At 36.5% G+C, this 133,813-nt stretch overlaps 1 protein-coding gene across 2 annotated transcripts; it reads left to right on the forward strand.

Annotated features, from left to right (window-relative positions):
- The first annotated feature begins 24,357 nt into the window (after positions 1-24,357).
- Triqk (triple QxxK/R motif containing) lies at positions 24,358-86,923 on the forward strand. 2 transcript variants are annotated; one of them, XM_028781136.1, is made up of 5 exons: positions 24,358-24,474; positions 34,995-35,145; positions 66,560-66,641; positions 80,248-80,333; positions 85,840-86,923. In XM_028781136.1, the coding sequence occupies exons 3-5, from the start codon at positions 66,581-66,583 to the stop codon at positions 85,951-85,953; spliced, it is 261 nt and encodes an 86-aa protein (XP_028636969.1). In that variant the 5' UTR covers positions 24,358-24,474; positions 34,995-35,145; positions 66,560-66,580; the 3' UTR covers positions 85,954-86,923. The 2 variants fall into 2 exon arrangements, with proteins under 2 accessions (XP_028636969.1, XP_028636978.1); XM_028781145.1 differs by having other exon boundaries at positions 24,364-24,474; positions 66,563-66,641.
- Positions 86,924-133,813: the final 46,890 nt, after the last annotated feature.

Here is a 133,813-nt window from a genome sequence, read left to right on the forward strand (position 1 = left end):
TGTGTTTGTCTGTGTGTGTATGTATGTGTGTGTGTTTTGTAAAAGGAAGCACATCCTAATAAGTCACTCTTTCAACAAGGCCACTGCTAATGAAGTCAGAAATCTTGGCTTTTCTATTTCTCCATAGCTTATAATAGACTCAAAGTGGGTGGATAACCAACGAGAACTGTACACCTTACCATGTGTCATTGATTACTTTAGGCACCTTTCATAGCTACTCACAGGACTTGGAACAGTGCTTTGAATTTCAAATGTCTTCTTCTGTGCTTGATGCGCCTAATTATGTCAGCACCAGCTGGAAGGAGATATTGACAAGACAGTTCAACACTGCTATGTTTCCTACATAATTCAAATTCAGTGGCAGGCTTCCACCTCCATCTCCCCCTTCCACCTTCATCAGCATGAAGTCGAACAAACATAGTTCTCCATATTAAATGCATACAAAAAAGAAAGAGCACACAGGCAAGCTCTGCTATGTTTTCCATTCCTCAGTATCAAAGGTCATTAGTATCAAAGATATCATCAAAATTAAAGTCTGTAATAGCCACAGGAAGTGTATGTTATGGTAGGTTTCAGATAATGCTTTGATACCTTATTAATTTGGCCCTCTGATAGCAAATTTTGATTGCTGTTTTTTCTCCTTCCTGGAATGAGACAGTGAATCATTCTATCTGTCGTCATCTTTGGAGGATAATGGCCTCCTAAGTCGAACAGTGGCTTTAAAAGTTGTATTTCCTGGAAGCAGTTAGTTGCTATCTTAGAATAGCAATTTTAGACCTTTAAACAATGGTTATATATGTTTTACTATTTTCCATGTGTGACTCAACACGAATTTATAGGATATCCACTAGGCTCCTAATATTGGGGATACAAGACACAGGGGACACAGATTTATTCCTCTAGAATGCCCTGGCTACTGAAGGACACTGACAAGCACATAAACAGGCTGAGAGGTACACTATGACAACAAAAAGAGACAGGAATTTCTATGATACAGTGCAATCAGCTGGGAGAGCAACCTATTCCTACATTGGACATTCAGTTTTTTCTTTTCTTTTTTTTAATTTGAAAATAAAATTTGCCCACAGACACACACAAACACACACACACATAGACAGACACACACAAACATACACACACAGGTGCACATACATAGTCACACATGTCAAACAAAAGCATAGCTCTGTAGTCTCTCTATTGTATAGATACATCGTTATCTAGAGGATATATCATCCTATTATACAGCTATAATATATCATTTGAGTAGCTAATAAAAGATTTAAAGGAAATGAGCAAATTCTACATATGAAACTGCTTTATATAACTTGTCAGTAATCTATATATTTAAGAGCTGAGGAGCTATATCTCTTTTCTTATCTATAAATCTATAAATCTAAGCACATTGTTTTGCTTGCTTGTGTGTTTAGAAATTCTATAGCCTTCAATTTCTGTAATGTAAATACATGAAACAATGAGTTTGCTTTTCAAAACAATATGAAATAAATATAAGGTGACCAATGGTCTTCATCTCCACACAGGTCCTTAAAATGTGGACTGCTTCTGAAAATATACTCAGATATGTTCAAAGATTGGGCACAGGTGACAGGTAAAAAAGAGGTCTCGTACAAAGTATGAAGGATTTCCCAGTACTAAAGCACTATTATTGTGATTTTTCTCATCCCTGAACATAGGTAAAGCAATACAGTACTTACATGTGGCACTCAGTTTAAGTTCCACATTAAACAATTTTGTGTTATTTTTAGTTAACAATTCATCTGAGTCACCAGGGAAATGAAATAATTTTCAGCAATATTAGGGGTGAATACAAGTGCTGTGGTTGGTAGAATGCAGCCTTTGCTTCTGTTTGCACCCAGGGGGTGCTTTGATTAGTTCAAGATGTCACTGTTACTAGAGGCAGGGATTTCTTATTGTGCTACCTAAGAAGTCTTCTGTTAACCTGAGGTGAAGCGCCCACCCAATTAAATGCCAGAGATAAAGCTAGTGGCTCATGTATTGGCTACTATTTTCCATGGCTGAAATGCAGCTGTTTGGTGCCCTTTTGCATGAGACTTAATGAATTACTAATATGTGTTTCTAATCCTTGCCAAGAGTTCGACAAGGAACTTCTGTCATTGTCTGAGTTAGTACTCTTTGTGCAAGAAAAAGGTAGATTGTTCTCAAAATGCTTCTCTTTTTCTAAGTAGCAGGTATAAAAAATGAATTTAATAGAAAATACATTATGTTCTGAACCAACTCAAGTAAAAATATTAAATACTAGGCAATGAATCATATTGTTAATGAAATAAAAAGCAAAGCTCGAGTCTCTAGGAAAATCCACTGTGAGGCTTTATTAATATGGAATGAAACAATAATCATTTGCTTCTCTGACTTGATTAAACAAAGTTAAAATCTATGCACACAAATCAGTTGGTTAGTTTTCCATTTGTTAGTGGTTACCAGTGTGTTTTGCATTAACATACTCACCATTTTGACTGGACATGACATAAATATGCAAAGTTATGGATAATTATTAATAATGTAAAATAAAATAACCCATTTGCTAACACTTGTCTACTTACCATGTGCAAAAATTTCTCCTAAGTTAACTAATGTATGCACTTGGTGAGGCTGTGATGCTGGACTGCAAATGTAGGGCCTTTAGCATGCTAGAAAAATTTTCTACCAGTGAGCTATACTACCAACACACATTTACTTACCCAGTGTACTAAACCAATAACTAGCTGGTATTAATTAGATTCATTTATAAATGAGGAAACTGCTGTAGAAAGGTTAAAATACTTAGATCAATATCTTCTTTATCAAGTGTTGAGGCCAGGATTTTGTTACAACTTGACTGAATTCAGAGCCTCTGCATCCCATGGTCACGTTGTATTGGAGAAAGCAGTGCTTAAAGGGACAGGTCACTTTGACTTTGAGGGATGTTTTGCTCATCTGTGTGATCTTACTGAGGGATAAATTTTTCTTTTTGGCGCTTCAGTATCTCAGTGATCAGAAGTTCTGCAAGTAGAAAAGAAGCTAATTAAAAGCAGAAAAACACTTAGGGACATTAATCCTGAAGACTGATTTAGAAGAAGATTGGGTTGCTCTGCCAATGTGCTTCCTACCTTTGTTATTGCCTGGCTATTCACTGTCTTTGTTTTCAGAAATGTCATCTCTTATGCGCATCAACACATCTGTTCCATCTGGTCTTAGTACTGTTTAACTCTATATTGTACAAATTACTATAAGGGAGTTGATTTTTACACTTATTAGTAAATGTGGAATAATTAACTGAATTAACATATCTATGCTCATAACTTCACAAATTTACATTTTGTGGTGAGAATCTTAAAAATATACTTTCTAAGCAATTTTAAACATATAATAATAATGATTATCGTTGTTTTGCATAAGTATGCCTGTATGGTGTATATGCATGTTTACAAATGTGTGTTGACACATGTACACATTCATGCCTATTCTCACAGAAGCCCCAGGGTGTCATCAGAAGGCTTACTTTATTTTACCTTATCTTACTTATTTTGAGGCTAGATATCTAAACTCCAACCCATGTTTGCTAACATGGCCAGACAAGCTAGCCAGCTACCTCAGAGGATCCCTGTCTCTGTCTTCTGAGCACTGGAAGTACTGCTCAACTATAATGAATGCCAGGCATTTACATGGGTGCTGAAAGTTCTAAGTTCCGATTTTATGCTTGTTTGGCAATTGCTTTCTCCAGTGAGTTATCTCTATAGCTCTGAGATAGAAACTACTGACTATAGCTCTTACATTCTGCAGCATATCTCAAAAACTTAGTCCTACCAAGATGAAAGATTGTGCTTTCTGGCCAACGTCTCATTGCTTTTTTCCCCTCCATCCCACTGTCCATATCCTGGTAATCACCATTCTACTATACATGAATTTGGCTTTGTAAGATTAAATAAATAAATAAATAGATAAATAAATTTTTATTATATATTATATATAAATAAGTATATTAATAGATGATAAATAACAGGTCTAAAATGGATGGTAGATAGATGATAGATAGATAGATAGATAGATAGATAGATAGATAGATAGATAGATAGATAGTCAGTAGTGTTGTTTATTGTTTTGTTTCTGTCCTATCTCATTTAGCAAAAAGTCCTTCAGAGTCATCTGTGTTGTTAGAAATAATAGTTGCTTTTTAGAATGCTGAATAGTATTCTAGTATATATGTAAACCACACTTGCTTTACTCATAATAAGATCTTAGTGTAATAAATATGTTTGAGTACCTACTGTGTGCCAGCTCCTCTTGGAACTTGAGAAATCTTGTCAACCTTTTAGAGGAGAAATAATGACTTACCACTCCTGCTGTTTCCTCCCAACGGAAGTGGGAAGTGAATTCCATTAACAGAGCAAGGCAGTGCCTCCAGCACCTTGCCTCTTTTTTGAGAGGAAGTAATTTTTGTTGGGGAGAAGCATCTGAATATTCAGTTCTTGTGTTTCTCCTAGTCTTCAGAAATCTATTCCCTGGAAATGCAGGCATTGCTCCCCAAAAACACAATATTGAGAGGACAGGAAGCATCCTTGCCCCTGCACAGTTGGCCTGGGTGAACCCAGAGCTGTGGGGACCAGTGTCCTTTCAGTAGACAGAAACCTGTTTTGCCATACTCCTGCCATACAGCTCAACTTAAATCTGATCAGAGTCGTGGCCGGACTGTGATATCTTGCCCTATATTTTTAATGATTTTGCTTGTTACACTGAAGTCTGGAGTCTCTGTGTGCTCTTGCCATGCACCTGAAATCCTGTTTCTGTACCATTCTTTCAAAAGAAAGGGTTCCTGGCCTGTGTATTTTTGTCACATTTATGATTGACCATAAAAGAGCATTGTTTAATGTGTTATTTCAAGTTTATATAAATGTGTCACATATTTATTATTCTGTAGCCAATTTTCACCAAAGTTTTTATTAAATTGTGTTCAAACTATTTTGTAAATAGCAAGTTTATTCTTAAATACTGTGTGATATTAATAGGAATATGTGTTAAAGGCTTTATCATTCTTCTTGTGGTGGAATCTTTGCCTGTCTTAGTCTTTCTTTGCTTAGGCCACTTAATCTCCTGGCAAAACCCTGCCCAGTTCTGGGTTTTGCATGTGTTACTTCTGTAAAGCATACTCCCTTCTGCCAACCTACACACATTCCCACTGTCTAAGGCCAGCCTAGTTCCAGTATTTAGGTTTCAGCTTAGTCATTCTCCCTTTGTACCTCCTTCTTTGACCACCATTGTAGATACCCTTACCACATGGCTGAGAAGATCGAAAGCCCAAAAAGAGGACCAAAATTTGAAAACACTTGACTGAGTTCTATACAGATGTAATATTTGAGACATCCAACTGGTAAAGCCTTTGCACTGGATTTCAACACAATTAAAATTCAAAGTAGATGCATAGTTGGTAGATCAGTTTGTGCATCAAATCTTCCCCTTTATACATGTTACAGTGAATAATTTCTGATTAGAATAGTAACTGGCTACGGACTTAAGACTCCTTATGGAATGAATACTGGGTGACATATATATCTTTTTTTTTGAATTAGCATGTCAGCATTCTTTTCAAAATTCAGGGGCATTGTTACTTTGTTTATTGCAATAACTATTCTAGCTTAAATTATTTTTGAAGAGCTCTTAACACTATATTTCATAATTATACAAGTTGAGCCTGTACTGAGATTCTTGTGTAATAAATCTTTGCTCACAAGTAGTCAGGATCATCAGTTTTGTGTGAGGGCTTTCAAAATTAGCTGAAGAATTAACAGACAAAAGCACACGTCACAGTGCTAAGTTCAATCTTGAAAAAATATATATCATACCACAAATTTTTGCTTTAGTTCATTATTTTACATTGAGAAAAATATGAGGAAATTGTATTTTTAATACACAAGGTGTTTTGTAGGTAACAGTCACAGGACTACTGAGACTAAGATGTGAAAATGTCTCCTGCTTTGTGAAATGTACAGGCCACATAATGTTTCCAGTAGGGATACTCTGAAACCTTCATAAAACATTCATACCACTTGGAGAAGGAAAAAAAGGCAAAGAAAAACCTCCTTTAATAAAACATTTGCCCCTATTACATTATAATGCTTTAGAATTTATTTATTCAACATCACATGCAATATACTTGAATGATATGTGCATTCAGAATGAGAGCATGCCAGGATTATTATTTTGTAAAGAAAACTTTCCCACACAACAATGGTGAGCACTTTGGTAGAAACTTGTCTGGCTCTCTTCTTTTCAGAATGTATTCATATGCTTTTAGTAGTGTGGACTTAGGCATTTTTTGTTTTTGTTTTTTTAAATCAGTATGTTCAAGAAGCAGAAGAAGTTTATATTTATATAATGTTTTGACTAAGGGGTATTATGATTAAAAAATGAAATACAGGAAATGACTTTTAAAAAACATTCTTGCTGCATAGCCACAAATAAAATTTACTTGATATTATTTACTTTGATTATATTAACATAGAACTTGATTGGAATTATAAAGGGATTTTAATACATTAAGAAGTTCTCTTGCAAGTCTCTAAGTAAAATATAATGTTTTAAGTCGCCAAAGGATAAAAATATGCATTCACAAATGAGTGTGTAATTTCACAAATTCTAAAAATATATTATTTCTAACTTGCTTTTCCAAAAGATGGTTGACATTCTGATAGTCTTAAAAAGTGCAGCAGTACGCAATCAATGTTTACATATCTTTAGTAAAATATGCCACCCTTCTAAAGGAAATGTTAAAATGTTGAACATCTATGTTCTCTACAAGTAAATAACACATTATATGGCTACATTATGACCAGATTATATCTATTAGTTACTGCTGTGCACCATGTAAATCTCTAGATTCCCCTGGGAAATGAGAAAATCATTTCAGACTTCAATAACTAACAATCAGTTATTGCTCTGGGCAATAATAAAGCTGAATGCAATTACCTAAAGTGAAGTTAGCAGTGTAACAAATGAAATACAGAGGGTTTTTTTTTCTCTCTCTCTTAAAATAAATGTAGCATCTCCTCACCCCATGTTACTGTGTATTGTAATAGGGTCTCTCAAACAGCTCATTGTTAGAATAGCCTATTTGGGGTTTGAAATATATGTGATTACACTTTCTAAAGTTACTTTCTATAGTATCATTGACTTGGTTGGTATTCAGAAACATCAGCAATAACAAATAGTAACAACAGTAAATAAAAATATCATACTAGTAAGACCCACAAGCTGGGAAATATAAAACATTTGCTTGAAAGATTTACATAATAGGGTTATGTTTAAAAAAAATTATTCTTCTTACTGGACATGGTAGGTTTTTGCTAGTGTTTATTCATATAGCAAAAAGACCAGCACAGAAACAATGATAAAATTACTATTCTGAGTTAGTTAAGATAGGCTTATGTGTCTCCATTCCTTTTTGTTGTTAAAGTATTTGCTGGAATGAATAGTGAAGAGGAGTTAGTAAACAAGAAATGTTAATTCACAAGCTTTGCTCTTGGAATTCCTTTTCTGTGACATTATTTGCTTACCTAAAACTGATTTCCAATTCATTATTTACATATATTTCTTATTTGTTACAACAGAATGCAATTTCCCTGCAGTAAATTTCCCAGTAGAAAGTTAATCCTGCTGTTTCTCAGTTTGTTTAACCATTTCTTATAAATGCAATCTTATTTTAGTATTACTGCTCCTAAAAAAGGTGGCTTTTCTGGCAATTAGAATGTTAGCATCTCTTTGATGGTGAAAATGGCCTTTCTTTAGCTCTGTATTCAAATCGCTCTGTCAAATAATTTTTCATGCTCTTTACTCTTTTCTGTTTATGATAAATTCTTGGAAGTTGGATGCTAACATCTGCTTTCTGAAGCCATCCTCTCTCCCTCTGCAGAGGCACATCCTGATTTATTACTGTCCAGTTGTTTATTAAAGTGAGGCTGCTAGCAATTATTACTGTTTAAGAAAATGGATTGTTTCATAGAAAAAAGCATGCAGGAAAACTGCATGAATAATATTCCTAAGGTTGTGTAAGATTGTCACCTACAAACACCGAGAGCATCTGCTTCCCTACAGATTTTTATTCTGTAGTGTTATTATATGTTGAGTGATTGGAGGGATCTCCTTTTCACAGACCACACTGTTGGGAAATAAAATTCACGTGCCAGTGTAAAATCATTATTGGGCTTTCTTACTTGTTTAATTTTTTGTTTGTTTTATTTATTTCATTCTAATTGGGCTTTCTCTCTTTCTCACCTTCCTTTCTGTGCTTCCCTCAGTTGATGATTATTGACAACACACTATGTCATAATTATTATATTGTGTCATAATTCCTACTTTCCAGGATAAGAAAAGAGACACAAACACTAATCATGTTTATGTTTATTTATTGTAGTTTTGTTTGTAATGCCGGCATTAAACTCGAGCCTTATGCATACTGGACAATTATTCTATCACTGAATTATATTCCCAGACCAGACAATTATTTTTTACATTGAGTGAGGGGGTCAAACTAAATGTTTAAAGCATTCTTTATTAAAGTCTTATTCAATGTTTTTCTATTTATTGGCAATTTTTGAGGATGGACTACTATGAATATTGTATATTATTCTTCCCTCTGACCTCCACAGACAGCTCAGACTCACTAATTAAGTCTGAGAACTCTATGCCAGAGAACACTGTGAAGATTTATTTAGCAAAGCCACTTCGGTTGCTGACTCTTGTGTAAAATGTAATATTTCTTATATTGTCCTTCACACAACACATACACACACACACACACACACACACACACACACACACTAACCAGGACACTGGTGGCTTTCAGATTTCATATGCATCTGAATTGTTCAGAATGTCTAGGAAAGCACAGAATCCTGAGTTCACATGTTGATATTTCTCTAATTCAATAGATTCACGGAAAAGTAAAGCAATTGCATTTTTAACATCTTCTCAGATGCCATCATCTCTGGATTAAAGACCTGTGCAGTAAGAACTGCAGCATTCAATATCATATTGTATCCTTTGCTTTGAGGGGTGGGATTGGTAAATAATATCTACTGGCACATGCTATTAATATTAAGCTCAACCTGGAGCTAGTTCATCTGTGTCAAGTGGTGATCTGTCACGGCTGTTCTGCTCCTACATTTGTATCAGTCTCCAAGTATTTGAAAAGACTGGAATATATCTGAATTTTGGATTAAAATTGAAGATTATAATGAGAAAAGAGAGTGAAAACCCAGCCCCCTCCCCCTTTTTTTGATAGTTGAATTTTTCTTAGGCATCAGAGTGTGACTTGCTATGTATGACACTAGGTATTCATAAATACATTATAGGACTCACCATATTAAAACCACTATATCTTTTGGTGATGGCACCTATCTTTGCCCTCTCCAGTTGATATACTGATGAGACCAGCACACATACAAAATATTGGACACCCGATCCTTAGCACAGAGAATTCCTACCCATTTTTCTTGGTTAATGATATTATCTAGTACAAGGAAAAGAATGAAATATAATTATGTTTAATATGAAAAGCAAAACTGGAGAGGAAAAACTTTGCCCGTTAAATAAGGTCTTTGATTCAAGACTTACAAAATGATAATTGATCCATTCTATTTTGAGGCCTGTATTCCTCCATATTGCCATCCTACTTCTAATTTTTCTCCCGTTGGCTTTTGCTGTTCCCCCATTTCCATTCTTGCCTTCATTATCCAGTACTAGATATTCTTCATGATCTCTCTATATTCTCTGTCCAGTTTATGAAAACATGCCCCCTCCTTCCCACTCTTGACCATCTGCTTCTGTCATTACACTTCAGCCCATGAATTAACCTTTGACAGAAGAAGGCAAGTGAATTAGGACAGGAGTTCAGATTTTGGCATGGTTTGTATAACACCCCTGCTCACTAGCTGCATTGCTAGAATCACATTTTTCAGCTTGGTTATTCCTCAGTTCCTTTATTTATAAAGCAAGGGCCATTCTCACTTTACAGTTATGTGCTGAAAGTTGTGTTGAAAAACAACCATGAACCAAAACACAGTGTTTTTGAACACAGGAAATGCTTGACCAATTATGTAACTTTTATTTTTCCCAACAAATTTAATTTTTAAACATTTTGTGTGTGTATGTATGTATGTATGTATGTATGTATGTATGTGGGTTCCTTCTGAGATGGACCCAAAAATGATGTTGAGAAATTTACAAAATATTTTACAGAAATATGACCTGTAAAACCAGGGAGATTTCCTAATCTATGTTAAATCCTTGGGCTGATTTTTAGTATGGGAATGTGAAGTCCTATGTTTCAGAGTGTGCTTGTGTTGAGTACATCACTGTCGTAGTACAGACCAATAGAAAACAGACTCCTTGGAATGATTCTCATTCTGAGATCTTAAGACTGAGAAAATTTCATGCCAGGAGCTGAATGAGACAATCTTCATCTTAGACAACAAGCAAGCTCAGCATTTCCTGGACATGAGGAGGAACAAAAGAAAAGCGAGTGGCCCTGGACGAGACCAGGATGTGCTACTAACGTCCAACAGTGTTTGCTCTATTGCATTTAATACTGAATATATTGCATCACAGCCAACAGAAGCTGGTACTAAAGAGCTTAAGAGCTTCAAGAGGATTTCACAGCTCCAAACAAAGGCAAAACTATGATAGGCCTGCAGTGCACCTCTGTGAGGTGATGCTGTTTTGCCCCACTACTTCCTGTGAGTCTCATAGCACACACAGGTTTGATTACACAGGACCTCAACATTAGTGATGATGATGGAAATAAAATCTATTGTTCCTGATACAGCACACTCTCAAGAAGAATCCTGGCATCCAGCATTCTTTAATAGGCGTGCTCCTACCTTCTTCTTTTTGTTGATGCCTTTTGAATTCTTTCATGTCTTTTCTCCTAGATTCAAGATTTTTTTTTAAAATTGGATATTTTATTTATTTACATTTCAGATGCAATCACCTTTCCCCATTTCTCCTCCCTAGAACCCCTCCCCATCCAATCTACCTTCCTCCTTTTTTCTTTTATACTATTTTAATTACATGCAAGTATTAAGGTCAGTTCTAGGTTGAGGATCTAGCAATACAATGGATGCAAATAGTCAAGGAACAAGCAAGACAATAAACACAAACAGTCAAAGAAAAAGCAAGGCATTAAACCCAATTACATGAACACTCCTGTGATCACTGTTTCTAAGGGCTTATCAGGATGACCAAAATATCTGAGCCAAACTCCCTGTCCTAGCCCAAAGTCATTTTCATGTCTGAAGCCTACTACCTTGTTTGAGCCTAAAATTTAGATTCCTGTCGAAATTACTTCTTTGTTTTAGCCTAATATTTAGATTCCTGCCTGAAGCCTACTTCCTTGTCCTTGGACAATGTCATATTCCTGCCAAGCAGCCCATTTCCTTGTTCTTGGCTCATGTCAGATTCTTACCAAGCAGTCCTCAAAGGTCTCCACCTCTCCCCCTTTTTTATTTCATAAACAAGAATGAGCCTGTCTTAGGTCATTCTGCCAAGAATGCCTTCCTTACCTGTCATGGAATATATATGCATTATCAAAAGCAATGCACTTATGTCTCAGGTTGGTAAGGCTCTGGGCAGAATCTTATCCATCCTTGGCTTGCCAGGCTGTTAATTTAATAACTCTGTCTGCGGGTCCATTTTCAGGTTCAAGCCATATATTTTGGCTGCCAACATATTGATGTTGTTAAAGACAAGCTTTAACACAATGGGCAGAAATAAAAGTATTTCCAGGAAAAAAAAGGGCTAACATGATCGAGCTATATATGGCATTCTTGAAGATTAACTAAAACAGAAATACTGACCTCAGGACATGGGTAATTTTACCAGTAGTATCTGCAGCATCAATGCTCAGCAGAACAGCATTCTTTAAATTCATTAGTTCACTATGCAAAGTTAAAACATCCAGAGAGGTGTTAGAATTATGCTAAATACACTGCAAGTATCTTTAAACTTTTTCCTAATTATAATGACTACCACTGTAAGTTTTAGAACTAACATGAATCCAATGGTATTTGGCATGACACTAGTGATGTCTCCTTGCTCTTAAACTCTGAACCTCCTTCCAATAATTTGAATAGGCTAAAGAGCATCTTCCAACAAACTCAAAAGAAGATAGCCACACAAACATAACTTTATTTTTTAGAATGAAAAAAAATAACAGGAAGCAACAATCTTCTTTCCTTAACATCTATTAACATCTATGTACATAATTACCCAATAAAAAGACATAGACTAACAGACTGGATATATAAATAGGACCCAACATTTTGCTGCATACAGGAAATGCACCTCAATGACAAAGACAGACACTACCTTAGAATAAAAGGCTGGAAAACAATTCTCCAAGAAAATGGTCCCAAGAAACAAGTTGCAGTAGCCATTCTAATATCAAATAAAATTAACTTTAAAAAAAAAGTTATCAAGAAAGATAAGGATGGACATTTCATACTAGTCAAAGGAAAAATAAACCAAGATGAAATCTCAATTCTGAACATCTATGCTCCAAATGCAAGGGCACCCACATTCATAAAAGAAACTTTACTAAAGCTCAAAGCACACATTGCACCTCACACAATAATAGTGGGAGTCTTCAACACCCCACTCTCAGCAATGGACAGATTATGGAAACAGAAACTAAACAAAGACACATTGAAGCTAAGAGAAGTTATAAAACAAATGAATTTAGCAGATATTTCTACAACATCCAAAAATAAAAGAATATACTTTCTTCCCAGCACCTCATGGTATCTTCTCCAAAACTGACCATATAATTGGTCACAAAACAGACCTCAACAGATACAAGAAAATTGAAATAATCCCATGCATCCTAAAAGATCACCACAGATTAATACTGGTCTTCAATAATGATAAAATCAATGGAAAACCCACATACATGTGGAAACTGAACAATGCTCTTCTCAATGATAACTTGGTCAGGGAAGAAATGAAGAAAGAAATTAAAGACTTTTTAGAATTTAATGAAAATGAGAACAAATCATACCAAAACTCGTGGGACACAATAAAAGCAGTGCTAAGAGGAAAACTCATAGCTTCTAAATGCCTACAAAAAGAAACTGGAGAAAGCACACACTCACAGCTTGATAGCACACCTGAAAGCTCTAGAACAAAAAGAAGCAAATGTACCCAAGAGACAGGAAATAATAAAACTCAGGGCTGGAATCAACCAAGTAGAAACAAAAAGAACTCTATATAAATTCAGTTTTAAGGAGCTTGAAGACTGACATCCTTAAACTGTCATGGTTGCAGATATTAAACTGTGAAATTTCTTTATTTTATTTAAAATCAATATATGTTTAGGAGGAGTGAGTCAGTATGTTCTGACTAGCTGCCCATAATGGTCCACACATGCATGCCAAGCCAGTGTTTCTGCATTTTCTAACCCCACAACCTGCCTGACACTCAGAGACAAACAAAGATGGAGAGGTTGTGACTGGGGATGCAATCTGCTGGTGCCAGCTGTGAGTGTTGACATGGGTGGAGGGTATAAAGACATTATAACAACAAATGAGTCTGCTTCTGCTTCAGAATCTGTGTCATCGATTCTGTGCCTACTTATCATCTACCCCTATGGACCATCTCGGTGGCAGAAGGCTAGGGCAACATATATGAATAATAAAGAGAATGCAGTTCTATGAAAAATGGTGAGTCCCTGCATGTGTAAATACATGAAGAACTTTGTGAAATATGTGTAACATGTTCTATTTACTCTTTACACTTGGTAAATATAGATTTATTAATTGTCATTAAATTCAAGGAGAACATGAACAAATTTAAAGATGAAATAAGCTATAGAATATACACTATAATGTCAGAATAATATAAAATTGCAAAATATTTCTGTACTAACTATAATCCCTTATTTATTTTAATTAGCGATTCTAAGGTATTTATGAAAATAAAACTATAATTACAATCTAATAGGCAAAGTGCCACATTGAACATGATGTCCTAAAACAAAACTGAAAGTTCTACTAGGAGGAAATATTATAGACTTAAACTGTTTTTTAAAATATTAATAACATAATATAAAAATAAGTACCATTTATCTGAATTTAATAAAGCAGTAGGACCTTAAATAATACAGAATGTAATAATAAATTCTAAATTGAACATATAGTCTTTGGAGAGAAAAATTAGCTACATACCCTCATGAAAGTAAAAAATACTTGTTATTTGAATATGAGCATGAAAATAATCAAAAACTTAAAACAATGAAAATTATAATTAAAATGTTACAACTCTTGGTATGAAACAGAAAGTTAGCAGAATTAGGTGTCTTTCTAAGAAAATATGCTATTAGTGTCAGTCCAAGAAGTAACATATATGAGTAGATCATAAGAGAAATTTGAAATCATAATATCAAATAGCTCTCCTCAGAGCTGACTGTTGCTCCCTAGTACAGCAGCTTTTCACCCAGGAGTGAGCCACTCACAACTCTGAGGGTTAAGGAGGTATGGTGTGTGATTTCTCTGATTCCAATAAAATGCAGGTGCTGTTGTTAATCTGAGCTACTTCTATGACTGCCCATTTCTATAGAGAAAATCATAGAACTCTGTACAATGTTAAACTTTATATACATGCTAGCTACTATTGCTATTGAAAAGGATCTAATCCTAATCCTTTCTAAAGAACTGGCAAGGAAAGAGTTAAAACATTATTAATAAAATAGTGCTAAATTTTGATTATGTTAAGACAGATGTAAAATTGGATAATTTGCACTGACTTTACTTATAAAATGAAAACAATAAAATATATGTTAGATTGATTTCATAGAAACATCAGTTATTCTAAAGGGTGAGACTAAAATATTTGGAATTAGGAACAAAACAAGTAATCGTCCCATGACTTTTACAATCAACTCACTTGCAATCGTGGCCATGACTTTCCATATTTTTCTTTATTATTCACACTTAAAATACAAAACATTGTATTTAATTAATTAATTAATTAATTAGTTAGTTAGTTAATTTAGTTTCTTGTTGGCATCACAGCCTCCAGATTTGAATTTCATGAGGACAGAGAGTCTTCTATGATCTGTTCTTTGGTACATCTTGTAGGCTCTGACTAGCTCCTGGAGAAAGAATTATCTAGTCCAAATACTTAAATTAGTAAACAATTCATTCTAAGTTACTTTTGAAGTAATAATCAATGTAACATGATTAGGGTTGGAAGAGACAAAGTTACTTGATGATTATTACATATATCAAGGGAACCTAAGACTGAAAAGACACAAACTACTCAAATTAATTAGTATTTGGTAAAGAGTTGAAATCTTTTTCCTAGGACTTTGAGACCAAACGGATACAGTATCTCCATAGTGCTAGCTGCATTTGTTCATGAGTCCTTGTTCCCAAGATCCTCAGAGTTCTGTCCTATTTTGATTTCTGTTGCTGTGTGTAGGGGTGAATTTTAGAAAACGGCTCCACCATGTTCCACTGATCCTCGGCTCTGGCTTGGGCTCCAGCTAGATAGATGTCCAGGCCCTGGCACCCACAAGATGCCAGCATGGGAGATGGCTCTGCCAACCCCCCACACTATATCCACAAAGCTCTTCTGAACCCCAGACAGTATCTGCCATCCTCACAGTACCCAGTAGAAATGAGACTCTTAATGCTAAATGATTATCTAAAGGATTTATATATTTAGAAATGCTCAGTTAACAAGATGCCCTTACAATTAGAGTTGTTACCCAATATCTAACCTTTTGATAGAAGTTGCTACCCAGGACAGCTTTCGACCCATCCGTGGTTCTCTATGGCTGATAGCCTCCTTTTCCTCCCCTTCCTCTATGTCTTCCCTCTTCCTCTCTTTCTCTTCTAGCTCCACTTCTTCTTCTACTGCCTAATCACGGAGCTCCACTGTGAATACAATGTAGCAGAGTAAGTATCCTGCTACAGTTGTGATAAAAGACTGACCAAAAGCAACTTGCGAGGAAGAATTTATTTGGCTTATAGCTTACAGACCATCACGGAGGGCAGCCAACTCACTAACTCAGGTCAATATTCTGAAAGAAGGGACTAAAGCGGACATATCCATGGAGTAATGTTTACTGGCTTGTTCTTGGCTCACTCACATTTGTTTCCCGTATGATCCAGCACCATCTACCCAGGATAGGCATCACCCAAAGGAGTCTAGGTCCTCCAACATCAATCATTTATCAAGAAAATGCTCTAAAACCTACTACTCATAGGCAAATATGATGGAGGCAGTTCTTCAACTAAAGTTCCCTCTTCCTAGGTGTTTATAGTTTGTGTCCAGTTTATAAAAACTAGCTAGCAAAACCTCCTTCGTGTTTTTTAATTCAGTGAATTCCCCAGTGGATAAAGACACATACACACACACACACACACACACACACACGCACACGCACACACATACACATACACACATATTTACATATATATGTATGTACACATACATTTTATTTTGAATCAAAATAATTTTTGTCACTTGTTATCAACAGACCCTATTTGGTACAAGAAATAAAAAATGTTTTTTTTTGTTTTTTTTTGTTTTTTTATATTTTAACTTAAACAGCAATGGAATAAATTTATCTTGGCAAGTCTTATAATACAAAACATTGTGCAGACACAAACATAAAACACAGTGAGTGAAAAAAAGAGCATCAATATAAAAATAGCATCCATATTAGTACATAATTGACTGAATACTTAAAGCAACAGATGTTCTGGTTAATTTAATTTTTTAATAAATTGCCAAACAAGACAAGAAGCTCTCAACATTTGAGAAAAATCTTTATGAGCTGTGTCGGTTCACTTCCTTGTATCAAATAACAATGGGAATACTACACTGGTTTATTGGTAATTCCAGTTTTCTGTCTCTTTCTAATCCAATTCTGACCAGTTCCGAACGAACACTGTGATAACACTTTTCTATTTTAAATGACCTCTTATAATCTCAGGTATTGAATTGCTGATGGTTCCTAAAAATCACTAATATGATGATTAGTTTTGATTATCAGCTTGTTTGGAATTCTCTAGGAGACATATTCTGGGTTCTGAGCCTATTCCTGGAGAGGATTAAGTGACAAAGGATGTCCTACCTTGAATGAGAGTGCGGTGGTCTCCTAGAGGGCTCTCCTGGAATGAATGAAAATGAGATGTGCACTCACTTCTCTTTCCTTCCTGACTGTAGATGCAACACAACCTGACACCTCAGTTAGAAACATTCTTGTTAGTATGCTTTCCCTGCTGTGATAGAGCATATCCTTTTGAAATAGTTAGCTCAGTCACACCCTTCATTAATAAGCATTCATGGGTATTTTATTTCAGTAGCAAGAAAAAAAAATAGGTGATTAATACAGAAAATTGGTACTAGGAATGGGGCTGTGGCTTTAATAATTGTTAACAAATATAGTCTATAGGCCTTTGAGATTGGTTGCAACGATGGGCTAGAGACATTCTAGAATCCATAAACAAGTCTAGTCTGATCTAGTCTGATGGGAGTTTGGGGGCTGGTTGGGGGATAGGGTGTTAGAACTTAACATGATGTGTTTTGTTGGGCATATGATGTTTAATCTTGATTGTCCATTTAATGGGATTCAGAATCAACTGAGAGAGACACCTCTGGGCACATCTCTGACAGTATTTCCAAAGCAGATTAACAGAGGAAGGAATGCTTACCTTGAATGTGGGTAGCACCATCCTGCGTGCTTCAGGCCCAAACTGAACAGAAGGAGAAAGCTAGTGGAGCACCAGCATGTGTCCCTCTCTCTTCTCCAACTGCAGATGAAATGTAGCTAGCTGTGCAACGCTCCTACCTCTACATCCCCTCCTGATGTCTGACTTCCCCTGCCTCTAAATCCCCTCATGATTCATGACTCTCTTTTAGTTACCGTTCAATTGCTGTGAAGAGGCACCAGGGCCAAGGGAATTTATAAAAGAAAGCAATTGATTTAAGGTTTTGCTTACAGTTTCAGAGGATTAGTCCATGACGCTTATGGCAATAAGCATGGCTGCAGGCAGACAGCCATAGTGCTGGAGCAGAAGCTGAAAGGTTACTCTGATTCACAAGCATGAGACAGAGAGAGTGGCTGGAGATGGTATGGCTTTTAAAACCTCAAAGCTCTTTACCAGGGACACACCTTCTCCAACAATTAACTCCTAATCCCTTCCAATCCTATTACCATGGAACCAAGCATTCAAGTACATGAGCCTATGGGAACGATGCTCATTTAAACCACCACAATATCCCTTCAAACAGCAAACTGAAACAAACTTTCACAAATTAACTTCATCTGCAGCAAGAAAAGTAGCCAATACAACTTAATACAAAGTTTGTTTAAGTCATTAATTTTTTGGCAATCTTCTGCTATTTATTCTTGCCTATTTTAAAAATATGTTTTGAATTGAAATCGAATTATATCATTCTCCTTTCTCTCTTCTCTCCCTCCAACATCCCCCCAGCCACCATCCCTCAAATCCCTCTCACACATCCCAACTTTCAAGTTTGATAGTATCTTTCTTTCAGAATTATTTTTTCATATATATGTATATATCCACAAATATATAAAAATATAATTTACTGTCTGTTTTGTGGTTTGTGTGTATATGGCAACAGGACTGAGCATTGGACAAATAATAAGGGGACTCATTCAGGAGTGAAGCGTCTTCCCCAGTAGTCATACGTTCTTGTGTTTCTTTGTCTTTGGTGAGACCCAGAAAATCTCTCCCTTTTCCACACTAATATGTCCTTTGGTATTGTCATTTTTCCAGTCTTATTTATGCAGTCATTTCTAGAGGCAGTTTCGCAGAAGACTTTCCCAATATTCTGGCTCTTACAATCTTTCCATCCTTTCTTCTGCCATATTCTCAGTGTCATAGATGCAGGAGCTGTGATGTAGATGTGTCCATTAGGGCTTGGCTCCCCTGATATGGAAGAAATGTTTCAATTATTAACTTATTAAATTCATAGATTATTCTATAACTGTAACTTCTCTGATTTCTGTGCTTGTTACAGCTATGGTACTTATTTACAGTTTTAAAATAGAATCTAAATATTTTTTCAGCAAATATATTTTTGAGTTGCCAATGCCATTTTAGTTTGTTTTTTAACCCTTAAGTAAAGAAAGGGATTGGTATTACAAGTGAAGGCTCCTCCCTAAGACGATTCCCATGAAAACTGGAAGAGTGACCAGCTGCGGCAATTTTAAGGTACAAACAGGATTATGAAAATCAAGAGAATATGAGTCATGCAAAACCTCATAGTTTATCAGTTATTGAATCTGAACATACTGAGGCAGTTGAAATGTTAAGCAAAGGATATGTATGTCATTTAAACAGTACTACTTCAAACTTATGAATGCAAGAATGAACAATATATAGCATAAAAATATTCATTGGATGAGATAGAGCAATGAGCTTGAATATAAAACAATAAAAACTATTAAAAGTTATGGATATATATATATATATATATATATATATATATATATATATATTTCAAAGTTCCTGATTGTAAATAGTACTCAGAATATAACATTTTTGTCCCTGAAAGTAAATAGTACTGAGAATCAAACTATTTAAAATCATGACTAGAATATTTTTAATTTTGAAAAAATTATAAATCTTTGTAAGAAATGAAACAGATCAGAAACATAAAGGTAAAGAAAAAAAATTAGCACTGTTCCATGGTGTGCTGGGGAAAAATCAGAGCAGGCAGGGAAAAAAGGTTCAGTAGTTACAAAGGAACAGATATATTTTGTCGGAAATGTACAAGGCAGAAGGAATTTGGACATAATCTTGAATGTACTAATACAAACCAGCACCTGGATTTTATGATCAACCACAATAACCTGGAAAAAAATAAAAAGGTAAAATGAAAACTAATTACAACACACAAAATGGTTTAAAAAAACATAGCTGTAGGCAAATGCAATATTAAATGTTCAAGGAAGCCCATGAAGCAGAAGACAAGTAATATAGCATGTTATAATATGTATCTACAGAAAGTAATGAAAAGAACTGTAAGTGATTAATATCTGGGTGAATATTCAAGTTCAATTTTAAGGTTTTAAAAATCTCTTTAAGGTAGCAGCAGTCAATCTGTAGGTTCGAACCCCTGGGGGGCATCAAACAACCTCTTCACAGGGATCAGCTTAGACCATTGAAAAAACACAGATACTTATATTATGATTCATAACAGCAGAAAATTACAATTATAAGGTAGCAATGAAAATTATTCTATGTCTGGGGCTCACCACATCATGAGGAACTTTTTTAAAGGGCATAAGGAAGGTTGAGAAGTACTGCTTTAAGGGAAGACAACACAGTAAATAAACACATGCATTATTTGATTTATGGCACATCTACAAGTAAAATGCATGAAATATCACAGGCTAAAGATATGTCGTGAACTGTGTGAAGTTTGTTTCATTATGTATGAGATTATATATATTACTCGGATGTAAAGACTATAACCATGTGTCAACCATTAATTTTATTCATGCTAGACCAGGAAAAGAAAAAGATTTGAGTTATAAGAATATTCCCCAATACAACAAAAAGGGAAACGAAAATATGAGGATCTGAGAGGAAAAAGAAATATAGCAAGAAAGCACTCAGAAAACCCAACCTTATAAGGAAGTGCATTGACTGAAACTACTTACAGCCCAGTCACGTAGCAAGTGATGTCAAACTAGATCGAAAGCAAAAACTATGTTATCTATGAACACTTTTAGATATGTAGACACAGGTTGGTTAAAGTAAAATTTGGAAATTTAAATAGTTCAACAGTCTGCAAAAGAAGGCAGAGCTTGGTATGATGGTTCACGCCTGTAATCTTTGTACTTGTTGAGGCTGAGGTAGGAAGATCTTCATGAGTTCCAAGCCAACTTAGGCTACATGATGAGTTCCAGGTCAAAGTGGACTGTAGTATGGGAACCTGTCTCAATAATAATAATAATAATAATAATAATAATAATAATAATAATAAATAATAACAAAAGAATAATAAAAGACACTAGGCATAATTATACAAACAACAGAAAATTTTGCTTCAGCACAGATAATATCAGAAATAAAGAACACTTCATAATGGATGTTCTAAGGTTTGGGTTTCTGAAACCCAGTCTTGTTACTTATTCTCTGCTATTCTAGTACTATCTAGCCCATGCTGACTGTAGTGTTTTGGATGAGATTGGCCTTTATATGTTCATGTATTATTTACATGCTTAGTCCCCAGCTGAGAACTCAGAGAAGGATTTGGAGATGTTGGAGGAGGTATGTCACTGAGGGTGGGCTTTAACATTTCAAAAGCCCATGCCATGGCCAGAGAAAGACCAAGGCTTCGAGTCTTACTCTCTGTTTCTCTCTGTCTGTGTCCATGTGTCTGTCTCTCTGTCCCTATCTCTCTATTTCTCTGTGTCTGTCTCTCTTGTCTCTCTGTCTCTCTGTCTCCACCTCCCCCCCCCACGTGTGTGTGTGTGTCTGTGTGTCTGTGTGCTGCTGCCTGAGAATCAGAATGCACAGCTCTCAGTTCCTTCTCCAGCATCGTGCCTTCCTGCATTTCCTGCATGCCGCCATCTTCCCAGCCATGATAATTATGGGCTGAACCTCTGATATGTAGGCCAGTCCCAATTTAATATCTTCTTTTATACTAAGAGTTGTCTTGGTCATGGTGTCTCTTTAGAGCAATAGAACATTAACCTAAGACACTGACCTAGAAACTGCAAGAATTCTTCTGCCTTGGCCTCCTACACACTGAGAACATGAGTATGTACCACCAGAGTGCCTTTTAATGTATAGATTGCATGTCACTAAAATGCTATTCATTTTGCAGTTTGTCAGTTTTATACATACACACACACACGTCTCTCTCTGTGTATGTATATATATATATGTATATGTATATGTATATGTATATGTATATGTATATGTATATGTATATGTGTATGTATGTATGTATGTATGTATGTATCTATCTATCTATCTATCTATCTATCTACATATGTGTGTGTGTGTGTGGTTTTCCAATATATCTTGTATATATGCAGGATTTACAAGGGTTGAGCAGAAATATCATATGCAAAATAAGCAACTGAGGTCTAGATAGACAACAAACTATTCTACTCAAAATATAGGAAGTGTTAAGTTAGTTGAAAACAACATTATTAGCATAGCTATTTTAAAAGCCTCTTTGTAAGGCTACTTTGTAGTAGTTATTATATATTCTAAAGTGTCCAATGCTACTTCATATAGCAGCACATGCTTATGCAGTAAGTAACTTAGCCAAGCTCATCTTGATGTTCACAGTAAGAAATTCAGTGGCAGCGACTCATTATTTGCTGTTCTTTGCTTATGGAGCCCAGTGTTTTCTACTGGATGTGTGACTAAATAGAAAGGTGCAGAGTTCCAGCAATCAGAATAAATGCCTCAAACATCTGCAGCTATACATATGTGGGGCATACAGCTGTGTTTATTTCAAAGATAACACATTTACATGCCTACAATACATTTACTTAAATGTATATTTTATGCGTGTGAGAAATTCAAACAAGGGCATTTTCTCTATGTGAATATGCATTTGAAAAACGGCTCACATCCATTCTCCACATTTATTTAAAGCTAACAGTATTTATTTATACAATATACTTATTACTACACAATCATAACTCTTTCAGAATAAAACATTTTTAAAAGATTAAAGAATCTTAAATGGGAGCATAGGTCATACACAATCAAGAAAGTTTTGGGTTAAGTTATTCATGCATAGTTCAAGATCTAAGAAGAGTTTGTAATTTCAGCAAGATTATAAATAAAATCATTTGCCACGAAATATATTCCTTTTATTTCAGTGATTTTGTCACTACATGGTGGCCATTTTATTTGAACAAGGAAGTGTATATGCTGGGTCTTCACTATTTTCCACTCTCCCCCAAGCAACTCACACATACAAGCCTCCTTAAGAACATTAATTTAATGTCATTGAATTCTATCTTTGTTTAGGTTTAAAGATCCTGAATATTAGAAAATGATTTAGAAGTACAGAAAATAAAATCATATTTTGGGTTTCATTTCTCAGTATAATATCATGGGAGACTTCAGAGAAATTGATTTATATGTGCCCACATTCTTTTTATATGATATTTTGCCTTTTACAAACTTTTGTAATAATTGAAGGGATATTATTATTTTTTTTTTTTTACTTTTTTTTCTGAAAATAGATTTCTTCTGTCATGCAGTACATCTCAACCACAGGTTCCCCTCCATCTCTTAGATCTACTCCTCCATTTCCTCTTCAGAAAAGAGCAGGCCTCCAAGGGACAACAACCAAACTGGGCAAAACATGATACAGTGACACAAGGTGAAATTCCTCCTATTGAGGTTGAACAAAGAAACCCAATAGGAGGAAAACAGTTTCAAAAACAGGTAAAAGAGTGAAAGACATGCTGGCTCCCTCTGTAAGGAGTCTCAGGAGAACAAAGTAGCAGTCATACCATATGCAGAGGACCTCGCACAGATCCATGCAGCAGGCCCTGTGCTAGCCACACAGACTAACTCTGTAAGCCTCTGTGAGACCTACTTAATTGATCTGGGGTGGGGGGGCATGTTCTCCTGATGCCCTCCATCCCGTCTAACTCCTACTGTCTGGGTTTTAAACTTAGTTTACATCAGTATAAAGACAATCACGGTTGACTCTTTGTTCAGTGGTTTGTTCATTTATTAAATAAACTCAACTGCTTCTAGTCTGTGCTTCATACACTATGGATAATAATATTTCCCAGGAGATTTTTGTCAGGACTGTAAAAGCATAATTTAAAAAGCAGCCGATTATCAAAAACATTCCAAAATGTTAAATACCTCAATATTATTTGTTCCTGAAACGGACCCGCAATCACAGTAGTTTGTCACGTTTCAGCAATTACTTTCTGCAAATTGACTCTCTTGTTAAAAGTTAAAAATTAAAATAAGAGTATCCCATTCATTTTCTTTTTTTATCCTACCTCAACCCCTGCCCCTTGAATCTCTTAACATGTTTTCAGTGTTGGAATACGTTTTCCTAAGGACATGGGTGTGTTTGCATGTAAAAGGTAGAAGCTGGTCACTTATTAAAATAACTTTTGGGTTTCGTTTCGTGTTTGTGAAAAAAGGCCAGGCTCCTCTCTGTTAATGTCTGCAACCTCAGAAGTACTGAAGCTCTAAGGTGTAGAAATGATGGACCTAAGGGCGCGCGCAGTCCTGAAGGCTGGCAGGGAAGCCCTAGCCAATCGGAGTGCAGGTTGAGGGCTGGCCCCGCCCTTCCTCGGCTAGCCCTCCTGGAGTAGGGGTGTGCGGCTCCTCGTCCCGCCCCTGCCTCTGAGTGACAGCAGCGTGGACAGCTGCCCACCCGGCCAGACCCGCAGTTGGGCCGCCCTCGCTGGGCAATGCTGAGGTGTGTTTCCGGCGAGGGCTTGGGGGTTTGGGGTCACAGTTCTCTGGATGCGGGCCCAGGGCTTGGAACCGCGCTTTCCCAGCATCTCCCAGCCCCGTAGAGACTAGATCTGGCCTGGGGAACAGCCCCAGGCGCTGGGCCTGAGCATCCAGAGGCTCCTCCAGGGGACTCGAGCAAAGAGCCCAGCAGGGCGACCTCCTTTTCGACCGTTCTGGCTTCTCCGGCCCAGAGAGAAAGGCCAGATTGGGGTGGGCGTGGCCGCCTGGGTTGCCGAGCAACGTGGGGTGCGCCCTGCCAGTGTGTCCTACTGCTCCAGGTCCTGAAACTCTCAGTCCCACCCACTTCCCCGGGTTTACCCTGGCCTGGGGATTAGCTTCCTGTGCTGTCCACTAACTTGAGGGGCCTCCTTGTATTTACAGGTGACTCTAGTTTCTACTAATCCTGCTCAGGCCGCCTCCTCCTCCTGTGTTTTAACTCCGATTTACTCTTTCCTGTTTCCCTTTTATAGGAACAGCCTTTGTAAGCCAAAATATTTGTAGAGAAGAGTTGCTTTATTGGTTAGTGGTAGTAGTGAAGTGGGGTTACTTTTTCTGATGTTTAATGAATCCCTGAACCCAAACGATGTTGTTGTGTTTGTAAATGGCTAGGAAAGAGGCTTTGTGGTATATTGTCTTCACTTGATCTGATGAACTTCCTCTGGAAGTTGCAACTTATGACAGGAAGAACTTTCATATATGATCTTCCTTGCAGTCTACTGTGAAGCATGTTAAACCTCTAAGCATCTGTTATTGAGTCCGTATTTAATGATCAACTACAGGATAACACAGATAGCAACTGCAAATATCTTCTTTTGTCGTATCTTTTGGCCCCGCATGATTCAGAAGAACAAACATTCTAAATGAAAGCTCAAAGGAGAAGGGAGTTGACTTTTCTTTTTCCGTGCCCGGTTTCCAGTGTAAAGCCTCATGAAGGGAACGTCTCTTGTTCTTCTGTTAACATTGGCCCTCAGTAAGGAAGGCCCTTAGTTTTTCTTAGGTGAGAACCCTCAAACATCTCATCTGTAAAGTTATCAATCTAGTACCTATCCTAGCAGGATTGATTTAAAAGTATAAATAAAATAGTGATCTGTAGTAATTCAAAATGATATTGATTATAATGTCCATTTGTTTATCTTAGAGTATTTTTTTTAAATATTCTTGGTTTTTGTCTTATTTCTTTGGTTTGCTGAGAGGTGAGGATTAAGCCCATCCATCTCTTCTCTATTGACTCAGCGTTGTTGCTGTGTAGGTAGCCCATGAAGGGGCTTGCACAGTTTATCTGCCCTTAGCAGTTATACTTCCCCACCACCTGAGAATACATAGAGAATGGGAGTGGGGTTTTGTAGGGGCTCTTGGAGAGATTAGGAAATGTTCGTGTTAAATCTAATAATTTCCAGAGTTTTCGATATCACCATTTTGAGATGCCAAGGAAGGCTTTGACTAATCCTGTAGAATGGGCAGCCTTTGAATAGTAAGTGAAAAACTCTTTCGAGACCACAACTTTCCTTTAATTTAGGACACAATAATTACTTTCTGCCATGTCTCACTAAGGAAAACTTGGAGCAGAGTTTTTGTTTTTATTTTTATTTTTTTATTTTTGTTTGTTTTATAACTCCTTTACCCCAATTTAACTATCCAAATAAGGTCATTACAATCCATCTCATTTTTATTAGTAATCAACAGAAACATCTAATGCTGAATAACTTGGTACTTTGCTTCAATGAAAGCTATTGATCATGTCTATGAAAGCATATTCAGGTTAAAAAAATATAATGTTATAGGACAATGTTAACTTGAATTTTGAGGTAAATGTTAAATGTGTAAAATTTCTTCTACATCAGTCTTCATTTTGGAAAATTAACAAAAAGAGGCTGATTATGCTAAGTTAGTGCAACTGTAAAACCATTACCTGATTCTTACAGAAAGATCTTTTATGTTTTAATGTACATAGGCTAAAAAATATCCTGGTTGCTTTCAGTTTCTGGTAGCTGTAACCATTTGACTTTTCCACCTATGCCCCAGTTCCAGAATAATGACTCAGAGGCTTATTATTTAATAATAAATGCCTAGGCCTTAAGCTTTTAAGAGTTGTTTTCAAAGTAGCATTTAACTCAGTTACCCTGTTGATACTATTCTATGCCACATGGCTGACTACCTCTCCTCAGTTTTATCTGACTTTCTCAGAGATGGTCAGGTGGCAAATCCCCTGCCTCATTCCCTCTCAGTGGAAGTCCCATCTGGAAGTCCCACCTTCTAATCCTCCCTCACCTTATTGGCCATTAGATTTTTATTGACAGGCAATTCTTCCACACACTACACAAGAGATTCTCTCTACAGGTAGCTCTTTTCCCAATTTCATTTTTAAATAGAGGATTTTAAATAGAATTTGGTATTTATTTTGCTCAAATAACCCACAGAAGTTGGCACCAGTTGTAGACATGCCACCACTGGATAGACAATGCATTAGACTAGGAAGTATCTATTTCTTTTGTTGTAAGCATTGAGTGTACAAAAGGGACTGGTATTAGAACTACTTTGCCCTTCTTTACTGGCCTCTCCATTTCTATTAGAGAAATTGGGGAAAGATGGACTTGACTTAGCATCTCAAGGACATTAACTTTTGTTTCTTGTCTTGAGTTTGAAAACAGTGTCCAAACAACAATTTTTCTATTAACAAGCTGACTAGGGGTTAGTGCTTTTGATCAGATACCAAAATGACTGTTGGTTCCTCCTATCCTTTCTAATTGTTTATTCCCTTTCCCAGAAACTAGACCTTAATCACCTTGAGGAAAAATACTCTGATTTCAGAATAGATACACTCACTCAGACTTACCATTTTGCGTCATCCATGTTAGCTTCATCACTGGAGTGATGTAGACTGGTGGATTCCAGTCACTGATTAGGTACACGTCCATATTAGTTAATTTCCTTGTTGCTGACAAAATACCTGATGACAGCAACTTAAGGATGGAAGAGTTTATTCTGGATTAGTGTACTAGAACTAGTCCAAGATGGTGGGGAAGGGATGGAGACAGGAGCATCCGTCTGCAGGGAATATTGCATCAACAATCAGGAAGAAGTAAACAATAAATGCTTGGACTCGGCTGAGTTTCTCCTTTTTATGCAACCCAAGAGCCAGCACAAGGAATAGCATTGCCTACTTTTAGACTGGGGTTTTTCACTTCAACATAGTGATGATAATCTCTCACAGTTATGCAGAAAGGATTGTCTCTTAGATGATTATAGGTCCAATCAAGTTGATAATTGATGTAACTATCATATTCTCTTATTTAGAAGCAGAGAGTGAATGGGATTGTCGGCTAAGACTCTTAACCTAGCACTCTGGCTTCTTACAATGAGTGACATTTCTTGGCATTTTGAAGTATGCAATAGCATTTTTGCATCATTGCAATGACTTTAAAACAGCTACTTTTGACTTTTGAGACTGTGGATTTAGGAAAGAGGGATATCTGTCAGCTGGAGGAAGAATAGTCTATTCTTACTGAAATGCTAAGTGCTCCCATTGGAAAGCATACCCCTGTGAGTGTTCATGTCAGAGCACAAAGTGAGGCCATATTTTCCCCAGACTTTGTACATATATTCATGTTTTCATATCAATAGTTTGTAGCTCTATGAAGGTCTTAAACATACTTTTTAGAATATAGTATGTATGTATTCTCTCAGCTTAACCGAAATGATGCTAATAGAAAATAGTGATCAATATTTATTCATATTTGATTTCCTCAAGAAATTTGTTAAATAAATAAGAACCATTTAGTCCTAGAACTAATTCTTTTACAAACCTCTTAAATATACTTAATCTCTTTTAGATGGTAGAAATGCTATGTGTTTTTGAAACAGTAATTTGTGTATATGTTTTTGTGAAAAAGACATTTTTACCTCATAAATTTGAATAATAATAAAGAGGTAAACGTTCTTGATGCAGTGATATAACAAACCAATGTGTTGAGTCACAGGTAAGAGAAATCATAAAATGAAGGTTGGAAACAGCAATAAGAATACAGAAACCTGCTTCTTTTATAATTTCTACAGTTACATAGTTGTAAAAATAGCAGTCCAGTTAGAATGTGAAACCTAAAATTTTAACCATGACAAAAGATAGATGACTGAATCCAGAGAACACTTAATTTTACAGAAAACTGCCTTTGTTGGATTTTGAATAATAATTTATATGGTTACACATGACAAGATGCTAATTAGAGGTTATAGGTTATATCCTGATTTAAGTGGGGCGTACACTAGATGGGAAGCTTTAGATTTGACTCTAGTAGCAGACGTATCATTTATTGGGTTTTAAAACATTGCTAGTCTTCAAGTTTGTTGTGTAGGAAGGACTGGAGATTTGTGACTTTCTGTTATATTTTTCAACACAATACTTGAACATTGTAATTCATTCTTTACAGGGACAGCTTTCAGTCTCTGAGCAGGGTCAGAACAGATTCTGAATCTGTCTTTTCTCTGCTTCTAAGTTTACCATTCTTCAGTTTCATTCTACTCCTCAAATCTGTTTCCCTCAAACATGGGAAACGCTGGATTATGCAGAAATGTCCTATACAGCTTTTTATGTACTAAAATATTCTGGACGATATGGAGTTTGACAGTGAATCCAAGTGGAAGAAAATACCCCATCAAATCAAGGAAATTAGCAAAGAAGCCAGAGGCATGCCTTAAGTCAAAGAAAACCAATTCAGGGAAACTTTTGAAGCTAATGCATTCACAGTGCCTCTGTGTTTAGAACTCCATCCAAAAAGAACAGACAATAATAAAGTGATAGTAGAGAGATAGTATCAAAGATAAAAGATACCATGAAAATTAAACAATATATAAAAAACATTAAGCATTTTTATAAACTGCAGTTTTAACATCTCGTACTCCTGTTTGAAGTTTGACATGTACCACACTGGAAATGACATTACTATCAAGGCTGTATTCTTTGTGTACCCTCCAGTAGACAATCTTGGTTTCTATTCCTTTCCCTGGTCTTACGATTACCTACATTCCTACGTTTATGGCTCTCTTCTTTCATCTACTAGGTCAGCAACATTGCATGTGTGTGACTGCTCTTTTGTAGTGCATGCCTTAATGACAGCAAGGATCCTTCAGTAACTTATCCTGGCCTTCGAGGATCGGAATTTGTATATCTTTGGGCCAGGCAGTATAATATCATCTCTGATATCAATAAGCCAGAAGTTCACAATGTTTTATTATTGTTTAAATATTTATTACACTATTGAATTAATTTGTTCTTTTTACATGTGCTGTCAATTTTAGATTAGATTTAATCAAAGTATTTGGAGACACTGTTTCATCATTTTAAGTAGCATACAGAGACACTTTTATGTTCATGGCTCAGTTCTTATAATTAATACCTTACCAGGTTGATTATTTCCTCCCCCCCCAAAAAAAAACCCAAAACCAAAAAAGCAAAAGAGGAGCTGGACTCTTCTATACATATAGTAGCAGATTTCTGTTACTCAAACTCTAGAAATACAAAACACAAGGAAATATACTTGAAGTTCCCAAATGATTGCTTTGCTGGTTTTGTGGAATTAGACAATTCAGAAAACAGATGAGAAAACATGAACTTTTCCTTCCTGGAGATACCTTCTTTATTTTCATTTTTTGAGTGGTCATATCTTACATAAAAAGATGTCTTTTCCGTTTCTGGGCCTTTTTTAAGCTTGTAAAATGTTGTCCTCTCTTGGCCTGAATGATAAATGTATAGGACTGCTTTTCCATCCAGGGCAACCAGATGTGCTCCAAATGTCTACCAGTGTATTACTTGCCTTGGTATCTTCTTGATCTTCAAAGAGCTGTGCTGCCAACACCAGAAAAGTCTACTTTTCTTTACATTTCATAATTGTGATTTTATTTTTATCACCTATAGGAATGGGTCAACATTTCCGTAAAGATCGTAGACTTTGTTTTTGAAAGGCAAAAATAAGTTCCGATCAAGATATAAGTATTTGACTATTGTATATTAAAACCAAGTGACTCTAAAAGTAAGCATGCAATATTTAATTAATGAAAAGCATATTATCAAAGGTTTATCTGGATGGATCAGGTAAATTATACAGACTAAGTGTAAAATTAAATGAAGTCTTTAAAATTCCCATGAAGACAAAGTTGGTAAGTCTAGGAAGAAGCTTGCATTTCATTAAATGGAATAGAGCTATGAAGTGGCTGAGGTTTGTAACAGGGGTAACTCTTGCTTAGAAAATAGGAAGGAGTCAGCAGTCAGGACAGACTACTCAGAATATGGCTGAAACTGGGACCGTAGAGTCCTCGTGGCCTAGTGAAGAAGGCTGGTATATGCTATGCAGAAACAAGTCTGCATCATATAGCTGAGTACATTACTGCAGGTTTTAAAATAGTACAATACATGATCAGATTAGCCCTTTAAAATATTAGTACTCAAACCTTTCACTGCATTCCTCCCAATTTTTTAAATTCTGTTATCACATAAATGAAGGTGACCATGAGAAATTCTGACTTCTAGATGTTTTTAATACTCTCCTTATAGTATTGTATATAAACAGTTTCTTAGCCACTCCAGGAACACACGGGGTATATAAGATTATGTCACATGTAAGTGTATGTGCTAAATAAGCCAAAATCACTCAAAATTTTGAAGATTAAGTTACTTATATGCTACAAAACATAATATTTTTTGGTATTCACATGATCTATAATTATATATGTTTGCCTTCTGTGATACCTTTATACATGTCCTACAGGAAATTCATGAAAGCTTAAGATGGTGATTTAGTTAGGGGCTACTTAGATCTATTTATATTTTATAGTTTAGATGTAGATAATGCAATCTCTAAATTAAAGTTTATCATTTTGATAAAGTTAACATTTCAGTGCCCACAGAGAAGTTGACTATCTGTGCTTCCATTTTAATATTGGTTCAGTTGCTAATGAAATCATTTTCTGGATAATAATATATTATTTATATATACTTGAGTATTCATATCTCACCTTATAAAGAGTCATTTCCTCCTTTTCACAGATAAAATGTCAGTCCACAGCTCAGAACATGTAGTTCCCTGTAAAGAGTGAACACTGCAGATAGATTTTAATGCAGATTTCTGTCCTTTTCCCTCTCAAGGTAGCATGCTCAAGTGGGTCACTTATCCGATCCCAAGGGAAGCATTTCTTCAGTTACAGCTAATTGTATTTATTCCAGAGGGATGTGGAGACATGTTCCGACCATACAGCTGGTTACGTAATCACAGTTTTTGCCATGCTAACTGCCATTTAACAAATGCCAACTGCTTGATATTATCACTAATTTCATCATCATTTATAAGGGGCCAGGACCCATTATTTACATTTTGAAAACTCAGTAGTTCTATTAAATGACTGTTACTCAAGCTTTGTGTAAGCTGTGATTGAGGTGTCAGCCAGGGCTGACCCTGTTAGAGGAGTGCTTGTGCCTTCTCAGGGGTGACCTTTCTTCACTGTGCATCTTCCACTTACTTCAGGAATCTCAAATACACAACAACGAGGGATGGACATGTTATCTTTATATAATCTAAATCCTCCCAAGGAACACATGACCCTGAGGTTATAGTTAAGGACCACAGAGTGGATTATTATGATACTTTTATTTTAAACTCCATATTGAGATACATAGTTCACAAGCATAAGATTTGATGTGTTAAAAATGGTATGATTGAATAGGTTTAGAATGTCTACAGACTTGTATAACCATGAACACTATTTAACTTTGAAATATTTTTGTATTTAAGCAAGAACTCTTCTCTCCATTAAAAATCACAATTTTTCTCTTAGATCTCCACAGCATAATAATTTTACATTCAGTATTGAATTTTCCCCATTCTGAGTTCTTCCTGTAAAAAGAACAGTAGCTCTGATACATTCAGTGAGAGATTCCACCTGCTCTTTTTCACTTCGCTCTGTCTCTAGGACCATCCATGTAGTAATGTGCATCAGCATTTGATTAGTTTTTCTGTTCATTGTGGGTTGGTCCCTCTTTGAGGCTGTTAGAATAATTCTGTTGTGAAGACACACATGCACACATTCATGTTTTGTATGGAAAGCCTTTCACTGCTCATGAGCATACACTTAAGGGCAGAAGTGTTGGTCATATATAGTTCGATGTGTAGGTTTTGAGGAGCAGTTGCTGACTCTCTAAAGTGAGTTCACTCACTTTGTTAACCAATGTGTGAGGGTTCGAATTTCTCCACTGGCATCTTTCTCCACTGTCAAGTGTTTTCCTTTTGTTTAGTCAACCATGCAGAGGTAAAAGTGCTGTGTTATTATACTGGATTTCCACAAGAATGTATGTTCTTGTTGGAAATTTGAAAATCCTTTGGAAAGATGTCAAATTTTTTAATCATTGGAAAATTGAATTAGTGATTTTTTAAAGTTGTTGAATAGTAAGTCTTTCATATGATTTCAATACAAATCTTTTATCCATTAATTGATTTGTAAATGTTTTCTCCCATTGTGTGGATCATATTTGTATTGTTTTTATTCTTTGGAGCATATAACACCCTGGCTTCAGACTCTAAGAAACCGTTATGCAACTCAAAGTCATGACATTAAGTCACACATAGGACTAGGGTTATTGGCTGTTTTATCTTTAGGCAGTGGTATGAGATAAGCATTAAGTTTTATTCTCTAATAGCATTATTTATTTAACAGGTAGGTTTTCATATTATAACTCTTGATTTTAATTTTTATCTGTACTTACAAATGGCCTAGAGGCTGGATAGATGGTTCAACAGTTAGAATGCTTGCTGCTTTTGCAGAGTATTGAAGATGAGTTCTCAGCAGCCACATGGTTGCTTACTGATTCACCAGTTCCAGGGGATCTGCAGCCCCGTTTGGGCTTCCACAGACACACATGTGCATGAGGATGCAAGCGTGTGTGTGCCATCCCCTATGCCTTCCCCACCCCCATGTTAACACACACACACACACACACACACACACACACACACACACACTTTTTAAAAAGTGTTTCCTAAAATTGTAAGATATTTATCTTTATCGTATTTGAATGAAAAATATTCTCAAATATGTGGATTTTAATTTTCAGTTAATATTATTAGGAAGCAGTTTCGAGTCATATAAATTTGATTCTTATCTATACGAGGGTAATTTCAGTATAAATGAGAATAAAGTTCATAATTTGGTATATAATATGCATGTAATATATCTTACTCTTATGTTCAGTGAATACATGTGTATAAATTACACGTACATTGCTATTTTCCTTTATTACTGTTAATAACTGTTAAGGAAATAATATGTACTTTAAAGTTTATTATTAGTTACTATTGTATATTAATGAGATACAAATTGAAATTGCTAATAGTAATTTGAAATTTGTCTTTTATATTCATGCATGACTCTACAACAGTGGTTCTCAACGTGTGGGTCATGCTCCCTTTTGGTACTTATGTATCAGATATTTTGCATATCAGATATTTATATTTCAATATTAGCAAAATTATACTTATGAAATAACAGCAAAATGTTTTATGGTGAGGGAGTCACCACAACATGAGGGACTATATTAAAGGGTTATTTAAAGAAGATTGGGGACCATTGCTCTAGAATAAAGTAGAACATCTTCCTCTACTTTTCAGATGACCTTTGCACGTATATTAAGTCAAGAAAATGTTTGTACCTTCTCGCAGCCGTTATTATGGATCGGTACCTTAAAAAATATATTATCTTCCAAATATACTTTGGCAGTTAAATCTATTTTGGGTTGAATATTTTTTTGTTAAATAAATAAACAAATAAATATTAAATTATTTGTTAAATAATATTGTACTATGGTGTACTGACTTGTTACCACATTTATCATGTAGTCTATGGATACTTAGTATATTATTATAGTTTAATTATAATATTTGATAATTACTTATTGCTTTTAGTCAGTGTTGAAATATGCTAATGAATGGTTAGAAAACCAAGAATCATAGAATGAAGCAAAAAGAAACCATATAAAGCTTAAAATGCTCTTGTCTTTTCATTTTAAATTTTAAATTAATTTTGATTGTGTGTGTGCTTGAGTGTGTGTGTTCACATTTGTGGTTGTGTATAAAGTATGGTGGGTATATCAGGAGACCTAGGGCTGACAGCAGGAGTCTTCCTCAGTTATATTCACATTATATATTGAGATAAGTTCAGGTAATAGAGCCCAGAGTTTACAGATTTGGATAGTTCAGCTAGCCAGCTTGCTTCAGACATATCCCATCTCTGCTTCCTAAGCACTGAGATTTTTGATGGTCCTCTGCTCCTTTCCTGACTTTTCATGCATTCTGGAAGCCTGGACTCTGGTCCTTACATTTGCACAAACAAACTCCTTACCAACTGATCTGTCTCTAGCCCCTTCCATGTGTCTTGTTCTTCTCAATTGGATAACTGAAAATCATCCATTTTAATTTGTCCATATATTCTCATTTTAAATTACAGTAAGAAAAATCAACCAAGAGTAATTTTTGGCAACTGAAGTTGAACTTGCCAGGAATGCTGCAGAGCTTCTGAGAGTTTGCTTCGGGAAACATCTCCTTTTTTGGACGCTTTCCAGAGTTTCGACTTGGCAGCCTCAAGGACACAGCGTAAGGTGTGTTTTCTTGATTGAATGCTTGGAAAAAGATGTTTTGATTTATGGTTTGTTTCCTTTTACTTTGTTTTTCTTGGTTTGAATTGTTTGCTTCTGGCAATGATCTTGGGCTCTGAATACGGCTTTTTGTTACAGAGGGCACTATTATAACGAGAAAATGTTTTACATGTTTTTATTTTGTGTGATTTAGACATATCAAAGTAAATCAGGCAAGATTCATAAGCTGTGGATTTTATCTGGCTTATTTGTTTAATAACAGTGTACTATTGTGTACTGACTTGTTACCACATTTAACATGTAATCTCTTGATACTCAGTACATTATTATGGTTTAGTACATTATAATATTTGGTAATTACTTATTGGTTGTAGTCAATGTTGCAATATGTTAATTAGTGAACATAAGCATAGCCATTCAATGCTACATTTACTGTTTTTTTAATTTACTGACACATGGCTCCAGAAGAGTACTAGGAAGGATATAAAGCATAAAGTCTCTTACTTGGTTGATGACATCTTTCATTTCTCAGTCCCGATTCACAGTCCCCCAAAGGCTCTATAGCCCTTCAAGATGAAAGCCGAGGTACTGAAATCAGCCAGCATTTCTCTACAAACCTGTGTCCTTGTTTTCTTTCTAAATTTATCTCTGCTCTTGTACCCATTTGTTTATTTCCGGCTTAGAACACACTTCTTTGAGGCTTTCCCTGTATCAGCAAGTTTGTGCTTGCTGGTCTATTCTGTCTTATTCCTTTTGCATTGTATTAAAATGTCACCATCTGTACTGTAAGGCCACTTTTCAGTTAGAAACCTGCCATGAACATGAAGTATTGCTCTTTATCCTGTAGTATACATCCATAATTAATAAGTCATATATTTTTTATTTATCTTGCTTATTTTGGTCATTACTAGTGAGGTTACAATATATATTAGTGCTTTTATTCTGAAATGTGTCACACAGGCACATGTGTTTGAACACTTGGTACTTTGTAGGGAGGCTGGAGAACCTCTGGTAGTTGAGGTTTAGTGGAAGAAGTAACTCAGTGGGCCATAGGATATATAGGTCAGCCTTGCTTCCTGTCCGGTCCTTTGTTCCTGATCCATGGAGGTTTAAGTAGCTCCATGCTCCTGCCGTCAGACTGTGATATGCATCTCCCACCATACCTAAGGGCTGCAATGGACTGGATCTTTAATAGTGAACCAAGATAAATTCTTCTACCTTGAGTTGTTTCTTTTGCAGTTATTTGGTCAGTGCAAGAAGAGTTAATGATGAAACATGATGGCTCTGTTTTTGCTTAGTCTCCACTAGCTAGTGTAGCTAGAAAACCCATATCTCAATGTCTTGAAACCACAAAGGTTTATTTCTTATATAGGCGCAATACCCAAAATTCATTAATAGAAAAGCTTAGGAGTCTCTTACACCAAAGCCTTCACCTGAACCCACTTGCACAGTCACTGCAGCAGTGAGGCAGAAGAGCAGCTTCTCGGGCTCCTGTTTAGAGTTTCAATAGACAAAGCACATTGCCTACTTTCAAATGAGGGAGTGATGATTACAACATTACCCCCTACCAGAACAAAGGACGGAGAAGAGTTGAGTCATGTTCATAGCTGCCAAAGCTGTTTACCAGTGTGTGTGTGTGTGTGTGTGTGGCACATGTGCCAGAATGTACATAGAAGACAGAGAACAAACCACAGAAGTTAGATCTCATTTACTATGTGTGTCCTGGGGGTGGGGGTGGGGTGGAAGCCAGGTTATCAGGCATGACAGCCATGTCTATTTCCATTAAGCCATCTCAACAGATCCCCCTTTCTCTTGCTTTGTAGTAAGAACATTAGATTAGTAGGTGAAGAAATCTTTAAAGACTTATTCTAGGAAAGAGAGGACATGAGCACAATCAGTAAACTTTTCTGTGATTTGATAAATTCAGGATTGTATGCAACTCAGAATGGTTGGAGCATAGTGTGTGTGTTAGGAAAGTCAAGTAGGATATGACTTTAGTGAGTGGATAAGGTCTTAGGTTGGGGCATCAGCAGTGAAGATAGAAAGAAGGACAGCAGGTGGAAAGGCTGAGACTGTGGGGAACATCTGAGCACAGAAGAGGCCTTGGTAGAGGCAGGATGGTCTTTGCTTTGACATCAAGACAGGGACACCGTTGCAGACAAACTGCTTCTGAGGATGCGTGTGTAAATTGGGCTGTTGGTGTCTGTTGGTGGGAATGGATTATGGTAAGCTCGCAAAGTGAGTGATTATTACTTGGTGATGTGTGTGTGTGTGTGTGTGTGTGTGTGTGTGTGTGTGTATGTGTGTGTGTGTGTGTGTGTGTGTGTGTGTATGTTTGACCTGGGAAACAAAGCCATATGTTCAAACTAGAATGAAGGTAGGTGGAAATTTTGAGAGGTGTGACTATGGAGTGAAATGGGAGACAGCAGATTAGAGGGACAGAATTGCAGTGCAGCATTAGGAATTTAGCAAACTCAGTTACATAGTTTACTGCAAAAACTGTCAAGAAGCTCATTGTCTTCACATTGTTACCAATTTAGAACTATTTGAAAATATATTCCTTAAAATGATTCCCTGTGTCTCCTTGAACATGACTCACTTATAGACAAAAATATTGGATAGCATGATAACAAAATTTCTTAATGGAAGAAAACTTTCTGAAACTTAAGTTATTATCTAATACTTTCTAGAAGCATTTTTATGAGAGTCTTTTATTATAGAACTTTCTGATGTTTTAGGATCACAGCAACATAACGAAAAAGATGTAGAGTTTTCCCATGTATCTCTGGTCCCAACACACTTGTAGCCTTACCTGTGATCCACATGCCCTCATCGTGGTGCATGTGCTAATCTAAGGAGGGCCCAGTAGTGCATCATCTGTCTGAGCTCATAGCTCTCTGGGCTTCACTGCTGACTTCATAAATTCTAGAGGTTTGAATCTATGCATTCAGACTTGTGTCCACCAGAATATATTCACCACTCTAGGAGTCTCCTACATCTTCATTTCTCCTGAGGCCTACAACTCCCAGACATAACATTGCTTTTTATTGTGTCCATAATTTTCCCTTTCCCCCTGAATACCATATAGTTGGAGTGATGGAATGTGAGGAACACTTTGAAAAAATGTGCACTGTCTGTTTGTGTTTCTACTTTTGAGTACTTTCCTTTCTCTACAGTAGCTCAATTATTGCCAGGCAGATTTCTTTTTAGTTTTTGCAGTTCCTTATATGTTATATATTTAGCCCCTCTCTGAAGTATAGCTGGTAGAGATTTTCATTCCTTCTTTTTTGCCTATTTAAAAATTATTATTAATCATTCCATTCATTTGCATCTCAAATGATATTCCACTTCCCGGTTACCCCTCCACCAACCCCTCAGCTCATGGTATTCCACTTCCCAATTACTCCTCTGCCATCCCCCCCATCCCACATGTGCTCTCCTTCCTCCCTTTTGCCTGTATGAGAGTGCTCCTCCACCCATACACACTCTCCCTACTTGGGGCATCAAACCTTCCCAGGACCAAGGGCCTCCCCTCCTATTGCTGCCAGGTAAGACCATCCTCTGCTACAGATGAATCTGGGGTCATGGATCCCTCTAGGTACGTTTCTGGGTTTCTTTCATTCTTTAGGCAGTCTGTTCACTCTGCTGATAGTTTCTTTCCTGTACAGCTTTTACATTTCATGTATGCCTAAGGGTTATTTTCTATGTAATTGAAGTCCTTTTAAAGAAAGTTTGTCCTACCTTTATATCTTGCAGTTTTTTCCTCCAGCAATTTTAGGGCTTAAAGTCCTATACTGAGGTCTTTAATCCACTGGGAGTTGATTTTCGTGCAGGATTAAAGACAAGAATCTAATATCTTCTGCATTTGGGTATGTCCAGTTTCTTATCTTTATTTATAGAAAAAGCTTTTTGTCTTCATGTATATTTTTTTTACATATTTGACAAGAATTAGATGCTTAGCTATCAGGAAAGTGTAAAGTAAGATTGCCTTGAGAATCCATTTAAAGCCTTTTACAATGACTACATCAGCAAAACCCCACCACCTGCTAGTGAGAATGTTGTATCAGAGGAGCCCTTCTACACTGTTGGTGTGATTATAAATTGATGTAGATACTATGCCAGTCAATATGGAGCTTTCTCAAAATGCTAAATGTAGAAATATCATCTTACCCAGTTGTACCCCTCCTGTGTACATCCTCAGTGGACACATTCCTACCCTAGAGATCCTCGTACATTCGTGCTCACTACCCGTGTTTAAATATTAGCTAATAGAGCCAATACAGATGTCTATAGGTGGATAAGGAATGGAGGTTAGATCTACAAAATGTAATATTATTTACTTCTAAAGAAAAAATTAGTTGTGACATTTGGAGAAAACTGTTTAGAACTGGCAGTTATCTTGTTAAATAAAACTAGTGATACCAAGAGAAACAAACACAACCTGTTTTCTCTCATTTGTGGGAGGAACAGAGTAAGGGGAGAGGGGTGGTAGAGGAAGGGCAATAAGAACACAGTGTGCATGAAACGGCTGTGTTGAAACCCATTACTTGGTGTGCTAATTAAAAAGAATAAAAAGAATAATAGCTTTTTCACTAATTTAATTCACCAAGTAGTTAAAGTTTCAGTTCAGTTGGTTTGGGTTTGGCTGTGGATTTCTTTTTTCATATTATACTCCTTTGTGTGGAAGTATCATAGTTTTAAAACTCACATATTAATGGATATATCGGTTCTTTCTAAGTGTTAGCAATTTTTGCAGCTTTTTATGTGAACGAAGATCTTTAGCTCCTTTTGATAAACACCACATTGCTGGTTCAATGGTAAACACATAATTAATTTTGTAAAAAAAAAAAATGCCCAACAGTCTTCCAGAGTGACTCAGTTCTGCCCTCATAACACAGATGAAGGTTCCTGTTAAATGACCAGAAATGTGGCTCATCCCTGGGAAAAGCTGCTCTCCCTCTTACCAGTCATCAGTTTCCCAGAGTTCCTTGTCCAGGAATGCGACTCCATGAGATTTTCCCTCTGCCATATTATCGTGTCTACTGATATTACCATTGTTCAGATCTTGTTTACATAGCCATTTCTATGACAGACTGTTTTGCAGCAGACTTCCTGGTGTTCTGGCTCTTTCAATCTTTAAGCCACCCCTGCTGCAATGTTCCCTGAGCCATAGATCCAAAAGTTGTGATATAGATGTGTCTATTGGTCTGGGATTCCCCATGATCTATAGTTCTCTGCATGGTTTCTACTTGGAGTTGTCTGTATTAATCTCGACTTGTTGTGAAAAGAAGTTTCTTTAGTGAGGGATGATAAACTTATCTGTGGGTACAAGGATAAGACTTAAAATGTAGTTAGGAGTTATATTGGCTAACCAAGTGGCAGTAATATATTACTGTGTACAGTTAATGACCTCACTTGTCCTGGAAAATTTGCTATGTCTCTAATGCCAGCCATGATTTCCTCCCCTTCTTGAGTCGGCCTTCAATCCGACTAGACTGTGGTTGATTTTTACCAACATGTGAGTGCCACTTACCACATCTTTGTGGACATCTTCTCATGCTGGTCATTGTTGTGGTTCATAATGTGACAGCTGATTGGGACTATTAACTGCTTCCTTTCCTTGGCAGATTGCATGGTATTTTCTGATACATGGAAAAGTAGACCACAAGAAGGAGGAGATTTTAAGATTAAATTCAACTCGAATCGTCAGAGTTCTATTTCCTAAGTGTATGGTTTCTTCAGAAATAGAAGCTTCCCTTCAGCCTCTGAGAGGCAACCTGGGGCAACAGCCATAGTCTAAATAGGTTTGGGAGGCACTTGAACTATTCTGATCAACCATTTGATAGGAGAATTCTCTTGCCTGGTACTGAAGTTCTTTTTAAAATCACTTTTTCTTGTAGGAAGTATTATTGGCATTAGCAGCATACTTTCCTTATAAATGTGTGCAAACATATGTATATGTGTATATGTATAAAATTGTGTGTATTGTATAAGAGTTTAACTAAATTCAAAATAATAAGATCCCTTAAGATTTTATCAAACAGCCTTTTTGTTATTTGTTGCTTATTCACTCTCCTTACTTAATGACTTCTTTCTATCTCCGTTTGAATCCCCATTCCCTGTTTTTCTCTTTCCTCCTTCATATCATCAGCATCCTGCTATTTCCTCCTCAAGCCACCCTCCATTGCCCCTTTATATTTTCCTGTGAGTCTCCCTTGCAAATTTTTTATCTGTAAGTGGTTATCAATTGTAAATAACTTCTGGTTTAAAGAAGGCTTCGCCTTTCTTGAGGCCCCCTTCTGGGTACAGACCTGTGCATATCCTGCACACGTTAGCTCAGTTTCTGTGAACACTATGTGCATCATACTTTCTGCTGTGTTTAGAGCCCTCCTCAGCGGCCTCTATGACTCTCTTCTACATGGCTTCCTGAGCCTTGAGATGGGGGATTTGATGGAGACTTCCCTTTTAGGATTCAGGGCTGAGTCTTCCAAGGTCTTTCATTCTTTACATATTGTCTGGCTGTGGGTCTCTGTATTTGTTCCCATCTGCTGCAGGAGGAAGCTTCTCTGATGATAGCTGAGCAAGGCACAGACCTCTGAGAATAGCAGAATGTCATTAGGAGTCATTTCTTACTGTGTTTCTTTAGTAGAACAGTAATATTTGGTTTTATCCAGGTCCCTATCCTATCTAGTTCTATTCTTAAGAATAGACCACATGCCCAGCACAAGATGGGCCACAGAAAATGAACTCAACAGCATCCTTGAAGAATTCTTGTCTTATAATGACATATAAAGGATTTTTCTTTTAAACTTCATAATTATTTGTTTGTTTGTAAGCTTATTTGCTCTTTTACCCTCCAGGTCCTTTTTGTATATATTATAGCTTCTGGTTTTGTGTTTCTTTGCTATTCTTGAGGTAAATGAGTCTCTGCTTCTATGTGCTTCCTGTGCTTTTCCCTGGGGCTCATTTCCTTCTGTTTGTTTGTTTTATCCTATTTTGATGTGTTTGTTTTTGCTTTCTCTGATTATATTTTATTATTATCTCTTAGAAAACTGTTTTCTGATGAGAAACAGAGAGAGGGTGGATTCAGATGGGATGAGGCATGAGAGGAACTGGGAGACGTAGAGGGAGGGAAAACAATAATCAGGTTATATGATATAAAAAAAAGTCTATCTTTAATAAAAAAAGAAAAATAAGGAGAAAAAAGTACTACTGTGCTAAGAGAAGTAAAGGCAGGTTTTCTGCCTAGGACAGAGTCTGTGTTAAAGTCCCAGTCTGCTACAGACTTTATTTTTGTTCTATGCTAGATAATATGTAATAATAGTTTTGAGGTAAACTCTGATAACTTTGAGAAAAGTAGCAGTAACAAAAGTAAAGCAAAATAGAAATAACCTGAGATTATAATAGTGATCAGTACATGAAAAACTTGGAAGGTAACGTTTCCCTTGGTTGATTGATGTAATTTTTTTTTTTTTTTGGTTTTTCGAGACAGGGTTTTCTCTGTGTAGTTCTGGCTGTCCAGGAACTCACTCTGTAGACCAGGCTGGCCTCGAACTCAGAAATCTGCCTGTCTCTAATATTTTCATGGAATAAGAATTATTTATTTTCATGAAATCTTCTTTGTTTGTTTGTTTGGTTTTGTGATGTGAGCTACGAAAGGCTGTGTAAAGACTGTGGTTGGGAGTAATCCACAGGCTTTTTACTACATTCATTTTTATATGCTTTATTTGAAAGGAATGTCCTGGTCTATGATTTTCATGGTTTTTCGTGTTTAGAAAGAGGCAGATGGTATGAAAACTGGACTCTCTTATTTAAAGAGAATGTTGATATTTATAACCAAGCTTATCTCCAGAAAGATTTGGCTTTTATTTTTTTTGCAGCTGTTCCAGGTTGGAAAAAATATTATATTAAAGTCCTGGCTTGCTGTTCTTTCCACATTTAGGGGGGAAATTTTCAGAATGTGAAAAAGTGCTGTTTAATTTTAAACATGAATGCGATGTAAACTGTGAGATTTCTGTATAAATGTGAATTCTCTGTTTGTGTACTGTGATATTACTCTTTTTGTTTCTCTGGTCTACTTCCTCGATACATCACACTTGAGAAATAATTTCCTCATCATTATATATATATGTATATGTATATGTTTATGTATATGTATATGTATATGTATATGTATATGTATATGTATATGTATATGTATATGTATATATGTATATATACATATATATATCAAAGCATTCTTGGAAATGCTGTAGACATTTTCAAAATTAGATTATATCATTAACAAACCATCTTTTTCACTGGGAAATTAGCTTTGCTTCTCTTTATAGTTACCTAAGATAAATATATTCTCTTTATCTTTGCTGCTTTCTACTCTGTTTAAAATATAAATGCTACTATTTAACTTTGAAGGAACCTTAGATATCATTGCTTATAGTTTGGTTGAGAATTAACTGCATTTTATACTCTAAACAATACAGGGAACTGTCTCAATGGGCGCATGTCATTAAAGACTGAATTTCCATGCCTACATATGCATATTATCTGTGAACATGGATATGTCTCTGTATATACCAGTACATACATACTATTACATGAAGAATGGCTTTGTAATTAATATGATGTGAATGCAATCATTGATTACTGATAAATGTAGCAACATGCTTCTCAATTGCAAGTACACTCCACTATTTATATGAGCATTTTTTCAGGATATGAAAGATATACAAATTGTGATAATGACTAAAATTCATTTTTATTTTTTAAATTTTGAAACATGAGATTTTACTAAAAATTTTTCATCCCTTCTCTGTCTCCAGTCAGTTTCATTGTTCGTTTGGAAATCATGCAAGTCAGGATATTACTTTAATCTACAAAACTGACAATATCTAGGAGCCATGGTTTCATTATCTCCAGAGACATTTCCTACTATTTGATGGATAAACCCTGCAAACATCAGTCCTCAGCTCAGGAAGTAAGGGTCACTCCTTATCTCTGTAGTCAGAACCTTGAGTATCTTAGTTTATCACTTCAGGCAGTTCTATATCTTAGATTGTGCTCTCATTACTCTACATAAGGTTCATGGTTTCAAGTAGAAAAGAGGACGACAAGTCCCAGTAAGTGTGTTGTTTGTCTGCTGTGTGCTGCTCTTGCTTTCCTGTGATTCTGTATTGAATAAATATTATTCTTTACCTGTATAAGTATTTATTTTGTGAGATTAGAAAAAGTTAAATGGAAGTTTCAAAATTGCAAAAGCAAATAATACCTATTTAAAGCATCTAATACTCCATTATTGTTTACTGATCATATAGTGAAACTCATAATTCTGTAAAAGGTATGTGTTTTTGTAAATACAATGTTCCGAATCTTTGATTTCTGGTTTTGCTATTGTTGCTGAATGTGTTTGACTAATATTTGTATGAACAAGTTTACAAGGATCATGTGGCATGCAGTTGTTTTTATTTATTATATAATTGTTTATATCCTGATTATAATTTCCTTTCTTTCTACTCTTCCCAGTTCTTCTTTACTTCCACTCCCTCCAGATCCACTCCCTTTATGTCTCTGGTTAGAAATCAAAAGACTTGCAAGAGATGACCAAATATAACAAAATAAAATATAATAAGATGAAGCAAAAACTACCATTGTAAAGTTGCACATGACAACCTAACAGGAGAAACAGAGTCCCAAGAGCAGGCTCAAGAGTCAGAGATCCACTTGTCCTCATAGCCCCGTAAAAATACTAACCTAGTACTATAATGTATCTCCAGAGACCTGATGTAGACCCATGTAGGCTCTGTGCTTGCTGGTTTAGTCTCTGAGTTCGTATGAGCCTTGATTAGTTGATTTAGTGGGCCTTGTTCTCTAGTTCACTCTTTCCTCTCTAGGTCTTACAGTCTTTCCCTTCTTCTGTGGGATTTCCTGAGCTCCGAGGGGAAGGATTTGTTGGAGAACTTCAATATAAACTGTCTAGAAATGTCTGGCTGTGGAGTTTCTGTGTCTGTTTCCATTTGATGCCAAAAGCAACCTTTCTGATGATGACTGGATAAGGGACTAATTTAAGAATATAACAGAAATCATTAGGAATCATTTTACTGACATTTTTAAAACTCTTAAAACAGTCATGTTTGACTTTAACTTAGGTCCCTGGTTCTTGGTTTCCCAAGAAGTGTCAGGTTTAGACTTCTTCTTGTGGAGTGGGTCTTAAATCAAATCTGACATTGATTGGTTACTCCCATAAATTCTGTGACACCATTGCCCTCATATATTTTGGAGGCAGGACAGATTTTAGGTCAAAGGCTTTGCGGCTGGCTTGTTGTCCATGTTTCTTTTTTGGTATCCTGCAGAGTCCTTCCCATAGCAAAGACACTAGAATGTAGGGGTAAGGGATCCATGTAGGCACCAGCTCAACTTCTTCCTGTTCAATGCGCTATGTGGGTGTTGTCTTTGGGAATGGAGTCACTGCTGTTAGTTTTTGGAGAGAAACCATTTATCTTAGTTCTTTGGGGATTTAAATGGGACCTTCTTGGCCAACAATTCAATTGAATGAAACCCAGTTCCATCACTGGAATCCTCAGCAGGCCACAAGAGATAGCCTGTTGAAACTCCATATCCTCAATTATCAGGAATCCTTATTAAAATCACCTTCATATGTTCCATAAAGTTTCCACTGTAGTAAGTTTCCATACCATCCCCAAAATATGCCCCTGTTCCAGCCATCTTTCTCCACACTCTACCCCACAACCTGACCTCCCTGCCTCTTCCAGTCCTTACTCACCTCAATCCACCTGTAAAATCTACTCTATTTCCTCTTCAAAGGGAGATCTGTATCTCCCCTATACCCTCCTCTTTACCTAAATTCTCCGGGTCTATGGATTATAGGTTACTTATCACTTACTTAGTGACTAATGTCCACTTATAAGTGAATATATTCCATATTTGTCTTTTGGGTATCCCACTCAGGATGAATTTTTCCAGTTCCATCCATTTGCCTAAGGATTTCAGGATGACATTTTTTTTTTAATCAGCTAAGTAATACTGCATTGTAGAAAGCACATTCTTTTATTAAACAACAAGGCTAGGCAGACACTGTGTCTCATGATATCACTATAGAAGTAAAAGCATATAAAAGATTGAAATAAAAATACTTATGAGCTATATTAATAGAATTTGCTTCATGGGAAGGGAGCCTTTATTCCATGAGACCAGTTAGTTTGTATTTCCTGATGACTAATATTATAATGTAATTTTGTCTTTATTATTAAATTTATCTTATAAGAATCACTTGTTTTCAAATATGTAAATTTTCTTTATAATTATTGAATTCAGAAAACATTTTAAATTTCTGTGCTGGCAGCCTCTCATTTTTGAATATTAGTTATTGTTATTCTGATAGTTTACTGAGGCAAATAGCAAACTATTGATAATCTCTTTTGCAAATATCCCATAGAGCCCAGCACAGATGTCAGATATTTGCCTTTTTGGTCGATTGGATCATCACTGGTCAGGCTAGCAATGGAGAATTTCTCATATTTACTTGGAATTTTAAATTTCTGTAACTGATTCTTAGACCAAGATTTACTATGTTGATGGGACTTAATCAGTCTCACTAGGATAAAATCCTCTGATGTGGGAACTTTATTGTAGCTTGATATCCGTTGTGCTATTTACACATAGCATAACCACAGCATCTCCTCATAGCTACAGGATTTGCCCATGGACAAAGTGAGGATGAGGAGCAATTAAGCTACACATAATGCAGACAACTCATAACAATGAAGTTTTAAGAAAAGAACTGTTTAATTTAAATTTTTAATTTTTAAAAATTTTCCACATGCATATTGTATTTACATTACTTTCATTCCTCTCCCCATCACCTCACTTCTCTCCTGTACCCCAACTCCCACCGAAATCGATGATTTAATTATTATTGTTATATGTTCTATATTATAATCTATGTATATTATGTAACATTCTGTACTGCATATATAACATATATTATATATTATATGTGACAATGTTAAATTATATATATAATATAAGTATATATTATATATATATATATATATATATATATATATACATACATATATGGCATTAATCAAGTCTATTTAGTGTTGTCCATATGTATATGTGTTTAGGGTTAACCATTTGTGATTGCATAATCTATCAGGGGACTCATCCCTGTATTCTCAGTGGCCATTCATTGCATATAGCTATTTATTCACCTATGGGTGGAACTGTATAAGATTTTCCCAGTCTGTGTTGGCATGTCAACTGGTGTCATTGTACTGGTCTTGTTTAAACAGCCTTTTGTTGACATTTCAAGGGTATAACTTTCTATAACTTTCTTGTCATATCTAAATGATACAATCTTACGTCTGGCTTTTACAATCTTTCTGCCCCTATTGTGTGATGATATTCTCTGAGCTTTAGAGGTAGGGGTGGGGTTGCAGATGTATCAGTTGGAGTTGGGCATCTTATTGTCAGTCGTTCTCTGCACTTTGACCAGTTATAGATTTCTTTAATAGTTTCTATTTGCTGCCAAAAACAAACAACAAAAAAACAAAAACAGAAAACCTTTTCTGATGAGATGTGACAGCTATACTTGTGTGTGGATATAAGGATACACATTTAGAATGCAGTTAGAAATCATGCTGTTTAGGAAAGTGGCAGTAGTATGTTTATCTCTAGAATCCAAGATGTAATTGTAAATGTGGCTTTTATTTCCTCAAGCGAAGGGATGAGATGAGAGCCTTACCCAAACTTACAATAAACAGCTTGGGCTAAGCCCAGAACATTTCTTTTTCATTTCTTACTATCAGAAGCCTAGGCCTGGAAGACCTCCACACAATCTTATCTTCAAGGATGACTAATTCAATCTGGCTTCTCTCAGCTGCTGACTGAATTGCTCTGTTGGTTTCATACTAACTTTGGCAGTATGGCCTAATCTTCTAGCTTCTTCTCATTCTCTGGCTCATTCTGTTTTTACCTGTGTCTCGCTTGTTCTCTCTAAAACCTGTATCTGTAAAACTGTCCCAAAAATTGCTATACGTACACCACATACCATTTTTCTCTCTCTAGCTTCTCTTAAATAGCCTCTCTTTTCTGTACTGTTCTCCTGTGAGTTTGGCATATCTGTTCTCTAACTCATTCTGTCAGATCTTTCTTGGGTTCATCACTTTGTCTGCCCCCACCCCAACTAATCACTTTAAAACATGTCTGCTTCCTTCTATATATTCTAACCTTACCTTCAATGCTAGGGATTAAAGGTGTATCCAGTCAGATTATGCTGTAATCCAGGGTGTGTCTGCATTCTGGCTAGATTTTATAGACTTTTTAGACTTTGGATGTGATTGTTTGCCAGAACAGCCATGTTGCTGGATTAAAATTCCTCTACACCAGGACCTTTCAGCCATGGATAGTTGGCTGAGTCTACAGTAGCAGACATGAACTTCCTCCTATTGAAATATCATTAAATTCAGGTATATGACTATTGTTTACCCTTAAGATAAACAAGGCACTATTGCACAAATAGGAATGTCTTGCTGGGCTGGTCATTGCTGTGGTCCATAGACTTTATAGCTAGGTGAGTCTATTGATTATTTTCTTCCCTTGGTATCTTGCATAGTATTTTTGGGTATTGTTAGACATAGTTCCCAGGAATGAGGCTTCCAGGTAAGTTCCAGTACTATTCTTCCAAGTTCTGTGTCTAAAGTGTAGAATCTTTAGCACTACTTTAAATCTGGTGGATAACCAAGAACAACAATTGTCTACATTGTTTTAAGAGTCTCTCTATGACAACCCTGACCATACCAAGAACTTTTAATTCAACAAGTATTCCATTCATTTTGAAGTTTATGTCAGCATCACTCACAGTATTTTGTGTTCTGCTTTGTTTGTCTTTGTTTTAGAATGCTAGGGACAGAACCCAGACCCTAGTACTAAGCCTAAGCCTTTATAGCATTTTATATGTACACATAGAAAACAAAATAGGCAAGACTGACTGGTTTTACAGGTAGGGTCTACTGTGTATTCAAGTGAAGATAGTTACTATAAAATCCATTAGATATGAAATAATTGGTTTTGAAGCACACAGACAGAAACAACACTTCCAAACTCATTTCTTGGGGCTAACACAGTTTTGAAATAAAGTCAAGATTAGTACAATATAAAAATAAATACAATCTATTTTCCAATATTTACAAAGAATTCTCTTTTTGTCTGTTTTAATCATCTCTTTGAAATAAATCTTGTTTCCTAACATTTTTTACTGTTTTTTAGCTTAGTGTTTTATTACCTGTAACTTGAGAGATCATACTTTTGGCATTTTTTTTTTATAGTTTATTGTTTAACTCTTTGGTTCGCCTAAATTTTTTTCTTAAAAATTTAGCCTCATTGCTTTTAAAATGACTAGCCCCTAACTAGTGTGTGTAGTGTGTGTATGTGTTTGTGTGTGTGTGTGTGTGTGTGTGTTGTATTATAGTATATAAGGCATACTTTCACAAAATGAGCGGTCATATAAAATCTTGGTTGCTTTAGCCATAATTTTGTAGACATTTTGCAGGCTAGCATCTATTGCTCTCAAAATGGCTAAAATTTGAAGTCATTTTCATTGGGATAATTTATTTAAAATATATTTACCATATTTTCTTTTCTGAGAACTGTCTTATTTCTCTTTTTAAAACTGAATACTTCAAAAATGGCCAATGTCACTATGAATCAGCTCTTTGACATCTCCTTAAGTGAAAGGGTGCCATACCTTTGATGAAATAGAATGACTAGTATAAGAGATAGATGCTAGAATCTGATGACAGTGCAGACTTTCCAATGTTCTTCCACATATGTTTTATATTGATCAGCCCTTTTTTTCTATGATATATTTCCACAATAATTTAATTATGAGTTTTAGTATTCTTTTCCTTATTTTCAAGTATAGTTATATCATTGATATCACAGTGCTTCTCCTTGTTAATTTTTTCCATATTATTTTCCCAGTTTTATGAACTCAGTATTCATTATTGCATTTTCTATTATAATTTGGTAGCTTTTAAGTGTAATTTGCCTCATGGTTTGTAAATATAAAATTTAATATTGCAATCTGTTTGAAAACTACCACTTTGAGAAATTCTTACATTAGTGAATTGGTAATGACGATGTCACATGGGACATTCATATAATGAATACTTTTAATGTAACTTCTGTTCAATTGAATGCATACTATTTATTTTATACTTTTGACATCTACTTACTAATAAAGCTATTCTTAAATAAGTAATGTAGAATTACAAAGTTATGAGAAACTAAGTAACCACAAAGGACATTCTGTGGTTCACTGGAGCTATTTGATTCCCCCTCAACACTTAGATTATGCTTACTTCATATCTTTCATTTGTTTTAGAAAATGTATATTACAATATTATGTTTTAGCATTATTAAACATTTCATAATATGGAAAATATGTTTTTAGGCATTATAATAATCATTCTCAACCTAGTCATGGGTTTATGCATGCTATGTTTAAAAATTATACAAAATGAGTTAAAATATTTTATGAAGAAAATTTGTCAGGCCATATATTATTTTATTGAATGGAAAAGACTAATCTAGGGCCTTCTACCTGCTTGTCTGGATGTTCGCACATTTTATATTCAGTGTGACCCTTGCTGTCTTCTTCTAGAATAATTTTCTGACATTTGGAGGCCTGATAATTTGAAGTAGATGATGCACATTGAAATGACTAGCAATGAATACAGTTACTCCTCTCATTAAAAATAAATCTGAGAAGCTCAGTGTATAATGCAACATCTATAGACTTTTTTCCAGTCAAAAGTATAAAAATCATGTTTTAAAGATCTTAAATTATGATAGATTATTCATAATTCACAATAAATATTTTTAATTTTAGCAATTTGATATATGTAGTTACTTTCTAATTTACACTTATATATACATACTATATAATTATTAAAGTCATGGTTTTTATTGAAAATGGATTTTTTGATATAATATAATCTGATTGTAGTTACTCCACATCCTCTAAAATCCTTATCATCAAACCAAATCCACCTCCCTCCTGGTCTTTGTCATTCTAAAACAAATAGGCATACTTTTTAAAAAGTAAAACAATAAGATAAAATAAAATAAAAAGAAAAACAAACCTGAATAGGAAAGAACCAATAAACATAAAAACAAAGAGCTAAGGAAAAATACAAGAAGCACCTCTAGATGTAGAGACAAACACCTTGGCAGCCATTGACGTCCCTAAAGACACAAAATTGGAAACCATAATACATAAGCAGAAGACCCATAGGATAAGAAAAAGAAAAAGCAACAAGAATGGACAAAGCAAGATGTTATGTGACAAAACACGATGTTGCTGCTGCTGCTGCTGCTGCTGCTGCTGCTGCTGCTCATCCTCCTCCTCCTCCTCCTCCTCCTCTTCCTCCTCCTTCTCTTCCTCCTCCTCCTCCTCGTCATCACAGCAGCACAATCCTTCCATTATTACCTTTAAGGTTGTTTTCCGTTGACCATCTACTGCTTGGCATGACGCCTGACCTTAAGGGTTGTTTATAGACCAAGTGAGACACTGTTTGAGAAAACTAAAACTAGATTTCATTTGCCAGTGGTAATCACTTGGAAATAGTTTCTGGGGCTAGGGCTTGGGGTTTGTGTCCACTTATCTTTGCACTGAAAGCCCATCAGGCTCAGACCTGTGCAAGCCCATAGACTCTGTGTTTATATGTACATTGGGCCTTCTGTGTTTAGAAGGCCCTATTTCCTTGGCATCTTCCATCCCTTCTGGCTCTTAAAATCTGTCTACATCCTTTTCTACAGGATTCCCTGAGCCTTGAGGGGAGGGATTTAATGGAGACATCCCGTTTAGGACTGATTATCCCAATCTTTCTCACATTGTCCAATATGAGTGTCCGTATTTATTCCCATCTGTTGTAAGAGGAAGCTTTTCTGATGACAGCTGAGCATCTCACTGATCTATGAGTATAGCAGAATGCCATTGCCACCTGAGTAATGTTGGGAATTAGTTTAATCCCGAGGTGATGGATCTCTAATTATATAAGATATGGGTAGGTGACTCCTCAAGCTTTGTGCCACTGTTGCTCTCACACATCATGTAGACAGTTGTTAGTTGTAGATAAAGGGGTTGTAACTAGGCTGGTGTTTATCTTTCTTCTTTGGTAGCATGCAGAGTACCTTGCAGTACCATGGCCTCCTTTACAATGGCACAGCTAGAACACTTAAAAAGGGAACTAGTTATATTAAGTGGGTTTCTGAGGATGGGCCTCATGGATTATAGCCTTCCAGTTCTAGTCAAATGTTTTTCCTGATTATGCCATGTGAACCTGGCTCCTCTTGTTCCAATTCTAAAGCTTTAGCCATGGTACACCCATGAGTCAAACTAAACCCTTTATTTCTTCAGTGTCTGTTTTTGAAGCACTTTATCCAATGAGCAAGGTAGCTACCATCTGAACTGTCTATTTAAGCCTGGAACCTGATGTCTCCACTGAACATAAACATGCATCTTATGTCAACTTAACTAAAAATCTTGATACAAAGGAGCTAGAGCCCTTAGAATGTAGCAGCTTCTAGGACAGCAAATAAGGAAGTGCTTTAAAAAGGATAATTTGTCTGTTGGACACAAACTACCCTGAAGGAAGAATCTGACACTGGGCAATAGGATCATGAGATATTAAAAATGAATTCTTACTGGGCAAATAAAACAGTCTTCCTTGACTGTATACTGATAAACCTGCAAGTGAAAAGAGAACATTATGTTTTCATTTCTAACTAATAAATGTAGTTGGAGGAAATTAAAATAGCATCATTTAGCAGCTGACAAATTTTAATTCAGGACAATTAGATTCTGGATGAGTAGCTTCAAATTTCATGAGAAGCAAGATGAAATTAATACAGTTTCAAAGCTTATTGTAAATTATTATGAATTAAAAAGATAAAAATTCTTAGTTCATGGTGATGATGCAAGGATATCCCTAGATGTCATGGCATGGTCGTGTTTTTGCTTATCTTGAAGTAATAGAGCTCCCTTTCAATCTTGAGCGTGGATTGCTTAGAAGGTAAATTGTGTGGTTGATCTGTCTATATGTTTCTATTAACAGGATTATTTTTATGGAATGAATAGAGAAGCATATACTTATAACAGTCTTTATATTTTTAATAGTAATAAAGTGCTCATTTTTTCCTGTCTTTCTAAATCAGACCCTTAATAACTGAGCCTTTTACTGTTTAAACTTTGCATAGAGAAGAATTTGCAAGATAAAATTATAGATAACTTTAAAAGTTAGACACGAACCAGATAGGAAATGTGCCAAATCCGAGCTCTTCTAGAGACTGTTCAGATACATGTTAAGACTGAGAACGACTTCAAGTGGAGTTTCAAACTCTGCCAGTACTCAAAAACTGGAATTTGTTCATGTTTGCTTGAATGTACAATGTACCTAGTTTTGATAGGCTGTTGTGAGCTGCCTGGCATGGGTACTGGAAACAGAACTCCAGTTCTAAGCAAGAACGGTAGATGCTCTAAAGTGCTGAGCCATCGTTCCCTCATCCATTGACGATCATCATGAGTCTCTAATATTATGTTAGACCTAAAATGTAGAGTTCACATAGAATTGTGACAAATGGCTATGTCTGCTCTTTTGGGCTATAGTTTTTTTCTATTGATATGTAGCACCCAGAGAAAAGCAACTCAAGTGAGCCAGCCCATTTTGGCTATTAGTTATAGATTGGTTCATCACAGTGAGCAAGTAAAGGAACAGGTGCCTCCAACAACGGCCACATCATTCCCACAATCAGGAGTGAACACTGACTTACCTGTACTCTGCTCACTCTGTCTGCACAATTCCATCAATCTCTCTGCAGAAAATCATCTTACCCACAGAAGGTAGGTTCTCTGTATCAACTGTTATAATCAAGACAAACTCCCATAAGCACGCCCAGAGATCATCTCTCAGATGACTTTAGCCTTTGTTAAATTACACCTACCACTTACCATCACCTCTTCTTACTCAGGGATTATGGAAAAAGAGAAAATATCATCTTAGATGGCCAAGTCTATGGCTTATTGCATTTTGTACCAGCTAGATAAAACGAGGACATCATTATCTACACAATCATCATGTATATGTTTTCAAAAGACATAAAAGGATGATGCATCTGGGAAACTCAAGGTGTGGAGTTGCTAATGTAGCTCTTGTTTCAATTACCTTTATCTTCTTAGAGAAAACAATTTGGACTATGTTATGTAGTGGTCAAAGTGAATATTACCCTGCCTTGCTTAACACTAGTATCTACTTCAGGTACTTTTCTATTGATGTGAATAGACATTATGACCAAGGGAACTTAAAGAAGAAAGCATTTAATTTGGAGGCCCACAGTTCTAAAGGATTAGAGTCAGTAACCATTAGGGAGGGTAGTATGCCAACAAGCAGGCAGACATCACTCTGTATGAATAATTGAGAGCATGCTTCCTGATCCACAAGCTTGAGGCAGATAGCTAAGTGGGGATGGAGTGGCCTTTTGAAACCCCAAAGCCTATTCCCAGTAACACACCTCCCCAACAAGGCCACACTTTCTAATCCTTCCCAAACAGTTCCACTAACAGGAAACTAAGTATTCAAATAAATGGACTTATGGAGGCCCCAGTCGAGCCACAGCAGTATCTTTGACTGTTGTAATATACAGTCTTGTTCTGATTCCATTTGACTCACTAAGCATTTATAGATAGTGGTCCAAATTATTTACCTCATTGATTTTTATAAGATAATTGTGGAAGTTTGCTTATTTTGCTTTTAAACTGTGTGTCTATTTCCTTTAGCACTACAGTAAAACCAAGATATGCATTTTTATCTTTGATTTTATATTATTGGAAACTTCAGCACTATAACATACATTTGAATTATTTTATTCAAATGTGTGTTTTGACTGCATGCATGCCTGTGGATACTTAACGCTGAGCCTGGAGAAGGCCAGGAAAGGGTTTGAGACCCAGGAACTAGAGTTACAGGTGACTGTGAGCTTCTGTGTGTTTGCTAGGACTTTAATCCTAGTCATTGGAAGAGCACTGCTCCTAGGCACTGGGCCATTTCTCTAACTCCTCTTTAGAAATTTGTTTAAAAGAGCAACATGAAATGTAACTTTGTTTAAAAGAGAGGGTAATTTCTTAGATTATTTTTTTTCACTTTTTAATTGCCAGAATTCTTTTTATTAGGTATATATAAACCTTTCAAAGCATGTTGTATGTATGTTTGAGGAGGGTGTATGAGCACAGGTGTCCCCACACACGTCCTGTTCCAGCAGCACGTCTAATGACGAGAGGAGACCATCAGGTGTCTTTTTCTATCATTCTTCACATTATTTTTGAGGCAGGTTTTTTTTTTTTCTGAATCTTGCAGTTTCAGTTAGGATGGCCGGCTGGCAATCTCCTGGGATCTGACTGTTTTTACCTCCCATGCTTTGAGTTACAGGCTTGTGTGGCCATGTCTGGCTTCTAAGGATGTGTTAGAAATTAGAATTTAGGACTGTCTGCTTTACAAGCATTATTGCTTACTGAATACTTTCCCCAGCCCAATTAAAGACTTTCATTTAGTGACCACGTAGATGATTTGTATTTAAATAATGTATCTCCTTTGGAAATATAGCATAAGAAGTTAATTGGATCTCAGGTTTTGCTTTCTCTGGTAAAACTTTACTAAATTATAATGGTTACTTTCATGTTTTGGAAAATGGTCACTCATTAGAGATCATCTCTCTTAGATAGCACTTCAGATTTCAGCACCTACTCCTAGTATGTTTGGGCAAAGTTTAAAATTATAAAAATTATTCCGTGGGTCCCAGCTAATGTCACATCAACCTCCCTGAATGGAGAATGGTATTAACGACACACATACAGCAGCTTTCTGTCTATTCTGGGCAGTATAAATTTAATGTGTTGTTTTCAAGTATGTCATGTGTCCAGATGCCACAACATTCTGTGCGTTAAAAGGTACCAAGAGAAAAGTAAGCAAAATATTTGTGGCTATCTTTTGGTGGGTGCTGAAGGATTTCTGATACAAGTATGTCTGAAACAACAAATTCTGTTAGGTTTGAGGAAAACCAAGTCTGTTGCTTTCTCACAACAGTTATACACATTTTATCAGATGTCTTTGTCACAAACCCCACTGTGACCACCTATCCCTGAGTCCACCTGTGTCACTTATTTCTGTTAGTGGTGTTGCCATCTGTCGAGCACCATATTTTGCAAAGTATGCCCCACGACCACTTAAGTTTCAAAACTTTGTCAAGGCGTAGGAGTTTGTTGAGTATACTTAGCCTTCTCACAGCCTTACTGAGTGTTCTTTATGGAGTGGATGAAGCCTTGGAATCTGTATTTTGATGAACCATGCTTGAAGTTGAGAATCCTTGTTAATATCAGGTTTTCTGCCTCATAGAACCATCTAGGCTGATTCTCAGTTTTATACAGCCAGCTCACAAGCATCATTTTATGTGTATGTGTGTATGTCCTGTTTGCTTGGTGGACTGCCTTTGAAATTTCTTAATTGTGCATTATCTCTGAAATTTATTGTTTTTGAACTTCCCATACTATGGAATGGTAGTAAAAAAAATATATCAAATTTGGTTTCTTTACTGCACGTAACCCTTTGATGAGTTCCTGTTGCATTCCGAAAGCCTATCAAAATTAAAAGCCTCAACAATCTAGTCATGCTGCTCAAGCAGGCTGTCATCCACCAAAAAGGCTGAAGGATGTTACAGTCTGCTATCAAACATCATACTTTCATGCAACAGCTTTGCACATGATCACATGTAGGAGTATTTCTGTGAGCTTGCTAAAGAAGAAGCAGTGGTTAATAGGTTTGATGCAGACAACCAATTTGGGAAGTCTAAAAGCAAAACAGCACTGACTCTCAGTGAGTCTTAATTGCTGGGGTTCTGATCTAGCAGGTCTGGAGAAGGGCCTGGTAACTTGCTTCTCCATGGATAGTATGCAACTGGTGAACCAATATTTTGGCAATGGCTGACCTAGACAGAGCCTCTATTTCTGTTTGGTGAACAGTGTCCCTGACCCTTGAGATTGGAGACTTTTGTCTGTGGAGCTGACTTTAATCTATCTAAACTTTCCCAGAAAAATTAGATTTCCCCATTCCACGTAGACCCTAGATAATTCATCTAAGGTACTAGGATTCTGTGTAGTCTTGAGATAAAGCTAGTTCAGGATGAGACACATTCCTTTTTTTCTTATTCCCTTTCTGCTAAGACCCATTCAACCCTATGTCCTCCTGTGAAAACTCATGTCTCATATGCATCTCTGATATTTCATTGGCTCCCAGTGTATTTTTATATTCTTGAAATCCTTCGATCCTTAAGCAAGTCATTTTTTTTCATTTAACCAGATTCTCAGAAGAGACATCATTTTCAGTTTTTTTGCTCACTTGTTTGTTTAGTATTTTTTTTGACATTTCTTTAGTAACCTAGGTGAACTTCAAGGCTGACTTTGGATTCCTGATACTCCTGCCTCTCCCTCTGAAGTTCTAGAATTAAGGGCCATTGTGCCACCAAGCTTACCCACAAATTAATACATGGATAATCATCTTATTTCCATATTTCTACTACTCTGTCACTTAGTTTTAAATAATGAGTAAAACAAGCAAGAAAAGTCAACCAAAGTCCCCATCTCATATGTTTATCACACGGGACTGCAATGCCTTCTAACATTCTTTTTATTATCTGTGCACATTTCCATCCTGCCTTAGTTTCACTTCTGAGTCTCCGTGTCCAAGCTTGCATGTGGCTCTCCATGTCCAAGCTTGCATATGGCTCTTTGTGTCCAAGCTTGCATATGGCTCTCTGTGACCAAGCTTGCATGTGGCTCTCTGTGTCCAAGCTTGCCTATGGCTCTCTGTGTCCAAGCTTGCATGTGGCTCTCTGTGTCCAAGCTTGCATATGTCTCCTGTGTCCAAGCTTGCATATGGCTCTCTGTGTCCAAGCTTGCATATGGCTCTCTGTGTCCAAGCTTGTATGTGGCTCTCTGTGTCCAAGCTTGTATGTGGCTCTCTGTGTCCAAGCTTGTATGTGGCTCTCTGTGTCCAAGCTTGCATGTGGCTCTCTGTGTCCAAGCTTGCATATGGCTCTCTGTGTCCAAGCTTGTATGTGGCTCTCTGTGTCCAAGCTTGCATATGGCTCTCTGTGTCCAAGCTTGTATGTGGCTCTCTGTGTCCAAGCTTGTATGTGGCTCTCTGTGTCCAAGCTTGTATGTGGCTCTCTGTGTCCAAGCTTGTATGTGGCTATATTCAGGTCCCCTCACTATCTACATTTACAATGAAAACTTTATCTTTTCTCTTATTTACTTTATTTATTTGCCACATTGTGGTCTTCCACTTTGGCAACCTTTGACCAAATTAGTAGGCTCCATCTCAGTAATCATTCACTCCACAGTTTTCATTATGATTCTCAGTTCTACCTTAATAAGAAGGATATTTAATTCAAATATTTGATTACTTGTAACTCCAGCGTCTGGGTGTTTCTTCTCACCAGAGCTTTAGAGTCTAAAGACTGGTCTATTAATAATTCTGATTAACTCTGTGCTTTGGCATCTATCTGTACTTCCTCTGTAGCTTTAGGCCCCAGAGTGGGATACTCATCCTTTTGCTACCCTTAGAACTTTGCTTTCCTTGCTCTTTCTGTTGTGCACATCCTGAAAAAATATGCATTGTACTCTATCATACATTCTTTTTCCCTGTCAACACTAAACCATTGAGAAAGCCAAAAGTAATGTACTGTGTGTCATAATGTACCAAATGCAATTCATGCTTACCAAATCCATGTTTTTATATGTATGTACCCACGAGTCTGTCTTCTCAAAACTCTACAGTTCATCAAAGCCTCAATCTCAGTCTCTGACCCGCCAGTCTTCTGACTTTGCACCTTCTTCTGCACAGGCCTCATATTTCACAGTGGAAAATGTGCTACCAAACCCTCCGGATTATTTCCTACCAAAGCTCCCTTCTTGCATGTTCTTGTCATTTCTCTAAGTGTGGAGAATTGTCTCTAGAAACCTGGATTATAGATGGTACCATTTATAAAAGATATGCCTTTTTTCAGTGGAGATGACACTAGTATGTATTATTTAAACACAGGTCATATAGCTGAGGACATACTGAAAATTAATTAATTAATTAATTAATTAATTTATTTTTGTTTTTTTTCAAGACAGGGTTTCTCTGTATAGTCCCAGCTGCCCTGGAACTCTCACTCTGTAGACCAGGCTGGCCTCGAACTCAGAAATCTGCCTGCCTCTGACTTCCAAGTACTGGAATTAAAGGCATTCGCCACCATTGCCCAGCAAGAGAATATATTTAAAAAAAATTATAGAGCTTGAGTAAACTCATGGAGCTGTGAATAACCTTGTTACCATGATGGAACTCAAAGCTAATGTGAACCAGACTTGGTCTTGCATTTCTGTGGTTTTAGCATGTATAGGTAGAAATAGAAGGATCAAAATTTCACAGACAGCTTTGGCTATGTGAATCACTATTTTTCAGTTGTTTTGTTTGTTTAAACAAAATCAGGTTTGATAGCACAGTGGAACCTAAATAAAAAAACAAATAACCTAAAAAGTCTTGTCATCACTCAAAAGACTCAGTTATATCAACTGCATGGGTAATTTTTGAATATTCTGGAAACAGTGAATATTTCATATGATCAGGATGAAATGTCAGCCATGACCATTATTGTACCCTGCATGATGCTCTATTTTGTGGTTTTTTTACTTTCATTATTATTATTATTATCATTATTATTATTAAATCTATTTTTACAACCAAATTCTCACCCCCCTCCTTGTCCACCCTGCAATAGTTCCTCATCCCATCCCACTTTCCCCATCCTCAAGAGGATGTCCCTACCCCACCCCACCTCACCAGACTTCCTCTCTCCTAGGAGCCTCAAGTCTTTCGAGGGTTAGATGCTTGTTCTTTCACAGAGGCGACCAGGCAGTCCTCTGCTGTGTATGTGTCAGGGGCCTCATATCAGCTACTGTATGTTCTCTGGTTGGTGGCTCAGTGTCTGAGAAATCTTGAGGGTCCAGATTAGTTGAGACATCTGGTCTTCCTATGGGGCTACCCTTTTCCTAAGCTTCTTCCAGCCTTTCCCTAATTCAACCATAGGGGTATCCAGCTTCTGCTGATTGGTTGGGTGTAAGTATCTGTGTCAGATCCTTGCTGGCAGGTCCAGGCAAGAGGAGAGCAGTCCTTGTCCTTCTGGATCTCTCCGGGACTGAGTATCAACGACCCAAAAGAAACACACCAGGCTGGGAGTCTTGTCGAAGCAGGAACTCAACTTTATTGCATCAGCCTCTCGCTTATATAAACTCAGAGCATAGGGAGGGAGATTTTTGGTGGGGTAAAATGATGTAGGAAGTGGGGAAGGGTGATGGAGGGTATGGGGTGACTGACAGGGCCAATGGCAAAGCTCTATATTAGCAATGGCAGGGGCAGAGGCAGGACCAAACAGGTCACCCCTGATATGGAAGTGACTGAAACAGATCTCAAAACTTGAGCCAGGCTTAGGCTCTCCCACAAGGCTGCAGAAACCCGAGCCAGGCTCAAGTTTGTCTACAAGGCCAAAACCAGGGCCGTAATGGGGTCCAACATACCTACATTTGGCTGTGTCAGCTGCTTGTTGAGCCTCTTGGAGGACCATTTCCTGTTTGTAAGCACACTATAGCTTAATAATAGTGTCAGGCCTTGGAGCCTCCCCTTGAGCTGGATCTCAATTTGGGCCAGTCACTGGATCTCTTTTCCTTCAGTCTCTTCTCCTTTTTTTGTCCCTGCAGTTCTTTTAGACAGAGATGATTCTCGGTCAGAGTTTTTGACTTTGGGAGGGCAACCCCATCCCTCCACTTGATGCCCTGTCTTTCTACTGGAAGTGAGTTCTACAAGTTTCCTTTCCTCACTGTTGGGTATTTTATCTAAGGTCCCTCCCTCTGAGTCCTGAGAGTTTCTCACCTCCCAGGGAAATGGTTCATTCTAGTGGGTCCCCTCACCTCCTACCTCTTGAGGGTGCCTGTTTCCATTCTTTTTGGTGGCCCTCAGGGCTTCACTCCTGTTCTCTTCACCAACACCTGATCATGTGCCCATTTTCCCTTCCCTGTGCCCTCTCCCACCCCACCCAGGTTCCTCCCTCCCTCTGTCTCTTGTGATTACTTTCTACTCCCTCTTAAGTGGGACTGATGCATACTTACTTGGGCCACTTAAATATAAATTGATATCTAATGAAGAATTTTCATAGGTTAGTGTCTTTCTATTATAAATAATGCGAAGATATTAATTTTTCTGTGGTCAAGAGTTAAATCTTTTAATAACCTATGTTTTGATATGGATTTGAATGTCACAATCTGGATTTAATTCTTTTCGTGGAAGTAGAGACATATACAACAGCTTTGGTTTTCCTACGTTTACACTTTTAGGGATGGCTTTATAAAACGTTTTGAACACTATGAACATGACTAAATTTTTTCAGACCTTCCCTAAATGGTATTATTAATGATCCAGACTTCTAGAGAAAAAAATTTATATCTATATATTTATATATTCTTAGTTAGGGTTTCATTGCTGTTAAGAGACAACATGATCAAGGTTAACTCTTAAAGGGAAACATTTAATTGGCTTGCAGTTTCAGAGGTTCAGTCCATTATCATCATGGTGGGAATTATGGCAGCATGTAAGCAGACATGGTTCTGGAGGAGCCAAGATTTCTACATCTAGATTCAAAGGCAGCCAGAAAAAGACTCTTCTGCAGGCAGCCAGGAGTAGGGTCTCATTCTACACTGGGTGGGTTTGAGAATAGGAGCTCTAAAAGCCTGCCTTCACTGAGACATAATTCCTTTAAGAAGGCCACACCTCCTCCAATAAGGCCATACCTCCTAATAATGCCACTTCTGGGCCAAGCATGTTCAAACACACACACACACACACACACACACACACACACGCACGCACGCACATATACGTGTGTGTATGTGTGTATGTATATGTGTATGTACATGATGAAAAACCAATGTGGTTTCAATGTGATTTAGCTTTTAAAAATTTCTTTTGTGTGAATGGAGGTGAAACCAGATATGTGCATGTGAATGCATGTGCCCATGGAGGTCAGAGGCATCATGTGTCCCTGTAGTTGGAGGTACAGACAGCTGTGAACTGTACAACATGGATGCTGGAAAGAAACTGAGGTCCTCTGCCACAGAGTATGATCAGTTAATCACTGAGCCTTATCTCCAGCCCAACTAAATGACCCAAAATATGTTTAAACCTACATATGAAACAAATTACTGTTTAGTTCAAATTAAGAAACCATATATATATATACAGTAATGACATCTTCAGTCTTAAAACTTCCAGAGTGTAAAGTTTTAATTAACTAACAAATTTAATTAAGAATCATTTTAATATGTGGTCTATGTTTAGAATAACATTGGTATTCATTCTTCCTTAAATATGTTATCAAGTTTCAAGAAGGATAAAAAGTTCTCTGATGATTTAATCTGAAATCATTCCTACAGCAAAATTCATAAATAATAAATAGCAGCTTATTGATCCATATTTTAGTTGAGCTGGGTCTCAGAGCAAGTTGCCTCCTCAGGGAATGCAGTGTTCTTTATAAGAGAAGGTGACGGGACACAGTCTCTAAGGAATTAAATTGTGAATATTATCTTGGTATTGTACACGCTAATATAAATCTGTTATTCTCTTTCTGCATCTATCACAACATGTTATAAATCATTGCTGATCTCATATGCAAATAACTGCCTTCTTAGAAATCATGGCAGTATGTGCCAATGTCTCCCTGGATTTCTTGGGAGTTTGTTATCATGCTATCAAAGCAATAGAAATGAATGTTGATTACTGAAAGGCTTTGAAGAGCAGAACAGAGTCAGAACATTTTATAAGTTCTATATGTCTGAAACACAGATGAACAGGCATGTCTTTAGGTCATTTTAAATAGAATCAATGCATTTATGAGTAAAGCAAAATCTACTTTATGCTTATTTTGCCTAACAAAATTTAGTCATGTTCATGGTTGTTTTTAGGCTATTAACTTTATTTTTACTCATCATTTGGCTAAATGTTGTGGTTTGGCTTTAAAGAATAGAATATAACTATTTCAAATAAAGTAAGAAAGTTGAATTTTTATAATTCTGATCAAGTATTATCAATCACTAAAATAATTAGAAACAATAATTATAAGCTAGTTTTTGTCTTTTGTATAGTCCTTTAAAATTCCTAAGATATTTATAATTTAATGTATGATAATTATATATACATAATATATTATTTATAGTATGTTTATATTTATAATATCTTTTCTGTTTACAGCTTACTGACATAACAATTTAGATTGGTTAACCCTTTTGTCATAATATTATGAAAAGCACATTTGGAAATTAATAAAGTTCAGTTTAAATACTGTTTTTTCTTGCTATAAGTGATTAATCAATATAGTACTGACCTCTTAAGTGTTCCTATTATTAAATGACTAGAATACAAGGGTCATATAAGGACCAGGATAAAGGGTTATTATGAACAGCCATTTGTTGCATAGACTTAGCAAATTCTTGTGCTTTGTGTGTTTATCTTAAGCATATTCCACGAAGGAACAAAACTATATTGAAGATATAATATTATCTTGTGTTTTATTCACACAAACTAACTTCTCTCTTGAAATTGATCTGTCTTCAATCTCCACACAATTAAGATTAAAATAATGATTCCACTTTACTATTAATATATGCAAACACTATGCAAAATAGAACTGCTATATGAATAATTATATCTATTGACATTATTTATGGCTTGTGTTGACAGAACTATTTTTAATGTTTTGATTTATAACAAGTAAGACTATATAGGCTCTGATGATGTCTTAGTTTCATAGAAAACTTAAAGTATGTATCATCTTAGATGTAACAACTGTGGTTTATTAGAGATAAATAATTTATTTGACTTTCTGTTATCAGTAGATATTTTATATTCCTAGGTATTGTTATACAATCAATCTGAAGATTATTATTATTATAAGAAAAACAAGCATTTAGATGAGCTAATTTTCTTATACATGGGTGGAAGTGGCTTTGCTGTGATGAATGAAGTGTTATTGGCTGTTTCTGTGAGGATGTATAAAGAATGTAGTTTAACTTAAACAGACTTCTAATGTACCTGGTATCTGAGAACTCTGATAAAACCCATTAGGAAAATTCTGTTTATTTGGAACCTGAAAGAGCTCCCCTTTTATTAATCCAGTACAAACCTGAGAGACTAGAACAGATTGTCCTGTCTCGAATTCTGTCCTGAGTTCTTTGAGGTTTCCAGACGACAAAAGCTACAGCCTGCCCTGCCTTTCCTAGTATCACCCATGGGAGATTTTGTTTCGAACTAAATCATGATCATTTAGAGAAACTCCTGTGTGTGTTCCTGTGTGTGACTGTCTCCTCTGGCTGTCTCCTCCTTCAGTGTGAAGGTGACATCACACTGTACAGTTGCCTTCCATGGCACTTGATCAGCTCCTTAAGAGAACAAGGACCATGGTCTGTTTTCATTCACCCAATCTTGTGCTTTAAGTTGTGTCTGTCTTACAAAATAGTTTTCTCAATTTTTGCTAATCTCCATAACCACTTACAGGGAGTGCCATGTGCCTCTAATTTTATCACATTTTCTTTCCTAAATATAATTCCATCAGCTTTTTGGCTATTCTTTGAAACTTCTGGGTAGTTGCTTTTATCCTCTATTTTCTACTCAGAGATAATCTGAAGTAATAGATACAGGGCAACAGTAGTTCCTATCTTTTCCCTCTCCCTCTCTCCCTCTCTCTCTGTCTTTCTCCTGTTTTTCTTTTCTCTCTCTTTCTCTCACATTCTCCTCTACTGTCTCTCTATCCATCTCTTTTCTCTTCCCCATTTCTCTCTCTTTGCCCTCTCAGATGAGAAATAGTAACTGACTTTCAAACTGATCTTCAAAGATTTTTCAGGTTTTTCTTTCAGTCTGCTTTTTAGAAGTTAGCTTTTCCAGCCTCTTAAGCTCCAAGTTCTTAGAATTTCTGTGCCTTTTTGTAATTCTACTTATTAATTTTTAATTAAAATATAATTATATTACTTCTCTACTTCCTTTCCTTTCTAACCTAGACAAAGGGAGCTAATGACTGCTCAGGGAGGGAGAGTTAGCCTCTCCCAGGAATGAAGCCCCTAATTGGTACCCAGTACAAAGTAGTCAGTCCTGAAATCATGAAGGCTCAGGTCACACTAAACAGACAAGTCAGACTGTATTTATATATTTATGCATATTTATTATTAAAAATAATTATGAAAATAGGCCTTTGTAGTTTTAATCCTTAAATGACTTCTTGCTTGAACATAATCTTTTTCACCTGTTTTTTTTCACACTGAACTACACCAGAAGAAACAAGGAGCAACTTCGGAGCACTGGTGTTTGCATTGCATTTGTGAATGTTTGTGACTATAGTAAATACGACCCACAAATATCTACTGACTCACAAGAGAATTTAATTCTTTTCTCAAGGATGACTATTAAAAATACTTCTTCCACTCCTTGGATAGCCAAGTTTCTAGAAATGAGGTCTTCTAAATTTGCCTGAGGTTCATTTATATTCCATTGCTTTAGGTGGGGGGCATACATGGTCATGCCTGTGAGTTTTTCATACTTACACTTGAAAATGATACATTCAAATTCCTATAATAAGAACTTAATTGCTATTTTAATGAAAGCTTGGCAGTATAGTCTAACAGTGAAAACAAGAAGTGAGCATAGATTTGGTGAGAAGAGTATAGTTTCTGGTGCAACAGTTAAATTTAATAAAAACAGAATGTGACACTGATTTGAGGATTAAATAAAGCAGCACATACTGCAAACGTGAGAGTAATAATATGGCAGTGCTCTCTGCCGCTGCATTATAAGGGAGGGGTACGGCAGAGTAGAAGTACACCCACCCTGGCCACACTCGTGAGGCGTATTAAAACAAAACCCAAACTATTCAACTCACATACTTTAGCCCCTCTATTCCATGTAGCACAGTGGGTAACTGCAAAGAAATTTGCCATTTACAGATTCTTCTCTAATATTCTGGCTTAATTGAGTTTAGTTCTTGATGAAAATTAATGTGACCTAGAATAAATGAATAAAGATTCTATTACCAGTAATTGTATAGCTGATGATTTATTTGTAGAGTGTGGTTGTCTTTTGTAGATGTTTAATTGAAGTTAAGTTGGTAGCAGTTTTATTCATTGCTTTAAAAAGAATTTTAAAGAAGTCTTTGGGAATTTTTTTAGATAGATTTTAAAAATATATTTCATTATAATGATTTTCTTTCTTTTTAGCAGGCATTTTGGAGATCAAAGATGGGTAGAAAAGACTCTTCCAATACAAAACTTCCTGTTGATCAGTACAGAAAGCAAATAGGTAAGCAATGAGATTCTGCAAATAGAAGCTAAGAAATAGATAATATGTTGAGTAAAGAATACATTTCTATAATGTATATGACTCAGAGAAAAACAAGAATAAAGCAATACCTTAAAGATCTCTAGGAGGAAAAGCAAACGTAAAACTGCATACTAACAAAGAACATGCTTCATGTGTTTGCTCTTTCAGGTGCTTTGGGGATTTTGTCAATTGAATAAAAGTAAAATGAATATTGATATTTTTATAAATAGATGTGGTTTTACAGTAGTTTGCATAATACCATCTAATAAGTTATTCCTTTATATCCACTCAAATATTTAGTTCTGTTGCCTCACCATGGCTGTGATTTATATTTTTAGAATGCTTCATTAAAATATGCTGAATAAAATATAAATGTCATTTCACATGTAGATCTGAGCTAGGAAAGAAAAGGAACTTCCCAGGAGTCATAAGTAACAAGTTAGAAAAGACAAGATGCAAGGCTTTGTCAATTTATGTTCCAAGCGTATCCACAGAGAGTAGGAAGAGCGCTTGAGGAAGATGGCCATCTAGAGAGAAGATAACACATTTAGGGAGAGAGCAGGAAGCAGCTGGCACCGGAATACATTGTTTTTCCTTCGTGCTTATAGAGTACTCTTGCACTAGGCAGTATGCAAGGAAAAACGTAAGATTTTTGAGAATTTGTAGCATAGGGACACACTGTTTTTAAAAGTGTAATAAGGTGGAAATCAGAAGCTAAACAACCACTTCACCAATCAACATACCACCCTCTTCCTCTTCTCTCTACCTCTACTCGTTTTGTATTTAAACAAAAAATGTAATGAGTTAATAGAACCTTCTTAAGTAATTGTAAAATAAAAAAGTTTCAATGGATTCAGATAAAATAAGTAAAATCAGTTAAAAATATTATACACATTTATTTTATATCATTCCCAAAACATACACTACATAAATTTAAATAATTATAAAAAATGTATAAATTAAAAAAACAAAAATAAGAATGCATAGGCCAATGAATACATTTTGCATTTTGCATTAATCATATGAAATCTATGTATATTTATGTATACATACATACACTTATCAATATAATGTGGCTATAGCAAATCCAGTTAAAATATCAATTACCCCATATAATGGCCTCTTTTGTAAAGGATAAATTTCTCTTTAACATGAAACAATATTATTAAATGCAGCCATGTTATATCTCTAGATGCCACAGCTTTGTACTGTTTGATTTACATATCCTCATTTCTGTCCTTCAACTTGATAAGAACGAAAGAGATCCATCTCTTCTTTTTTGAGCCCTTTTCCTTTGAGATTATGCTATAATTACTTCATTTCTTCTTTCCTTTTGCCCCTCCCCAATTCCCTGTTTCTCCCATTGCTATACTTGAAGTTCGAGGGCTCCTTTTTCTCATTTATTGTTGTTGTATACATATTACCTCATAATTCAGTTGACTCAAGTTATCAGGTGGTAGGCACAATTAAGTAAGATTCTTTGGAATAAGGCAAGTTGAACAGCCTCTATTCCATTTCAGATATTGTATATGTTGATGAAACTTCATGGTCTGGACCTCTACTCTCCACTAGCATTCGAGTCTCTGAGCTGTCCCCAAGAATTGTCAGTCAAGTTGTACCACAACATTATAGGGAATTTCTTGCCTGCAGATCCAAAAGCTTTCACATCATTCTTTCCACAAGTTAGTTCCAAAGGCACCAAAACTGATCAGGTTCATCACAATCATAGAACCCTTTTCCTGGTACCAATTTTCCATTAGTTCCTTTCATCACTGCTTGGACAAATATCTGACGAAAGCAACCTAAGGAAAGAGAGGTCCATTTTGAGTCATGGTTCATAGGATGTGAGAGAAGGCGTATTGATAGGGCTGAGAGGCAGCTGGTCATTATTCCCACAGGCAGAAGCAAAGAGAAATGAACTCTGCTCAAGTCTCATTCTCTTATTCAGGCAAAAAGCCCAGCCAATGGTACGTGGCCACACAGTTCACTGAAGGCATCCTCTCTTCAACTAAACATTGTTAGAAACATCTTCACAATCAAATAAAGAGCTATAATTTCATAGTAATTCCAAATCTAGGTGAGTTGGCAATTTAAATTAAACCCCAACAGTTGGGGTGAATACAATTTGGTCAGTGTGAATGATATTTTGAGTTTAGTGTCAAATTTTGCCTTCTACTAATTTATAGATGATCTGAGCAACTGTTTTTTATGAAGATGAGATATTAATTTTTGCTTTGTAATGTCTTTGTTTAGCTTCAGAATATAAGTTAAACTTCCTTGGAAATGACATGTTCTCCCTAATATATTTTGAAAGAGTTTACAAAGAACACTCTTTTCTAAATGTCTGGTAGAATTCATCTGTACAGGCATCTGGTACTAGGATGCTTTTAGTCTGGAAATTTCTGATTACTGATTCAGTATCTTTATTTGTTATTTGTCTATTTAGATTTTCTATTTATATTTGATTCCTTCTTGGTTCCATGAGCTAAAAAAAATGTTTTTGGGGGTATGCCCATGTTTATATAAATACTTCCATTTCTTCTAGTTGTTCAGTTTGTTGGCATATAATTATTCATGATAGCCAGTTACTCTCTTTTATGTTTGAGTTTATAATCACCCTCCCCCTTGGTATTTGTTTACTTTCCTCAGTCTAGAAAATCCCTACTCTCTTTTGCTAATGTATTTACTATTGCAATTTGGTCCATATATCATGTATCTAGTTTTTATTATTTAAATTTCTGCTAACTTTGCACTAAATTTATACTTACGTAGTCTTTGATCTACTTTGGGTTGTTCAGTTGAAATGATTCTTTGTCATGCAGGTAGTTATTACTTCAAACATCACTTCATACTGTATCAGCCCATTTGCTTCTTTAACAAAACTAAAGTCAGGAATATGTGAAGAGAGAGGTTCCAGAGGCTGGCCACTGGCTGGCATATCACATATGCCCCCTTGATGCTTCTTACCATGCCATCAGGTATCACGTGGAAACCAGGAGAAAGCTCAAGTCAGCTCAGTCTGTGTTTCTGCTCTTACAGTCTCCAGTCCCACTATGTCCTATCCTCTTGTCCTGCATGACCCTGATTACCTCTAAGTATTAGCATTTGGGTTGTGAATTACATTTCAGCATGAATTTTGAAAAAGACATTCAAACTGTGGCACCTACTTTTGCTGCACACAATTTGTTCATTTTCATGTCACAGAATTGATTCTTTAAGTTGGTTATTTGCTTTCACACCACATTGTGAATTTTTCTGTTTGACTTGCTGATGTGTAATTCCATTGTAGACAGAAAAGGTATTTTGACTGAGTTTAGTTTTCTTCCTTATGTTTAATAAACTTTGTTATTCCTTGCGTGTGATAGATCCTGGAAAATGTAAGCATGCCCTGAAAACTATGTAATCTGCTACTACAGAACTGGATACTCTACATTCATCTATGAGATGGATTATCTAGTTTTACTAGTTTCATCTTTGTGATTTACCCATAAAAATCTGCATACTGTCAATAACTTATTTTCTACCATAGTGATCTTTTGAAATTCATAATTTGTTTATCATTCATCCATCTGTCAATGTATACCAATATCTATCTACAATTATATCTAATTCTATCTACAACTCTAGATATCACCTATCATCTATCTATCTATCTATCTATCTATCTATCTATCTACCTATCTATCTATCTCACACATACATACAGATATATGTATGTATATATATGTATGCTTTTTATGTATGTACTTTAAAGTTTAGAACATACAAAGTATATCTTCTTAATCTACATGTTTCAAAGTTGATGGATTCAACTAAGTTCAGAATGGAAAAATTGTCTCTGACTTTAACATGAATAGCATTTGTTTATTTTCACCCATTTTTGTAGATAATAGAGCATTATACAGGATTTGTGCTGCATTATGGACTGTATGAAATGTAGAGATATTTTGAGGTCTACATGTTAGCTGTATGCTAACAGCATTTGCAGACAGCATCTGAATTTTTGTGGATATGAGTATCTACTGAAGGTCCTGGACCCATCCTCTGAAGACAAAGGAACATTTATAATTACTATATCTGTTTCTTGAATTGACTAATGTATAACATTGTTAATTTTTTTATTTGTCACAGCTTTTATAAAGTTTGTTTCTGTCAGATGTAAGGTAGTTACTTCTGTGCTTGCTGGCTAGATGACTCTAGTGTTCTCTCTGTCTCTTCCTGTGTGTGTGTATGTGTGTGTGTGTGTGTGTGTGTGTGTATCTGTCTGTCTGTCTGTCTATTTCTCTCTGTTTCTCTTTCTTTGTCTCTGTCTCTCTGTCTCTGTCTCTGTCTGTCTCTGTCTCTCTGTCTCTCTCTCTCTCTCTCTGTCTCTCTCTCTCTCTCTCTCCCTCTTTCGCTCTCCCCCTCCCTTCCCTCCCTCTTCAATATCTTTTCTGTTTCTGTAATGACACAGCCTATGTATCATTAAATCTAAAGTGATTCTCATCTTGAATGAATTTAATTGTGTCTTTTAAAATTCTACTCAGCTATTTGTTTCTTTATTGGTACATTTAATCCATTTACATTTAAAATAATTGTCAATAGAACATGAATTACTTTTGCCATTTTGTTGGTTTCTAATTTTTAATTTTTTCCTCCCTTGCTGTTTCTTTGCAATTTGATGATTCTTTAATGCTATAGTCTTTATCTTTTCTGTATCTACTATTGATGTTTGGTTCTAATTGCTCAGAAGCTTACATGAAACATAATAGTCTAGCTAAAGCTGGTAACAACTAAAATTGTATAAAAGCTGTAAAGAGATTTTTTTGGTGTTATAAGGTTTTGCTAGATACTTTGTTCTGTGCAGTCAATCTTCCTAATGTCCTCTCTGCTGTTGAAAGAAAACTACTATCTTACATTAAGATACAACACTGCTCATCTAATTAAGATTTTCAGATCTCTTATTTTGTTATATATATTCATTCCATTGTTCAAGAAAGAAAATTAAATTGTGCTAATATAATGACGTATTTTTACAATACATTTCTTTCCATTTTGTTGCTTAATTTGTCAAAATTAATATTTATTTTTATTTTGTTTCCACATTTCTCTTTTAATGACTTTAAAAGTATTTTAAAAGTTTTATGTTTGTTTATTTTCTGAGCCTTTTTGTTATAGTTTAGTATTGATAACTCCCTTCTAGCTTTTGTCTAATTCTCAATTATGTTTCTCATTCTTTTTTTTTACCTCCACTTTAAAATTTTATGTTTTCATATGTAGTCCTCAAAATGTTTATATTTGGATAAACATTTAATTTATAACTTTAAATAGAAGTTCTTTATTTTCCAGCTTAAATTTATATTAATTTAAAGTTAATGTTCTCTATTAGTTTGCACCCTGTTCTACAGCTCTAAACTAAATATTTTCTTTCATAAGTATATAATTGAATTTCTTTCTTTCTTTTTTCCTTGGGATTTTTCTTTATTCTCTATTTTTTTCTAAGAATTTAGATTTACTGAAATGTAGTGTTTATCAACTTTTAAAAACACATTGAGTGTTCTTACTTCTCATATGTAATTGGTGTTTGTATTTATTAAATTTTAATATTCTTAAAGGCAGATGCTTTCATTTGTATTTGTATATATACTGATGTTTACAGAAAGAACTTAATAAAGACTTGCTTAAATATCTTTAATTTTTATTTTTTAGATTATACTTACAATATTTCCCCCTTCTTTTTCCTCCCTGCAAACCCTCCCCTTATAGCCCTCATTGCTGTTTTTCAAATTCATAATCTCCTTTTCATTAATTGCTGTTCCATACACATATGTATATGTATGTGCATATATATTTCTGAATGCAACATGCTCAGTCTATGTAATGTTACTTGTATGTATGTTTTTAGGTCTGAGCATTGTTATTGGAAAACAGGTCCTCGGCCCGAGCATAGAGCAGGTCACAGGCAGCAGCTCCGAACCCAAGCCCAGAAAACCGAGAGAAACAGGGACTCCCAGGAGCTTGAACTCACGCAACATCCCAGCAGGTTGCGGTCCTCCTCACCCCCACGAATAACTAGGACCTGCTGGTCGGGTCAAGTGGCGCCCAGACGTGGGGCTCGAGGCATGGACCCCTCCAGACGGACCCTCATTGAGAGGACGTGTGCAAGACATCAAGATTGAGTGAGACAGAGATCATTGCCCACGACCTGTCGTCTTCAGAACCAGGTTGATTCTGCCATCAAGAAGATGGTTGAAGTTCATTACCATCAGCTGAAAATTGAAGAGGATCCAGAAGTGACTCCACAGGAGACTGACACAGCTGCCAGCTCCCCTTCCTCCCCCTACGGTCGACCCCTAGATTCCACGCCCTCCAGAAGGGTTCCTGGTATGCCTGGGTTTGCCCTCGTTTCTCTCGCTAGAGAGCTTGGCCTCTTGGTCACCACAACAAAAATTGGCTTTTTCCTAAACCAAGGCCGTCCTTGATATGGCCGCTAACACTGGGGAGCCTTCCTTTATGACAATATTACACCCCAAACTGACAAATGGTTGGTAACTTGAACATTTACAAGGGACTAGGATGGCTATGAGTTAGCCCAATGACAGGATTATTGTAGGTCCACTTCCCAGGGGCCCACCCAATGCAGCCGAAAAGGAGTGCATGGTGCTGGGAGTGGGTGCAGCCTACATGGCCTAAGACAGGGCTCTCACCCTCCTTTCACCCGCCTCAGGGTCCCTTGACGTTGCCCATCGTCGACAGCCTAAAGCCTTTGACCATCGATGTGACTAGTCTCACATCAATGTGTTGGGGTTGTGAACTTGTCTAAGACCCCCCATAATTAGACATCCAAATTCAAAACTCACATAGTTGAGATTGATCATAAGACACCTTCTCTAACTAAACAGAGAAGGGGGAGATGCCAGAAGCCAGGACCCTCGCCCTTACCCTCACCCCCTACCTTTCCCCACCTGCACAATGTCCCCTGAAGCTTGGCAACTGCAAGATCCTGCTTGGCAACTGCAGATAGACTCAAAGCAGTGTACCATATCTTCTGAAGAATAGCAGGGAGACCATAACTCAAGCAGTGTACCATATCTTCTGAAGAATAGCAGATAGATCATAATTCAAGGCGGTGTACCGTATAGACCATGACATGTTTCAAGGCACAGGCCAAGAAGATTCTGTACTTTTCCACCACCTGACCCCTCTTACTCCCTCCCCTTGTAAAACTTGCTATAAAAAAGCATTTCATGTTCAAAAAAAAAAAAGTTTTCTACTAAACTAAAAAAAAAAAAAAACAACATTCGGGACACTGACAAAGCCTTTTCTTTTGTCATTGTTACAATAAAGATTAGAAGAAGCAAAAAATAAATAAATAAATAAAGCTGTGTACAGGAAAAAAAAAGGAAAACAGGTTGGTGAAGAAGACAGTGTCTTCTGCCCTCGGCAACTTTCAAGTACCTACAATGATCTGTGAAGGGCCGAGGTCTCATGGGCTTTCACCTTCCACTTTGACTTGTCTAGTGTTGTTGTTTCTGTATGCTTCAATATTTTTAACTTAGAAAATTGCTAAAAGATATAGTTGATGTAGTTACGTAACCCTTCTGAAATGTTTATTTCCTCATGTTAGCCATTTTTGTTTTATTTTCCTTAAGTATCATAAGTCTTAGTGCTTGTTTATTTATATGATGTTCGTGGATGATGTGGCCTTTGAGATCTACAATAGCTGGCAGTATGTCCTGCCCACCACGAGAGACTGTTGTCATTATCTCCTTAATGTCATGAGACTGAATGTCTGGGCTATGTTTGCATGCTTAGGGACTAGTTTATTGGGTTTTTGGCTGTAATCCAGATATCTGTATCATTTTGAAAAAAAAGTTTTTAAAATTTTAATATTATAAGTATATTACCTTTATCTTTTAGGAAGCATATGGTATCAGTTTATGTGACCAACAACAGCTAAATTTATATTCTTTAGCTCAATGTTTCTAATTTTTTCATATTATGTAATAATTTCACCACCTTGGTTATTATTTGAAATATACATTTTCTTATGAGTATTTGTAAGTTTGTTTATTTTTAAGACATCAAAATGCAAATTGTTTACTTATGTGGTCAGATACTCTGAGAAAGACTGTTGAGTTTTTGGTTTTGTAGTGAAATTTCTGTAGCTATATGGTATATTAATTAATACAGTAAAAATATCTTATGGCAGTTCATATGGCAGTTTGAAAATTATGTAACATATTGTCTTGACCATATATTTACTTCTGGTAGTATAAGAAAAGATTATAAAATGTTTTTGACTTTTGAATAAGAGAAGAGGTATTTGAAGCAGTTGAAAATTATTCTAAAATGTTGAAGGCAAGATAAAAGTCTTTACTATTGATTAGCCAATATTATTTGTAAGTGCTTTTGGCGTGCTACAAATAACTCATCTTCCAATAATTCATTTGAGTAATTAAATTTAGATTGCAAATTTTTCTTTTCAAATGTTTTGACTGTTATCACTCTTCTTTTCTATTGTATCTTAATTGGTGTGGTCTATATAAATGGACAATAAATTATATATCTTTGTTATAGAGATCAGACAGTGAATAGAGCTTGGTATTCATCCCAGACAGAATTATGATGAAATGTATTTGAAAGATTAAAGCACTGAATTTACTTTTTTTCTAATTAAAGGCAATTAAAGATTTGCAGGCACAAATAAAAGACAATGAATTGAGGAATAAGTGTAGAGGCAAGTCCATTTGCAGGTGAAAGGCAGTGCCTTTGAAGCAGAACCAGCTGCAGTCTCATCTCAAGAATAACAGTTTAGGAAGCTTTTCTGCATGTGCCTGTTTGATAGCATAATGGAGTTATAAGCAGCTTATGCAGCATTCAGAAAAGACAGAGCATTAATGCTGAAAGGTGGATGCTGAGGAGGAGCAGCTCTGCCATGTGCTGATAGTGAACATGGCCACTGTGGAGCTGAGAGAAGAGCTGTATGCTCGTGGCAAGATGACCATTTATAAAGTAGTAACCAGATCGCCACATGATAGTGAGCCTGAGCAGTGATCTCGGCAAAGATAGTTTTCTTTCTGCCCAGTGGTAAAGATGTGAATAGGGTAGAACCAAGGGCAATTATCTGGATTTTTCTTTATTTTTTATTAAACTAAGGAAATTCCTACTTAAGGCCTTGTAATATTAAAGCATCTACTACATTAAATATGAAATAATTGCTTATACATCGATGATATATTGATTTAGAGCATCATGTAAGTTATTGCATCCTTTGCTAAGACAATGTGATATGGGGGGTGACTATTGATAACTAGTATAGTATTAAAATGTGTGACTTTTACTAAAAATATTTTATGTATGTGTTTTCAATATTTATGTGTTTTATTCATTTAAATATTCATTTCTTTTATGGGAAATACTTTTAATATTTTTAATATTATTGAATATGTAAAATACATTTTCAGTAGTATTAATTTTTTATAATATCATACAATATGTTTTGATCATGTTTACTCCCTTAACTTCTCTGAGAGCTGCTTTCTCCATCCTCATTTCCCTACCTATCCAACTTCCAAGTTTCTTCTGTATCCGCCATTTCTTAATCTCTGTGCATTGACCAGTTGAGGGTTTGTATCTGACATTTCTTAATCTCTGTACATTGACCAGTTGAGGGTTTGTATCCACCATTTCTTAATCTCTGTACATTGACCAGTTGAGGGTTTTTATGTTAATTGTTATCTACTGCAAAAAGCAGCCCCTCTGATGAATGTTGATAGATACACTGATCTATGGGTATATCCATTTAACGGAATAATAGTATTGGCTTCATTCCAAGTGCCTATAACCTAATTATCCACAGGTTCTTGGCTCCATTAACAGTGCCAGATATGGTTTCTATCTAAAAGAGCTGGTATTAGATCCATTCAGAAAGTCATTGATGACTTCCATAACATTTATACTACTGTTCCATCAAGTGGGCATCTCTTTAAGTGTAAATAATGAAATTATGTCTTTTGTAGAAAAAAAGAAAGGGGCAGAAGATTATATTAAGCAAAATAAGTAAGGCTTAGACAAAGATCATCTTTTCTCCTATATACAGAATCTAGATTAGTCCAAACACACACATACACATATATCTGTCTACATATATGCATACATATACAAACAGATAAGTTTTTAAAGAGTATCATAGGAACAAACAAGATAGCTAAGTGAGAAAGATACTTGCCAACAAGCCTAGCAACTTCAGTTTGATCCCAGGTATCAACGCAGTAGAATAAGAGGACTGACTCCAGAGAACTGTCCCCTGACCTCCACACATGAACTGTAGTGCATGTAAATACACACAGTGAAAAAGTGAAGAAAACCAGTTTTAAAGGTATCAGAATTATATTACAGAAATGAAGTACAATACAATTGATAAGAAATAGAGTTGGAAAAAATTATTATATAATTATAATTGAGTATGCAGAAATAATGCATATAGTATGATAAAATAATTAACAAAGTATCTTTGAAAGAAAGAATTTATTTTGCTTCATGGTTCCCAATGTTGTAGTCTATGGTCTTTTTATTCTAAGCTCTTGATAGCAGGGGCATGTAGCAGAGGCTTACTCATCTTCTGGGTGAAAGAAATCAGACAAAAGACAGGGTCTAGGGACTAGGTGTAACCTTGGAAAGCTTGCCTCCAGTGACCTACCACTTCCAGGTGTATCCAACATTCTAAAGTGTCCATCACCCCCAAAATAACATGACCAGATGAGAGCTAAGCCTTCAGTGCACTTTATATCTAAATCTTAATGGAGCAGATGACAGAAGTTTCAGACTGGCTTCTTCCACAAATATAAAAAATATGTTCATGATATAAGTATTCGCGATGTATATATATATTTAACATATGAGCTGGCAGCCTATACCTAAAAACAAGAAAACTAGTGCTAACACAAGTATCTGTGTGATTATCTTCATTGTCTTGAATTATCAGTTTATGGTTCCCTGTGCACAATTTAAGTAACTGTCTTGCAAATACTTGGGTCATTTATTTGCATTTATTTACTGTTATAGGTGCTTGGAGATTGAATCCCAGGCCTCATGGGTGCTAAACACATACGTAATCACTGTGATACACTGTCCACTCCTATTGTGTTATTGGCATGTCCAGAATCAAAAGCAAGCTTAATATTGTACATATAAAGCTCTAGATTATCTAGTTTGAATAACTAAATACAAGTACTCTAAACACAAGGGACTTCTGTGTATTACAGTTTTTACAGCCATTATGAGCAAAGGCTTTTATCTTAAAGCCACAGAAGTATCAATTTCATATACATGTGAATACCGCATCTATAACTATAGTATTGGAGATGGGAACACAGGAGGATTGTTGCCATGAGTTCAAGAACAACATGGTCTACATAACAAGACACTGTCAGAAAATAAAACATTCAAGTGTTAATAGAAAAATGAGGCCCGAGTTGGAAGGCCTTAGAAGATGCTTTGTAAGTGTTGTCACTGCAAACTGCTTTGTGTAGTGTATGCTGTTGTGTGTCATGGACCGGAATGAGAATGGTAAATTAATGCCAGATGTGCTGTTTAGAAGTGTACCAGCTGTATATTAATTTTAATAACATCTACTATAAATACACATGTAGATGTTCACATCCACCTCAATGATAATCTAGAAGTTTTCTTGTGGAAAGAGTAGAGATGGGAGAGAGTAACTCACCCAGTGGTTTCATGGCACCGAGCTGAATGGCAAGTTCTTACTGTTACACTGACTCTGATACCGATCTTATGTGTGCTATGACAGGACATTATATAAAATAATGCCGATGATGGATGATGGATGATGTTTGAAACCATCGTTCATACTTACTTTTCTTTTTTACATTGGGATTGTTATAAAGCGAGTAGAAGATGAATAGGAGTGTTGTCTATCTGTTCATCTCTGAGATTTTTACATTTATTTGTAGATTTTTCCTTAGGAGTATGCTTGGGAACCCTGAATGGAGAACTGTGCTGCCACATTCATCCTTCTGAACTGTTTATATCTCAGCAGGAATAATGACAAGAATAACTTGACTGTTGAGATGTGAAATCAGAATGAACACTTGTCAAGTTTTCTCTATGTTTTTTCAGCAAAATTAAATGTTACTAATTTAAAGTGGGTCAGAGTCATGTTTCTCTGCAAATTATTTATTCCTTGATTTAAATTTAGAACATTTGGTATGCATTTTTTTTTACAATTGACTCATTTCTGAATCATTAAACTCCATCAACAAATAATACTTATTAAGTTTCTGCTGTTAGATGCAAGAGGGGCTTCATTGCAGCCATGCACTCTTGCTTTAAAAACTAACACATGGCTCTGCAGCCAGAGAAGCACATGTATGTGTGTAATGAACTCCACCATAGAACTTCTCCTTCATTACTGTCCATTTGCCTCACTCCTCTGCCATTTCTACTTCTAAAAATCTATACGAAAGTTTAAAGGTACTTTTGAGTCATTAGTAGACACATTAAGAAGCAGATTTATTTCACATTAAATTTTTATGATATCCTTTAGTTTAGATCAACTAGGTTCAGATTTATTTGCATGTGAGGAAGATGTGGATACTTGGAGTGAGTCACGGTATCATTTACATAAGGGAAATGTGCACATGAGCTCTGGAAACGGACCCTCTAGAAGAGATGGGCTGAGTGAGAATAGGAGGATAAAGTGAAGACAGGAAATTAGCTACATTTTCATGTGAGCATTGCTCAGAATTGTGTCTTATAGTTTTTGTACTTTACATGACTTATTTCCTTTAAGAGTGTTTTAAAAATACACTTTTTTCTTATTAATCCTTTTATTCTGAAATCTACTTTTTCCCCCCTGAGGCTGAGTAATGTTTCTTATGTGGCTTGTCAGTGGGGTCACAAGATGGTACACCAAAACCAAAAATTATATAACCTTAACTTAGTGTTGCTTTTTTCTTGGCTGCGAAGTGTGGTAAAGGAGATTGTCATATCTAAATGTGTTTCCTGCCATATTTAGTCATGTCTGTGTGTCCTATGGTGGAGGGGATGAAAGTAAAGGACATATTTTATTTTGTTCTAATGAATTTAGGGAACTGAAAGTCAACTGTTTATAGATTCTTCTTTTAGTCTCAGAGAAAACCCACCAAATATTGAAATTAATCATTTGAATATTTAGTGTGTCAACAATATAATAATTCAGGAGTTATTTTATAATTGCTAAAACAAAGTTAACTTTACAAAATAATATGATTATATAGTTTTGTATATATTATTTATCAGTGCCTTTATTTCCAAAAGATGCACTTACTTTGAATATCCTAGTCTCTAAAAAAATTAAAGTTGTAATTTTGCTTTTGACATTCTTTGCATATCAAATCAAGATGTCTGTCAGAGTCTTCTTCCAAAACGAGCAAAAAGACACACTGATTTGGAGTGACGTTTGTGCTAATCTCTAATGTGAATGCCCATGTAATTCTCTATCTATGTTTTACTTTATGTAAACATTCTTAGACATTTCAAAGGTGACCATGGATTTTACATTATGCATAAATATAACTCACTGTCTGAAACTATTTCTTTCCAGGTAAACAGGATTATAAAAAAACCAAACCTATCTTACGAGCAACCAAATTAAAAGCAGAAGCAAAGAAAACGGCAATAGGCATAAAGGTATGCTTCTGTTTGATAAAATCGTAATTTGACATATGTGTATGCCACTTCACTTTACACATTTTACACAATTGAATTGTATCAGTCTTAAATTCTTGGCATCTTAAGCTAGGTGAGATCTCAATATAATATCAAAAATGAAGGGTTTTGTAAATAATTTACTTAATTCAAAACATTTTTACCATCTTGAAATTTTGAGGGTTCTCAGAAGGTATAATTAAAATATATAACATAAATAGTACATAGAAAATAATTTATTCCTAAAGTTATTGTTCTAGCTGTTATAACTATTGTTCAAACATTTCAGTCATGTCTGTGGGCTTCTTGAGATTCTTGGACTTTGAGTAAATTTCCATTAGAGTCATTTACATTACTGTTGTAATATCACTGTCTTTTTTATTGTCTCTAGTACTCTGTATAATGAAATTCTAATGACATTCTCAAACTTGTCCTTTTGGCAAACCAGTGTTTATCTGCTTATATGGGATAAATGCAACTGAGAATGATGTCAACAGATACTAGTTCACTGTGCTAGCGAAGCCAATGGAATTATCTTTCCTATTATTTGCCTCAAATGCTCACTAAGGATTTAGAATGAAGTAAGCTAGGTAGGAGAAGACATTTGGTCCCAGTGTTACCACGTGTGTAAAGTAAAAATGACCAATACAAATATTTTATTTAAATATTAAACTGTTAAAAGAAGATTTGGGTTTTCATCTGGCAGATAAAAAATCAATTTTTCTAAGTTATAGCTCATAACAAATGCCAAGGTATTACCAGCAAGCTGTAACAGCTGTTCAGCTGCCAGATGATATATTTGGTTATCTTCCAGAAATTGCTATTATGATCATGAAGCACTGCCTTCCTTTGCTTCTGATTGCTGATGTTGATCCAGCTTTATTGAGTGAGGTGCTGTTTGTACAGCTCAGTCCCTCAGTTGGTGTTCTGATGTAGGTTTTAACGGTAAAACATTTTTTTGTTTTAAAAAAAAACCTTACATTTTAATTTTTCAAATACACAGGAAATTGCACTCATTTGTAGAAGATACTATGGTATTAATTTTTAAAAAGCAATGCTTAGCATTTATTTTCTGTTTGGTCTCGTGGTGATTTGAATCTTACAATAGGAACAATTTTAACATTGTCCCCCAAGGAAACAGTATTTGGCTTTTTGATTCATAATATACTAGGCATTTAAAAAAACATACTAATATAACAAAATATATTACTAACATAGTTTAATAAATAGCTATATATTAACATTTGTGAAATAATGCAGCCACGTATATTTTTATATACTACATTTTTATACACACATCTTATTTAGTTTGCTATTATACTTTTGTTTTGGTTTGCTTAGAAGAAATCACTGTGTTCTGATTATAAGTTAAAGTCCAGTACTCACTACTGTTAGCTAATATCTGCTTTAAAACCTATGAAGAATGACTTTTTCTTAGCTTAGTCTCACAATTTAAAGTATGTACTAAAAGTAACTAATATAGATATATTTTAATAATCTAACATATCATTCTGATTGCTAAGCCTTGAGAATCAAAAACTTATTTTCCTTGCATAAATATATGTCTGAGGCCATTTCTATAATCTGAAACGTTTAAGGATCGGAACCATGAAGGTGTCTTGAATTTCAAATCTAGCATAGTGATTAGTTAGCCCTGTCAAACTTTGATTCCTTTGTCCTCTTGGCATAGGATTTTAAACAACAGAGTTTCCTCCAGCAATTGTCTTTTAATGCTTTTTAATTTCCCTAGTGAGTGATTTTATCCATATTGATAATGTCAGAGAAGCAACCGAGGACTAATGAACATCAAACATGTTTGATTCTTATCTAGTTGATACCCGATGACCAGAATGTCATGTTGCATTACTACTTTGCTACTTTTGAGTGAATTATGTCCACAGAAAATGTGAACAGTTTCACGAAATAGAAAAAGAACACCAATGGCTATAAAACTAAGCATACAATGAAGGACCTAAGGTATCTTCCCTTGTGACCCTCACTGCTGCTGAGAGAGATCTGACTAAGTCTCGGAAGCTGTATTTGGAGATGGAGACTACCATCATCATTTACCTCAAAAGGATGCACACAGCTGCAAAGTACAGGGAAAACAAGATAGAGCTTGAGCTTGCCATGCCCATGGCATCTGTGACTGTGAAGTGGTGGGGAAAACTCAAACATAACCGTGTCTAGTTTGGATAAAAAAAAGACTCCTCATGAATATTTGCAGGGCCTTCCTTACTCCAGCTGACCCTGTGTTGTGTAGCCATTAGGATATGATACAAAGTGCTCTTGGGTGTGCTACGGAGATAGTATTGTGGATCTTCATGACTTAAAGTCTTGAAAGTGTCACACACTTTCAATATGCTTACTATCAAAATCATATAGGCATTACTTTATCTAGTGTTTCTGAGAAATCACTATAAGCTATTACAATATTGTAGAATCTCTGGAAGGAGATGGGTAAGACATGATTGTCTTGTAAAGAGTGTACATACAGGAAATCACCTCCATTGAATAACCATGTTAAACCAGTGCACTGGGCCTCGAAAGGGGAAGAGTTGGGAAATAGGGCATTTACCTTCTGTGCCTTGTTGTAAATGTACAGCTGAGTAATAGAAATGTTTTGGAGAAAAAAATAGTTTGAGGTTAACACATGACTATGTCATATTAAGTAGAATTCATTTAGAAGGCACTCTTATTTTATGTCATAAGTGTGAATCAGAATCATAACTGAAGACATACAAAGGCTCTGAGTGGCACTAAGATATTTCCACAACCAACTTTCATACTTGGTTGTTTTTCAAATAGAAGACTAATTTCCCATCTTTAAAAATAAGTTTTTATTTTTTCTTTATTAAAAATAAATTTTTATGCAGTATTTTCTGATATGGTTTCCCCTCCCCCAAAATCTTCTGAGATCCTCCACACCTCCCTCCCATCCAGATCCACACCCGTTTTGTCTCTCACCAGTAGCTAAACAGGCATAATAATAATAATAATAATAAACAAAATAAAACAGACTGTAATACGACTAAACAAATAAGGAGAAGATAAAGAGCCAAAAATAAAAGCATGAGAAACACGTATAGACGCAGGGACACACGTATGTACATATCATTAAAATTCTTATACAATTCAGATACCTGTGTTTCCCAACATGGAAAAGGAATCAAATCTTCATTTGCTAATTTTAAAAGTCTATTAGGAAAAGAAAATCATCACAAAGGAGTAAGGATAGAAAACTTAGCTTCTCCACATAAATAAAATATTCAGTGTCAGGCAGATCCTGCCAGCATCCCTTTAGGATGAACAGCTTGAAATGTTGTTTGTTCTTTTTGTTATTTCGGGTTCAAATTTGAATAGCAGCCAAGACTTGGAAAGGGAGTCATATGCCTACAGGTGTCTAAGGTTATGGTCACAGCCTCCAGCATTCTGAAAGCTTAATTTCGAGATTTGATCATGAAACTTAAAAGCAGTCACGCTCCATGGTGTTTGCCTCGGTGAAAATGCATTTTGAAGGAAACTGTTTGCAACACGGCCCACAGTGATTTTTAACTCATCTGCATGTCACACACTGATCAGACAACATTGAAGGACAGGGACCTTTTTATACATAGTCTCTGCTTTCTACTGCCAACAGTCTTCTTAATACCTGTGAATGTCCTGAACTCATTTAATGAGGAAATAGCAGGTTGCCTTAAGAACAGTGGATGGAAAAATAGTCCTTACGATTGATTACCAGTAAGATGAGACACAGGGTCTTGAGAATAAAAACATCATTCTTTCGTTAAGCTTCTGTAAGTGATGGCTGCTGTTGATCGGTCCTGTTGTCCACTTTACGGAGCAGATGGGGTGGGTGGCTGTCACTTGTTTATCACATCCTCTTAAAATTAGTGGCCGTTTACCCAGACGGGCCTGGGAGCGCAGCTGCGGGTAGGGGAGAATAAATGAAACCTGTCTGATGTATCCATGCCCTTTTGAGATGTCAAAGTGTTCCAGCTGTAACAAAGAAAATTTCACTTTCACTTGACATGATATTGATGTATGATATTTTAAAAATCAAGTCGCACAAAATTTGCTGACACAGGTTTTTTTATTAATATTTATTCTCATAGTTTGGATATTTAAATAAATGTAATCAAGAAATGGAAAATCTGTACATAATGTCTATTCATATTTTTAGCGTTTGCCTGAAATTTCATCTGGAGTATACATCAAATCCATTTTAATGTTTTTTAACGTTTATTAGGTGGCACATGCTGAATTATTTATTTTACATTCGTATGAGATGTAAAATATATTCATGCAAATGCAAATGAATTTCTTCTCCATAAAACAAAGCAAGATAAGGGGCGATATACAAAGTAGGTATTCTAGAGCCTGCTGGGTCATGGACTGACTCTGTTCTTTCTTCCTGTACAGTAAAATAACATGTTAATATTGAGAAAGTTACTTCACAAAACACTCACACACACACACATGCACACTAATATTTTGAAGGAAATGTGGTTTATAGTATATTAAATTTTATCCATTATGTAATAGTTTTATAGATTAATTAAGTAAGTAATAGATTAATAAAATTAACATCAAAGTACAAAAGGTAGCACATAAGCCCTGTCTTCTGAGCTAAAGTGAATCACATGTCTTAAGAGCTCAGAGTTCACTTTCCCACTCTGTAATTTACAGATTTTTGGGGTTCTAAAAAGTAGAATGTGTAGCTAGGCATGTTGGCACAAACCTACAATCCTAGAACTCCAGCTGTAGTCTAAGGAAGGAAGAACAAGAGCTGGAGTCCAGAGTCAGCCATTTACCAAGCTAGGGGTCAGCTTCTCTTTAAAAAACAAAACAAAGAGAAAACACAGACAAAAACAAAGCAGAGCATAGGAGGAAACAGGGCGAAAGAAACAAAACTTAGTAAGAGTGAAAAGGAGGCGAATGTGGAGTGAGCACGGAAGGATATAAGGAAGGGTGAGAGAAGAGGAGAGGGAAGAAAGGTATTTTATAATTCTATAATAATCTCAACAATAAGTGTGAATTGTTATGTTTGTATAGCATCTATTTCTTGAAGTCAATTATCATGCTCATTTCTTCCCAACAGAAAATAGTGATAATTTGTGAAATATCTTCTGGTAAATTACAGCACTAATGAATAACGTAATAATTAAAAAACAGTTACAGGTACTCAGTCAGAGAACAACCGGACTATGTAAGCACAAACTGCACTGGTTGTTAAAATTTTGATGACAAAATTAAAATAAATTAAACAATACGCTTAAATTTTAACCCTAGAAAAATCATAATAGAAATGCCTGACACACACTTACGTATTTCCTGTTGCAGTACATCTTGTTTATGAAAACTAGGTGACTAATTGATAAGTATTGAGCTGACATTATTTATCCAACACTGTGGAGTAACACTGCTATTGTATGTGCTGGAGCTGCTCTCCTTCATCAGCTCAAGTCTTCCATTTTCTCTTCTCCAGGAAGTTGGCCTCATGCTAGCAGCTATCCTGGCCCTGCTACTGGCTTTCTATGCTTTCTTTTATCTCCGACTGTCCACAAATATTGACTCTGATCTGGACCCAGATGAAGATTAGCTGAGCAGCAATCAAGAAAGAAAAGGAAATAGTCTGATAAGAGCATCTCTGGGGACAAACACATTGCCAGTTTCCAAAACTAGAACAGTTTGAAAATGTGCTTCCTGGTACTGTCAGTTTGCAGAAATATCTTTGTACTTAGTGACACAGAGTATCAAAAAAGGACCTTACCCAGCAATTTAGGATCTTGTATGCTACTTGATACTTTATAAATCTCTCTGCTCTGGCAGATATCCTACTCATGGTACAGTTAAGTAAGATGGTAACATTTTTTTTTCAGATTTTTTTCCGATTTACATGTGTAACTCCATTGGTTACAAATCACTAAACATATGATATCCTATGTATATTGTAAGAAAAAATATATATTGCCATTTGCAGAAGCATACTCAAAATCATATTCAGAATCCAAGAAGGAACAGAAAGTCATAGGAAATTGCTATTTTACAAGGAAGCGTGCTTTCATTCCAGACATATTTTATGTCATTAGGGAGACTATCTGCACATACATCCACAGTAATCTTTTTCTTCCTTGCCAACTGTTAGTGCACATGTGCTGCGTCAGAAATGGCACCTGGATGACAGAAGCTCAAAGAGTCACATATGTCCCTAAAGTGGAGTTTCTTGTCTCTTGGGCTGCCTGAACTGGTGTAAATAGAAAGTTCAGCTGATCTTGATTTTAATTAACTTATTACACCATTAATATAAAGTTGGAATTCTATATTAATTATGTTGTTCTGGCTGCCTGCAGTATCAGTTTGCCCCTCATGTTAGGGAGCTGTGTAACAATCTGCCATTTAATTGTGCAGGGTTTTTTACACTGCAGAATTAGCAGGAGTGTACGTACACAGAATGATTTTATTGGCTCGCCTCTTAAATTTGAGCATTACAAAGGTTTTTTTTTAATTGCATTTTGTCTCTTGTGAATTAATTATGACTCTGTAGAAAAAATAATAAAAAGTATATGTCATGTGTTACTTTTATGTGTGGTTTTTTTGGAAATGTTTTCTAGATATTTTGTGGTTTAGTGTAATGACTATCCAATATTTTTATTGGTAATCAGAATTTTAACAAAATTGTAAAGTACATGAGTACACAAAGCCTAGAAAGTAAATATATATATATGCTCCTCTCTGATATAAAGATGAATAAAATATAAAAATGACTATTTTGAAATAAGTACAGGATTTTGGAGTGTATATGAAAAAAATAAAATGAAAAAATTATGAAAAATAAACAATTCTAAGATCATTTCAGTGCTTGCCAAGAGACGGAAGCTCTAATAAATACTGTAGGAGTAAATCAAGCTTTATAGCATAGTTTCTAAAAGAACAGATATTTTTTGGTACTTTTGCAAAAAACTCAATATGTCAGTGTAGCATTTGTTCTGTAGAAATTTTTAAGTAGCATAATTTATCTCATCAGTGTGAAACAGCCAAAGGTTCTAATATCCTCACGTTATTTATGCCAAACATCAGAGGGCAAACTTTAGACAGAGTTATTTGCTGGAGTCTTCCTTTTGAACTCACAGACTCAAGAGAGGGAACAAGAGCTCTTACATACTCACCACAGAGGACCCATCCAAGTGGCATTTTTAGGAAAGGTTGCAGCATTTTATGCCATGTGGTCTGTCTGTTCGTGAAGTGGGAGGCAAGGGAATATCCAAGCTGGCATTTTGGATTTGATGGGCCTTTTACTTTCCTGAGTGACATGCCACATGTCAAGAAATGCTGCTTTCTTCCAGTCTCATCACATTTACGTGAGCAATTCTCATTTCGTTATTTCCCTCCCATATGGTGTTAAAAACAGTCACATCCAATGAAGCATATTTCTGGTTTTCTGTGATAACTGAAGTGAGAGGACATGTAATAATTGCTTATCAGTACCTATCCAGGTTAGATAGTTCTGCAATTCTCAGTGTTCAAAAATAGATGTGTGTCTCCTAGAAGTGTTTGACAAGTGGATGTTCTGAGAGAAGCTCACCTATCCTGTTTCACTCATGAGATGTGTTCTGGGGAGAGGCGTTGTTTCTATAATAATAAATATCAGTTGAAATCTGCTGTAATAATAAGCATGTTTCACTACCTGAATTTATCCGTGTTCTGGGTCTGTTTGTGAAGCTGGTTGATTTATGACATTCCCAGAGAACAAATCCCAGGCTAAAAGCTTTGATTTCAGCAAATAGCAGATAAAGAGAGACAATGATATTTTTACATAATACTGTTTTCACAAATGCAAATTTCATGAACTCACATTAACTGGAAGCAGCCAATCTTCTAAACAGAAATACCAGACTGAATGTCTAGTTTGAATATTTCAAGGCAGAAAGATGTTAGCTCCGTACTGTTTCAGGGGACCACATTTTTGATTAATGGGTAGCATTTGTCATAAATGTGGGAATAGAGTCAAGTATAATGTTTAGACATGGCTACTCCCCCATAATAATGCACACTGCCCAGAATGACCAAAACAAAAGTAGGAAAACATTATAATGTTCTTATAGGAACGTTGGAATCTGCTAACATGCATTGTGGCATAAATTTCCAACTAAGGGCACAGTGCTGTGGAGAGTTGTGAATGACATGCAAAGGTTATGATTTCACATGCAAGAGAAATATTGTAAAAATATAACATTGTCTAATATTCCTTAAAAACAAAGAAAAACCTATTTTAGTGCAAATATAAAGTGATTGTTTTGCAGGTGCAAAATATATCAAGAGTTTCTCTTTCAACTTCATAAAGACTAATGGCATCCTCTAACCCCAATCAATGACAGGGAGATCTTGAGAATATGTTTTTGTGTTTTTGATTTTTTTCTGTCATTCCAGTTTGTTGTCCTCTGCTTATAAATTGAAATGCATGCAAGAATTTGGCTTCAATCGTTTTAGTTGACTCAGAGTGATTTTTCATATATTAAATGCTAAACAGTTTTAATTTAATAAGTAAATCTAAACACAATATTAGTCAACCCAGAATTTAGCATTTTTGGTTTTCTGGTGTATTGGAAGATACTATAAGTATAAATTTTATGTATGTATGATTATTTCTTGCAAACCTAAAAAGCTTGTACAAAGTCGATATGAAATAGGAACAGCGGTCTCTTTTAGGAGATCAATGCATATTTAAAAACATTCTTAGCATTTCACTTCAACTTACTATGCATATTCACTTCAAATGAAAATAAAATTAAACTTTTATTATAATGTTTACGTGAATACTAAAGCACTCAGTTTTCTCGGCTCTAAAAGTATATAGTCAATAGTAATTCATCAGAGTGAATTGTACATTAGATAAGCTTCATAAATAAATGCTTAGAAATTAAACACGTTTCTATTTTAATGTACTACATCTGTAACAAACTTCCGAGCCAGAAACTACCGAAGCTGATTCTCTATTCTCTCTCTAGCAACAGGGAGACTTCTTTACACTTACCTGGGGCTTCTCTGGGGGGCGGGGGCAGGGGAAATTCCTACTTCTCTCCTAGCAGCGCTGCCTTGTCTTCTTAGCACTATACCAGTGTAGCCTGGATAGCAAGATGGTAGCTAGATGCTGTTCCACTGACACACATTATCTAGGATCATTACAACCTCCCATAAAAACGAAATTGTAGCAGATGAATCCAGCACCTACAGAAACAGTCTCAGCGTTTCCCTCGGCTGTAATTGCATGGGTAGGTACAAAGGAGAGGTGGAGAGTCGTGTTCAGAAGTGCACCACTTTGGACCAGTCATAGCGGATCAGAGCATTACTTAAAACAATTAAACTGCAGCCCCACTCTGCAGAGTAACGCCTTGTTACACAATTTTTGTATCCTTAGCAACAGATATGGGATGCTTATTTCAAGAAAAATAAGTTACTTTACACGCCAGAAGATTTTTGATGACAGTGCCCCCTCCTATTTTTCATTTTTTAAAACAACAACCAAATTGGCGGGGAGGCAGCCAAATTTTGAGGTACCAGTGTTTCTCGAACAGATGTCGCACCATTATTTTTTAGCTCGTTTGGATGAATAAACATGTGAAACTGTGAAGTATTACATTTTAGATTTTTTTCATTAAAAAAAGAGACAATCTGTTTACTGTCCTAATTGAGACAACAATCCTCGTGGTTGCCAGTTTTGGCAGTCATAACAATGAACTATAAATATTTGGACCAATCAAGTACATGGTGAGTATAAAGGCTATAGCATGTGTAAAGTTCTGTTGTCACGGGCAACCATCTTAGTATGTCTTATGTTTTTTAACTTCATCAAATAAAATTGTTTGTGTGGAGCTAAACTTTCGTGGTAAAGCTTAAAGAAGTAGATATCAAGATCTAATTTCATTTTAGTTTGTCAACCTCTTCAGTGTACAGCTGTCTATCTGCAGCTAACAACTTGTGTCTGCACTTGCCTTGCTGAAGGAGGAGGGCAGGTCATTGTGCCTTTCCTGTGGGATGTGCCTGATGATAACAAAACTCTCAAAAGTAGCCCTCTCTCTCTCTCTCTCTCTCTCTCTCTCTCTCTCTCTCTCTCCCTTCCTTCCTTTCTTCCTTTCTCTCGTTCCCTTTCTCATATTTACAAAACATTATACACATCTTAAGTCTGAAGTTGCTGTAATTGGTTTATGGTAAGTGACAGAAAATGAAATGTATAATTTGTACTGTAAAGACTGAAGTAGAGGAGGCTATAACACTCATCTTCCCACGCTGTTTTACTTGAAACACTAAAATGGGACCCTTCGTTGGCTCTTGGTAGTCCCAATCATTTCTGATCCAAGGAGATTTAATATTGCTGTTGATATCATTGGTTATTGTAATTTACAGAGTTTAGTGTATTTGAAGTATTTTATCTATTGCAATCACCTTTTTATTAACGAAATGAAAAATTTTATCATGATTGACACAGTATTTTCATTAAAATAATGAAATATGTTCCTCTCCATTACTTAACATTTTCTGAAAGCAAGACCCAATGCAATAAAAGTTTATGTACATATATAGATTTACATATTCTATATATATGTATATAGAATATATATATTTGTGTAAGTCAGTATATGTATGTATATATGTATATATGTATGCTATGAATTAGTTTGTTTGAGATGGGCTCATGTAGCCCAAGAAGGCCTTGACTTTCTGATTCTACTGTCTTCACCTCCAGATTACATGGATTACAGTGTGAACCACCATGTTAAATTTAAGATTTTTAATATACCAAAATGTTGAAGGAGATTTATGTAATATACTCCTTTATAACGTAAGTGGTAATTAATAATTTCTTGATCTACACGTATATGAAAATAATTCACAAGTTGTTAAGTACAATCTTATATATATTTTTGCTAATGTCAATTTAAAAATGGTGCATATACATAACTTAGAAAATATGGTGAATCTTCATTAAAAAGTACAAACTCTACACAAGAACATAAGGAAACTTTAATACAAAAGAAATTCCCATTCATCCTGAATAGATGATTCAGTTGTACTAACATAAATATTCTTTTGAATACAGAAAAATTTAATATATGAATTCTAAATATATTTTGATAATACAGAAATAATATGTAAACTATTAACATAGTATAACATAGTAAAATATAGTATGTAGTCATAGGAAAAACAGAGCAGCAGGAAAATAAATATCTTATGTAGTAAGAGATCTAAACTTATATATACATATATATTTAATGAATATATAATAGTGATAAATAGATAGGTTATTAAATTATTTTTAAAATTGAGAATCCTTACAAATATAAATATGGCTATATGCCTTGACTTATAACTAAATTAATTTCTGATTAAATTGTCAGTCTCTATGAAAAATAAAATCATATAAGTTATGAAGAGAAATCACAGACATCTTTATAATCTTGTAGTAGGAAATTATTTCTAGACATCGACTAATGAGTTAAACATCATAATGTAAATGCTCTTAGATAGCTACACATTAAATACAATCTAACATTGCAGCCTTGACCTTGATTAAGGCTCTGGAGAGACAGTGTTGTGCACCCACTACTTGAGAGTGATCATGGAACCTTGTCTTCTGGAAGGCTCTTTTACAGTGTACATTAAATCTTAAAGCTTCAAGTGCTGTACGTAGTTCATATAGTCATTGCAAGAGGACACCAGTAGTGTGCAAAATGCAGCTAAGAATGTTAGCCAAAGCACCTTTCATAATACCCAAAAGACCAAGAGCAATGTAAGTGCCTAACACAAGAGCACAAGTGAGCCATGTGTGCCAATAAAGTAAGCATGGTACAGTCCTTAAAGTGATAAGTATTTAGCTGAATGATCAGAGAATGAAAAGTTCCTTCTCTGTGTACAGGTTAATCTTGATTTACTTCACTGTAGTAAGCTGAATTCTTCATCTCTATTCTTCAGAGAGTGCTAAGAGGCAAATGTTTCATTGAGCAACTTAGAGGTTCAAATACCTACTAGGCATGTTTCTGTTTTTTCATTGTCTTTCTTTTTCAGTCACTTAGCAGGCATGAAGTATTTGTTAAGTATTAAACGTGTCTTGTCAGCCTTCAACATTCCTCAGGATAAGCACCAGAGATGAAACAGTTTTACTGTTTTCACAGTGACAAAGTCATTTATTATTTACACACAAACTATTTACTGTTTCTTTTCTGAATTCCACTCACTGTGCTTTGTGCTCACAGAAAGAAAATGACCAATACTTGTAGGCTTGTATTTTTCAAATCCTAGTTTAATAAGTGTATTAAATGCTTTAACCTCCCTTCTAGCTTACAGAGGTAGTGGAAAAGAAAGGTTAATTTGGCAAAGGAGAAGGTGGACATGTTTAGTTCCACTCACAAACATCATTCATGAATCAGAAACAACAATTTGAACCAGAAGAAACCACGAGGCTCTGCCAATCATCCACAGTCAGCAGAAGTGGCAAGAAGCTGCAGGAACCAGAAGTTCTTTGGAGTATTTTCCTGTATGAAGTCACAGCAAAAAAGTTCCTTCTCTGTGTACAGGTTAATCTTGATTTACCTCACTGTAGTAAGCTGAATTCTTCATCTCTATTCTTCAGAGAGTGCTAAGAGGCAAATGTTTCATTGAGCAACTTAGAGGTTGCTCAATGATCAGCAAAGAGTGGCAAGGTGAACCAATACCACACAGCATTGCCCACTGTCTGTTGAGTTGTACCTATACCCTTTCCAAACATCATGTGTTCTCTCAATTATCCTCTCTAGCTAAACATCATATGCCTCTTTTCCAGACAGCTTCCAGAAAAAACTATGTGTCTGTTCTTAGCAAAACAAACTCCCATGTGTCTGCTTCAGCAGAAACATCCTCTCATAAGTCAATTTCCGAAAAACATCACATGACACAATTGAGTCTCCAAAGCAACCAGAATACTTAAATATTAAAAGAAGAAAAGCCATGCACTCTTATCTCATAAGAGTAATATTGACAGAAATTAATGCTTCTATCAAACAGAAAAAAAATGAACAAAAGGATAAGATGATATGAGACGGGATGGGAAAAGTCAACAAATAGTACTAAGATATTTGGTGCCCAGTCCATTCCATCTGCTATCTAGAATAGACTATACAAATGATGCTGAAGGCCTGGAAGGGTTTTAATGGTCCATTGTGCTCACTAGTCTTTCTCTGCCTTAAATGATTTTCTCTAGTTTAATCTGAGAAACTAAATACATAAAATTCCCAAATACATATCATTTAAGATGAATTGGTTCCCAGGATTCCCAGGGATTTCTCACTCTCATCCAAAGCCAAATAAGGCAACTCCTACTGAAATATTTCATATAATATATTCCACACTAGTTATCTGTATTGTAACTGATTTTCACACTCATATCTAAGGGGGAAAAAAATCTCACTGGGTTTTATTGCTGGCTCCACAGTCCTTAGCATTGCTCCAGACCTATCTTTGACCAAGCAGTACACTCCTTACACTGAGAAGGGGTCCTCAATAGTGACATCACTACTGCAGAGAAGGTGAGGGGCAGGTTAGTCTTTGTGCATATGTGTGCTCTGTGAGTGCTGATGCCCCTGAGTCAGCATCAGTCACCATGTAATTTTCAGAAGCAAAGAACTAGGAACAATAACAATAATCACCATGACTCTTACATGGAAATGGAAAAGCACAAAATGATCCTTTACAGTGCCTTTCTTTCATGAGAGGCATTTTGATTGAGTATAGATATTCCTAAACTTACTTAGTTGTTGAAATTGAACCCTGTACTAAGGATGACACCTATGAGTAGTGAGACACTGAGGGTATCATGTATAGAATGTTGCTCTCCAAATAACCAATGATATCATAGCCTTACCTTATGATGTTTTATTCACAGAGGAGGGGAATAGGGACTTTAAAATATCTATTGTCAATTAAATAAGCTAATTTTATTCAAGAAATTTTAGACCGTAAGATTTTAATCTCTTAACATTTTCTTTAAATAGCTTTATATTCTGGTATTTGGATTTTTAATAAAATACTATTCACTATAAAGAACTTTTATGCATCCATAGCTTTAAAGGTGAGTCTTGACTGTCAACTTGTTGACACTTAGAATCATCAGGGGAAGGAGCCTCTAATCCTGTCTATAATGATTTTCTAGATTAAGTTAACAGTGGAGGGAAGATAACACCCCCCCTCCCACCACCACTGAAAGGGGAACCTTGAAAGGAGCAAACAAGCTAAGCGTAGAAATTTATCACTGTTTGTTTCCTGACTCTAGATGCAGTGGGACAGGCTACCTTCTCCTGACACCAACCCTGCTATGATAGTATCTTCCTTGCTATGATAGAATGCATCCCCAAGATGGTTTAAGTCAAAATACCAATTGCTTTGTCAGATTTTTGTTACAGGTATGAGGCAAGTAGCTTACACTATATCCAATTGATATGTTTTTAAAATATGGGTTTGATTCTTAGCCAGCCTTTTGGAACTTCCTGTATGAACTCTTTATCACTAATACAGTAGTCGAATTTTATTTTATTTTTTGTATTTACTATCAAAAGATTCCTTTCCTAGCTTTGATTTTCTCTCTAGCACCCTGAGAACAGTGTTGTGTATATTGTTACAGTGTTATTACTGAGAAGTTGTCTGCTTCCTGTCTTAGTAGCCTGTGATACCTCTGTGAAATATCCTGAACAACACAAGATCAGGACTGCAGTCTGACACATTGGGTATCTGCCTATTCTGAGGTCCATACCTGAGAGATCTCCATGTAATTCCTTGGAGAGTAAAAGACCATGTGACCTGTATGCTTTTCAATGATCATCCAATGATTGTCCTCTTTCTCTGATGAGATTTAGTGATTTTTAATGTAATTCAAAAGTCAACAAGAGAAAAGTCTGCCTTAATACAATCCAAACCTAGCCCATGGAACATGCTATTTATTTATTTTTTCCATTTCATTAAAGCAGTTACATAAGTTTCAGCCTAAAAACTTCATGAGCGTTTTTGTCAGAGACATTCTTAGATATGTTTTAGTATTTATAGTATCCTGGTCATTTTAAATGAATATATTCATTGGCAGTTTCACACGTGTCTAATGCATTCTGGTCACACTCATCCACCCACCTTTGTCCCCATCCCACCCAGCTGCCCAGCTAATCTCCTCTCCTGCCACTAAGTCCCTATCTATTTATATGTAACCATTTTACAATTATTTTGACTACTGTGTAGAAAAACAAAGAGTGTTTGTACATTAACCACACTGACATAGTAGTATTGAACAATGCATTAATTCTAATATTCTAAGAAATATTAGAAAGACTCAGAATAAGCATATGGCATCGATTTCAAATAGATGGTAATGTTGTCCATTTCCAGCTTTAGTAGTATTTAACTTTCCTTGTCATCTCACACTGAGTATTTTGAGTACATTGCTGTATAAACTTTAACTTGGGCCTCTCAGACTTGTTTATGGATGAGCCTGCAAGCCTTTACATAAGTGTTGTCTTATGAAGTCTAGCCCACTTAAGATTGGTAATCCTATTTGGTTTGGGGCTTTTTATGCACTTTTCCTGTTTTTGTTTGTTTCTCTGTAATAGTTATTGCAATTTGAAATAGACATGTTTTACTTATGTCAGCCTTCTATACATCTGTCAGTCACCACCATGAAACACAGATTGTTACCTAAACTGTTTTGAACAAATAACTAGATGATTAAAATTATCGATATTTACATTGTATTACAAAATATTTTCTGGTTTTATTTGGTTGTACTGTTGATTCTGTAAAGATTTTCAAGTGTACAACCCTGTTTATTAATGGGCATTAAGAATGATATTAAGATAATATGAAACAGTAATAGTGAAGCTGGTTATCCTTCCTTTTTCTTTATTCTTCTCTCATAGGATGAATCCCAATCAAAGCCGACCCTCCTCCTTTCTCCCATTCCCTTCCATCCCTCCTCTCTCAGACCTACTGCTCTTTTGTTTCCCTTCAGGAAAAAGCAGGATTCCCAGTGACGTCAGCTGAACATGGCATAACAGGATGCAATAAGACCAGGCACAAACTCTCATATTAAGGTTGGACAAGGCAACTCAGTAGAAGGAAAAGGGTTCCATGAGCAGGTAAAAGAGTCAAAGACACACCCACTCCCACTGTTAGGAGTCCAACAAAGCCCCAAGCTAAACCATAGCATATATGCAGAGGGCCTTCCATAGACCCACTGAGGCTCCATGGTTGCTACTTCAGTCTCTGTGAGCCTTTGTGAGTCCAAGATAATTGATTCTATTCATTTTCTTGTGTTGCCTTTGGCCCCTCTGACTCCTACAATCCTTCATTCCCCTCCTCTTCATGTTTCTGCCTAATGGTTGCGTGGGGGTCTCTGTATCTGCTAGATGAATTCTCTCTAATGACAATCGGGCTAGGCACTGATCTATGAGTATAGCAGAATATCGTTAGGAAATTTTTTTTTCATTGACCATTTCTTCCCCCTGGTCAGTTATGCTTGGTTCTACCCTAGGTCTCTGAATCCTGGCCATCCAGGCATTGTCAGGCATGGGGTCCCTCTTGTGAGTTGGGCCACAAATTAGACCAGTCATTTGTTGGCCCCTCCCCCAAAGCTCTGAGCCACCACTGTGCCAGTGCATCTGACAGGTAGGACAGGTTGTGGGTCAAAGGTTTTGTAGCTGAGTTGGTGTTCCAGTCTCAATACTGAGAGCCTAGCCTGGTTACAGAAGAAAGCTGGTTCAAGCTTCCTATCCTCCATTACTAGGAGTCCTCACTAGAGTCATACCCATAAGTTCCAGGAAGTTTCCACTACACTAGGTTTTCATATCACTTCCTAATGCTTACCTATTCTAGTCTCCTATCCCAGTACTCTCTCCCTCCATTTCTTCCTCCAATACCTGATCCCTCCTGTTCCCATACTAACCAGCTCCTAGGCCACCAACAAAATCTGCTCCTTTTCCTCTGCCCAGGGAAATCCATGAGTCCCCGCTAGATGTCTCTTCTTTAATCTAACATCTCTGTGTCTGTGGTTTGTATTATGATTATCCTTTATTTAACAGCTAATAAGTGAGTATATATCATGTTTGTCTTACTAGGCCTGTGTTGTCTCATGAAACATGTCTTTCATTCCCAAATACATACCTGCAAGTTTCATGATGTCACTTCTTCAAACAGCTGAGTAATGTCCCATTGTGTAAATGTGGAAGGACATCTAGGTTATATATATATATATATATATATATATATATATATATATATATATATAGTCTATTATGACTATTATGAATAAAGCCACAATAAACATAGTTGAGTAAGTATCCTTGCAGTAGGATGAGCTGACTTTTGCTCATATGCCCAGAAGTGGTGTAGTTAGAATTTAACATAGATTGATTCTCAATTTCCTGAGAAACCACCATACTGACTTCCATAGTGGCTGTACAAATTTGCACTCCGACCAGCAAAGGAGGAGTGTTCTTCTTGCAATCCATCCTTGCCATCACGAGCTGTCATTTGTGTTAATGATCTTAGCTATCCTGACAGGTATAAGCTGTAGTCATCTTTATAATAGTACTGACTCATTCTATTACAACATCATGTAAAAGATTAGTGGAAGCATGATCTATGTTATATATCATCTATCTAATATATTCATAATCTGTATCATCTATCTATCTATCTATCTATCATCTATCTATCTATCTATCTATCTAGTATCTATGTTTTATATGTATCTATTATCTATCATCTATTTTTCTACTTCTCTTCTTATCTCTTCTCTTTTACCATTTAAGTAAGCATCTTTTCTTCCATATGTTCAGAAACCAGCCTTTCAAAATCACTGTGTATCAGATGAGTCCTTCATATAAAACATGGTCTTGAGATTTGCCATTTAACCTAACATAATTTTTTTTCCTGCAATACATGAATTAAAGCCACTTACACTTCAAAAATGGTGGCATTTGAAAATGGTTAGCTTCAGTTCTTCATGTTGTTCATGTTAGAAGTTTATGGATATTTGTGCCATGCAGTGTTTCTCCATTTGTTGATGCTTTGCTATTTAACAAGATTCTATTAATTCCTGCCCATGGCTTCATATCAGGCTTCCCTCCATGATGAGCTGTGATCCGAACATGCAAACCAAATGACCCCTTGCCTTCCCTAGTTGCTATTGGATACTGTTTCATCTTTGCAACACAAAGCAGACTAAGACAAAATAGTGACATTTTATCTCACTTTCATCATCTTGATTATTTGGTGTTCCCCCTTGAATTTTCACTGGAATTCATTATACCTTGGGCATATTTTAACTTTCTTCTGAGATGAACTTCACTATCTTTTTTCTTCAGATTGTGTGTGTGTATGTGTGCACATATGTATGCATGTGTATGTGTTTATTATGCCTTTATTCCACTTCATTCTTTTGTTTACAATTTATTCTGGTTTATATATACATTCATCTATCTACTTACCTACCTTCTTATCATGTATGTATCTATCTAATCAACTTCTTTTAGGGACATTTTAAATTAATACTATGATTACATTTGAGACACTGTTTTAGACACTCTTGTTTGTTTTATAGACAAGATATCACTTAAAGTATTTTCAATTTTTTTATTGTGTTGGCTTTGTAAAGTGTTCTTGGTTAGTTTATATTCATAGGAAGAGTCGAGTCCCTAGGGTAACAGTAGAAGGTGATGTGAGGTCAGTCTCTTTTGAATACAGCTGCTGCATGGGATTGGGCAAAGAATGGTAAAACTCATTTCTTTTACACTTCTGGAAGACCTCTCACTTTTCCCTCCTAACTTTATTTCTCATTTCTACCACTTCAACAGTGCCATCTTTTTTTTTCTCTCCTCTTACTCATTGCTGCCCTACTCCTCTTGTTTTCAACTGCTTCCCTCATTTTGTTTGACAGGTCTTATATAACCTAAGCTGGGCATTACTGTGTATTCAAGGATGAGTGAGTTTTTATTCCTCCTGTGACCAAATTCTAAATGCTGGACTTGTAGACATACACCACTCTGTCCAATCTATAGAGTGTTGGGATCAAACCCAGAGTTTCATGCATGCCAGGCAAGGACTCTAGCAACTGAACTTCTGGTTGCCAGTGTTAAAAAACATCTAATATCAGACTAAACTTTAAATATTTATCACTGGAGTCTGTGACTTGCACACATAACCCAGTTTTCATCATTCTTCTTAGGCTTCCGGGCATATCTGCTGGCTTACATCAGATTTCTGTTGCAATGTGACATTATATATCAGATAATAAATTGAGATCCATGGCATTATCCTTTTCTCAGTAAAGCTATATTCAGCCATTTCTTGTCTCACTTGTACTTTTTTGTACTTTTGATACAAGGTCTTAGTATACAGTTCAAACTGGCTTGGAACTCATAACCTCTCTGCTTTTGCCTTCTGGGTTCTGAGATTACAAGTACTATTATCCCTAATTTAGTCTTTCTTCCTTTTTTATAGTATTGATGTGAGACTGGGATGGGATTTAAGAACAGATTCAGATTAATTATTATTATCCTAGGTTCAAGAATCACTGGAAACACAAATTTAATTTTTCATTTTCCAAAAATAACTATATATAATAAAATTACATTAAAATATCCTCAATAGGTTTGTTATGTCTTTTAAACTTTTTCACAGGTTTGAGTTGCTGCACTCTACATTTTGAGGAAGGGGACTTGTAGTATGATTTTCATGATATTATTTTACATTATACCTTGCATATAGTTTTTTCAGTAAATTACTTATAAAGACTATTACTGCTATAAAAGAACTATTCTATGTAAAATTTATAGTACATATTTGTGTCACTTACATTGCAAGCTCCTTTAAACGTTTCTTAAATAGATAGGTACTGAGAAATATTTTTTAGGAAGAAAATGCATTATAGTATAATTTCTTTAAAATAGTCTTTATGGAAAATAATGCACATAAATTCATATTCTCCTGATAAAGCTGGAAATAATGAAAACAAATTTTTCCAATTCATATTTTCTCAGTTCTTTCTCAGTTAATAAAATAATAATAAAAAATAAAAGCTCATGCATTTTATTCCTTATTGTGGTTTTTGTGAAAATTAAAGCAGTGAACAATAAAAAATATGATACATTATTTTAATCTCTCATATTTATTAATTCATTTAATTTAAATGCAAATTATATGTTTTAATAATCACAAATTGCCTAGCATCAGGTTGTTTCAAGTAATGAGCAGTGCAAGAGATGATATTTATTGAAATTCTAATAAAGCATTCTCTGGAACCTTCTTCCTTTTTAAGCTTCGTTGCCCCTTGAAGTATCCTGAAATGTGCAGCTGAAGTAATTGAAAACCTGAGAAGGTGTTTAAGGTGGGAACAGGAACCACCTCAGCTTCATTGCTCAATCTGAAAACCGAGTTAAGCAGCAATTTCACATCAATCTGTGCAAAGATTTTACTTGTGATCATGAGCAAACAGAGGCCTTCTCTCCAGTAGGTGTCAGAAGTCATGTGATGGACACTAATGATGTCTGCTGCCTTTCATCATCTGTCAGAGACAAGTCACATCCTTTTCCACACCAACAGTTAAGAACATTTAATGAAACAAAACAGTGTTATTGAGCTGCAGGTTTCTTGTCTTCTTTGGTCCTAGAAATGAGGCTCCAGGTTCATTAAATTGTGGCTTGTGGTGGTATACCACAATTAGAGTCTGTCTACTGAAGCAAAAATCATAATAAGATCCCAAGGCGAGTCTTTAGTGGATACTGACCATCCTGTCCCATCTCAAAAGTTTAGATAAATTCAGCAGATATCACAGGTTTAGATCATGTACATAGGTATATTTGTCTTTCTTTTAATAAGAAAAATTTAAGACAAATCATAGTATACAAATAGAATCTGTGATGCTATTTGATAATTTTTATGTTGATATATATTTTTACATATTTACACTTTATATATTTACTTGACATACCTAGAAGGTATTCATACGCATATAAAATCTGCAATTTATTTATTTCTTGTCCTCTGCCTGTGACTACAGGGATATCCAGAATATTTTTGTCTTAAACCAAAAATGTATAAATGTAGGCAGAAATTGGTGCATGATGTTGCTGTATTTCTTATTAATTCGCTCTTTAAATATTGGGTTTCTGAAGTGCCTGGTACTTTAGTATCTGGAAATGATTTTACGCTAATGGTTTTACTCTCCTGACAGAGCCTTTTGGCTCCTACTTTGCATTTGCAGAACTCCCTAACATTTGTTCTAGTAGTACCTTCTTCTTAAAAAAAAACTGGATATTTTATTTATTTACCTTTCAGATGTTATCCACTTTCCTCATCTCCCCCCCCCCCCGAAACCCCATATCCCATCCCTTCTCCTCCTGCTTCTTCGAGGGTGTGCCCCCACCCACCCGCCTTTGCATTCCTCCACAGTGAGGCATCCAGCCTTCACAGGACCAAGGGCTTCCTCTTCCACCAATGCCCGACAAGGCCATCCTCTGCTACATATATGGTTGGAGCCATGGGTCTTTTCATGTGTTCTCAGGCTGGCTGTTTAGAGACACTGGGAGCTCTGGTTGGTTGTTATTGTCACTCTCCCTATGGAGCCGCAAACCCCTTCAGGTTCTTTAGTCCTTTCTCTGACTCCTCCATTGGGGACCCAGTGATCAATAGTACCTTCTTAACTAGAAGAATTTAATTTGTGCATACAAATTGCTCTACTGAACTTTAACCTGATGCCCCATCCTTCCCCTGAACCCTCAAATCTTTTGTCACAGTCATTTCTTCACCCCTTAACAATATCACTTTTGAACATTATATATACTTTAGTTATTAAGCATATTGTCTATTTCCAGTTTCCCCAACTTGATGTTTGTGTGTTATTCTCATACTTCTGTTTATGGACTATATTGTTTTCTGCCTAGTCAATAAAATATGTAAAGTGCTGAAGCTAATGTCTAGCACAAGTATGTTCAAAAATATATATTGTATATTTGTACTTGGTATGTTGAATAGAACATTAAAGTTTAAGAAGACATCAGGGATAGAAATAAAAATCTAGATGTTATAAAGAAGGAAATTTCATTTCTGAAAATTGAGATCAGTCCCATGGTAAAACCATAAAATGGAGAAAAGCCAAGGCCATTCAGGATTGTAAATGTTAAATAAAAATCAGTAAGGTGAAAAAGCCTCACAGAAGGAGGCTGGGGAGAGAGGACCACACAACAGGGACAAAAGCACATCTAGTCTGCATCCTATGACCAATCAAAGACAGCACTTCAACAAGGAAAAGCCTTGGATGTAGATGGTATCTCCTTTCTGTCAATGGTTAGATTGCAGTCTTTCTTTGGGATTTTCTACTCTTTAAACTCTTACAGGGGTCCTCGTTAGCCTCATGGCTGGCAGGGAAATGAATCATACAAGAAGGGCAAGAAGGAAAACTCAGTTCAGCCTAACTTAGTAGGTGCTAGTTCAAACTCCTCAGGAGTCTAACACAAGGTGGTTTATTGTAAGTGCAGTTCAACCCAGTACAATTTAAGGAAAAACAACAACAAAAACAAAAAACAAAAACAAAACCTCTCTGGTGAAATACAATATAGGATGCACAAGAGGCATAATTACTTCAAAACCCAACTTAAAGTATATGTATCATGAAGATGATGAGTTCTATAGCTTAAGGGCCTAGGATCTGGTGTACTTGCTGACATAGCATGGAGGTCAGTAGGCTAGGTAAAGTATATATGATGTCTCCCCTAAGGATGAGTTTTATTAACTGAGAGCTAAAGGTAAAGGTCTACGGAGGGAGAGTCTGGTACAAACGCTCTGGGGGATTTGGGGAAGGTCTGGCTCTGTACATAGCAAAGGTTACAAAGTCACTAACAACTTCCACTCCAAGACTTCTGAGTGGAGCACAGGTATTTATTTCCTTCATTGAGGAGACAACCTTCTGCGGTTAACATTCCTGGTTACCCTAGTGATCTGTAGGCACAGGACCCAACATAAAATAACATATGTGTCTTTGGTGGTAAAAATATTTTATTGTTTATTCCAATCTCATTACAAAGTATTATAAGATTTTTAAAAATTTTTAAAAGTTAGTCACATAGGTTATAATTCATAAATTGTAGTGTAATTCATTAAAAGAATCAAAATTAGTCTGAATACCTTAAGATGCACAAATTTCTCTGTAGAAACCATTGATGGAACTTTCCCACTCATCTCTCCCAGGCTCCTGTCCACCCTACAGCCATCCCATCTCTATGTAGACTAACTCACATTAATATTCTAAGATAAGAGCCTCCACCACCTCCCTCACGCTCCCTTCATTTTCACCTAGTTGGACCTCATCAGCCATGGAGAACAGTTATCTATCTAACATCAGCAAAACCCAGGATGGATTGAGCTTTGAGGTGGAGCCAGCAAATAGTCAGATGCAGGATAACATTGATGATTTGCTCATTGATAGTAATTCTTCTACTAAAGGCCCAGACAATAATGTACCCAAACTACAACAAGGCATGTGTTGACACTGTCACGAAGCATCACTTGCAAAAAAAGCAGCCCCATAGAAGAGACTTATTATGTCAAATACTACTGAAAACACTTAAAGGCAAACAGAGAAATGGGAACTAAGAAGAGTAAGCCCCTCTGTGATGTGGCTGTAAAGCAAACCAAGCATACCTCACTAAATATCAGGAACTAGCATTCTCACTGGTTAGTGAAAACATGAATTGAGATGGTGCAGTAGCTGTCCTGGATTACTCTATAAATGGTGTGACACCAGATAAGATTTTCTTTAAGGGAAAATATTAACAAAATAGGAAGTTGCTTTGGATGTATCACCTGCTACAATGACTGACTGATGCTTATTATCCGCACGAAAACAGACTTAAGGCAAATGCAATGAAAGTACCTATGACTTATTTTTAATATTTATTGTAACTTACTTGGAGTGGAGACATTGGGGATTTTGTTTGTTTGTTTTACAGGAAAATGTCATGTATATTATCTAAAAAATTAAAATTGCATTTGTACTCTAAAGAAAAAAAAACCCTTGATCAAGGAAATAAGATTCAATCAATTTTCCTCCAGATTACACACTGCATCCATTTCAGCTCATTTCGCTCAACAATGGTCCACGTTCTGTGACTGCATAGTTCTTCTGCTGGATTCCTTGTCCTCTTGGCTACACATCCTGTGTGTCTCATATCTGTGTCCCCATGCTTGCTATTTCTTCTTTTCTGCACACATGAATTCCTTATTTTAATCCACTTGAATTCTCCAAAGCTCACCCACATACGTCTTCTTTCCTCTTCAATCATGCTGATCCTACTTTCTACTGTTCCCATTCTCACCACTTACCCAGTAACAGTGGTACTTCTTTTCTTCTTCCACAGGGTATATCAATGACACCTTTGCTAAACAGTTTGGCAACAATTAGAATTCTGTGTGCAGATTTCTACCTCCCTGAGGACTGGCTCCATATCTAGTTCATCTTTACTATATTGCAGTGGCGATAGCCTGTGTTCATATACTCATTAGGAGTCCAGTGAGTTATCCACTGTGCAAGAAAGCCATCTATATTCATACTTATTTATAAATAATATAAAAATAACCAAATTGAAATAGCTAATATTCTGAAACAGAGTAAGTCACTAGGCAAAGACCATTGTGTAAATATTCCAAGTTGAGCAATGTACTTACAAATTAAGGTCAGAGAAAACTATTTTCAGAGAACATCTCAGTAGACACCAACCAGATTTACAGGGAATGATGTAATTTTTTTCATAATTCTAAATAGCTGGCCACTAAACCGGAAAAAACACACTTAAAATTATACACATAATAGTTACTGTCTTTCATTACTTTCAGCAAGCCATTTATATGTGCATTAATACATGTTTTTACAATGTTTTAGACATTTATTATGTATGATTTCACTGTTCTATGACTACCTTGGCAGAGCTCACCCTGAAATAAAATTAACATTAATGATTATTAACAACGTTTTAATGGAGCATTATATTAACATGTGAGATTAGGGCTTTCTCATATGATAATTTCTTCTAACAGTTTAAAATTTACTATGCCATTATCTGAGCCCCCTTTTCCTTGAGCATTGTGTGGGCTTGCCACTTCCAAAACCACCAAATCTAATTAGCTAGGAATGATAATAGCAACAGCAGCTATCATTCAGATAGGCCTCTGCCACCCTAGTCCATCAGTACGAATTCTAAGTGCCTGGCATTCTGTGAGCCTCACGAATTCCTAGTGAATGATTAGCATTACTACTTCTATTTACATCAAGAAACTGGAACTTAGAAATGTGAAGAAATGCTTTCAGTGTCAAAATCTAGAGATTAGGAGTTCAATCTTCCCCAGTGAAAGTGTCAGAGTTCAGATCGAACCTTTCAGGAGTACTTCTTCGGCTTCTGTTTCTCTCAGCTTTCCATGAGGGGCAGGTTTGAGGTTGTTAATCTACTCAGCGTATTCTTGTATTTAATATCTAAGGTGGTGTTACAGGAGTGTTCTAGTAGCAAAACCCATAATATCACCTACTAGGGAACTTATACATACCCTGTGGTGTGCAGTCTTTACTACATTTCTGTGCTATGTTAATTGAGAACAAGTAGCTTAAAACATTAGCCTGAGATAGGTTTTTAGTGTGTAAGACCAGCTTCATTTGCATGAACATGCTCCTATGCTCATGTGTGGATATGTGCCCATGCATGGGTTATGGAGGCCAGAGGTTGATGCCAATATTCTTCCTCTATCATTCTACACCCTAATTTTAGGATTGGGCCCATTATGTGAAACAGGAGCTCAGTAACTACATGAAAATCTGGTTAGTGGACATTTGGGATCCTTCTGACTCCTCTTCTAGGTACTGATCACTGGTCTACACAGACACACGGGACTTTTCATGGAGGTTGTGTGGATTTGAACCTAGGTATACATGCTTCTTCAGCAAGCACTTTACTCACTGAGCTATTTCCCGAGCCCCATGTTATCTCTACTTTAAATTCCCCCCCCCCATACTTAAGCTGGATATGTGTGGAACGTATATGAGACTCACAAATAAAAACTATTAAAGCTGAATTATGTATGTTAACTCTATTGCCTTAATGAAAATGTTAGCATTGTAATAATGGTAAAAATGGGAATATCGCTAGCAAAGGATTTTAATTAGAATTTGGTTCAAAGAGATCCGTGATTGAAAATTCTTGGGTTTTAGGCTTAAGTGACATTTGGAGGGCACAAGCCAGACCCTCACTTGGAGTCAGTTCTCCAATAAGGCTTTGAATAGTAGGCACATTTACACTCCTGTAGTCTTCTAAAACTTTGAAATAAAAATGTCAATGCTGCATGACTTTCTAAAGGATATCCAAGCACAGTGATGAACCGAAGAGGCAAATTTTCCATAACTACTAAAGGACTGTGGGAAATACCAGGAGATGGAAGCGCAGCTGAGATATATCCATTCCACTCTTCTCGGGAGTTTTTGCTTCAGTTTTCTCTTATCATTCCTCACACAACTCTTCTCATCTGAAAATCATGTTTCTTTATAACGAAGGCAGCAAAATCATGGAACCTTAGCCTGTCACTGGCAAACCTACCCTTCCTCTTATTTTGATAAGTTAGACTCTGTGATATTTATCCTTAGCAGGTTTTAGTTCTTCAGATCTCTCAGGGCAGTATAGTATGGTGGTATTCTTTGGAAGAGCCTAGTTCCTTATTTAGGTGTGGTTTTTGTTCTTCAGTGTATGCTTGTATTTTGAAATCTATTAGAAAGGTCCCACCAGATTTATGTCATCTAAATTAATGATTCAGGGTTATTTTCAATTAGCAAATGTCCCTGAAATCTCTGGACATTCATCTTCAAACAATGACGCCTCCTCTGAAGGCCATAGAAGCCAGAAGTTTACAAACTAAGGGTGTTCACATACAGTTCTTTCAGGACCAAATTCCCTTTAACACCCATTGGTAGAGATATTTACATTTTAATCATCATTAGGATACGAAAATTTTTATTAAGACAATTTAATTAAAATAAGTAATTTAGTTTTAGTTATTTTTGTTTTAGGGCCTCATACGTACATATCATCCTCACTGAGCAAATAAGAGACTGAGGTCATAGGACTTAGTTACTACCTACATTTCTTTTAAACGACAAATGTTTCTTGTATTATCTGTTAATTTAAAGAGCTGTGTATAATTTAAAATTGGAAACTGCTCTAAAATATGATTTTTTATGGGGTGAGATTTCTAGTAAAGAGCACATACTGTTCTTCAAGGGGACCTGAAGGGGATTTATCGGTACCTATGTTGAGTGGCTCAAAATTAGCTGCAACTCCAGCTCCAAATATAGGTATGTGCACTCATGTGCATACCACACACATATGTACATACATAATTTTAAAACAAAAAATAAATTTTAATATATATTTACAAAACTACTTACTATTTGAAAATTCTAGGGTTTTCAAATATCTACTAAATAAGATAACAATTTATTACATGTTTGTTTCTGGTGGTTGTGGAGTTTTTTTTTTTATGATGAGAATGTCAGTGCCTCAGCAGGAGTGGTGTTGGTTTTGCTAATCCTTTTTCTTAGCACTCAGCCTGCACATAGTAGGTGGTTAGTTAAGAGTCATTAAGTGAATCCAAGTTCTTAGCAGGTAACATGTTGAATAAAAATGTTTAATCTACTTATTACGATGACTTTGCAGGAATGAAATTATCACAAGATAAGAAATCTCTGTTACATTCAATCTTAGTTGAATTTAATTTTGGTGATGTAACTGTGCTCCTGTACTTGGGCCATTACGTCTTTAAATATGCCTTCCCTGACAAATCTGGCTCATGATACTTGTTCTTGTTCTAAACAATGAATCCACTCTATCATACAGAGTTCATCACATCTAGCAATTACTTTATTTGTACGTTTAATTCATTATCTCTTTCTTCCAGGACAAGGAAGTCCTCTGAGACTTGTTTCACTGCTGACCTGCCAACAGTGAGTTCAGTCTCACAGAACATGCATTTCTCCTTCTTCTCCAGAAAGTTCTACCGACGTCATCCATCTGACTGTTGGGTGATCATCCTGGCAAATTTTCTTCAGACCCTGGGATTTTCTCTCCACTATACTTTAAACTTATTTATGGTCTTTATGGAAAAGAATACCACCAGTCATGAATTAACACTGTCTTCCAATTTATTCCTTCAAGTAGAATGCAAATTTTGTTTTGACATATTCTCACTGGACTATGGAAGATTGTTTCAAAGGGAACCAAGGCAGTTCAAGAATTAAGGATTCTTGATTTATACTTTCACTGTCCTTTCTGATACCTGCATGTTCATGAATTCATAAAACCAAGACCATGAGGATGAGTTGAGTGTGAGCAGGTGGCCCATACTCACTGAAGTGAAAGCAGGATCTCTTCAAATTTCCATGAGCTGATAAGAACCTGGGTGAATCACCTTGCTATGATATCTGATAACAACGTAGGCCCTATCTTCATGATTTAAGCTACATAGAATGCTAGGGGCGGGGGGGGGGGGAGAGAGAGAGAAAAAGAGGGGGGAGAGGGGGGGGGAGGGAGGGAGGGGGAAAGGGAGAGGGAGAGGATACTGAAGAGTAGGCAAATAAGTGAGTGAAAGTATGAGAAAGAGATAATTTGATTTCTTTTTTATTAAATTATTTTATTTACACTCCAAATGTTATTCCCTTCCTGTCCCCACTTCCCAAGTTCTTTATCCCATCCCCCTCCCCTTTGCTTCTGAGAGGGTGCTCCTCCACCTTATCCCCCCTGCATCCACTTTCTCTGGGGCAGCAAGTCTCTAAAGAATTAGGCACATCTTTTCCCACTGAAGACAGACAAGGCAGTCTTCTGCTCCATATGTACAGGGTGCCTCAAGCCAGCCCATGCATCCTCTTTGGTTGGTGGCTTAGTCTCTGGGAGCTCTGAGGAGTCTGGGTTAGTTGATAGTGTTGTATTTGATTTCTAAAAGGGAAAGAAAGTGTGTGGAGTTGGGTAGGTAAGGAGCTGGGGAGGATCATGGAGGAGTTGGGAGAAAAAAAGCATGATCAGGTATATTGTATGAAAACAAATCTTTTACATTAAAAAGGAAAAAAAAGAGGTACAGAAAGAGAAAATTGGATGTTAAGAGGAATGGGAGACTACAAATGAAGACTGGATGAATAAAATGATCTAACTGCACTGTTTTCCAAGATGAACAAATTATTTAAAACATACACCCCCACGGAGCTGGTGATAAGAACCTTCTGACAATAGTGAAGTGTTCAGAGTTTATTTCTCTGCCTGCTTTTGACCATTAAACAACTGATAATAAATGCTTTAGGAAGCCTTTGAGTTACACAAAGATGTCACAATATTTAATGATTTTGATGGTTGGATTGTCAACATAACTGAGTTTAGAATCAGCTAGCAGACCCACTTTGGGATGTGTTTATGGAAGAGTTTTCATAGAAGGTGAACTGAAGTAGCTGGTGTTGCTATGATATGTAAATGTCTTAAGACAAATCAGAGTGACTAAAGATGTGCCTTTACTTCTCTCTTAGGACAACTCCACATATCACTCCTGCTGCCATCTTCTACTGATGCCAAACTCCAGCACATCCAGTCTTCCAATGTGACTCAGCTTTCACTGACTTATGGGTACTGCCGAGGCATCCAAGCTCTTGGACCAGATGCTGGATTGTCAGCATAGAGATGGACGAACTTAGATTACTTAGCTCTTCCTCTAAAAGCAAGTCAAATAAATTCTCTTTTAAATATATTTACATCATAATGATACTGTTCCTAGAGAATCCTAATTTGTAGAGATTTGGTACCAGAAGTGAGATAGTTATTGAGAAACAGAATTTTAAAAACTTTTTTTATCCTGTTTTGGGACTTAGATGACTCGCTAATCATACCTATTAAAGACACTCAGATAGGATGGAAAGCATTGATAAAGATGCAGATTAAGTGCACTTTATACTCCTGGTTTACTGCCTGTGAAAGGCAAAGAATTTAGTGATTTAAACATAATTCCTGTAGGTGTTACTGGAAAAATCATCAAATATAATGATATTGGCTAATTTTCTTAAAAAGCATCTCTACAACCAAATAACCCTATTAAAAAATGGGGTATAGAGCTTAACAAAGAATTTTCAATGGAGGAAACTCAAATGGCAGAGAAGCACCTAAAGAAATGCTCAGTGTCCTTAGTCATCAGGGAAATGCAAATCAAAACAACCCTGAGATTCCATCTCACACCAGTCAGAATGGCTAAGATTAAGAACTCAGGTAATAGTAGATGCTGGCGAGGTTGTGGAGAAAGAGGAACACTCCTCCATTGTTGGTGGGACTGCAAGATGGTGCAACCACTTTGGAAATCAGTCTGGCGGTTCCTCAGAAAATTGGACATAGCATTACCTGAAGATCCAGCTATACCACTCCTAGGCATATACCCAGAAGATGCTCGAACATATAACAAGGACATATGCTCAACTATGTTCATAGCAGCCTTATTTATAATAGCCAGGAGCTGGAAAGAACCCAGATGTCCTTCAACTGAGGAATGGATTCAAAAAATGTGGTATATTTACACAATGGAGTATTACTCAGCTATTAAAAACAATGAATTCGAGAGGTTCCTAGGTAAATGGATGGAACTAGAAATTATCATCCTGAGTGAGGTAAGCCAATCACAAAAGAACACACATGGTATTCACTCACTGATTATTGGATATTAGCCCAGAACCTTGAAATGCCCAAGATGCAATTCACAGGCCACATGAAGCTCATAAAGAAGGAAGACCAAGTGGGGGTGATTCGGTCCTTTTTAGAAGGAGCAACAAAATACTCAAGGGAGCAAATATGGAGACAAAGTGAGGGACAGAAACTGAAGGAGGGGCCATTTGAAGACCTTTCCACCTGAGTATCCATCCCATGTGCAGTCACCAAAGGTAGATGCTGATGTGGAAGTCAGGAAGTGCATGCCGATAAGGGCCTGATATGGATGTCTCCTCAGAGGCCTTCAAGAGTCTGACATATTCAGAGGCAGATGCTCACAACTAGCCATTGAACTGATCATGAGGTTCTCAATGGAGGAGTTAGAGTGAGGACTGAAGGAGCTCAAAGGGTTTGTAGCACCATGAGGAGAGCAACAATACCAACCAACCACAGCTCCCAGGGTCCTAACCACCAGCCTGGGAGCACTTATGGAGGGATCCAGGGCTTCAGCTGAATATGTAAGAGTGGAGGGCCCTGCTGGGCACAGGTGGAAGAAGAGATCCTTGACCTCATGAAGGCTGGACGCCCCAGGGGGTGGGAATTTTGAGGGTGGGGAAGTGGGGGTGGGGTGGGCGGTAGGTGGGGGTTACATCCACGGAGAAGAAGGAGGAGGGGTAAGGGGATGGGGGGTTCCCGGGTGGGTGGGGGATGGGGTAAGGGGATAACATATGAAATTTAGATAAAATATCCAATAAAAAAAAAAAAAGCGGGCTGGAGAGATGGCTCAGTGGTTAAGAGTACTGACTGCACTTCCAGAGGTCCTGAGTTCAAATCCCAGCAACCACATGGTGGCTCACAACCATCTGTAATGAGATCTGATGCCCTCTTCTGGTGTGTCTGAAGACAGCTACAGTGTATTCATATATAATAAATAAACAAATAAATCTTTAAAAAAAAAAAAAAAAGCATCTCTGAGTTAGGGGAAGGACTGAAGGAGCTGAAGAGGATTTCAACACCATAGGAAGAACAAAATTATCAACTAACCAGACACCTGAGAACTCCCAGGGACTAAACCACCAATCAAAGAGTGTACATGGAGGGACCCATGGCTCAAACTGCATATGTAGCAGAGGATGGCCCTATCTGGCATCAATGGGAGGGGAGACCCTTAGTCAGGTGGAGGCTCAATGCCCCAGTGTAGGGGAATGCCAGGGCGATGAGGTGGCAGTGGGTGGGTGAGTGGGGGGAGCACCCTCATAGAGGCAGGGGGAGGGGGATGTGATAGGGGGTTTGTGAAGGGGAAACCAGGAAGGAGACAATAATTGAAATGTAAATAAATAAAATGATCAATAAAAAGCACCTGTGTATAAAGTAACAAATGAAAAGTATTCAAAGGTACAAATTCTCAGCAGTGTATGTGCATAAAGAACTATGAAGGCTTCTAACTATGCCCTGAGATAGACTCCTTTCCCTGTAACTGTAGATATGAATTTGCTGAAAACCAAACACAAGCCATCACCATGTAACTGGTGGAGTAGACCACAGATTAAGTTTCATCCCCATTGTGTATCTGGATTTAAAGTGAATTCATGGTTGGGGAAAGAACAACTCCTGCAACATGGGTCAATCACATGTGGGAGAACTGGGATGAGCCTTGTACACTGAACTTCATCAACCTTAGGGGCAGCTGTCTCCATCTCACCTCTGTGCTATCTGCCTTTGTGCACTAGCTTGAGGGAATTAGTCCTCTATTATCAATGGACACAGCAGTGACTTTCTCTGAGTGAGATGTGACAATGCTGATACCTTTCAGTGCCAATTCTCACACTCCACCTTTGCCTCTGCACTGATAACCAGACTCAAGTCTCATCAAGCCTCTAGAAGTGAACTACAAAGTATGATACATGAGGAGATGATCTAGTCTCACATATGACTCCTAGATCTTTCTAATAAATACAGGCAGAAAGCTGGGAAATATATATGTAAAGAGATTTTAAGGATGTGAGATATTGGTAGAATAAACCACATTTTGTTGAATTCAGAGATTCTTATTTAAGGCCAAAGCTTGAACTGCTTAAAAAATGGTAGTAGTTCATTTAATTTGTTGGCTAAAGTATGATTGAAAAGATAGCTTACCATGAGTGAGTTCAGCAAGCCTGACGATATCCCTTGGGTTAAAATAAATGAAGAGATTTGTAGATTCTGGGAAACTGGGATGCTTGAGAAGATTTGCCATTTAAAATCTACTTCCACATAATGGAAGGGTCCAGATGATAGGCCCTGAACTACATATCATGAAAGGAAAACCATCATTTCCCTTTTTTCTCCTCCTGGGTCCAATGAGATGTGAAGAATCCCAGCTTCATGTCCTGCTACCATGGATTCTTTCATGCATCACTATGATGCACCATACTCTGTCTTATCATGACACAAAATAAAATTTTCATCTCTTATTTTGGTTTGTGTCAGGTATTTGGTCACTGATAGGTGAAAGATAACTAATATACTAAAACAATTTAATAAAATGTTATGTCTTAAGAATCAAAAATTCTGAGATTCTGTGTAACGCTTTTTCCCTTCGTGTGCAGATAGATACTCAGCATCTATTTGCCTGACACCATTACAGATTTTCTGTGAAGAATGCCAAGGAATGGCCACAGGTGTCTGGCACATTCTGACCATGGCCAGGAGACCCATATCATTAGGATAATGACCAAGAGTCATCCTGTTTGGCTATGTGTTTGAAATCAAAACAAGAGGCAAAACCAACATAAGTGCAGTTAATTTAAGGCACTTTTGCTCTGTTTATTAAGGCTAATTGCAAGTCTGGCTTACAATTAGCAATTGCCTGAAGGATTAAAGTACCCCTGGCACTTGACAGAACGGAGTGTCCATGGCACTGCCCCTAGATTTAATATTTCCAAGAATGGATTTCTGCCTGTGATGTTATGGCTACAAATCGCCTGCTGCAAAATAAGTATCAACACAATCTTGGCAATGCCAAAGCAATTGATGATTTTTTTTGTGACAGTCTATACTAGTGTCTAGTAGTAAAGCAATGCAGCTGGAGGCTAATTAATGGATGCAGGTAGGATGTTCCATCCTGTAAGAAGGAGGCTTCCTGTTCCCTCGCCGGCTGCTGGCTGTAGCTCCCACACTGATAGTATGTTGTTGCCAGTGTTACCACCTCATTAGAAAATTAGCTTTTAATTAACTTTGGAAGCTACTGCATGGGTTTCGATGGGAGGCATACATTTGTACACATCTTGTTGCAGAATTAAGCCTCCCCTTCGGTTTCTAATGGGCCTCTCCTGCCTTACAGAAAAGCAGCAGTCTAGCCATATGTAGGCAGCTGCTCCATAGGTAGTGGTAGCCATGCAGCTTCAGCCTGCTCTCAATTACAAAGAGATGTCCTTAGTGCCTTTATGAGCATCCCTTTACTCCAAGGCCACTTGAGACATAAAACAGCAACAGAGGGGACCTCAATCCCAGATGCTCCCCTTTCATTCTCCTCACCCCCAACCTGACACTAATGGCACATAGTCTGGGAAGAATGTGCCTTGTCTCATTTCTATATTTAAACATCTCTGCCTGAGCACAGTGGTGATAAACCTACAGACAAGATAAATGACTACATTATTACTCTTCTCCCCAGGGGAAAACCTCGCTGTCAATTAGGCTAATGGGGGGGTTTGAGTTCAGCTTTGGCATGCCCTAACGCCAGGGAAGACTTCTACCCTGGATAGCTGGAAAGCCTAAAGATGAATTTGAACAGTGTTGGTAACCGTAGGGTGGCCAACCACCAAAGGGGGAAGTCAAGGAGCCTCGTGATTAATCATCAGAGATGACAATGGGGGGACAGTGAGCAAGAGGCCCAGGAGAGCAGATCTTCTGAGCTTCATTATAATTCTTCATTGCCTCTTTCAATTCTACTTGGTGCCTTAAAAGGAGATATGGGTGCACATGGTTGAAGAAATGAGGCTCCATTATTTACCTAGATAAATGTTCTTTTGTCATACTTTTACAAAGCACCGAAGGTGACATCTCATTTGATCTTACTACCAGTCTCAGAGGGATAGAGGGCAGCTGGTATCTTTCTAGTTTTGTAGAGGATAGAGCTGGGTGACATAGCAGAGGCTGGTAATGTCCCTGTGATCACACAAACAGCTGCTGATGGCACCAGAAGAGAGTCCAAATGATCCAGCTACCCCTTCCTACTTGTTCACAATTCTCTACTGTATTATTCCTCACCTTCCTTCTACAGAGACTAAATTACCATCTGTGAAGATGATAGTCTTGAATTTTCTCCATTATGTTGTTCTGTAAGTGAGAAAAAGTAGAAAAAGAAAGAAACATATCCTGGAAAATACAAACTGATAATCATGCAGTACAAATTGGAATGCATCATTTTAGACCTGATTTCTTTCTATAACCCAAGGGGAAAGTGAGAGGATTTATTTTTAATATTAGCAAAAAGGAACAGAGTTCACAATGTTGGTACTTTTTATTCAGGGACAGGTTCTTTACAGAAGTGGAGGTTGAATTGTAAATTGTCTTCTGAAATATTCTATCCTTCCTGCACACAGTCTAGATTTCTGCTCTTGTCCAAAGACTTCACTGGTTTTAGTATTTGCCCTGAAAAATAATGTCACTCCAAATTTCATACACAATTTTAGCTTCTAACTCCATTATTCCTCTGAAGAATCCAATATCTATAGCTTCTGCTTTTGAATGTTTTCAAAAAATGCCTAATGAGTCAGATACATCTAGTGCTTGTATAAGAAGAGACAACAATGGCAATAAAGATGACACAAGGTACCAGACATTCTGCTGAACACTTCACTGATATCGGCCTCTATACTCATCCCTAGACATTTGAGATGGCATTGCTATCACCTATAGTGTAAGGCAGCTACAGCTCATGACAATAACCTAACCTGTCCAAGAGCTAGCAACAAGAAACTGGCAAAGCCAGAGTTTGAATTCAAATCTTCTGGTTTTAAAGCCTAGACGCCGAATAGCTATGACTTTCTGAGAATTGGCAGTTTCAGCTGAGTGCCCTGGTCTAGTGGGATTCCTACTTAGGAACTGCAACTGTCCAGAGTATAGTCCCACCCCAGCCAGACTGTTCACCAGCCTCATCTAAAGGTATGCCTCTTATAAAACACATATCTTTACCCTTTTTGAAAGTGACATAGCAGAAGCTAGGAAACTCCCATTTACTTTTCCGGGGGTTTCACAACTATACTTTGAGAAGCACTGATTTAATATTTCTCTCTGTCTCTCTTCCTCCGTCCTTCCATCCCTCCATTTCTCCCCCTCCCCTCCTTCCTTCCTTTCTTCTTCTTTATTTTAATTTTAGATTTTGATAACCAGAAATAACATATGGCCACATTAGCAAAAGGAAAAAAAAACAAAGGGTTCTTTTACTCCACATTTATTTTCAGGATACTAACAGGATATTCAGGATTAAAGAAGGAAGAACTGCATAAGGTTTGGGAGGTATGCTTAACTCATCAGTGTGACTCCTGTGACATCACTGATCATTTAGTACTGCAAGGCGCTCTTGTAGGGTCCTGTTACTTGAACAGACAAACTGGTCCTCAAAGAGAATGGCTTCTATTCCAAGTACAGCATTGCCCTTATGAACAAATCTTCGTACCCAGGCTGGGGAAGTTATGGCCTATCCTGAAAGGCTCCCCACCTCAGTGCCTGTGCACAGGGAAAAAATTAGATAGGTACATTTGCTCTTCAATAACACAGATGAAAATAAATAACGTTTTAGTGATGGCTATATAGGCTGCCTTTTTATTTCCATAGTTGTTCCCTTCTTCAAGCCATCTGTATTTCAGAAATTACCTCTCATCAGATGTTATTTTAAAGTCAGATAGTAATAGCAATATAACAGTATTATCTGATTGGTAGGCTTTTGTTTGTGAGCTTCTTCTGAAATGATGACCTGATATTTTGCATTGGGGTTTTTGTTAGGTGACCTTTGGCTCTTGGAGAGAGAGCACAGTCAGCTCAAATGAGAAAATTCCATTAAAACTATATATGTATATTTATACACTGAATCACATAATAACGATCTGTTCACAAATAAATCATCTGGGGAGTAGCACTGAATGCATTGGTAGGAGCTGATAGGGTGATTAGTATTTGATCTTACGAGGGATCTATGGAAAACTCTTTAGATTACAATTTAGTGGTGAATTCAGATGAAGGTTGAGACATTTGAGAAACTGATCCTCCACATCGCATGTATCTGTCTCCTCATCATTTCTAGTATTCCTTATTTATTAAATTAAATATTCATGTGATCAGAAAACCCTTGGTCATGGAGATACAGATTTTTGCAGTTAAAGAAAAAAATCATCTGGGTTCCAGGATACAGATATTTTTGGATGTAAAAGACTTTACTTGATAGCTTAACTAACTAGTATGTTTTGTAATCAAAGTTATTGAATAACTTCTTTAAGATGTTTCAAATTGAGCATGATGGTACACAGATGTAATTCTAGCACTGGGAAAGCTGAGGCAGAGGGGATTATGAACTCAAGGTCATCCTTGGTTATGTATTGAGGCTCTGGCTCAAGAATAAAAACAAAAAGAACAAAGACTCATATACAGAAAACCCAGATATCCCAGGTCTTACTTCTTCCCGATTAGACACTATGCAGTTTCAATTAGTCTTTATTAAATTTTGACTTATGATTTAGTTCTATGTATAGGTCTAACTTTTTTCTTTTAGACTTTTATCTTCAGTCAGTTTTAAAAGTTATAAAATTGTCTGTTTAGTTGTTTTAAAATGATCAGTACATAGACATTGTTCTCACTTTCCATGTGTATTAAGAACATGGGAAATATCTTTTACTTTTAAGGTAATGAAACGAGAGCAACAGTGGATGTTGAAGAAAATGGAGAAGTACAGAAGATCTGGGCTGCATCTATTGTCTTCTGTTTGCATAGGAGAGCTTAATCTTGCGGATACAAGGAATTAACATGTAGGAACTAACAGTCACCCTCCATTGCAACCTACATACACTGAATAGTTGTCATTATTTACTGAAAAGCAGCAGCCAGTAGACGGGAGCTGCCTGACATCTCCAGCCAGAATATGTTTCCTAATTGAGTTCTCCAGGAAAAATTGCCTTTCTGTTTTGTTTTGTTGTTATTGTTGTTGTTTTTCATTTGTTCATTTTGTTTTTGTTTTTTGTTTTTTGTTTTTGGTGGGGAGGTTGTTGTTGCTGTTTTCTTTGTTTGTTATGGCTCAAAATATCTGTCTCTTACATCTGCTATAGGAAGAGACAAAAGAGATGGATATGAAAAACAATTGATATTAGCTCAACTTTGTGTCCCTTTCTGTATATATGGCCCACATAAATCCATATGAAAGAAGAATAAACTATAGTCTGTCTAGAAAGGATGTTCCATTTTCTTGTTGTTGTTACAAAGATCTCCAAATAACCCCCAAGATTTGAGGTACCAATGAATGTGAGGCAGTCTCCTCACAATGCTCATATTGTTAAGGCAGAACAATTTTTTTTCTTTCCTCCACACTACGTTTGGCCACGGGCATTGTGGTATAGAAATAACCCTCTCTGTTAATAGCAAATACATCCTTTTCATTGAGATCATTAAGATCATTAATTAACATTTTCTCCATGCAGTATGCTTTCTGCTCCAAAATCTCTGCAATGGTGTTGAATGTAGGAAAAGTCAAGCGCCTGCAGAGAAGAGAGATATTCCCTAAATATGCATAAATACATGAAGTCTAATAACAGATGGAAGAAACATCTGAAGAAAGGAGAAGGAGGTCCTCATTCAGTTTTCCCATTCTTTCTACAATCTAAATAGCTTGCTTTGTCATTCTGGGCCATACCCTTTAGCCATGTTGCTGCTGCTTCTGATGGGACCTGATGTTTTGAAGAGATGCCCTCTTTGTTCATAACATGTTTAGCTCTGCTCATGAAGGTGTTTACTTTCTTTACCTTCTTCTTTCTTTATGAGGTAGATTGCTTTCAGCTTTGTGTCTTGGGAACACTCTTACAACATACCACAGCTTCCAGTCCTCTGTCCCTGACATCATACTCCAACACAGCCACTGAGATCATCCTCCATGAAAACAGATAGAGTCAATATTAACCTTGTAATCACAAGCAACTGAACATGTTTTTTCACTAATTTAAGAAGTTAGTTAGTGTATTGTTTCTTTATAATTTCCACTTGAATGGCTATTCAATGAAATCCAGACCCTCATATATGCTTGCTCTGTAAGTTGGGCAATGAGTTCTGCCCATCACTCCTGCTTCTTTGCTTATTCAGTTCCTCATCATTACTCAGCATCCTCCCTTCTCAGTGTCAGCATTATTGTAATTTTCTACGTTGCCTCCATTTTCTATAATTCACATAGTGCTTGCATTTTCTTTCTAATGTGTAAATGTGATGACATGGCCCTGTTCCCAAATATTTTCTAAAAATAAAAGGCTAGGCGTATAGAAAAGATCTTATGTAAGTTCTGTGGGCCTAGGGGAGGTTAAGGTGAACCTAGGGCATAGTAGTGCCAAGTTGATTAATGGTGCTTAGTTGAGATAAACAGGATAACAGAAGCTAATTGACAATATTCCCTGTCCAGGCTAGTGCCACGGGGTAGAAATAAATCAATGAAGTGATTTTTAGATGCCTTTGGAGACCAATTTACTGACTGGAGTATCAAGGTGGGCAGAAGATAGTTATTATTCAGGACTTCAGCCACCTTGCAGTAGGACTTTATCTACAGGTTCATGCTTGTGTGAGGACTTCTGGCTGAAAGTTATTTTCAAATTTCATATTAACTTTGACAGGAAGAACTATTTCTCTCCCCATAACACATGTGTGATCATGGGAGTAGTTCAATATCCACAAGCAAAGTGGAACCTTGAAGACTAGTTTTATCTCTTTTCTCATTATCTTCTCTTCTATATTCTCCTTGTCTTCTTCCTTTTCATTTTCTCCCTTCTTATCTCTTCCTCTTTCTTTTCCTTTTCCCTTTCTTCCTCCCACTTCTCCTCCTTTCCCTACTGTACTGTCTTGTCAGGACATTTCTATCTGTATACTTTCTTTAACAAAATCTTTTACCTCACTTCAGAGATGAAACTGAAAGAAAGAGCTTATTTGTCTTTTCCCATTTCATTTGGAAGGTTCTAAAACGCTTCTGATGCACAATCCAGTCATAAAGTACAATTTCAAAGGAGCAGATGAAAGGAAATTTGATTTGCAAGTTACTTGATAGCTTATGGCTGCAGTAGAAAACAAGAGGCTTCATTAAAAGATGCTGGGTCTTCTTGCAGAATGGGATTCCAAAACTAAAGGACATTTCTTCTGTTTAAGAGGACAAGGCAAAAGTAAACACAGTTACTTCTAAATATATTTAATTGGGGGCATGTTATGGATGAAATATGAACGTGCACCACAGGCTAATGTGTTCAAACACTTGTTCCCCTGATGGTTTTTCTTCTATGAGGCGGTAGGGTCTAAAGGAGCTAGACTAGGTGGCCAATATGGGCTACTAAAGGTGGATGTGCATTATAGCTCAGCCTTGCATCACATTCCTCCTCTCTGTGCTTTCTGATACTCCAAGACTCTCTTTTTTTACGGCATATTGCTGTATTTATGCTTCTTTGAACTGTATATAGAATCCTATACATACTTAGGCATGTGACATTTTTATCAAGACTAACAACTGGGAAGTCCATCTTCAAGTGCTATAAATTACTTTTGGAACCTGATATATATTTCTTTAGATAATAAAATTGTTTCTTTAGATAAATGAGAATAATTTTGGAGATTATGTTTACATCATTTTCCTCTGCCCTGGTTTCCCTCCAAACCCTCCCATTCATCCTTCTTGTATGTATAAACATATTCCTAGATATTACCTGCTCAGTCTGTGTAATGTTACTTGTATGTGTGTTCTCAGAACTTATTCTGCGGTATTGGGTATATAATAGGTACACTCTTCCCTGGGAAAGACTATTTTTTCCATTCCAAATTCTTTAGTTGCCTGTAATTATTTGTAAAAGGCGATGCCTCATTGGCTTTACCCTGTCTGCTTTGGAATGTCTATTTGGTGTGTTGGTGAGAATTTATGATTATAGCTTTTGTTATTACCAGGAGACAGACGCTCACAGAAAAAAATTACTTGTCCTCTGGCTTTTCCAATCCTTCCAGGAGCCAGAAGCTCCATATCTGTCATCTAAAGTACCAAGTGCCAAACCAGTTTTAATATCAAGTAACTAGGGAAAAATAAGAAAACTTTAAGTATGCTCAAAGAACATAATAACTACAACTTCCAGAAAAATTGTGTAAAGACAAATGTAGCAATGCAAACATGTAGCCCCACTATCCTGAGGTGTCAGGAGGATTGTAAGATCGAGAACAGCCTACCTTACATAGAAAGATCTTGATTCAACAGACAAACCAACCAACCAACAAATAAGCAAAGTTTGCAAAAAGGTCATCAAGGAAAAGAATAGAGTTAGATCACACAATCTGTGGTCGTAATACAACATGTATGTGTATATAACTAAAAGAGGAAAATGCAGGAGGGAGAAAGATAATCATGGTAAGAACATGATAACTATCTATAGGCAACTAAGGAATGCTGAGAGTGGGAGAGTTAGGTCTCTTCGAGGAAGAGGACCTTGGCAGGCTATACAATACTAAGAGGCCAGGCCTGAAATAATCTATATATGAGTACATTTATATACTATCTGAAAGAGTATCTTCTATTTAGGAATAATCACACACACACACACACACACACACACACACACACACACTCACACATTCACACAATTGAATTAAAAGACCATGAATTTGAAAGACACAAACACAGAGATACCTGAGAGGGATTGAGAAGAAGAAAGGAAAAGGGAAAAATTTTCATTTCCAAAAATAAATAAATGACAGTAAATGATAAAGGAAATAATTTTTCTTTTGAAAGTCCCAATTTTTTGTTGGGTAAGATAAAATATCATGTGCTAATTAACTTGAAAACTGTCGAAAAGAAGGTTGACTGTCAAAATCAAAGACAATCAAATAAATTTTGGTTTTAGATAATCAATGAATGTTTTTAATTTAAGGATATTTCTTGGAATATACTAATATACTGAAAAGAAAAAGAAAATAGTCACTGTTTACCTCAACCTTGAGGTAAATAATATCTTAAGATTTTATTTGCAAAATCTAGCAATCTCAAAGCTAAAATAAAGTTGATCTAGGTACTTTAAATTCAAATAAAAAGGATCAGTTTCAAAAGACCATTTTCAAAGGACACAAGTAGCAGAAGCCATATAGTAATTGATACACCACAACTATTAAAGGTTTAAAATAAGACATGCAAAATGAAAACACAATGTGTAGGTTGGAAGGAAGCATTTATAATTGACGCAACAGGCAAATGTTTAGTTTATAAGGTTTTTTATATAAATAGGAAAGAAAGAGGAGAGGGAAAGAAGAGGCAGGGAAATAGGTAAAGATGGAGGGTGGGAGGGAGGGAGGGGGGAAGGGGGGAAGGGGGGAAGGAGGGAAGAAGGGAAGAAGGAGGGAGGGGAGAGATAGATCATCCCATCATACAAATGGTCAATGTACAGGAAAAGGCTATTTCAAGCAGGAAGTCAGACGGCTTACATTGTAAGATAACAAACTCTATTAGTTAAGAACTTTAAGATTAAACTATCTAGTAGCTACAATGATTGATCAACTAACAATTAAAAATTAAATTTTGACAAGCCAAGTGGTAAAAAGGCAAATGTTGAAAATTTGATCAGTGTGGGCAGGTAACTCAGGCTAATTAGGCAATATCTTTTTGAATCTTTGTACAAGGAAGGTATAGGTCTGACATATCTAAATCAGATATTCTGCTGTGAAGTGTGTTCCTAGAACTATGCTGTCTAGTGATATGTATATGTATGTGTGTGTGTGTATGTATGCGTATGTGTATGTTTGTATATGTATGTATATGCATGTATATGTATGTAGGACGTGTATTTTGGTTTAAAGCATTAACACTGGTACCATCCGGCAATGTTTATTTCATTGTTTTATATAGAATGTTCAAGTAAGATGCTAGATTCCAACAGAAAAGCACCTTACAACTTAGTGAAATCACCTGCTCTTAGCAAATGTGAAGTGCTACTCCTCCCCTCCTTCCCTCCTTCCCTCCTTCCCTCCTTCCCTCCCTCCCTCCTTCCCTCCTTCCATCCCTCCCTCCCTCTCTCCCTCCTTCCCTCCCTCCCTCCTTCCCTCCTTCAATCCCTCCCTCCCTCTCTCCCTCCTTCCCTCCCTCCATCTTTACCTATTTCCCTGCCTTTCCCTCTCCTCTTTCATATATATATATATATATATATATATATATATGTTTGAAATTAAATAAAATATAGAATTTTGATCAATGTTCTACCAATGTTCCAAGTGTTGAACAGCTGCACATTGGTAATGCCTATACTTTTGGGTAGAGAGATTATAAAGTACTTCCATCGTCACTGTAGGACAATGACCCTGACTAGCTAATGTAATTTCTACGAGGACATATTTTTTCTGTTTTCTCTTTCAAACTGGCAGAATTGTTTGTATGTATCTTAATCAGCAATCACCATTGAAGACAGAGACACACTTCCTGTAATTTAGCTCAATACCACTTAACAACATTAGAGAAATATCTTACTCCTGTTGAAGTACACAAATAAATGAATGCAAGTATAGACTTTTGAGAGAGGAGAGGAAATGGTCCATTTACCTAAAACAAGTTAACCAAATTGTTTGACATAAGCCTGAAGATGTATTTTGATTAGCAAATAATTTGTTTTGGTTTTTAAATTGAACTTGTGAACATATTTATAGATGTCTTTTCTTAAAACAGCTGTCTTACTTTTTTTTTTAAAAAAAAAAAAAAGAACAATTTACAAACCTGAGTCTTCATCTCTTGAGGGAAAACCTTTGATAGTGTTCAGCAGTGAATATCAAAGCATCTGAGGCTTCCTTGTCTCCTTCTTTACAGCATCTTCCTGGCTATAGAGGTTATGAGTCTTTGACCCCCATCATCCATTTGAAAAAAGAACTGTGTTACTTTTTGCCATACTCAGGCACTCAGAAAGCCCAGCTATGTTTTAGTTGTGTCTGGTTGACCACATAAGACAGCAGGAAAATTAACCTAAGATAACACACGCTTAAAAGGCAAATGCACCAATTGATGGAGTTAAGCTATTTTATGAGGTCTGAGCTTAAGATTTTCTGCACATGTTTATTTTTGAGGTTTTATTTATATAGACATGCCTGTATTTATACATCTGACAACTGTTATTTTGAGGAAATACAGGAGAGGTGAAGGTCCAGCCACACTCAGCTGCTAGTGCTATATTCACAGATGAACTGCTAGATGAACTAGAAAAGGCTAACACTTTGTCGTTTGGTTTACACCTGAATCAGGTGGGGAATGCAAATGTAAATAAAGAAGCTCAATATCATATTTTCAAGAAACAAACAAACAAACAAACAAAAAAGCCAAAACCAAGTGCCTTATTTCTTTTTAAAGAAGTATGTAGCTGGCTGTTCACATTTGACCTGAATTTCTTCCCATTATTAATTAGGCACCAAAAGCTAGGCTAACAGCTGCCCAGTTAAATAAGTATTCTTTGGGGATAGTGTAAGAATTTCTAGATAATTTCAATTTGGGCATGATTTAGCTTAGTGACTTGGTTTTTTGGATTCCTGGAATAATAGAGACAAACTCTCTATCTGTTTTGGGCAATTTCAGATAGAGCAATTTAGAAGGACTTAATTCAGGGTTCAAATACAACTATTGAGACAACTTTAAATCTTCCCATTTTAACAGGAAACTCTTGTCTATTCAACAGCAATCTTCCCACTTCTCTTTTCTCCCAAATCTTTTAAGAATCTGACCATTTTTAGATACATCACATTACTGGAGCCATGTACTTTCTGGCGTTTTGTGTCTGGCTTCTTTCATGTAGAAGAATGTCTTCCAGGTAGTTTTAAAAGGGCAGGACATTTTTCTTCCATAAGGTTGGGTACCATCGTGTGGCATCCATATCCTATATTTTCTTTATGAACTTATCCATTCATAGATATCTGGGATCTTGACATATTATAGTTCTTACAATAATGAAGCAGTGGGATTAGAAGACAGAAATATTTTGAGATGTTGATGTCTGTATCTGTTTGTAAGTAGGGTTATAGGGTTATGTGTTAGTTATACTTAGTTTATTGAGGGGACTCCATATCTATTTTAGTAGTTACTGCAGAAATTTACAATCTTACAATACCACTCAAGGATTATAATATCTCAAATTCTCTCTGTATGCTATTTTTTGTGTTGTGACTCTATATTCAACAGAAATCTTAGGGAAGAGTTCCTCTTGGTTCATGGTTTAAGAGGGTACAGAATATCAGGGTGGGGATTGCATGGTGATATGGAAGCTTTGGAAGACAGTGGGAACATGAGGCAAATATTTACATAGCACTGGTGGTCATGAGGCTTAGAGAACTAGAGCTGGACTGGGATTGGCCTAAGGCTCACAGTCCTGCTTCCAGCCACACACTGATTTCAGTGAGGCCCCGTTCCTAACTGTCTTGTCACTTCTCAAATTAGCATTACCATCTGGAGTTTAGGTCTTCAAACACATACATGGTAGAATGTTTTTACTATCCCAACTATACATCTTCTACTACTTATCTTTATAAATTTATCTTGTGATAATCTTAACAGGGGTGACAACACTTTATTGTGGTTTTGCTCTTAATATCTGTGATGATTAATAATGTTGAACACTTCCTTCAGAAACATGCTATCGAAAGTCTACAGAAATCTTTTGCTCACTTTAAAGATGATTTTTGTTTAGTTTTTATGTTAGTGTTTTCTCTGACTCTGGAGATTCTTACATGTTTTAGATGCTAATTCATTATCAGAGAGACTGAGACATATTTTCCCACATTTTACAGAATGCCCTAAGTCTCTTGATGTTTCCATTTGGTGTACAGGGATTTTTTTTAATAAGCTTCTTTTTAATTAATTATTAATTAATATATTCAATATGCACAGATGCTGTGCTTATATGTATGTCTGGGCACCATGTGGGTACAGCACCTATCAAGTCAGGAAGAGGGCATCAGGGTGCCTAGGACTGGAAATACAGAGAGTATTGAGCTGCCATGTGATACTGAGAATAAAGCCCTAATCCACTGGACCATCTCTCCAACCTCAATGTAAGAAGCTTTCAAACTTGACTAGCCTCATTATTTTTTTTTCTTGTTACTTTTGTTTACTTGTAGATTTAAAGTATTCTGAAATTAGTAAATATGATGTTCACAGCTTCCTTATTTATCAAAATAGTTTGGCTATTCAGTGTACACTGGGGCTCCATAAGAACTACAAGATTTCTGTCTCTTCTTCTGTAAAATTTCCATTTGGATAGCAATAAAGATTGTATTGAATCTGCAGATAGGTTTGGGTAGAATGGGTGTTTTAGCATCAATTTTCTGAACAATAAATAGCATTTATTTGTATGAAGGTTCTATTATCCAAAATGAATGGATTGAACTCTAGAGAACTGTGGGGCGATGGACGGTGAAAGAGTAGCTTGGTTTCTGGTTGAGCACTGGTTAGAGATGGCTGGAGACCCAACAGGTATTCCTGCAAGGGACAGGATGGCATGTATTTTGCCATGCCATGCTCCCAGACTCCAGGCTCTTGACATGAGGCCGAAGACCTCCATTGGTCAGTGCCTTTTAGTCACAACGCCCCTACCAGCCCCTCCATAGGTAGAGTACGTGAGTACAGGCCGCAGAGCCTCAAGAGAACTCCATATTAATGAGATACCTAAAGGCCAGAGGGCATAGCCAATTAAGCATTCCTTCCCAGACACTTTTCCTTACAAATGGTATTTAACCTCAGGCCTGCCCTGGGGTTAGGGTACAGCTATATCCACTTTTCTCCATGACAATAAACCTTTTAAAACCATGGACTTCCTCTCTTACTTTGGGGCCCCATCATGGAGAACCTTGGAAGGGGCCTTCGACTACCGAGCTGTCTAATCTCCCATCTGGAGGACCTCTCAGCCACAGAGGCCTGCCAACTCAAGCAAGCTAGCCAAGCCAGCCATGACCCAGCCAAGCGAGTCACAGTAACCAAACTTCCCTACCCCAGGAATGCTGCTGGAGCTTCTCTCCCTCATCCCTCTTGGCTGCAGCCGGTCCAGCCCATAGGCCCCCAGTCTCAACACTTACACAGCTCCCAGAGGCACCTGGTTGCCAGGAGTCTGAGACCAGTAGATCCCCCTCCATGCCTTCTTGCCCAGGGGTCCTTGCCCAGGAGCTCTGCCCCCATCAGAGTCTCAGGCTGAGACCTCTCCACACCTGGGTGGAGCTTGGAGCGCAGTGACTTCTCATAGCCCAGCATCTGCCTGGTGCTGTGTGGAGTGAACTCAGTCAAATTCCAGAGCACTTCTGCACCCGAGCCATGGTTCCAGCTGCCTGGGGCTGCAGAGATGTGGGATCCACAACTCAGACCAACACGACCCACACACACCCAGGAGCAACAGACTTACGGCAGAGAACTATTCTATAACTTAATACATACAGTTGACAATATATTATGGATGTTTGATATATTCAGAATATATTTCATTAGCATTGTTACCAAAAACAAATAAACAAGTACAGAAAAGGAAAACAGCAAGACACAAAAATATATTTGAAAATGAAAAGTAGTAGTATCTTCATGTCAATGATAGTATAATGAGTACTGTGCATATGTTCAAACTCATTCAATGGGTACAGTGTTTGTATATTAATCACGTTTCAGCAATATTTTTGAAAGCTTTCAAAAATTGGAGATATAGAATTGTAGGATTACGGAGAGGGAAACTTTTTTTCCGTTGTAGTAAGAGGAGGTTCCTGTTCAAACATGGTGGAGGAAATAAACTCATCTCCTGAGAACCAAATTTTAATCTTCCTGTATGATCTGATCTCTGCCATTTCTCCTTCTACATATATGTTAACCCGTTGACCATGATTATCACACCTTCTTACTTAGACTTTCTAATTCTTACTAGACACATGGCAAAGAGACAGATAGTAAGAATAAAAGGAAGGTTATAGGCTGCTCTTAGTTCCCATCCTATCCTAGTTACTACTGCTGTCATATTTTAATTTGCAGTTGCCATCTATCCTGCCATAGTTTTTGAGTTTAAAGAATACTCCAGCAATCTAGTATGCAGCTAAGCAAAAAATAGGTGTGTCATTTTCTTGAAGTACTAGGCCCAGAATATTAAGAAGTAATGCATTGATCAAGAGAAACAGCAGTGGTAGAATGAATGTATATAATGTGTGGATGTGTGCATATGTGTATAATTGATAGAATTATGTATATACATATAATATATATTATATACACATACACACACAAACACACACATATATATATACACACATACACACACACACACACACACACACACACACAGTGGCTTACAGGATGTGGTCCAGCTAACCTAACAATAGCTGTATAATCATGTTCAAGAATCTAGATCCAGTAGTTGTTCAGTTCATGAGACTGGATGTCTCAGTTGGTCTTCAGTATTTATATAATGCAATCCCAAAGAAGCAGTTTCTGATGCCAGTAAAGGAATGATCTTATCACTGAGAGCAGGAACTAACAGATTAAATGTAAACCATTCCTCCTGTGTCCTTGGTATAGGCTGCTAGGAAAAGGTGTGGCCAGATTAAAGAAGGTTCTTCCCACCACAATGATTTAATTAAGAACAATCCCTCACATGCAGACTCAGCTGCTTATCTTTGAATTAATTCAAGATGTAATGATAGAAGCATGGTATTGCTGTAATCTTAGTAGCAGAGATCCATGCATTTACATTGCACTGCATATAATACAAGATATTAGAGGGGTCACAAGATCATCAGAGAACTGAAGAAATAGCAAATTGTATGAATTTTCAAAAGCCACACCAGGAATAGTCATAATAATCAAATTATTTTCTGTTATCCTTGTATTTGTTCAGACTATACTACGCTTTCAAGGTTACAAGTAATGCCAGAAGGGAACTTTATCCTTCCATGTGGCACTAGAGATGCCTAGACTACTATCATTATTTCGTGGTGACTGATTTAATCTCTGTGATTTTTAAATCTCTTCTCTATAACATGGAGCTTGATATGCTCCAGTTTCATGATGGACTTCCAGGATTAATAAAACACACTTTGGCAGAAGAGGTGGCACAAGAACGGTAACCTCATTTCTTTATTCAAAATTTGCATACAACAGCTTACTTAGCAGTGTTTTTTTTTTTTTCTGAAACAATTAACTAGGAGGATTGGGGAAATGGGAGGATCACCTTTCTTTAATAACAGAAGTATTTATAATGATAAACACAAAGCTCTGACCCAGGATGATTGAACTCGAATTACTCCAGTTCCTGCCTACAAACATTGCAGGTGAATAGCAGTGAACCTAAATCCAAACCCCTCAGACCTTCCATCCACACTGCACACCATCAATGTGATGATTTGTCTTTCTTCTCGGTGAAAAGAAGACATTCTGAATTAGCCTCAGTCCCTGATCCTTGACTTATGAACTAAATGATAGCATTCAATAGATTTAATCCCTTTGAACTTTAGTTTTCCTTGCAAATAGACAGACAGACAAACAACAAATGGATAGATAGATAGAAATAAATTTAGGGTGGGCCAGTAAAACTCCTGATACATAACAGGTACTAAACAATTGATATGTACATTACTGCTCTTGTGGATTTACATTTATTTTAGTATCAGCAATATTTTTAGCTTGCACATATTATAAGTAGGATAAATACTAGCACAGACTGAAGAAGTAAGCTGCATAATGCAGTCTTCTTTTCAGACATACTTCCATCTTCTATAGTCACTATTTCTTCCCCCAGCCTCTGACGTAAGGTTCAAAGGCCCTTTAATAATGCAGTCTCATCCATGCAATTCTCATTCATAAGCTTCCAAGTAACAAACAGCACTGAGTCTTTCCATTCAAGAGCTATCATTGGCTCTTTATGAGACAGAAGTTGATACATTACACAATTCTCGAAATTCGATATACTATAGAATTAATGCTCGGTTTAATTTAGGTTCAATTGTGAGTGTGTGCATGTTAGTATGTGCATGAGGGGGTAGAACCATCGCCCCAGTTTGACCTTCACCATTATTGTTGTAAGAGTTGCACTATTAGAATCCCTCAAGAAAAGGAATACTTTAAAACTCTATAGGCAAAATAATGAAATAATGAATCAGAAATAATGGAATATGAATCACTGAAATAATGGAATCAGAATCCATTTGTTCTAAATATATGCAAGAGAGAGCTGATGAATTTGCTTTTGATTGCTTTGAAAATAAATTTAATACCTGGCAGTCCATTGGATCTCAAGTATCAATTACATCACCATTTCATATGATACATGAGCCATCGTATCTTAGGAATTACAGTTTTCCCCAACAGATTTTCACATAGCTCCATGCTATGCAGCAAAAGAAATCAGACTTTACAAGTTATCACACTGGTTAAAATGAAACAAATTCTGGAAGTAATTTTTTTTGTAAAACAGACTATGTTGTGTCACTTACTAACGATAGATCATTTAGGTACTTCACTTACTAAATAGAATCTTATAGTATATAGCAATTACAAAATTAGGCTTAGCTTGCTTTTAAATAGCAAAAATCCCTTTTCAGTGTGTAAGCATTGTGGCACAAATCAGTGGGTGTAACAAGCTCTTGGGTATCAATGATTCTGAACTATCAGGCACATAAAAGACACACAGCCTATATTTTCCCCTGGAGTGATTAGTGCCAAACATAAATATTGCAGCGTTGAACATAAAACACCCTATGCAAAAATATAGACTTTGTTTGTTTGATTCCTCTAATGCTTTAAAAAAAAGCTTACATCAAGGGTACCATAAGTACTGTATTTAACAATGTAATTCAACTTAAGGGGTTCTATACTGCCTATAAATTTTTCTATTGAATTACTGCCTATTTTAAATTGAAGGAAGCACATTGTTCTATGTCAACAAACTCGTTAGGTACTTAATAATAGCAGTAATATATAAAGAATACTGAGGCAGTTGTTGAAAAAGTGGCATTATTAGCAATTACCAGCAACTCCTTGCCATCGTAGCTCAAACTATTCATTTAAAGACTGTTAGAACGTTTATAATTAATTTTATGGGAGACCTACTATGTGAATAATCCTTGTTAGAAGCTTTCCACATGTATTTTATGTCATTTTACCAGTTTTGTTGGTGTTGTAGTTTTAAGGAACATAGATAGCCTCCATAGACTCACAGATTTAAATACTTGTTCAGCAGGAAGTGGTGCTGTTTGAGAGGATTAACAGGTGTGGCTTTGTTGGAAGTGTGTCATTGGGAGTGGACTTTGAGGTTTCAAAAAGCTCATTCTATGCCTAGAGCCTCTCTCTTCCTGTTCCCTGCAGAGAAACTCTTAGCTCCTTCTCCAGCACCACATCTGCCTGCATGCCTCTATGCTCCCTGCCCTGATGACAATGAACTAAACCTCTGAAAGTGTAAGCAAGCCCCAATTAAATGCTTTCCCTTTTAATAGTTGCCGTGGTCATGTTGTCTCTTCACAGCAACAGAATACTAAGATGGCTTGGTAGACATTTAAGTGAGTAATCCTTATTCTCTCTCTTTGTATTTCTATGACAAGGCTTTTAAAAAATGATCTCTCAGTTTTAAAGAGAACATTTCTAGGTTTATACTCTCTACTTCCTACTTCTTCTTCTGCCAACACAGAAAGATTAAGTACAATGAACCATGAAACCTTGACTACCATAAAGAGTAATTACTCATGTCCCACACACTGGTAGCCCTCAGTAGTGGCAGACAAGTCCATCTTGGTTCCTGTACCAAGATATACTTGAACCAGGTAGTTGGTTCCTGTACCAAGCTTATATTTGATGGAAAAGAGTCACTATCTCAATGCTCTCTGTCCTTTTGCAGTTGCAGACCCTTAGAAAATTCTAGAAACCAATGTATAGTCTTGAGCTCTGTTTCTTCCTCCTTCATTAGAAGTTGAGCTCCTAGTCACGCGCAGCTTGTAACAGATCACAGTAGACTAGACGGTTCCACGAGGGGAGGTTTATTAAGAGAGTGGCGGGGGGGGGGGAGAAGAGTAGAGAGGATAGAGGCCAGACATGACCACGTGGAGAGAGGGGGAAGGGAAGGGGGGAGGAGAGAGGACAACCTGCAGGTGCGGGGTTGCAGGGCCAAGAGAGAGAGGAGGGGGGCAAGCAGCCCCTTTTATAGTGGGCAGGGCTACCTGCCTGTTGCCAGGTAACTGTGGGGAGGAGCGTACCTGGCAGCTTCCAAGTAACTGTGGAGGTGGAGTTTAACAGATTACTAACAAGCTTCACTGCAAGTAACCATCCCACATGCTCTCCAAACACTAGTCACAGGACACACATTAGTATGCCACCCAGATCTTGCTCTTTAGGATGGGGAGAGGGGGATCTAGACTGGAGCACAAAACAGGAGACAGCCCTTCTGACCTCAATTAATCACATCATCATCCTATGGAATGCAAAAATCAGTGTACCTTAGGAATAGCAGACATCTTCAACAGGTCTTCACTTAGCTCTATGTTATATTCCATCCTTTCAGATGCTGAAAGAAAAGAGGGATATGTATCTAAAACAATAACAGGACAGAGCCGTCTTCATTTTCACCATGTTACTCAGAGGCAGAAAGGAGAGCATGCTAGCCTAAAATACTAGCTATGTCATATAGAAAGACATAATTCAGAACCATGTCTGTCAAAGTGATTGTACAAGATGGTTCATTGGTGTACCAAGGAAATACTTGAATGGTATATTTATTAACATTTATGTTAAGATAACACATTGTGCTGTATTAGTATTTAGCAAAGGATTTAACAATACACCTGTATTAGGTAGTACACAAGGCGATCACTTATCACATACAACACACAGAATTCTTCCTTCATGCTGACTGATGTAAAGTTTCATCTCATCTTCCCATTCACCGCAGTGAACTGGATTGAATGAATTGAGTGTATTGAGTTCTGATATATCTGATTAAGTGGATCTAAAGCTTAGGTTACCTGATCCTAAGTAAATGAACATTTACACAAGGTAGATAAAGATGTCTATTAAGAATGTAGAAATCAAGCAGGACGGTGGTGGCACTCGCCTTTAATCCCAGCACTTGGGAGGCAGAGGCAGGCGCATTTCTGAGTTCAAGGCCAGCCTGGTCTACAGAGTGAGTTCCAGGACAACCTGGGCTACACAGAGAAACCCTGTCTCGAAAAAAAAAAAAAAAACTAAGACAAAACAAGCAAACAAACAAAAAAGAATGTAGAAATTAGCTTGGCATTATGGTATATGCCTTTAATTCTAGCACTTGGGAACCAGAAGCAAGTAGACCTCTGAGTTCCAGGACAGTCAGGGCTGTTTCCCAGAGAAACTCTATCTCAGAAAAAAAAAAGTAATTTAGAAATCAAACATAATAGTGATAATATAAAAACACAAGATAGCCCTTCGGCCCCTGCCTGGTCCCTGGGACTGGAGCAGACACAGAGTCGGTCTGCTCCTGTCCTGTGGAGAAA

This window comes from Grammomys surdaster, unplaced genomic scaffold (genome assembly GCF_004785775.1).
Source record: "Grammomys surdaster isolate TR1022 unplaced genomic scaffold, NIH_TR_1.0 97, whole genome shotgun sequence".
Classification (NCBI taxonomy): domain Eukaryota; kingdom Metazoa; phylum Chordata; class Mammalia; order Rodentia; family Muridae; genus Grammomys; species Grammomys surdaster.

Bases quoted from the DNA above. Each gene is read 5' to 3' on its own strand.
- Triqk (XM_028781136.1), top strand. From the start codon at position 66,581: ATGGGTAGAAAAGACTCTTCCAATACAAAACTTCCTGTTGATCAGTAC. The intron at 66,642-80,247 runs GTAAGCAATGAG...ATTTCTTTCCAG, and splicing joins TCAGTACAGAAAGCAAATAG to GTAAACAGGATTATAAAAAA. The intron at 80,334-85,839 runs GTATGCTTCTGT...TCTCTTCTCCAG, and splicing joins AAACGGCAATAGGCATAAAG to GAAGTTGGCCTCATGCTAGC.